Consider the following 144179-nt stretch of genomic DNA (forward strand, 5'->3'; position numbering starts at 1 on the left):
CCTTGTTTCCTGTGAAGTTCTTCTGTCCATCCCCCTCTATGGCCATATCTGATATGTGGGGGAGGGTGTGCTCCTTGCGGGGAGAGTGAACAGGGGCCTTTTCAGGCCCAGCTGTGGCTTCTGTGGCAACATAATAACCTTAAGAAGTTCCTAGTCTTTCTGGTCTGTTTGCTTCTAGTCACCCCCACTCATCAGTCACCACATTCACATTGCTTGCTGGACCAAGTTCTTAAGCTTGTTTGACTTCCCAGCTTCTGTGGTTGGCCCACCTCTGTCTTCCATCTTCATCAATCTCTACCTTGAGGGCCTCCAAAACATGGACTTGAGCAGGAAGGCACACCTTCACTCTGCTCTTTACTATAGGCCTGTCTTCCTTTGCTTCCGTGCAACATCTGCTTGAGAGGCCTTCGAGAAAGGCTGTGAGCGGTGATGCTATCTTCTGCTCTTCCCGGTCCCAGGGCAGTTAACGTCTCTCATCTCCCAGTCTCCAGATGCTGTCTGTTCCTTTACACCATTGCTTACAAACTTACCAACAATTCTTGCCTGAGCTCATCTCTTTCTTGTAATGCTTTGCTAAGAGCTGCAGGGAAGGAACAGCCAATGCATGTTCCCATTCTGTTTCCTTCCAGCACCTTCACCTACAGCTGCAGGCTTCTTGGTCAGAGTTCCCAAAGCACAGTGGCTTGAAAAAGACAGAAGTTTATTTCTCTCTCTTGCTCGCAGTCCCAAGGTGAGTGGTTTGGGTTTGAAGGGTCCCTTTCATCTTGTTTTTCCACCGTGTGCTAGGGCAGTGCTTCTCAAACTCGCTTTGTTTAGAGACTGGTTTTCTTTATTTTCAGTACAGCAAAGAGCAATAGCTGTGGTTTATACTCCACTGATCATGCACTTTGTCTTTCACAGTAATGTCAAAGTGCCATAAACATTTCTAGGTGTTTATTTGCAATTTTGGTACTTATTTCTTCATTGGTAGAAACTTGTCTGTGAACTACGTGGAATCAAGCTCCTCTAGGGCTTCGCCCTGGTCTGAATGCTGCATGCGGAATCACAGGCCCATCTGTACTACAATTTGCAGGGAGAGCATGGAGGGGCACACACGGCGTGTTTTAGGGCTAACCTGGAAGTGGCGAACTTCATTTATGTTCACATTCCATTCCAGAAACTTAGTCCTGTGGCCAACCTAGCTGTAGGGAGGCTGGGGAATGGAGTTCGTTACAACTGGAAAACAATTTGGCAGTCTGTGCCATAGAACATAAAGCTAAATCTAGATACAAAAAAAATAATCATGAGAGGAATGGCAGGGGAGTATACAATTATGAGCAAATGAGTTAGCAGGATGAGTTCAGTGTCCTACCAGGCAGAACAGGACTTCTGAGAAATGGAGTCAAAGGTCCTGCTAGTCCTTTGCAGCCTGAGGGTCAGAGGCCTGCTGCGTGGTAAGGTCAACAAGGGGGAGTTCACTTGAGAAGAGGCTGAGAACCATTCTCGGGGGGAAGCCCAGCAAGGATATACTCAGGTTTGGAGCTGAGTTAGAATACCCAATATCCAGAGGGCTGGAGCAAGAGCAGATTGAGAGCCCAGAACATTATAGTAGTGAGGACCCAGTGGGGCATCAGGGAAAGGGGTTCTACTAGTCTACCCTGAGCTTAAGCCAAACACCCAAGGTCCTGGCCAGTACGAGTGGGACAAACCCTGTCCCATTCCAAACCTCTCTGCCAACTTCTGAATGCTGTACTACAAACAAGGAGAGAGGCCTGAGACCACCATCATTCTAGCTCCCTACATTAAAAACTGGTGTTTAAACCTGCAACTTTATTTTTTTTAAAGATTTTATTTATTTATTTGACAGAGAGAGAGAGAGCACAAGCAGGGAAAACAGCAGGCAGAGAGAGAAGCAGGCTCCCCGCAGAGCAGGGAGCCCGATGCGGGACCTGATCCCAGGACCCTGGGATCATGACCTGAGCCGAAGGAACCAACTGAGCCACCCAGGTGTCCTGAAACCTGCAACTTTATTTTTTATTGTGGTCTCATTATCTCCAAGAGCTGAAATGAGGGAAGTTGAGAGTTCCAACCTACATATATACTATCTTTAGGGTGACTTTATTCTTGTTTATCTTGAAGGCAGTCTGGGAGCTTAGCATGAGAGGGGGAGTGTGAGAGGTGTCAGGGCTTGAGATGGTTATTCAGGAGTCATCCATATAGAGAAAATAATTTAAGCAATAGTAGTTAGGGTGGAAGAAAGTTTAAAGGGAAGAGAAGAGGAGGCCGAGAACAAGTCTAGGAGTGTATACATTGTGGGGCTGATGGGAGAACAGGGGACAGAGGTATTGAGGACAATGGGAAAACACCAGGAAAAGATAGAGTCCCAGAGGCTCAGGTGGGGAGTTTCAAGGAGGGAAGAACTATTTGTCAACCTCCACAGTGAACCAAAGGAAAAGAGGGCTGGAAACCAAGGATTTGAGAATTACTCAATAAAATGGAACACATTTTTATTTTGTGCTGATTACAACCAAGTACTTGTTTGTGCTTCAAAGAACAGGGAGAGAGGATACCAGCTGTGCTTCCAGCAGGTTTGGAAGTGATGTCAAGACAAAACAAATATGCAGTAAAGCATGTTGAATGCCATAGAAGAGGTATCTAATATTTCTCCACCAAATTTCTTGAAAGGATAGCCTACGCTTTCTTTTTACTCCTGGTTATTCAACATAATGTGATCAAGTTTCCAACTCCTCTACTCCCTACCAGCTAACTGAAACTAACCAGCACAGGAACCAAACATTTATTGTGCATCTACTCCATGCCCCTCTATCGGGCATCAAGTGCACAAACGTAAGTAAAGAAACCGTTCTAGCCCTTGAGAAGCTCACAGTCTGGTGGGAAAGGCTGACTCTGGGGTAGAGGCTGCTCCTCCCGTGCAGTCTCAGGGGAGTTCTCCCCAACAGTGCCTAAAACAGCGTCTGAATCTAGTGCATAAAAAGTCAGTTCAGGAAAATCAGGTTGTACATGTAGGAAAGTTCCAGTTGTATAGATTTGTCTAGGTTCCAGAGTCAGGGATGGCCTCAGACCTCCCCTAAGCATGTCTGTATTCGTACTGGAGGGGCTGGTGGAGGGGCAGAGGTGAAGAATGCTAGGGTACGAGGAAGCTATTATTGGGATAGGGATGGGCTTATTCCTGAGAACCCCCCCCCCCCCCCCATGCTTTGAGCCTCACAGCTTCTTGGCCTATTCAGGGACTCTGTCAGGCTCATGTCCCCAGAGTCTCAAGACTGTCTGCCATGTAGCCTCGCCAGCAAGGCGGCGGGCTCCGGCTCTTCTGAGAGGGCAGCACTGATGCAGGACTGCTCCCAGCTGGCCCTGCCGCCGGCCCTGCCACGGACGATGGCTCGGCCGTGCCCTCCAACACGTAGCCCTTGCGGGATGTCTGCATTGTTTTTGCCTCGCATAAGGCTACAGTTGTCTCTACCCGCCCCCCCCCCGCCCGCCCCAGGCATTATAAAGAAAAGACTACTGATTCCTTTGCCATACCATCGGGTTTCAAACCTGGCTAATCCTTAAGCCCAACCTAACACTTAAATCCGTGGCGTCTAAGACCAGCAACACGGTTGGAGTTGGGACTGATCCTGGATGACACGGAAGGACATCAGTGACGTAGACTCCAGTGTGCGGGGATCTGGGGGAATCCAGTGCCGTCACCTGTATTTTATAAAACCCCTATCAATGGGTAAATCACCCATTGATTAAGTCACCTACCATGTGTAGAGAAATTTAGTAGGGTTCTGGTGCAGGTAAGGGGACACTGAAGACATCAGGATTGTGATACTGGTCCGTGCCCTCAGGAATACGATTTATTCCTCTTTCCTTCTCTGGGAGTTGTTATATTCACAACCAAGAAATGTTAAAGTGTACTAAATATTACTAAAAGATTTAAGAAAATCCATAACATACTAAAACCTTGAAAACAACACTTTTTGTTGTATTACAGTGTACTGGAAAGGGCATCGGTATTCTCAGTGTTCCACAAGAAACACATGATACGGTCAAACTGGTAGCTGGAGCAGGGGGGACGGTAACCTGGTAACCGGGGGAGGGCAGAGTTTATGGAAGCCAACAAGAGGTGGCGCAGTATCATCCAAGAGCTGGAAACGGCAAAGAGCAGTTAGCACCCCTCAACCTGAAAGCCAAGGGGAGGGAGGAGGGGAGGGGACAAGGAAAATCAGTCTCCCAGCCTGGGCCTCCTGCCTCCTCCAGATCTCTTGCTGTCCCCCTCGTCCGCAGGAGCTGGAGGGCAAGGCTTGCTGAGGCCGTCCTGCAGGGTACGGAGCACAAGGAGAAGGGTGGAGGGGGGGTCGGAGGGGCCGATGTATGAGGTCAGGCGCGGCACTCAGATGTCTTTTATATACATTTCCACGACACAGGCACGCTCTTCTACCACGAGGCAGGCGCAGGGTGGGAGAGGGGGGCAGGCTGGGGAGGGCTGTGAGCCTCCCACTTTCGTGATGAACGCTGCTTCCTGACTAAGGCCTAGAACTCCTGCCCGAGACCCTGTGACTTGTTCGTTTAGCCATAGCAATGCCCTCCTGTGGAACCTCGGAGGCTTTGATTACAGCAGCTGCTTCCTATTAGAGCCACGTGTTTTGAAAATATGATTTCCCTTTCTCTACAGAGTTTTAGGATTTAGTCAGGCCCTAACCTGGGCCGGTGTGGTCTCTAGAAGCATGGAGGGGGTCACTGCAGATCATAATACTGACCGATCGCTGGTAACAGCGGGGGGGGGGGGGATTATTGGGAACAAACTGTGTAGAGCAAGAGGCTCTTGAATATCCTTTTTAGGACTGGAGGCAGGGGACAGGGTCATGAAATGGAACGAGCAAGGGAATGCAGTACTATGGTTAGGTTAGGACAAATGGTTTGGACCAAGATTTTGTCTATTGTGGATTTTACATCTAAAGACACCTAATTTTCTTCTCCTGGGAAGTCTTTGCTGTAAGCAGGAACTTCGAAGTTTCTCAAAATGTATTTTCACAGTGACCAAGTTCTTCGTACAAGAAGAATATCTTTTTCAGCTATAAATGTCCACTCTTTAAATTTTGGCACTTTCCTCCTTCAAAGAGTAAAGCATGTGATTGCATAATGGTCTAAAGTTTATTTCCTATACAATAGAACATACGTAGTTATATTCTTTGTAAATATTAATTCTTTTTTTTTTTTTTTTAAAGATTTTATTTATTTGTCAGAGAGAGAGAGAGCACAAGCAGAGGGAGTGGGAGAGGGAGAAGCAGGCTTCCCGCGGAGCAGGGAGCCCGATGCGGGGCTTGATCCCAGGACCCTGGGATCATGACCTGAGCCGAAGGCAGACGCTTAACGACTGAGCCACCCAGGTGTCCCTGTAAATATTAATTCTAAGCATTGTGATTAGCATCTTTACTTTTGAGAGGGTCAAAGGACAAAGTGTATCTGTTATCTTTCTAATCTCATGAGGTAGATGGGATTAAAATTGTATAATACATTAAGCAAACACAATTAAATATTTACGTTATATTCTGATAAGTCAGGGAATCTGCTGATCGTATAAAACCTGTGTCTCCCTTGGTTTAGCTCTGTATGTTTTCCGGTTTGCTTTCCTGTTTAATCAAGAAGTTTAAGACAGACTTCAGTCATCAGGGACAACTGGGGAACAATGCGTTTGCTCGCAGTTGTTTATTAAACAAGCCCTAGGGTAGAAGCAGTGTGTATACCGTGGCCTCTTATTAATCCACCCACTCGATGGAGAGCGAGAAAGCCGTGCCTGAGCCAGCTGACTTGTGGCGGGTGGTCCTCCGTCCCTGCAGGGCTCATCCACACGCAGTGGTACAGTGACCTGTTTATTCTGCGGAGCTCCAGCTGCCGTGGTCCCCCGCGGGTCACCACCTGCGGCCGAGGAGGACTGGAGGCACGGATGTTTGTCATTGCCCAAACGCACCCCGTGGGTGCCTGCCCCTCCTCTGTGTGGCGGCTGCCTGGGAGCTCTACTCCCCGTAGAGGCACTGGGTGCCTTGTGGGGACAGACGGTCTCCATCAGAGCAATTTTGTACGCCTGACTTTACCATTCCTTCTTAAGAGACGGAGTGGCGTGCAGTGTAAGCGAAGTTGAGTTTAGCGTTCTTAAGAGAAATGATCTAGGGTACGAAGATAGGGTGTCAGATTTGTACACTTAACAGGCATCCCTAAGTAAACATATTAGCTTTACCCAATAACAGAGGCTTCCAGCACTCTATTGTAGACAACCTCCATTTACATTGAACCCCAAACAAATTGCCTCTCCTCTGTGTATTTTACCCTAACCGAGGATAGTGGCCGTTCATGAAACACGCGAGCTCTATTTATCTTAAAATTACTGAAGTATAGTGAAGTTCATAACATCCCCTCCTCTCTCTTTTAAATCTATTTTAGTATTTATTTATAGGACGGTTTTATATTTACAGAAAAACTGAGCAGATAGTATAGAGTTTCCGTGTTATATATCCCCTCCTGTACACAGTTTCTCCAATTATTTATATCTTCACCAGTGTGGTACACTTATTACAATTAGTGAACTGATACGGAGACAGTATTATTAGCTGAAGTCTGTATTTTATTCAGATTTTCCTAGTTTTTGTCTAATGTCCCTTTTCTGTTCTAGGATCCAGAATACACATTATATTTAGGTGTTACGTCTCCGTCGATTCCTCTTAGCTGTGACAGTTTCTCAGGTTCTCCTTGGTTTTCATGACCTTGACAGTTTTTGAGGAGTCCTGGTCAGGAATTTTGCAGAATGTCACCCAATTGGGAATTGTCTGAGGTTTTTCTCATGATGAGACTGTGGTTGTGGGTTTGGGGAAGGAAGATCACAGAGTTAAGTGCCATTCTTAACATATATTAAGATTACAGATGGGCAATATGACTTATCACCACTGTTGTTGACCTCGATCACCTCGCTAAAATCATTTGTCAAGTTCTCCACTGAAAAGTGACTCCCTACCCCCACCCCTTACCTTTTCCTGCTGCCCTCTGGGAGAAATTATGTTCCCTTCTTTTAGAGCAGAGTGTCTATGCAATTTATTTGGAATTCTTCTGCATGGGAGATTTATCTCCTCTTTCTTGTTTGTTATTTTATTCTGTCATTTACTCACATCAGTATGCATTAAGGGTGTTTATTTTATACATTTGTTCATAGTCCAATGCTATTTTATTTTGCTTCTCAAATTGTTTTAGCTTTGGCCATTGGGTCCCCCTCTCTTTTGAAGTTATGTTTAAAGAGGAGCCATAGTTTCTGATGTCTCTACACACAAGGGAGAGGTCTCTACTGTGGGACTGCCCTTCAGACCACCCTGTTCAAGGGTGGCAAACTCTATTCCTCACACCTCTCAGCCGCAGGGCTTGGTGCCAGGTCTGTGGAGGGAAATGAAAGAGTTGTGAGATCCAAATTAGAGAGTACGCCGAAGAAGAAAGTAATAATGCTCAGTTTGGGTAAACAGGGGCATACAGGCATGTGTGCACAAGGACTTGATTTCGTTCTATGTCTAACAAGTGTTTGCTGAGTGCCTACTATGTGCTGGGCATTGTTCCAGGTACTGGGGATGCGCCTTAACGACACAGCACCCCTGACTTCCTAACGCATGGGAACAGACCATAACCACAGTAGTTTCAGGTGGTGAGAAATGCTGCAGAGAAGGACCAAGAAGGACAGAGGGTGGAAGCGCAGCAGGGTGGTGTGAGGTGTTCTTTTAGGGGATGGCAGAGGAGGGATCTCTGATGCGGTGACATTTGAACAGGAATGAAGTGGGGCAATGAGCCTGTGGCTATCTGGGGGAGGAGGTGTCTGGGCAGAGGGAATAGCAAGACTAAAGGCTTTGAAATTAATGGCTAAAATGAACGTCAGGGATCGTATGTGGATTTAAATCTCCTGTGCTATCCTGATTTTGCCGTTTACGTGAATTACTGACAAGAATTCAGTGAGCAGACGTGATTGCTTATGCAGGAGCGGTCTCTTTTCTCTGGTCGTTGGCACACCGGCTGACCTAATCTCTAACTCCCTTCTGGCTGGGGTTTCCAGAGAGGAGAGAACTGTTCTACCTTTGCAGGCCCTCGGAGATGAAAATATGCATAGCGCCCACTGACCTCATTCAGGATGCATCCAGTTTCGTCCTAGGAGACAGAGGGAAGCGTTATTGAAAGCCAGCTAAAAGGCCAACAGCCCATGTCCTGTAAGATGTAGCTAGAAATAAAAGCTGCTTGAGTGGTTTTCAAATGTCTTAATTTTCATAATTGTTTCCACATTATGGGCTGGCTGAACATTTTTTCAGAGAATCAGGTTTGGGAGAGTCTAAATGAGAGCTTTGCTCATGAAGTTTTCATTTGGATTCCACATATAGACTTTCTAAACCATCATTTTATGAAGTCTTAAATTACTGAAGTTTGAAGTTGTGGTAATAGCTCCAAAGTTTAACATCTTTTGTTTTTGGGTCACAACTAGCCAAATCCTCTAAACCTTTAGTATAAAAAAAAAACGAAGAAGAAAAGAAAGGGAAAAAAAAGAAAAAAAAAACCCAGCTTGGGATTTGGTGGAATTAAAGTTAGGAACATTAATCTTGAAATTGACCATATTGTGGGCCTACTTATCATAAAATTTGAAAACATATTTTCAGAAAAGTGCCCCTTCTGTGTTTCTCAGGGCTATTAAAAGAAAACAAAGAAACCCTAGGCGCACCTGAGTGGCTCAATCTGTTAAGCATCAGACTCTTGGTTTCAGCTCAAGCCCCTCATTTGGCTCTGTGCTCAGCGTGGAGTCTGCTTGAGATTCTCTCTCTCTCTCTCTCTCCCTCTCCCTCTCCCCCTCTCGCTCTGCCCCTCCCGATATCGTGTCTGTGTGCGTGATCTCTCTCTCTCTCAAATAAATAAATCTTTAAAAAGGAACCCTAAAGGCTATTTATAATGTCCCCATTTTTTTTTTTTTTTATAGTACAAGACAGTCTTTGAATGTGTTTTGATTGGATCATTCTATTTTGGTGATTCTATAGTTATTGTAAGTATGACTGTAGTTCTTGGTCTGTCTGGTGTTTTGTTTGCCCAGGGAGAGAAAGTGTGATGTTGTCCATAAGCATGGGGTCCTGGGAGCACAGCTTCCCCAACAGAACCCAGGGTCTTCTCTTACTGGTTGTATGACTGTCGGGAAGGGCACTTCAGTTTCCTCATCTGCAAAGTGGATATGATAATAGTATCTACATCACTGTTGGGAGGATTAAATGAGATAACTCACTAGGCACAAAGCCATCACTCAAACACTAGCAATTAAGAATAGTAATAATGATATGGAGATATTCAGTAACTAACCCAAGAGCACAGTTAAGTGAAGCTGTTCTCTAACTGACCTACTTAGTGGGTGATGTGTAAGTCAGCAAAGATGTTTAATTGAACTTGTCATTTTAGTGGGGGAAGAGGTAGTATAGGATGGAGATTCATTCATCCCTTCCACAAATGCTGATCCTATGGACGTGATCTTTTTTTTTTTTTTTAAGATTTTATTTATTTGAGAGAGAGTGAGAGAGAGAGTAAGAACACGAGTGAGGTGAGGGGCAGAGGGAGAAGCAGGCTCCCCTCTGAGCAAGGAGCCCGATGTGGGGCTCGATCCTGGGACTCCAGGATCATGACCTGAGCCAAAGGCAGACGCTTAACAGCTTAACCGACTGAGCCACCCAGGGGCCCCTACAGACGTGGTTTTACGAGGCATGGTCCCTGCTGTACTGGAGCAGAACAGTCTAGCTGTGGGGGAGTGGGCATAAAAATAAGAGAAAACACGTAACAAAGGATAGGTGCTCTGGTGAAGATAAACAGGCCTCTAGGGTTACTTTGGATTGGTTGGAGAAGGTATCTCTGTGGAGGAGATGTTGAGGCTGGGATCACAGAATCATATTTTAAGGTTTGAGAGAGTTCAAGAGATGATACATTGATCATTTGTTAGAAGCTCCCTAAAGTTTTGGTAATTTGCAGCTAAGAAAATATGGTGATCCGTCATTAGTACGTCCTGGGGACTGTCAACAAGCTTGGCAGCATATGACAGGGAAGGAAAAAAAATCGAAAGCACTAATTCACAGAACTGCCAGTTATTCATTTTTGGAGCTCTGGGGTGATTGCATTAGGAAATGTTTTACAGGAGAGTTGGGGAAAGTGATGTCACAATTTGATTATAGTTGTCAACGTGTAAGGTTTTACAGCTACATGAAATTTTAAGTAGAAAGCCATTTTATTTTCATTATCACTGAAAAACTCTAAAGTGTGCTGTGCTGGTGAGAGTAGTAATAATGAACATAGTGAATACTTGAAGCTTTTCCTTTGAACATTAATTTTGATTTTTCGGAGCTGTATTTGTCAAAGAAAGGTTGAATACATTAAGTAGAATGTGTGTTCTGAAGACAGAATATTAAACTAGCATTTAAAAGTCTATTTATTTATTACAGAAAATGTGGAACAGAGAAAAAACTGGAAAAAATTGTTTTAAATGATCCCTAATTCCACCATCCTTAATGAAGTATTTACACTTTTAAGATTTTTTCCTTATTTTTTCTATATTTTTAAAAGATAGTCAAGAAATATGTGTGTGTATATGTCTTTGTGTATATAAAATATGTATGTATATGCATGTGTGCATATGTAATTATTTATAATTAAAATAATAGCATGTGCTTTTTCTCATATTACCACAACTTCATGGTAAATATGATTTTCAGTAGCTGTACAATATTCCATCCTATGGAATCTTTTTCACAGGTTCCCCACTTGAACTTTATTTGCCCTCATTGTTTGTTTCGCCCAAAAGTAGGATTTGAGGCTGTGAGGTAGGGAGCTGCTTGGTAGGAATTCTGGTTAATTATGTTTTTTTTTCTGTGACTTCTCAACTTTGGAAGATAAAACTACTTCTCAGTCTCAGGATGATTTTTTGTTAAAATATGTCTAAGAATGTGCCATTTGGGTTTTGATGGGGAGAAAGTTAAATTGGAAGATTTTTCAAGTAAAAATCATTGAGGATTTAGGATATCATATAATTACAAATTCCATCAAATTTGTGAACCAAAACTAAAATGTTAAGATCCCTTCAAAAGGAAATTAGGAAAATTTAAAGTTTTATTGGTAGTATCTTCATACCAACATCTTTCTGACATATTAATTGATATTGCTGATGAGTTAGTCAAGAATAACATAACTTTTAAATTAGAAATGTGTTTCTCTTAGCTATCCAGAGCATATAGCAAAATAAAATACATGAAATATTTTTTATTAGTGAAAGGACACATAATAATTGCACCATGAAAAATTTCTTTTGGATTATTTGTCTTGAATTTCTATATACTTCCAACACTACTGAAAGCCTGAATTTTCTCCTTGAATATTTAAATTGAATTTTACTAGATTAGGGTCTTCTGTTCAATTCTCATATGCTGCTGGTGGGATTAGAAATATCATCTGTCTTAAGGGCAGTTCGACAGTCTGTATCAGAAATCTTTAAATAAATTTATATTCTTTACTTCAACAACTTGAAATGTATGGATTAATCTTAAGCAAATAATTGGCCGAGTATGTAAAGATTAATGCACAAGAACACAGCCTTGTTTATAGAGGCTAAATATTAGGGGCAACTGAAATATCCAACATTTAGGGGTTAAGTAAAGCGTGTTATGATCATATGCTGGAACATTATGAAGCTATTAAAATTATATATCTATATTTGAGAAAATTACCATGATACAGCATAGGTCTATTGGCCTGTTGTATGGAGCTATCTTCTATTGGCAGTTAAACATTTGTGAATGTCTGCCAAAGAAAGTAATTTTTGTTTTGTCATTAAAATCAAGTCCCCTTCCTTGTAATTGAAAGGCTCTAGAGTCATTTGTCTCTTGAGACCACTCCCAGTTTTTTATTGTAAGCTTATAAAATGATATTTTACCTTCCATTTGCTATGGCAGAGAAGTATGTATCTAATTCATTTAAAAGTATCATTACACCATTAAAATATAAATTAAAAAGAACACTGTCTAAGATATATTTGTATTTTGTGCTACTTCAAATTGATATCTGATCGGCTTACCCTGATTCTGGGTATGGTATTGGACTGCAGAATTTATGAGAACCTTAAAAGCTGGGGATTTCTATTAAGCTTTTGCTGTTGGAGCCACTTCATTCCCACCAATGGACTGCTCAGTTTCTGGGCCTACTGGATCTCTGGTTCTCCAGTGAATAATTTGCAGCCTCGTTCCTTGACAGGGAGCCCACAGACATTCTCACTCTAAATTTCTGGCTTTCAACTCTGGTCTCCTTTGATTGGAAACTTTCATAGCTGTTCAGACCACTGTGAGGCAGAACTCCTGGTCTTTCCACCAAGCGTAGATGGAGAGGCATCCTAAGAGCTCCTCTCAACCCCTCCTTGGCCAGAATCCCTTAGTTTTGGTGTCCAAGAGATCTTGTCATGAGATGAGCATCTTCTGTCTGCCTGATACCCCAGTTTGGGGTCTACTTTCAGACATGTGTCCCAAGGACTTGCCCTCACTTGGCAGGTATGTTGTCACATCCTTGGACATCTGCCCAAACTCCAGAGCTCCGTCTTGTCCATGGCACCCTGCTCTTCCACCACCTGCTGTGTTGAAAGCCCAGGGAAGGAACCTAACTTAAAGTGATTGAGTTGGAAAATCAAGTAAGCACATTCACCACTGGTACAATTTGGATTAGGACAATAAGGAAAAGAACAAAAAAGGAAGGAGGAGTACTGAGAACACAGTCTTCAGCCCTGTATCACATGCTTAATAAGTGTGCATTGTCATTATAGCTTGAAACCAAAAGATGGTGGAAGGAGGATCAGGAGTGGAATCAGAAGTGGTAGAAAATTATCTCTTGGGGAATCAATTTGGTCATGTGAAGAGTAACTCAACACTCAGTTATCTTGGTGACAGTGTGCCTGGCATTACCAACTTGCCCTTGCCTAATGAACAGAACCCATAAATAATGAATGAGCTGGAAACCACCAGGAGAAAGCATTAATGTACTGTGCTGTAATTATTACTGATGCAGAGTGGATATTGCAGGACTCAGAAAATTTGATCTATTGCCGATCCATGATCAGTCAGTCAGCCAGCCAGCCATTCAGCAAATATCTGTCATGAGGCAGCCCAGGCAGATGGGTCTTGGGATTATACTGGTGATCAAAAGAGACAAAGACCCTCCCTCACACTTGCACCTAGCCTGGGAAACAGACAACAATTATTGATGCAAGATAAATGCTGTAATAAGAGGTCAGGGGCTAGAGTCCTGGAGCAAGGGACATTTACATCGGGATCTGAAGGATTAACAGAAGTTGGCCAGAACAGAGGCTTAGCAGTGGCAATTGGTGGTTCAGTGACTGAATTTGCAAAGAGTGATGTTTGTTTCTTCTTTAAATTTCTTTCTAGGATGTTCAGTCCTTCTCCACAATGAATGAGTGTTACTATGATAAGCGGATGGACTTTTTTTACAATAGGAGCAACACAGACACTGCCGATGAGTGGACAGGAACGAAGCTTGTGATTGTTTTGTGTGTTGGAACATTTTTCTGCCTGTTTATTTTTTTTTCGAATTCTCTAGTCATCGCAGCAGTGATCAAAAACAGAAAGTTTCATTTCCCCTTCTACTACCTGTTGGCTAACCTAGCTGCTGCGGATTTCTTTGCTGGAATTGCCTATGTATTCCTGATGTTTAACACTGGCCCCGTTTCAAAAACTTTGACGGTCAACCGCTGGTTTCTCCGCCAGGGGCTCCTGGACACCAGCTTGACCGCCTCTCTGACCAATTTGTTGGTTATTGCTGTGGAGAGGCACATGTCAATCATGAGGATGCGGATCCATAGCAACCTGACGAAAAAGAGGGTGACGCTGCTCATTTTGTTTATCTGGGCCATTGCGATCTTTATGGGGGCCGTCCCCACACTGGGCTGGAATTGCCTGTGTGATATCTCTGCCTGCTCTTCCCTGGCCCCCATTTACAGCAGGAGTTACCTCATTTTCTGGACTGTGTCCAACCTTGTAGCCTTCTTCATCATGGTTGTGGTGTACCTGAGGATCTACGTGTATGTCAAGAGGAAAACCAACGTTTTGTCTCCACATACAAGTGGGTCCATCAGCCGCCGGAGGACACCCATGAAGCTGATGAAAACGGTGATGACTGTCTTAGGTAAGGAGGAACCAAGTGAGCCATTTTCCCCATTCATTCAGCAAATGTTTATTGAGCATCTAGAGTATGCAAGGTGCTTACTAGGTAGTAGAAATGCAGTAGTGAACAAGAAGAGTCATAAATCCCCAACCTGCTTGGAGCTTATACTCTAGTAGGGGAAGACAACATAAGTATTTCAATAGGGATAAACAAAATAATTTTATGATACATTTTAATATAACACTTATAAAGAGGCTAAACAGGTCTAGTTTGCAATTCTAGCTTCAGCTAGAAGATGACTTTGGAGCAGATGGTGAAGGTGGTGAGGAAGTGAGCCGTGTGTGTCTGGGAAGGGCACCAGGCAGGAGATGCAGTAAGCACAGGAGCCCAGAACAGCAAGGAGGCCAGTGTGGCTGGAGTAGAGCGAGCTGGAAGAGTGGGAACATATGAGGTTGGAGGGTTAATGGGAGGTGTTGGGGCCACTCAGATCATGTAGGGCGGTGTGGTTATCATAAGGACTTTGGATTTTCCGAGTGAGAAGAGAAGCCATGGGAAGGTTTTGAACAAGGGAGTAACATGATTGGACCTGCATTTTAATGGTATCTCTTTGGCTGCCATTTTGTGAGGAGCAAGGGCAAAGGCAAGAAAATTGCTAAAGAGGGTATTTCAGTACTCAGAGTGGTGGTAGGGACTGGGACCAGAGGGCAGTTGGGAGGTAGTGCTGTGTGGTTGGATTCTGGATGTTTTTTAAAGGTCAGGGTGATAGGATTTGCTGACGAGTAAGTACGAAGCAAAGTGAGAGGAGGAGGGAGAGTGGGGTGTGTCATTCTACCGAGATGAGGAGGCTGAAGAGGTTTGTGGGGAAGGTCAGGAGTTTGGTTCTGGACAAATTAAATTTAGAATTGTATTTGGCATCCAAGTGAGTTATTGAATCAGGAGTTCAGGAATTAAGTCTGGACTGGAGATTCACTGAGAGTCATTGGGGGAAGAAATGGTATTTTAAACCTCAAGGCTGGATAAGCTCACCATGGTGAGGTAAATGTGGATGGTGAACATGGAGAAGAGGACCAAAGAACAAGCCTTGGGGCACTCCAGTGTGAGGAGGGTGGGAAGGCACGGAACAACCAACAGAAGAGCCCTCTAGGGAGTAGCCAGAAAACCCAGGGAAATATGGTGGCCTAGATGCTGTGAGAAGAGAGCCATCAAGGAAAGGGAGTATCAGCAATGTTAATACTCTTGGGAGGTAGAGTTAAATGAGGTCTTACTGGACTTAGTTTAACAAACAAGTGGTTTTTAGGTGACTCTGAGATCACATTTGGTATAGCCAAGAGTCTGTTCAGAACAAAATGAAGAAAGAGAGGAGAGGCCTTAGGACAGCACGTATGAACAGCTCTGAGGACTTTTGTTTTGCCCTGCCAGCCCTGTCTGTAGAAGATGTATTTGGTGCAAAAAATTTTCCCTTTGTTTTGTTTTCTCTCTGGTAGGCTGCCCCCCAACTCCAGTCCGGGTCACAGGTGGAATTGGTGCTGTGTGTGTTCACAGGACTTGTCTTCTATGTTAGAGAGTCCATTTCTTACCATGTGTGGTGGCCGCAGCAGTGGGGACTGTTCCTGAGAGAGGTCCTGGAGCATGTTCCTGTCAAGTCCTGATGTGAAGGAATTCTTGGGCAGCAATTCATAGTAGAGGACGCAGGGAATATGTGGTGTGGGGTGGCAGCCAGCAGGATGTGTCTAGGTCCTGAAATTGCCAGTAAGGTATGGAAGTCAGCAGACACACAGCATGACTGTTAAAATGATTTCAAACTGAGGATTTATGTTAGTTAACAAGTATTTATATAGTCCTTACTATGTGTCAGGCATTGTCCTCACTGTTTTATAGAGTGTAATCTATTCCATCCTCATGCCAATCTTGTGATGTAGGTGGCTACTGTTACCCTCATTGTCCGGATGAAGAAACTGAGCAGAGCAGCCTGCCCAGGGCCACTCAGTGATGGATGCATAGGGCCCCCAACACACACTGTGCCGTTGGCCTTCAGAGCCCATGTGTTTAACACTATACTCTGCAGCCAGTTTTGATTTATTTGGACTTTTACTGGTTTCCCTGGTTTCCTCTTTGTTTCCTCTTCTGTTTTGACCACGTCATTCTTCATTTAACCCCTTGACAAGAATGTAGGTTAAGAGTAAGAAAGGGAAGGGGGGTCACATTAATCAGTTTTTCCACCCTTGAACTAGACAGGATTTTGATGTTTTTGGCAAAGAGTAACTAACATTCAGTATTTATTGGTATTGTCCATGATGCTTAAAATGACTTGTAAGCATCATTGTTTGTCCATGTGTCTTGAAGGCCATGTGTCAAGAAGGTAATGACCTTCTTGATTAAAGAGAAAACTCTCTTTTTTTTCAGCACATTATGTATCATATACAGTGTGAGATGGAAAAGGTGTAATCTTAGGTGGGGAGAACAGGACTCCGTAGGACAGTCTTGGTCACTAGCTTCAGCCTGGACTGGTTACAGAAGGGTAAAATGCAGGAGCAGTGTGGTTTTGGCAGGTGTGGTTGGATAAGGGGGAAAAAAAACGGAATAAAGAGTGAAATTGCTAAGTAAGATAAGAGAAGTTGTGGTGCTGACATGGAACAATGTGGAGGAATTGGTTCATGGCGGGAAGACAGTTTGATGGCGAGGACCTGGGGAAGTTCCTTAGTGGTGAGACAGAAGGATCTGGTAGAAGATGAAAAGTCTGGGGACAGAGGAAGTGAAACTGAAGAGCTGGGTTTTTAGGCTTCTAGATCCTGATTTCTTTGAATAATAGAAGATATGGTTTTAGTCTCAAATCTGTCATTTCCTATAAGGGTGATCTGAAGTACATTATTAGCTCACCTTTTCCTGGTTAAATTTCACCATTTGAGGTGGAATAGATAATCTTTAAATTCTTTCCAAGTTGTAAAATCCAACGATCCTGTTATAACAATAAGTAACCAAAGTCAACACAGAGTTCAGTGTGTTGACTGTGTATCAAAGCACAGAGTCTTTTTCCATAAAAACATCAACCATAGTATCTCCTTAGGGAGGAAGCCCCTCAGTTGCTCACTGTGATGCGTGTAAAAGTTCCGTTGCCTAACACAAGCGTGTCCCAAATGATAGTATCTTTGAAAAATCAACAATGCTGGCTTTACCATCATTGTAATTACTGGTTCTAAGTATGTGTAAATTAATAGCTTAATATTTATTTCTGTAATGATTATCTGATTTAATCATTTAAACCTTTCTGCTTACATTGATATATATGTTGTAGGAAAGGTTAAGATGGAAGTTTCTTACAAATATGCCTTCTTTTAAATATTAGAAAGTCAATCCATAAATATATATTAACCGTCTCTTAAACAGCACCTAAAAGGCAGAGTTGCATGAATTCAGGGAGCTGAATCTCATTTCCGAGAAGGAAGATGGGATAGACAGGTGGAGTTTGGGGACGGCTTTTTGGAGGGCTTGGGATGTGATCTGGAAGGATGGGTGGGATTTGAATGGGCAGGAGGGAAAGATATTTTAAGTCAGAGAAATGGCAAAATCAAAAGCGACAGTAGAAACATCTAAACTTGCATAGTACCACAAGGAAAGCCCTTGCCAGATGCATGTTGTGGTACAACAGAAAATAGCTCAATTGTGCATCACATAGACTAAAATTGGAACGATACAGAGAAGATTAGCATGGCCCCTGCACAAGGATGACAGGAAAATTCATGAAGTGTTCTGTATTTTTTCAGCCATCAAAAAAAAAAAAAGAAAGAAAGAAAGAAAGAAATCTTGCCATTTGCAACTACATGGATGGAACTAGAAGTATTATGCTAAGTGAAATAAGTCAATTAGGGAAAGACAATTATCATATGATCTCACTCATTTGTGGGATTTAAGAAACAAAACAGAAGATCATAGGGGAAGAGAGGGAAAAATAAAACAAGACGAAATCAAAGAGGGAGACAAACCATAAGAGACTCTTAATCATAGGAAACAAACTGAGGGTTGCTGGAGGGGAGGAGGATGGGGTAACTGGGGGTTGGACATTGGGGAAGGATCATGATGTAATGAGTGCTGGGTATTATATGACTGGTGAATCACTGACCTCTACCTCTGAAACTAATAATACACTATCGGTGAATTAATTTAACTTAAAAAAAAAAAAAAAAGGAAATAGCTCAGTGTGAGCCAGGAAAGTTTAGTTGGCCATCCTCTTTGGAAGGAGAGAGGAGACCAGATGACCTTTGTGTTTCTTTCCAGCATTAGTATTTTGGCTGCACACAGCATACAGAGCTGGACAGGGGGCAGATTTTTTTTCCTTGTTGAGGGAGGTGGTAGTAGTGACGATGGTGGTGTGAATCTTGAATCTGTATGTGAGTGGAAAGGCATTTAGGCGTTGTGTTCCCATTTTAGCAGCCCTGAGGCAGAAAGCTTGCTCATTTCTGAGTCATGATGTGTGATGAGCCCTTTACATGAGAGAAGTTGCTTATTGAATGTTCCCATGGAAAAGACATTGGGGACATATGATCCTGCTTTCTATAGGGCACCAAGGCCCTGCCTAAGAGAGAGCCATGTATTTTGAAATCCTACTTGTTAACAAGCCTAATCGGCCTTAGGAACCAAGTAAAAAGCCCCCCATGGAAAAACTTCTCATTTATTGTCACACAACCCACGCCGTGAGCTGTGCACATGGGGATGTTCTGTTTCCTGGGAAATGAGCTGGATTTTCTTCTTTTTTGCAGAGTCTTGAAAGGTAAAAGAAAAGTAGGCTGAGGGGAGTTGTGAGCCATACTCTTGAAATCTTCCATAAAACATCTTCCATAAACCTTCTTGTCTTTCAGGATGGTGTTTTTCAAACCTCAGGTTGTGACCCACTGGCAAGTAATGAAATCAATTAGGAGATTCCAATTGACACTTTCTGTGTGTGCACAGGATTGTAATATAAAATGTATTTCTTAACACGGGTTATGGTCAAGTATGTTTGAAAAGCCATGGTCTTAGGATCAAGGTCTCTTTTCTGGCTAATAATGACTGAAATCTTTTAAATTACGAGAAGCATTATGGTTAAGGGACCTTGAAAAGGTTTGTGGTAACTGAAACAAAGAGCTGGATGTTTTTCTTGTCATTCTCCCTCCCACCCCTCCACTTAGGTCAGTGCTAAATCCTCCTTGCTTTCTCGCAGGGGAGAAAGGAAAGAGGAAAAGTGGTGGTAAAGAAACAGTGCTGGGAGTTCTCACACTAGAAAGAAATGGGTGAAAATTAAGTTCATCACAAGCCTTGCTAGAGTACTAATAATAGGCGTACACGTTGTTTCTGCAGCACTGTCCTTTTCAGTGTTTTAATACGTGTTCTCATTCCGTCTCGGGAAATCCTACAAGATAAGTGGGAAAGATATTATTCTATTTTCCTGACGCTCCCTTAGATGCACCCTCCACTCAGCTATGATTGTTAATGGTTTTTTGTTTGGCGTCTCTAAGCCTTGCACATAGTGGAATACCTTCCCCCTTGTTCTGTCTGGGAAACTCCCATTCATCTCGTAAGACTCAACTCAAGGGTTTATTTTCTGTGAATTTTTCCTTGCCTACCTAGGTAAACCTGCTTATGACGTCCTTTGGGCCGCCTCTCTATTTTGCTCATACTTCAATCCATCCACTTACTTGTTACATGCCTTCATTGTGAACTAGAGTGTGCTGCTTTGACGTCAGAGATGGTACCTTATTTATCTATCTTTGCACATCTAACATGGAGCACACTCTCTGGAACATATGTGTTGAGATTGTAATAGAATGAGGGAATGAATGAGGAAATGGAGGTTTAGGGAAGTTAAGTGGCTTTTCAAAAGCTGGATCTGAAAGTAGAAACCGGGTTTCCTCACATCCAGCCTGGCCTTTGGCAGGATCTGGCTGTAATAGGCCTGTGAGGTAGATGGTGACTGAGGAATGATGTGTCTCCCATTTTATAATATGGCAAACAGAGGTCTTAGAAGGGTGAGTGGTAGTGCTGTCTTGGGAAGAGGAAAACAGATGAACATTTTTTGAGCGCCTACCAGTAGGAAGTCTGCAAGTTACATGCTTTGGGGGATTTCATTTCACTTAGCCCTCATAATAATGCTACGCAGATCTGTTTTGTGAATAAGGAAATTTGGGTGGACTTAAGTGTCTTGCCCATAGACCCATAGTAGCAAAAATAATAACAGTTAACATTCACTTTGTGCTGTACATGGTTCTGGCATTTGGCATGTTCATTTAATCTCCTTGACAGCTCTTTTGAGGGAGGTTCTGTTATTATTGCCAGATGAAGAAACTGAGGCCTGGAGAGTTTTAGTGTCTTGCCTGAGATTAGTAGCAGAGCTGAGATGTGAATCCAAGCAGATTGGCTCCAGGACCCCACTCTTCAAGGTTAACGAGCAGCTTCACATAAGTGATAAGGATAGAACAACAGCGACCCCAGTAATGAGGTTTATAACTTGTATCTCCCTTGATTTCTAGTTATTTCTGTGAAGTCACTTGAACTCTCAACATTGAGTTTGCTCTTGCTTTGTGATAAAGATTTCTGCCGTGTGATAGTGACCGATGTGACAACATCTCTTGGGGGAATGACAGCCGCCCACTCTTGAAACTTTATGCAAGATGTAGACGGCAAGAACAGGTGCTTGGGAATAGGGAGGGAACCAGATTTCAGTCCTGGCTTTGCCACTTCCAAGTTATGTGACCCTGAGCAATCTGTGACTTATTTTCATAGACGTGGGGATAATATCAGTACCTCTGGCATGGCAAGGTTTTGAGGATGCAGTGAGACAATGCACATACAAGTACCTAGAATAGTGCTTGGTACACAGTATGTGCTAAGTCAATATGGCTACTCTTCTTAGGCCTTAGTTTGACTCTAAAGAGCCTGGCCTGCCCTACATTTAAGCAGAGTGCCCTTTTATTCCCAGTAACGTCACATGTCCTGTGAAGAGGGAGGCCAGAGGCCTACCATCGGTACCATCATGGCGGCAGGTTTTGTAATGGGGACAGATGGTCAGGAAGAAGTTGCCTGGGTGGGCTGCCTGACAGCTGGTGATGGCACCAGCTCAGTTCCTGGAGACCCAGGCCGACTTGGACACTGGGCACCACAGAACTGAAAAGCTCCGAGTTTGCATTACTAGACCCTGTAAACACCAACGCCAGCCACGAAATGCTGTTAACGATTTCTGTCTCTGACAGATGATCTTTGCATTAATAATTCATTTCACTTTTGCAACATTTATGAATAAAACATTATAAGTGAGACCCTGACCATTAAGTGTTAGCTTAATAAGAATCCCGTAATACAGCACCACCATCTTGTGTGTAATCTAGGAGACATTCCTCCTAAGAAACGGTCCTGTCTTGCTAATGAATCCTACCAGGATGCCTTGTTAGTCGAGTACTGTTACCACCTATCCCAGGGTTGGGAAGTTGGCTCTTTGTCTGAAAACAGCTGAGGCCAGAACCTAGGCCTTTTGATACTATTTATAGGTTTCATCAATGACATGTCCTTGTTCCATTAAAAAATTTTTTAAAAAGTGGACACCCGCACATACATACACACAAACACACACACAACACACACAGAGAAACCAGGAATCAAGAAACGCTAACAGAATCCCAGGAGATCCTACATTTGTTTTCAGCTTTAGTAGCCTGGTGGTAGCTTCTGCAGGGCAGAAGCCTACTTTCAGTGTTTGCTGCCTTGCATGCCTGAGTTATCAAGTATCTGTTTAAAAAAAAAAAAAAAAGTGAAAGCTTTGCCTTAAGAAATGCTGAAATGATCAGATCGTTGGCACGTAGGAGTTCTCTTGTTGCTGGGCAGTTCTATCAGGCGGAGAATGACTAAATCTTTTCAGAGTCAAGCCATTCTGTGAGTGCTCACGTGGCCCCCCTGGGTTGTGGCCTCCCACAGTACTGTTTGACATGCACCTTCTGTCCTCAGGGGCGACGTGGTGATGGAGAAGACCTCACCGTCTGCTCACAAGGACAGGTTCAAGTTCAACCCCGCTGTTGTGTGCCCCTCCATCCCACCGTTTCAAGTTGCCTTCACTTCTTCACAGCCCGTCCGCCCAGATGTGTTTGGAAGTCTCTGCCTCCCCTCTGCCTGGGTGGCTGTTTGGGTCTCTCTGACTCTCAGTGCTTTCTTCCCCTCCTGCTTCACTCCTTCACATGCCTCCCTCTGCAGTCAGGTCTAAAGTCATTTTTCCAACTCATTGTTCTCATGTCCAGTACAGTCCCTGCCCTTCCTTCTTTCTTCCATTTCTTCTACACACCCCTTCAGTTCTGTCACACCAAATACGACTCAGTTTCTTTTATTCCCCTAGCACACTTCCTCCTTCAGAACAGTTTTTCTGGCGGGTTTTCTTTTCTTTTTTTTTTTTTTATGTTATGTTAATCACCATACATTACATCATTAGTTTTTTCTTTTTAAAGAAACCTGAAGCCTTCCTCTTCAGCTGGAAGATATTCAGCAATTCAACAATTATTGACTATTTCCCAAGTGTGAGGTACAGAAACGCTTCTCACATTCTACCTTTGTGTTTTCCTCCCCTCCAGCTTTTTGAAGAATAATTGACAAATGTAGCTGGGTATGTTTAAAGTATCTGACATGATGACGTGATATACATATACGTTGTAGAATAATTACCAAGATCGAGATAATTTATACATTCATCCCTTCCTTCCTTCCTTCCTTTTTTGCAGTGAGAATGCTTAAGATCTATTCTCAGCAGCTTTCAAGTACGCAATACTGTATTATTAACTATGGGCATCACATTGTATGTTAGATTCTCAGAACTTAAAATTCTTATTACTAAATATTTGTACATTTTGACCTACATCTCCCCATTCCCCCTCCCCCTGGCAACCACCATTCTAGTCTCTGTTTCTATGAAATTGGCTTTTTCTTCCCTTTTATCCCCCTTACGATTACACATATAAGTGATACCATACAATGTTTGTCTTTCTCTGGCTTATTTCACTTAGCAGAGATGTTCCATTACCCAGCTACATCCAGTGCTCCTGCCAGCACCTAGCCAGCCTCCTGGAAGGTTGAGATTTCCAGTAATGCCTTCTCTCAGGGCCTCCATTTCTGCCAAAGGGGAACGTGGCTATTGTCTGTTACCCGGGTGTCGCACTACTGGGCTCATACCTGGAATAGCATGGTTTGTGCTGACCCATGGTAGAATTTTATCAAGTCCGTGCTAGCATTGTGTGTATTTTTAGACTTTCAGCTGGGGGCCACTGCATTGTGTGTAGCTAAAGCCAACAGGTTGGGGCGGGGGGATTGGAATCATGGCCTGGTCACATCTAGGGATCAACGTAGAAGCTGGAATAGAGGGCAGGTGAACCAGAAGTATTGGCTGGGGGACACCACAGGTGAGCGACCCTTCACCCTGCTCTGACAGTTGTCCCTCTACTCCAGCTACCCACTCTCCCTCACCACCAGACTGTTGGTATAACAGCAGCATGTGAGAAGGAAAGACCCTGTTACCTCGAAGAATCAGTATCTGTTGAGAGGTTTGTCCAGGTTCACCTTGTAAATCATTGTTGGTATTGTGGCCAGAGCTCTGGACTTCCAAGTTCCTGCTTTTCTAATGGGTCTCCCTTCTGCCTTGGTGAAATATACCTGTCCTTGGATGGCTAAGTGACCATGATATATACCAAGAGTTGTTTGTTTTCATCAAATCAGAGAGTTCATGGCCCAACACTGGGCCTGTTTTATCCTTTTGGTTTTCTGAACAGGGAGAGATTTCTGGTTTTTACATTTTCTCATCATAAACATGTATTGGGTACCTCTGCCCTAAAGGCACTACAAATCTGTGCTTGTTCTGATGTTTTATGGTTGTCAGGAGATGACCAAGGTTCATGAATCAATGGTTGGGTCATATGTGAGGTAGATTACACAGAGGCAGATCTGCTCCATTGGCTTTTTGTACGTAAGATTTAAAGGGAACCCTGTTTATAGGCTGATCTGAGAAAATAAGGTTACCAAAAAAATAACTACCAGGATAACTGAAGGAACAAATAAATATACAGAAGGGCCAAGTGAGGGTGCCCAGGCAAAAAAACACTGTGGGTTTGGATAGTCTGTGGAGGCTTCCTTGAAGAGGCAGGATATGAGCCAGATCTCAGTATAACAGGTGGAGAAGAGAGGGCAAAGCCTTGTAGACAGGTGGGATGGCAGGATGGAAGACAGGCATACACATATCCAGGGAGACCATACTGAGGCCAAGAGTGGGAAGGGGGACAGGGTAGACCGATTTCTGGAATAAGGCGTTTGCAGAGTAATGACAGTCTGGTTTGAGAGGCATACTGGAGTCAGAGAATGGAAGGCCTTGAATCCCAAGATGGTGTGGACTTCATTGTCAAATGTCTACAGAGGCCGGGCAGGTGACATGGGTGCCTGGGTTGGCCTTGGACTTATAAGGCAATAGGGAGGGGTGGCACCTGTGGCTGCCTGGACAGATTCAACTTTGGTTAAAAGATGCTATAGGCCGAATTATATAGGTCTGTGGCCACAGCTAAACTGCCTCACTGGCAATGGAGAGCCCTTGTGGGGTCTTGAGGGCATTGATGGGTTGAGAGGAAGGTGGGAGCTGCTAAATGTTTTAGGAAGATGGGGGCTGGTTGAAGAGGGAGAGATCATTTAGGAGATTGCTGGAATTGGCCCAAAGCTCTGTGGGTGGTAGGTAGCTCAGATGCCCCAGAGAAGGCAGAGCTGGCCCCTTCCGGAGCAGGCGGGTACAGCTGTCAGCAGGCGCCAAGTCTACGTGGGCCAGGACGAGCAGCCAGGGAAGCCCAGCAGGGGGGCAGAAGGGGAGCAGGCCAGTGGGGCATGGACTTGCAGAAATCTGGCAAGACACAGACATCGAATAAGCAGAAGGCCAAGGGCAGAGAAACTTGGAAGCAGGAAGCAGAGAGCCACCCTGGAAACTGAGATTCGGGGGCGGGAATTCATCCTGGAAACTAAGATTTCTGAAAGCCTTTGAGCTTTGCCCTTTTTCAGCCCCCAGCTGACCTCACCTTCCTTACTTCCTTCTAACCCTTCTAACCAAGAAGATAGACGTCGTCTGACATGAATGTTCTTATTACCGCTCCCTCCACCATTTTAGCTAATCTGCAACAGCCTCATCTTTATGTTCTAGCTTTCTATAAGAGCCCATTACTTCCAGCCTTCCCAGGAGCCTATTCTCATTACTCTTGCTCTGCTGTGTATTTGACCATTGAAAAATACAGTGCCTGACCTTACATCCCCTTTCTAACTACTGTTCTTTCTTTCTTATCCCATCTTCTTAATACCCCAAGCCATGGTAAGCTAGCTCTGCCCCTATTAGGATTGTGCTGATGAAGCCCCCATTGCCCTCCTAACTGCCCGCTCTAGTGATCTGACTGGAGCTCTCTGTTGCACAGTTGCCTGCCTCATGCCACCCTTTGATGGTTTCTTCCCTCTTCAGTTCCTTCTCTGTCTCTTGTCCAGTCCCTCCCATCTCTGGCCATCCTGGAAATGCCCTTTGTTCCTGTCCCCTGTGGCTGCCCAAGTTCTCTTAAGATGACCTTCCTTTGTGGCTTGGACCAGTGCCTCTCTGTGAATGCTGCCCAAAGCCGTGTCTCCATCCTCGGCCTCTCTCACGAGATCCAGATCTCTATTTCCAGCTGTGGATTGCCCACACGCAGCCAGATGCCCTGCAGGCCCGGCTCCGTGGGTCATATAGTGCGTCTACAGTGGAGGTCCCATCTGCCTTGCCTTCCAAACTGGAACACTTAGTATGGCCATCTCTCTCACCATCTATATCCAGTTAGTCACCAAATCTACTTGAGGGGTGTCTCAGATCCTACCGAATCCCCTTAGGCTGACCCTCACCATTCTGTTGCTTCCCATCATCGCTGGATTCCCTCCTCCCAGCTTTCCCGCCCCAGGCCTTCCTTCATACCGCCAGCCGAGGTACCATCCTGAAAACACAATGAACTGTGTCTAATCTTTTCTGGGCCCTTCTTGTATTCTAGATAAAGCCCAAATGACCGAGCTGGAATTAGGAGGCCACTTTCACAATTCTGGTCCCAACCTTCTTTTCTAAACATCCCCCCTATCACACAGCCCAGTCTTCTGTGGGGCTAAGCTTCTCTCCATTCTGCTGCTGTGCAGGGTCTGCTTGATGCTCCTCTTGGGTAATCCTTTTTTTTTTTTTTTTAATATGGGTGCTAGAGATAGACCACCTGTTTGTTTGTTTTTTTAATTCTTTAAAAAATTTTTTTTAAAGTAATTTCTACACTTAACAAGGGGCTCGAACCCATGACCCTGGGATCAAGAGTAGCATGCTCTACCCGCTGGGCCAGCCAGGTGCCCCTCTTGCGTATTCTTAGCATGACAAACTCCCTATCTATCTTTTAAGATCCTTCTATGTTATAGTTTCTGACTCTCCCAAAGTTAATTATCCAGAGCTTCTACAGAATACTATTTATATGTATAAAAGTATTTAGCCCATTTTATTATAATTTATTTGCTAAGTGCCTGTATCTCTGACTAGACTGAGCTCGCCAAGGACAGGACTGTGTCTGTCTTCATTTCTGTAGTGCCTGGCACACAGTAGTTACTCAATAAACATTCATTGTTTATATAATGATCTAACAAACATATTAACTGGATGGGTCCTGGCACAGGCACTGAGCAGCTCCTCCAACCTCCGTCCTTGTCCTGGTCATAATCACAGGGAAGGTCCTACTGCCGCTCGGGATCCTCCTTACCCTGTGATATCATGACATGATTTGCCTTCTGGAATGCCGGCCCCCGATGTCCTGGCTCTTACCAGTGGTCTTTTTGAGCTGGGGGGAGTTTGAAGCGGGTACCAAATAAACCTTAAGTGAGTGACTCTAAGGCATGAAAGGAGATTCCTGTGGTAGGAATGGGATTAGAGGTGGAGAAATCGCCAGAGAATACATGGTTATTATAGTCTTCAATTCCCTCCTTCGAGCATTAGCTGGTTACTTGGGAGGCCGTTATATCAGGGCTGCGGACAGGACTGGCTGCACAATTCATGGGCCCCTTATAAAAAAAGAAAAAAGGCAGGAAGAAAAGTGCTGCTAAAGGCACTAAGATCTAAAACTCTCCTTTCTTCTGGACATCTCCGCTCACACTGATGCCCTGTCGTCCCGCCAAACTTGACTTACAAACTGTAAGTTCAAAGGCAAACTTACTGAGGATTTCAGGATGGAGACAGCAGATCTTGAAGCGGAGCTCAGGGCCCCGGTGAGTGCGGGCTCTGTGTGACCATGCAGGCCACAGGCCCGCCGGGCTGCTCTGGCTGCTGAGTATAACCTCCCAGCTGTAACTAGCCCAGGACCACATGCAGAGACTCCCGTCTCATTGAGTTTATCCTCCCCCAGGATTACAAGGGCCAGCCATGTGTGTTGTCTCATGATCCATCTCCTCCACTGTGAGAAGTATTTTCTTAGAAGCCTCCTTGTCTTCTTCAGGGTAAGGCTCCTTATCACCAGCCTCGAGCACTGATGGGGGTACACAGGGCCCGTGTGGCTGAGACAGTCCCCGGAGCTCCCACGTACAGCTCATATGTTACTGGGCTTTCAGCACTTCACCAGTGAGGCAAAGACCCATCTGTTCCTGTCCTGTGTCTGTTCTCGGTCTTCCTAGCTGGGCCCAAGATAAGGCTTGTCAGTGCTCTATCCAGAACAGACCCCCTCATGACTGGGCTCACCTAAAGAACACCACAAACGGGCCTCATATGAAAGGTCAGAACTTTTTGCGTGACTTAAACAATTCCTCTTTGGAATATCAGTGTTACCCTTCCCAGGATGTGTTCCAAGCTCCTGGGTCCTGGGACTCCTTGGAATTAGGCCTGATGTTCTCTTGAAGGCTCTGGGCTCTGGAGGAGTTATACTGAGTCTACTTAGATTGGAAAACCTGTAGCAAAGTTCCTGGGATCGACATGGCCACTTGGATGTCCTGCTCCTCCTCCAGGGACACACAGCCAACTTGTGAAGTCCTCCGAGGAGAGTTCGGTGCTGTCCACAGCGGCCGGGGCTCATCCTCAGGATGCTGCTGTGGCGTAGCAGACGCAAGTGCTTGTGAGCTCTGTAGCTTAGACTCTGAAATTCTGTCTCTTCGGTAGCATGGAATGGACCCTCAGAAGGACAAACAAGTGGCCCTATAAGAGGTTTGTGCTAATCCGTGGGCTAATACTGGACTCTCCCCCATTTGCTCTAACTTCGAAAGGAAATTTTGTTCCTTTGCTTTAAGACTGCTTTCACTTTAGAGAGCGCCGTGAGCCTGGAGAATCTTTAGGCTTCCTGATTCTTCTTTGCTGGCCTCTGTATAATAAGGGATCATGTAGACCCTTCTGACTGTAGGAGTCTCTCTGGATGTGGTCAGAGAGGGACAATGCCAAGGACCGGCCACTGGATTCTGGACTTTTGTCCTTTGGGGTAGGCGGACAGTGCTAGCCTGAGGATCCTGCAGGGGCAGTCTGGAAGTTCTTAAGTTGAGGGTTTTCTTGAATTCCTTTGCGTTTAGGAAGGGGAGGTAACATAGGAGAGTTCACTGGGTAGTTGGGCTCAGCCTGAGGAGTCTCAGTGATTGTGGGGTAGAGGGGCTGTGGCCTTCAGGATCCACACAGAAAGGTGGGTTCTCTATTCTGAGGAGTTCTCTGGGACTTGGCTCTGCAGCCCCTCTGAAGCACTTTGGGCTAGCCTCTGGGGACCTGGGGCCCTCAAGAGGCTTCGGGGGAGAGCAGCCATCTTGGATCATTCAGAGACTGGTGTGACCAGGCATCAGATGTTCAAAGAACACGGCTGAGCCAGGGGGCGTGGGGCTCATGAGCCAGGGGCAGCCTTGGACAGTAGAAAAGAGAGTATACTAGGGAGGGTTCTTAACCTCTTTCCCTTACGGTCCCTCGAAGACATATTGGAGTATATTAATGCATGTTCTGTAGTTATCAGTCAGGGGGCGGTAGGCTGAGACAACCCTTCATCCAGTGAACGGAAAAGGTTGGATGCCATTCTCATAGCACTTATGTCTTCATTGGAGATGAAGATTTCTAGCATCCCTGGGATCCTCTTGAGCTTTCTGGAGAGCTCTCTGGGCATTCACTTGGCATGGGAAATAGATGGACACCTGGAGACCTGAGGGGACAACTGGCCCGCTGGACCCTTGGCCCCCTGGGTGGAGCTTCTCCAGCACCTCCAGACCAGGAACGGGTCACAATGTGATGACAGAAAGTAGTACAGGTGGGAGCTACCACATTTAGATGGAAAGCATTTGTTCCCTTCAAGCTGCCACTGTCCAGGCTCTGTGGCAGGTGAAAGGTGGGCATGGCTGCGGGGCCGGGGCCAGGGCTGTGAGAGGAGGCAGTGGGGCCGGGAGCTGGCTGGATCTGGGCAGGCTCACAAGGGCCCATGCCTGCTGAGTGAGGCAGGGCTGAGGGAGCGCCACAGGCAGATCAGGGGAGAGTGGCAGGTCCTAGGGGCCAGCCCAGTAGCATGGGCCCTGGAATAATGCCAGGAGCTAGCAAGGAAGGGCTGGGGTCCGGGCAGGAGAGCTGGGGACAACAGATATCACTTCCGCCAACCACCTGGGACAGGAAGCCACCTCAAAATCAGTCGTTGGAAGTCAGGGAAACTTGACTGCAGGTAATGGGAATCTGGTCACTGACCTGAGCCGAGCTGGGGATCAGGATGGGCGGATGCCTCCTCTGGAGGGCTGCAGGTCCCCGAGAGACTGGCAGGAGTCAAGGAGAGGCCCAGTCGCAGCAGACCTGGTACCAGTCAGGTTACCATGGAGACATAATGAGTGGGGCTAGAGTATAAAGCAGAGACCAGGAATGTGGCCGAATGGAGGCTGGGGGCTCCTCAGATTCTTCCTGATGAGAGGTGGGCTCTGACCGGCTCCCAGGGCTTGGTTGGCAGAGCTGCAGGAAGAGGGCCCAGACAATCTGTTACAGAAGTGAGGCTTCAGGACGGGGGGATGGTGCGTTGGATCAGGATCACACAGGTACAAGCTCTCCCTCCTGTCCTGCACACACGCACCACTTTCTACTTCAGCGGTCTGCTCGTAGAGCCCTGACCTGCACGTTTTGGAGAAACTACCCAGGCCCCATGCAGAAACACTTCACAGAAGCAAGAGTTACTATGATGGCAGTGAGAAAACTGGAAAAATAGATTTAAAAGGCATTAAAAGGACGGCTGCCTCAGGAAGGGCAGGCATATCATGCACGAGGGGAGCAGCAAAAGGATGTACCCCGCTTCAGAGCTTTGCATTTGGATGACCGAAAGAACAACAGAAAAATGCTTTATGAACAGAAGTTCAATGAAATAGACCCAAAGCGGAATCTCTGATATTCTTAGAGAACAGAAAACATCGTATTTTTAAAACGTTTGGAAAACACCCCCTCACCCCAGTCTTGAGGAGCAGAAAAGTCCCTCAAAAGCTCCAGGTAGCACACTGAAGCCGCATCACCGGCTCTGAGGGGGCCCGTCTATTTAATACACTTCTTCTCTCCTGCCTGTACATCAAGAGACTTAACAAATTTTTGTCATTGTCTTGTTCTTTTAGTTATCAGGAGTAAACTATTTTGTTAGGTTGAAATTAGCTGGTTTGCATTTGTATCAGATCTCATTTGCTCTGACACAAACAATCCCTTTGTGGGTAATGAAAACAATTTAATGGCGTGGTCTGAAGGAGAAAACAATATTACTCAAGCTATTAACACCAGGGGACTGCTCGCTGACCTCTCACAATGACCTGCAAACTGTGCTTCCAATATTATTGCACTCCTGAGGAAGCATGGAATGAAATCTTGCCCCAAAATGTTTTAGAGAGCGCTTCATGTGAGAAAGTCATGAAAGAAAGAAAGAGAGAGAGAGAAAGAAAGAAAGAAAGAGAAAGAAAGGCCAAGACAGAGAAATAGCCATAAAGGAGAGGGGAGGCAGGACTTCTAACATTAACCTGATGACAAGGTTGACTAGTTCGAGCAGCATGTCTTCAATATCAGGGTTGGAATTGGGCACAGGAAGCTGTTGGAGTAGTATCTTGAAAATAAAAATTGCATGGGGTTCATATTGTGCTTTGAGATTCTTTAATAGAACTGGAACTTTCAAAGAAGTGCAAATTAGGCATAGCTTTTCGAACCTTAATTCTCTCCGTTAGGTGACCCTCTTTGGGGCAGGGACTGCTGCATCTCATTTGTCCTTATTTGCACAAAGCACTGCACATAGTAGGACTCAAGCAGTAAGCAAAGAAGTCTTCAAGAAGACAGTCTTTCATTGCTATGAAACATCTCTGGATGATACTCCCAGGAAGAGAAAATAATTATTATTTAAAAAATAATATCTAGGAGCAATGTAATCAGTGGTTACATGGTTGAAATATCTTTAAAATGCCTTTTTTTAAAAAATTGGAAAATTTATCTTGGAAAGCTTTTTTTAAAAAAATTTTTATTGTTATGTTAATCACCATACATTACATCATTAGTTTTTGATGTAGTGTTCCATGATTCATTGTTTGTGTAAAACACCCAGTGCTCCATGCAGAACGTGCCCTCTTTAATACCCATCACCGGGCTGACCAATCCTCCCTCCCCATCCCCTCTAAAACCCTGTTTGTTTCTCATACCCATCACTGGGCTAACCCATTCTTGGAATGCTTTTTGATGATCTTTGATGATCAGTAAACCTACTATCTTGAATTTGTTTATTATATTACTAGACCCATGCTGGTGCTGGGGAATTGACAGAACTTTGTCATGTTGAGCTAAAACTTGCTTGCCAGAGGCTGAGGGCGGTGGAGCCCACCCACCTTCCTTAGAAATGATCCGTCTTATTTGAAGCCTTGGCAAGAGCAATAACCTTTAGGATCATGGCTGCGTGGGACTGGTAGAACACGTCATCCTGTCCTCTTGTTTGTATATAACGGTAGCATTGCCGTAACAAGCAAACCTTTGGAAACATCCCAGTGGATGAAGTATCCCTTTCTGCAGTTTGGTAGAATGACTGTTCCTGCTTTTTTCTAAAAGTCGCGTTTTTTCTCCAAGTAAAGGCATGTTTATTTTAGCAAAGCCTACATTTTCTCTTCTTCTTTTTAAAATTCTTGCCTATTTATTCTGAAGAGGTTTTCCTAAACTCTTACAGTTTGGGTTGCATAAAAGCATTTATTTGAGCATAATTAAAGGGGTAAATTGGCCTTGGACCAACACATTTGCAGGATAAGAAGCATACAGTTTTCTCACTGCAGTTTTATTTCATTTTATGCTCCTAAGGGTGCCTTTTCCTGCTCCTGACTATGACCAGTCCCTTTCATCTGGGAGGGGCCATGCTCTGAAGGGACTTTTCCTCTCCCTTCTCTCTGCGTAATACCTGGAATAGAATGAAGATTTAAAGTTGGCTTTGGATTCTAATTCTGCTGTCTGAAGGAGAAATTTCATTTTTCTCCACCTGTTTCCTCACTGTAAAAGTCCTAACACAAATCCCTCCTAGAGTGTATTCTTAGGAGTAAATGAAATTGAATGCTAACAAGAAACTTCAACAAGAATATAATAATATACATAGTGGCTTCTTGAATTGACTTAGTAATTTCAAAATGTTTTCAAACCTCACCCTATGAATTTGATTTAGCCACCCAGTAACCCCAAGCAGCAGACAGGACAGAAATTCCTAGCCCCATTTTATGGCTCAGGAATAAATAAAGCCTAGAGAGGTGACAAAACTTGTGAATCTGGACATCAAGACTAGAGCTCAGAATGTAAATAGTTTTATAAATATGAAAGTGCTTTGGCTCCAGATTTTAAATATGTTTAAAGCTTTTATTATTTTTGTTATTATGAATGTAGTCCTTGCTGGTTGCCAACATTTACATATTACAGAAATTTATGATTAGGAAGTCACCCTCAGCCCTCTCTTTAGAAAGGTCAGAACCACTGTTAACAGTTTGATGTGTCGTCTTGTAGACCCTTTCCCTGCAGATAATATGTGTGTGTGTGTGTACTCCTCACACACACATAATAATGATTTTTGTGTAGAAATGTGTTGTTGGGATGCCTGGGTGTCTCAGTCCACACTCTCACAAACAGTGCGGTGTCTTTCTCCTTATGCTTTCTGTCAATACCAGGTTTTTATAACTCACACACCTTTACATGAAGCATTTTTGCTTTAGCACAAGACGTTGGAGAGGGTGGAGCTCTCCATCTACCAACCCTTGTCAGCAAACCACGCACAGAAAGCATAGAGGAGTAAATGAAAGCTGACAGGGAGATGAGCATATGTTAATTTAGAAATTGAGATATTTGCCTTTCGTTCCTATTTATTCATTCAAATAGCATTTACTGAGGGCTGTTATGGGCCAGGCCCTATTTAGGTTCCGGGAATTGAGTGATGAACAAGATGAAGCTGCTGCCTTCATGTGCTTACATTCTCATGTGGGTGAGCCAGGAAACAGATAAATCAGAATACAATGTCAAGTAGTGTTAAGATCTCTGATGAAAAATAAAGCAGGGGAAGGGATAAACAGTGGCGGGGCAGAGACAGGGGAAGGGTAGGCTACCTTAGGCTGGGTGGTTCTCTGCTGACGTGCCAACTGCCTAGAAACCCAAATGCAGTGAGGGCTGAGCCCATTCACGATGGGGGACAGTTCCATTGAGGCAGGCCCAGCAACAGCAAGAGCAGAAGCCCTGAGAGAGGGGCGATTTGGCAGGTCCCCTGGCCTCAAAGCCTCACTGACTTTTGATCTGCCACAAGAAGATAATCAAGCTACTTGCTTTCTTTGTAAAAGGCCATGTTCAAGTGAATGAACTGGTGAAATGCTAACATCTCTTGAGGAGGATGGTGCTATTGGTGTTGATGAGAATTTAACCCCTGAAAGCCTTTGAAGCCTCTGTCAATGGCCAGGAGATGTGGAGCTGCCCACAGCCTCTCCCCCTAGCAAGAAGACCGTCTATATGAAACATAAAAATGTGAACCAGGCCCACTGCCCCTCCAGTGTGGAGAAGGTTAGGCCTACACACTCATGATTGGGTCCTTCCAACTTCTTTGCTTCCTAAGAACTCAGTTCACTATTACATGTGTTCTAACACAACTGAAGGGAAAAAAATCATAATTTAAAATGAAGTTTGTTGGAAGGTAGTCACAGAGAGAAGCTTCCACTCACCAGGCCTGGGAAGTTACTCCTGTGTCTGAGGCTGGATCACCGCCCGTCTTCCCTCCCAACTCAGACACCCCAGCATCGGCTGAGGGCAGCGGCCAGGGGTTTGAGGGATAGCTGTTTACGGGGGGGAGAGAGGACATGATGAAAGAAAGGAGGCAGTTTTAAGTGTGAGGATGGAGAAAGGAGTTAGAATTTTCTGCAGGCTGGAGCCTCCTCCATAGGCATACAACTTTGGGCTCAGCCCTGTCACCCACCAGTCTTGACTTGATTTCTACAGTGTAAAGACCAAGATGGGAGTTTCCTTTCTCCTCAGCACTTTGTTCCCTTTTTTTGACCTCATCTTTTATGGAAAGAATGAAATTGCTTTGCTGTTCAGCTTAAAGAGGCTAAAGCATGGCTTCTTGGGTGTCTTACACTAATTTCTTCATGTCTCAACATGTAGGGAATCTTTTTTTCTTTGCTCTCCTCCAAGAGTCTTATGCAAGAGGGCTCAAACAAGAAAAACCTCCTTGTGAACAAAACAGCACCCCTGGAAGACTTTGAAATCCATGCCAAATGTGATATTGAACTTGAAATTCAAACATAGGACTGTTATTATTATCTTCTTCTAAAAGAAACTCCCAAATCTACCCTCATTTACCTACATAAAGAAAAAATGTGCTGACTCATAAGTACTTTAACAGGTCATTTTTTTTAAATGACAATTTTTAACAGGGCTATGAATAAACAGGCTGATGAGGTTTATAATCTGCACGAATACTTTTATCAAAATGAGAACTAATCTACTTAAGTGTATTTCTTTAATATATCTCTTCAAAGCTCTAAGTTACGAAGCTAAAGGAAATGTAAGGAAGATGATTTCTACTAATTCATTTACATCATTAAAAGCACTTGTGTAGGGGCCCTTGGGTGGCTCAGTCATTAAGCGTCTGCCTTTGGCTCAGGTCATGATTTCAGGGTCCTGGGATCGAGCCCCACATCGGGCTCTCTGCTCGGCGGGAAGCCTGCTTCTCCCTTTCCCACTCCCCCTGCTTGTATTCCCTTTCTCGCTGTGTCTCTCTCTGTCAAATAAATAAATAAAATCTTTAAAAAAAAAATAAAAGCACTTGTGTAGCCCATACATTATAGCTTTTTTTTTTTTTTTTCCTTTCTTTAAATTCTCTGGGAACTTTTTGGCTTTTGACCATGGACTGAACTTCTTTTGGCTAAGACTCTAAAATTGCAGCAAAAGATTGATCTGATAGTGGTAGCTAGGATATATCTGGAAGAAACTATATATTTCAGTTTAGGGCCCTGTCCTTAAATTTGGAGTTTTATTCATGTATTAACTGTCCTTTTGATTATAAAAACAGGAACCAACTCTTGTCACTTAGGTGAAAAAGAAGAACAAAGGTGTCATAGAACCCAAGGGTGTGTAGATCACCACACCTAAGGAACAGCCTGGAACCAGAAGTTGGAAAGCCCTGTGCTATCCATATCCAGGAAAGCCTATTCATTTTTTTAATCTTAGTTTCTCCTATGTGCTTATTTTATTCTTACCTCCTTCTGCAAACTCTTCTTCCTACTGCTCCCCCTGACCCCTACTAACTTCTGTTTCTATTATACAAAACATGGCAGCCGATAGCAGCTAGAAGCAGTCACCAGAAAAGAGGGAATCTGACTTGTTGGTGTCCATTTTAATCCCAAAACATAAAGCCATGCACACCAAATGACATCAAAGTGTAGAGGTATAAGCTTGGAAAATGACGGAACAATTGAGAATTTTCTAGAATCTCACGGTGGCTTCATCCATTTTTCTTTTCCACAAAAGGACAAATTCCTCTTCAACAAAATCCAGAGCTTCTCAGATTTTTAGTCATAATGGGGTCTTGTCTCAAAATATTAAAAATTAAATTAATGAGTAAAACGTTATTTGTCATGAGGTGCCATTGGTTGTTCTTGCAAACCTCTCAGGCAAATAAAAATTTTCATGATTTTGCTGTTTTTTAAGTAGGGCTTAATCTCTATCACAAAAATGGGAAATGGAGTTTCAGGAATTCATTTTTGGTGTGTGATTTAGAAAGTAAAGATATGAACCTCAATGAATACTTTATTATTTTCACTGTCAGTCATTGCCAAAGGATGGATTACTGCTGAGAACCAAGGGATAACATTAGAGTAAAAGTTCTGGTTTTCACCCGGAAATTCCCATGAGCATTTAAATGGGTTACAGACGTGAGGGCCAAGGCTTTGGATTGCTCAGCAAAGTGTCAACTCTGAATAAAACTTTTCTCTGTGTCTCCTTTGGTGAAGACTAGACACTGTTTTCAGCCAATGGGGTCTTCATTTCAGTAACCTCTGAGCAAAGACAATGTGCCTAACAAGGAATGCAGGACTTAATTAATGCCACGAAACCCTGTCATAGTGTTTACTCCTTTGGTTATATCTTTTCTTAGACAAAATTTTTATTTTGAAAAGTTATCTGCTTTGCTTTTAAGAGCAAACAACTAAATCCCCTGTCAAGGTCTGAGGATGCAAGTGTTTTTTTTTACTGTCAGTAAGTAATTTGTTCAGGGAATTTTCTCTATAAAATGGAGCTGCTTTGGTCCTAAATATTCCCACAAATCAGAGATGGTCCTGTTAGTCTTAGGAAACATTTCCTTGTAACTTTCTTCTAAATTTGGCCCTCATGTGTAGCAATATATCCTTTATACAAGTAAGTGGTGTGCTCTGAAACTTCTGGATCATTTCTTCTTTGGAGTTGGTTAGGAGCCCACTCTGCTGTTGTCCTTGTTGTTGCCGGTTTTTACAAGTCTACTGATGGGATATTTTGTAAGGAATCCTTCAGCTATGTCTCCGGTGCATTGTAACAAATCTTTGGATGATAATATTTAATTTTAGAACCAGCATATATTTGAGGATCATCACTTGATCTTAGCTCCTCTTGCCTGTAAAATTGAGCTAATGATATTTATTCCATTTCACAAGTGGTTTTAGTTCCTTCATTAACATGAATGCTAATAATGGCAAACACTTATATAATCATTATGTATGCCACGAACTCCTCGAAGCACTCTACAGATATTATTTAACTCTTATATGAAGTATATATTATCATTATCCCCATTCTAGGCAGAGGGGTTAAATAACTTGCTCAAGTTCACACAGTTAGTAATCAGAAGAGCTGAGATTTGGATGCAAGCAAGTGGGTTCTAGAATGTGCCCTCAACCTGTATCCCATATTGTTGAGCATTGTCATCATTTATTAGTTCAGCAGACATTGAGTGAGCTTCATCTAGGAGACCACTACAAATCAGACATGTCTTTTTCCTTTAGGACCTGTAGTCTATGATACAGAAAATTGGGAAAATGTATAATAGTACATTTTATGATAAACACAGGGGGCTCTGGGAGCACCTAGAAGCACATAACCCAGCTTTGAGAGATCATGCCAGCTTGTCTATAAAAGGGGAACATGATAATACTTACCGCAAAGGGGTTGATGTGAGGATTAAATAACTTAATGCATAAAAATGCTTAGAGTGGAACCCCTCACATTGAGTGTCAGCTACGACTTTTATTAAGCCAGCACTGGGAGCTGTGGAGTCATGTGAAGAACTGGGTTGTGTAGAGCATGTTGAAGGCAGGGGAAGCTGCAAGGATAAAGACCCAGAAATGAAGGACACTATGACCAGCTCAGGGCATTGCAAATAAGAGCGCAGAGGAACAAGGAGGCTGGCGGGTCAGTCGGGGTGAGGTCATGAAGGACCTGTCTGTCAGGCTGTGGACTTTGGGCTTGTCCTTCAGCAGGGAGGTAGCTTCATCAGACTTTCTTTATCTACGGATGGCTGACCCCATTTTGGAGAATGAATTAAAGGGGGTAAAGACTGGAGGCAGGAAGGCCATTTGGAAGGCTATTAAATTAATCCGAGCTAGAGATGATGGTGATCTGATGTAAGGGACGGATAGGCTGGATGGAAAGAAATGAACGGATTAGAGTGACATTGACGAGGTAGAATTGATAATACTTGGTGACTGTTGCCAAGTGTTCCATCAAGGGGACATCAAGGATGACACCCAAATTTCTGGCCCGGACAACTGAGAGGAAAGAGATTCTGATACCTGTAACTCAGAGCATATAACCTATATACATGAATGCAGATTCTGGAATCATGGAGAATGGGACCATGAGAGATGGTGGAGTTTATAATGAAAGAAGGTGATCTACGAAGGAATTCATGGTGGATCCGGCATCAACACTGGGTGGCACGGCTTTCTTAGCATTCAGGCAGAGAGGCTAAAAACCCGACTGTTGGCACAGGTCTGCTGGCCAACAGTGATCCCCATCCACAGTTACCTTTTCCTCCAAGGATCCCCAACTTGTCTCCTAGCCTCCAGGGTCTGCCCTGGTGGGAAGTGAGTAGCAATTTGTTTCTCCGCGAGTTGGCCTGGTACTCTTTAGGGCTCCAAATATGTGTTTTTCAGAGCTCTGGTGTTCTAGGGAGATTTCTAGAAGTCCATCCCATTCTGCCAGCAGGGACCTTAGAGGCCATCCAGTGCAAACATTCCAGGGTGGTATTTCACAAGTAGACATGATAGGACCAAATTATGTGTATTTTAAGGATACCATTTCTGAATCATTTTTCTTCTAGTTCCAAATAATATTCTTTTCACCCTAGTTCTTGTGCAAATAAGAATGTAAGTTTCTACCCTTTGATTTCACTGTGGCCTAGCAAAGAAGTGGCCTGTAAAGCCTCACTATCCTCCTGTTTCCATATCTCATTACCACCGGTAGTATTTCAGCCTTCCTCTTCTGTGGCAATATACTGATATGAGTAGTGTGTGTGTGTGTGTGTGTGTGTGTGTGTGTGTGTGTGTAATATATATGCAATAAAGACTTTATTAATGGACTATATTTCCATGTTTTATGATGAGAAACTCCTGCCTAAGTTTGGCATTTCATATACCTTCTGTTGACTCCATCAGAGTTAATGTCACTTTGGTTTTTTTTCTAGAATGGGAAAGGACCCCAGATTCTCTTTGGTGGCCCCAAACTAACTCAGAATCTGCAGGGAGCACAGATGCTCACTGTATGGAATCAGCCTAGGGGAGTTTTCTATCTTTAAATAACTGAAGTGCTGTGTTCATAGAAAGTGAGTTTTTAGAATTAATAACTGATAGAGTAAGTGTTTTTCTTTCAGTGATGGGATTACCTTTTTCTTAAGAATATAGGTATTTTAAGTCACAGGGTGGATCAGCCTTAATTGTATTATTTGCTAATAAGACTTACTTAACCTATCTGTGTCTCAGTTTTCTCATCTATAAAATGATGCCATTAGGGCAACCCTCTCAGGTCCCCTCCCTCTTCGGAAGCTTTCTACTGTCACTTTACTATTGCTCAATAAACTTTGCTTTGGGGCACCTGGGTGGCTCAATCGGTTAAGCGGCTGCCTTTGGCTCAGATGATGATCCCAGCATCCTGGGATTGAGCCCCACATCCGGCTCCCTGCTCAGTGGGGAGCCTGTTTCTCCCTCTCCCTCTGCCGCTCTCCCTGCTGTGCTCTCTCTCGCTCACTCTCTGTCAAATAAATAAATAAAATATTTTTTAAAAAATAAATAAATAAAATGAGCCCATTAGAAAGCACAGAAATGGCTAATTTTGAGACATGTGGTTTTAAGGTTTTTTTCTAATTTCCTGAATTACCATGTAAGCTATTACGGTGATTGAAAATGAAATGTTGTTATTCTTTCCCAGGATACAATGTATATGTGGGGAAAAAAAATACAACATTTGTGAACTTTAGAACTTTAAATTTCATTTTCGGACCATGTTTGGAGATTTTTAAAAATATTTTATAAATGTGAACAATTTTGTATAAGGTCAGAAAATAAGTCATGAATTTATATTGCAAAACTATTTTTATGTTTGATGAAGAATCATATGCTCAGCAAATTGTAGAATGGATTTTTAAGTAAAAAAAAAAAAGTGTTCAGAAGATGCCACATAAATTAAATAACAAGTTAACCTAATTTACATTTTGTGATAAAGTTGCCAGGTAAGTAGATAATGGGAATGCTGTGGATGGTATGTATGTGGCTGTCAAGAAGGCCCTTGGTAACTGGACATAATATTCTGGTTATCAAGAACTGTGGGCAGGGTGATAGAGCAGTTAGGTGATTCACCAGTAACCAAACAATTATATTTCAAGCCTGGTGATAAAAGACAGGATTGATATCAACCTGGCAAGAATCTCAAGGACTGCCAGGATTCTTGCACTTGGTCTGTATTTCCCCAGCAAAATAGCAATGACTTAGAGAAGATGTAAAAAGCATTGCTTGCATACATGGCAAAAAGAGGTGAGAATAATCTGTTAGGGAAGAGATTCCAGACTTAAACAGCTGTCAACAGAGCAGAATGATATGCCAAAGCAAGCAAGAATAGCATTTTATAAGAATAGACCTGTCATTAGGTTTATATAAAACACACCCATGCACACGTTGCAACTACACAACCACAAAGGTAGTAAGGTAGACCTCCTTCAAAAACAATGCATGTTTGAGCAAAAGAAGAGAAAGACCCAAGGGTTTTTACTGACCAGAAGTGCTGTTGTGTAGAGGATATCATGCTGTGTGGTTGCCCAAAGAAGAATGTGATCCTAGGCATACTAATCGAACGTGAAAAATCCAGTTAGAGAAGACATTGTCCTGTTTTCTCTGGATACAAGTTAAGTCCATGGAGGCACCGTAAGGCCGATAATGGACATCACATTTGGAAAGGAATATTGTCAGTGTAGTCAGCACCTGAGGTTTCGAAGGATCCAGAACAGATGAAGGAATTCGGGAAGTGTCACTAAAAAAACGAAGAGAGGGGACATAACAGTTTTCTTAAAACATTTTAAGAATTGTTACCTGGAAAAGAAATTATATTTCAGAGGCTTGGAAGTTAAAACTAGGGTCAAGGGTAAAAATTACAGAAAGGATATTTGAACTCATTATGTGAAGAATTTTATAAAGATTCAAGCTATTCTCCAATGAAGCTGGCTGTCTAGTGCAGTGAGGCAAGATCCCGCTTGTTTTAAGTGTTACGTAGGTATTAGGTGTCCCTCATGTCTAGTGTTACCTAGGGATTCTTTCACTGCATAGGATAGATAGACAAACTTTAAAAATTCTTGCAAGTCTCAGAGTCTGTGACTCTACAAAAATTTTTTATTAGATTTACCTACTCATAAGAGTTTTTCATAAGTATGGGAAGATAACTTGGTCTCATTTGAAGTAGGCACAAGCATTTACTACTTTAATTGCATGGGTGTGTATCATTTGCAAAGAACAAAACCATCTTGCCAAAGGCCCTGTGCAATTCATTAGCTCAGGATGGGCTAATTAGAATTGGCAAGCAAACAAGATGATTCATAATAAAAACTCCATACAGTAAAAACTAGGAACTGTGAAATTGAGGTTCCAGGTTATAGGAATGTTACTCCTGTTCATTTATCTTCTTCCTTGCTGTTGGCTGGGTCCTAGTGATCCCAAGAGTCAAATTTGGCTCTGTTAGTGTTAAAAAATCTTCTTGAGGGGCACCTGAGTGGCTCAGTCAGTTAAGCGTCTGCCTTCGGCTCAGATCCTGGGATGGAGCCCTGAATCAGGCTCCCTGCTCAGCGGGGAGTCTTCTTCTCCCCACCCCTGCTCTTGTGCTTTCGATCTCTCTCTCTCTACCTCTCAAATAAATAAAATATTTAAAAAAAAAAAAAAGTCTTCCTGAGGAAGCTCAGGTTTCCCACAGTGTTTCCTACAGTGGCTGTACCAATTTACATTCCCACCAGTGTGCATGAGGGTTCTCTTCTCTCCACATCCTCACCAACACTTGTCACTTCTTGTCTTTGATTTTAGAATGACTATGTTGTACACATGAAACTAATGTAACATTTTGTGTCAACTATACCCAAGTCAAAAAATTTAAAAGAATAAAAGGTCTTCTTGCACTTGGACAAATATCTACATGTATCTTTAGACCATTCTTGTATTCACTTACCTGACCATTCACTCATTAATAAACATTAAGTTTGTGTCAGGACTATGCTAAGAACTGGGGATACAAAAGTAAATTGGCTGAATATAGTTCTAGTCCTTGAGGTCTAGCTGGTCTAGTGGAGAAAATGAGCGTGAAAATGAAAACAAATATTTGCAGCATTGCTGGTGCTAAAATAGAACTATGTGGACTAGATGGGGCTCAGCATGCTACTCCTGCCATTCATGTCTTTTTCACTTCGTTCCTTCTGTACAGCTATGTTCTTCTAAAACACTCCCTTTATTTTAAAATCCTCTGGGATTCCTTAGGGAACAACAAGGCATTCCTGCATCTCATATAACTCAGGTACCTTAGTATTTTTTCACCCTTTTTGAGACTCTTGAGGTTGATTCTGACCATCTTTAGACCTGAAGAGCAGAGTCAGCATAGGAATGGCTAACACATGAAGTCATCTTCCGTGTCAAGCACTGATCTGTATACTTTATGAATCATCAGTTATTTGGCCCTTACAGCAACCCCGGGGCGGCGGGGGGGGGTATTCTTATTGTCTCTATGTTATGGGTAAGGGAGCAAAGTAAGGTACAGGTGGGTTAAATAGGTTTTATAGAAAGTGCCCAAGGTGACCCAAAAGCAAGTGGTGGGTCTTGGATTTGAACCCAGCAGTCTGGCTCTCGAAGCCAAGCTGTGAAAACACTATGCCATGTTCCCCCTCTCACCAATGCCATTGTAGGTTTTCCAGATAGGAGATCACAAAAGGTCTTTCCTGGAGCATCATAAGAGATGATGATCATGACAATGACCCTGTGCTAAATGCTGTGGTGAAAGGCCTTGTGTTCCTTCTTTCACTTGGGTCCCACCAACCCGGGGACGGGGATTTTATTGCCTCTGTTTTACAGATGAGGAAGCAAGGCTTAAGAGTTTAACTATCCAAGTTTACCTAACTAGTAAATCCTTCAGTATATATAGGTCATTAGGTAAAAATACCAAGTAGTCATTGTACACAATAATAAACAACATTTGTTTCAGGAAAAGAAAAAGGTGTATGTTGAAAGAGGAAGAATTTAATGTTTTTCCTGGGGATGGTTAAAGGGATAAGAAGATGAGCCTTTTGTTATTTGACTATCATGATGTCTTTTGTTCCACAGTTTGAGTAAGACGCATCCCAGACTTTTTTATTTGCCCTTTATTGAATTTAGGGTGTTTGATTGGTTTGTAAAGAGATGGTCTAATTCAAGGAGTCCTTTAAACTTTGAATGATCTTTCTTAGCATCTGTGTTTATGTGATTTGGATGTTTCTTCTTCCCTCGTTTAAAATTTACAGATTATACATTCTGACTTACTCATCTCATTTTATTACCGGGATAGTAAAAGTAACTTTTTAAACAGAAGGTTCTTTCAAACATTGATGTAATGTGGCTTATATGAGTTTGATTAACCCAAATGTGGAAAAACATGGACTATAAGAAGAGCCGCAGGCTCTTTGTTCTAGATTATAATAAACCATCCCAATTCAGAAGAGGAGTCCTTGGCTTCCCAGGTACCTGTGATGACATGGTTTACAGATCCATTGGGTGAGATGTGCACTGGGAGTTGTCTCAGCTTTCTTTTATTACAGCGCAAGGTACGGTGCCTGATCTCAAAGGTGTTGGGTGTATTCCTAGATGCTAGGCATCTAGCCAGTGGGTTGGGGGACAAATTGAGAGTCTTCTTCCTGTCTAGTAATTCCTGCATTTCCTTCCCGCTCCCCCTCAAGCCCCCTTTTCTCCATCAGGTCTTCAATCACCCCAAGATGTGGAGATTTCTTCTCTGAGTTCCTATATGATCCCCACATTCCATTCATTTGCTATGTGTCATTTACTGCCTTAACGGTACTTTCCTTTTATGTGCGTGCCCTTTGTGCCCTACTAGAGAGCCAACACTTTAAGGGCAGGAACTGCATCTTATTTGCCCAACACTTACTGCTGAGATTAATAAATGTGTTAATGATTACCGGAGGACCAAGAAAGGAAAAAGCACATTGGCATTTTGTATAGGAGTTCTTCAGTGGCGAGGAAGCATATTAATGATTGGCAGCACAGATTGGAACCATGATCATCTTGCCCATAGGGGAATGTGATGGTTGGTTAGGTAATATTGCACTGTTAGCACAGACAGTCCTCACACGGAAGTTAGCTGCTTGCTTTCCAGGATAAAGTGATATGAACTAAGTTCCATCTAATTTTCTGTAGAAACAATGTCTTAAAAGAGAACTGTGTTCCCACCCAAGGGCCTGGAATGTTCAGTCTTTCTCTAAAGGAGATTTTTACCAATACTTGATTTTATCAACTCTGGATTAAATATTTGTATATAACATAAAGCAAGTGTATGTATTTAAAGTGTGCATGTAAATGCATATGTATATGTCCCTGCATTATACAGGGTAAATAGAGTAAGCAGTTGTATGTTTTCAGGTTTAATTTAGTTTATTTTCAAATACAGAGGTGTAAGAGGCATATGGAAAGGACTGAGGGGTCTTGAAGAAATAACCAGAAGGAAGAGAGGGGAACCTGTAAAGCTCTCTGCAGGAACTGTCAGGGCCTTAGGCCAGGCGAGGCTCACAGTTTGGGTGGAGACTGTTGGAAATTCTTTCACACATTAGCAAGGGTAAAAAGGGTATAACTGGTCAAGAATGAATCAATGAAACACCATTGCAAATCAACTTGCAGTTACCCTAGAACTGCCTATAAAGTAACCAACGATATATGGGTGAAATGGGCTCTTTTGAGTAACTCAAAACCACATATATCAGTTGTGCTCATGAAAAAGTTTATTTTGAATTCCAACCAACCGACTTGCTCAGTGTGGGAACAGGCCATTGAGTACATTCATAAGGTGGATCTCCTGTGGTGCCTTGCACTTTCCTTGATGGCACAGAAACGTGATCAGAGCTGACTGCCTGAGAAATGTTCTGTCTGAAACCAGTACATGGGGGTGCGTCATGCTAATGAAAATCCAGCAGAGAGAATATTTAATTTTCTCCTGTGGTACCTCTGTTTCATGTCTGTGACATTCCAGCTTTCCTTGCTTGCTTTCTACTAAGCATCCAGTCCCAGGCAGGTGTCAGTAACCCAAGGTGACTGTGGCAGCATTTCTGCCCTTCAGGTGCTCTCAGTCTAGCTGACCATGGAGGGACAAGCCACTCATGGTGTCTGATTTGACAGTGAGCATCTGGAGAGTACCATGGAAACATGGAATGGAAAACATCTGACTCAGCCTGGGGGTGGTGTCTGGGGAAAGCTATGAAGAGCAGGTGACAAATGAGCTGGACTTGAGAGAATAAGGAGGAGGTTACCAGGCAGTAAAGGTGACAGAGGCAAGAATGTGAGCAAAGCATAGGTGTCACTACTCACTTGCTTCCTTCCTTCCTCCCTTTGGCCTGCCCTTTCTCTTAATTACCAAGGGGTTCGGATACTCAATACCCGGCAAGTCCAGTTACAATCAGAGGTTGCCTTTTGTGCTGAATCAGAACATTAGAGACCTCCCAGCCACAAGAACAGACTGACCTTGGCCGAGAACTTTTCTCCCTGGGAGTTGCATAAGGGACTTCTAGACATCCCTGGCTCCAGGGACATCCTTCCTCTGAGATGTGATTGCCGTTAGTCAGGTTTCAGTAAAGCTGTTGCAGATCCGAGGACCATAATAACTCTTTAAGTGACTTGGGTTTAGGGCTTAACTCAAAGAGCAAGCTTTTTCTCCCATTTCCAGGTTCTCATGGGATATCTTAATGGCATCTCCATGTATGTCTCGCAGTGTCTTTCTTTTTTTCCATTGTTATCTTTTACACATATTCTATTTATGTCCTCCAACCTTACTTTGCTATATACATAAGCCATGCATTTCCTCATATTTCTTTGATCAAACTGCAAATTTGCTCAATGCAAACTAGAAATATGATTCCAAGTACTATTTTTTCTTTTTCTGATGGCATAGTTGATCCATTATAGTAAGTTTAATTAGTTAGGTTGTACTTTACCAACAATTTTTTTTCTTGAGTATAAGCCTGACCAATAATGGTTTTTCATAAGCTCCTATAGGCCTATGCCATTCGGTATTACCAAATTACATTTTATACAAGTCTACAGACTATATCAGAATTGAAGACTTTTCCTTTCCAGCAGAAGGATCCCCAAGAAACCATTCTCTCAGTGAAATGGAAACAGATATGGTCATCAAACTTTTGGATTGGTGGGTGAGAGTTAAGACCCGGGTTTGTATAAAACCCAGCACTTTGCACATTTGCCCTGAGCAGGAGAATCCCTTGGAATATTTGTTAAACGTTCAGATCCTTGGGCCCCACTCCAGACTCCTAGAATCAGAACCTCTGGAAAGGAACTAGAAAGTACCATATACATGGAAGGTGTATGTAGGTAAATTAAATGGGCAAAGGCCCACCTTCATGTTTACTTTCCAACTGGGGTGATGGACAATTAGTAAATCAGTTAATCAACCAGGCAACTAATAAACAAGATAAGTGCAGAGAGTGATAAAAGAAAACCAAGCAGAATAATATTTTAAGGAATGGCTGGGCTGGTACTACTTTATATGGCACAAAGGAAGACCTCTCCAAAGGGCACTCTTGGAGCTGAGACCTAAACTATGAGAAGGAGCTGGTGAAGTCAAAAACTGGGAAAGAACTTTTGTCCATCTTGTTTACCTCTGTGTCCTGGTTAATTTGTGCTATCATCGGCTCCTCTTGGGGCTCAATAAATTTTTGTTGGATGATGTATGCTCTTGGAAGGAGGGGGAAGTGATCATTTGGTACCTTTTGGCCCAGCATACGGTATAGTATGTCTTCCTTTCTTTACATTGTCCCTCTTGTGATTAATGTACAACTAATGGAAAATGTTTTTTAATTAACATTGCGATAACCAGCCTCACATTTTACACAATTGATTCTTATTGGTTCTACTTCAAAGGTTATGACATGTTTTACCATTTAATGACTTTCTCATACTCTTACTATGCATTTTCCTATTTAGTAAACTACCCGTAGGTAACCTAGAGTGAAACACCCGTTAAGAGATTTGTTGGGAGAAGCAGTCTTGACCTTCTTGTTTCTCAACTACATAGGATCAGTCTTATGCCATTTTTTGCAGTAGAAATCTAGTGCTTGCAAATATATTTGTTTCCAAAATAGAAACAAAACTAGCTTTGGTGAGAGCTTATTATAAAAAAAAAAAAAAAGATAGGCTCCCAGCAAAAAATTAAAGACAATAATGAGAGAGGTAAGGAAGAAGGTAAATAGCACCTGGATCATGTTGCCTAGAGATTATATTTGCTTGGGTATTTGGATATACTGTATATTTTGTGATCTTTTCTAAGTGCACACATGTATATACACAAATTCATCTTGTTCTTTTTTTTTTAAAGATTCATTTATTTGAGAGAGCAAGCACAAGCAAGGGGAGGGGCAGAGGGAGAGGGAGAGAGAGAATCCCAAGCAGTCTCCTCTCTGAGCATGGAGACTGACGTGGGCTCAATCTTACAACCCTGAGATCATGACCTGAGCCGAAACCAAGAGTCGGACGCTGAACCGACTGAGGCACCCAGGTGCCCCTTAACTTGTTCTTTTTAATCAGAATGGATTAATACTATATTCACAGTTTTGTAACCTGTGTTTTATATAAATTCAACAATATGTTATGAACATCTTCTACATCAATATTGTTTTCAGTACTATTGTTTCTATCAATATTGTTTTCAACTATCAGTGTTTCAACAATATTGTTTTTAATATATCAAAAATATTGTTTATATTGAAAACAATGTAATAACACCTATACTGCCATAGGGTATTCCTAACATTCGTATCCTTTTTTTTAAAGATTTATTTATTTATTTTAGAGAGAGAGAGAAAATGCGCTAGAGCACACACATGAGTGGGGGAAGGGCAGAGGGAGAAGGAGAGAGGGAGAATCTAAAGCTGACTCTCCACTGAGTGCAGAGCCCAACACAGGGCTCAATCTCAACACCCAGAGATCATGACCTGAGCCAAAACCAAGAGTCAGATGCTCAACCAAGAGTCAGAGACTGAGCCACCTAGGCACCCCTACATTTCTATCCTTTTAAAAACTCAATCCATGGTGACACTGTAGAGAATGGTAATTTCAACTCTTGTGAAGACCATTAGGCAGTATGCCCTTACAATATCTCATGCATACCCTGCATGGTAATCATTTATTCCTCTGTGTCCTTTGACTTGCAATTCCCAGTGATTAGCATGGTGTGTGACACTTAACAAATGCTCACTGTGTATTAATTGAATAAACATTGGTATCTGAGAGCATTCTGGGTGTCCCCACCCAGATACCTGTTTCTGCTAGAATCATGTGACATGCATCTTATATTTACCACAGAATTCTCCCTCTCACTTGGCACCATAGAGAGCATCCATGTTTGCCTTTCTCCTTAGTTACTTTGACTGTTCATTGGCCATGACTGAAGGAAGCTCTGAGTGAAACCCAGAATCATCAAATGTGAGAACCAAAAGGAGCCTTGCAGGTCATTCTAATCCAATCCCATTAATGGACAGATGAAGAAATTGGGAGAAGAGAAATATAATGACCTTTTAAAAAGCACACTCTAGGGTCTGGATTTGAATTGAGATCCCTTCATTTAATAAACTTCTATTAAGTACCTACTATGTGTATGGTGCTTGGCTAAGCACTGGGTATCTCAAGTTGAATAAGATACAAAAGGGTCTTCCTGAGGATATCAGCCTAGCAGGGCAGCCAAATGCATGCAGAATTAGGACCAAGTGTAATAAATTGTGTGTGTGTGCACGCACACGTGCATTCACATGTGGGTACACAACAGCAACTGAAGCATCCTACTGGATGTGTTTATGAATTGCCTTAGGAAGCACAGCAGGGGAGATACGGAGATACCAACACTATCTGGGCGGTCAGAACTAACATTTTCTCTGTTGGACACTCCATGCATTATCTCATTAGATTCTCACAAAAATCCTATCAGGTCAGTATCATCATGCTCATTCCATAGCTTAGAAAATGGTGGGAGGCCCAAGAAGGTGAATGGATTTGCCCATGATCAACTCAGTGTCTGCTTGATCTCCAGCATATGCTCTTTTTACTATAACAAGGATGGTTAAGTGGGTTTCATCTCAAGGACAAATTCCATCAGATTGCTAGAGGCTGCTTGGAGCTGTGCTGTGAAGGAATTCGAGGCCATATGTGGATTCAGACGGAGGTAGTGTGGTGGATTAACAATGGCGGCCAGGGGCATGGGATGGGAGGTGATAGCTCTTGTGTCAAGACATTGTAGTTCCTAAGCTATAACATGTTTTGCTCCTCTAGATCCAACTTTCTCTAAGTCAAGTCCTGCTCCTACTAATTCCTCTTCCCTTCCTCTGAGCTCAGAATGGTGTTTTGTGTCATCTGGGTGGCCAGAATCTTGTATTCTATTCAAGTTAACTTTCCTGTGCAGTGTCCCATACTATAGCCCTTTTGAAAATTTTCAACTGCATCGAAGATACCCCTTTAACATCCCCTCAGAACCCTGCTCTGTGCCAATGACCATTTATGTGATAAAATATTATATGTCTCTGGTTTAGTATAGTTACATTTTTAGGTAGGGTGCAGCAGAGACCTCCCTAATCCAAAAGAGTGACTCCAGCAAGAATTTCAAATCCTTGGACAGACTAGTTGGGATCTGTCCATCTTTAAAATTATACCCAGCAAAGAGCTGTTACTCTGCCAATACACGCAGCTGACCTCACACCTTTTCTTAGATGCTGGAAAGCCCTTGATGTAATAGTTAATGAGGTACTGAGGTATTGTTGGTCCATACATATTATGCTTAAAGAGGCATTTGGAGGTGGAGATGGTGTTCTCTTCCTTATTCAGTTTATGATTTCCTGCTGTGGCCCAGAGTTAAACACTAGAATTAGGCCTTGGCTGTGGTTCTAGCTGCTATATGGCTCTCCTTTAAATTTTATCTTGTGACCCCGTGGCACTGAGATTTTCAATTTTCCAAAGCTGGCCACAAACATAAAACAAGTGTCTAAAACCAGTTGTTAGAGTCAAAAGACCCAACAGAAGGGACAATAGTGTTAAATGAATCATTTGTGGAATTCTTAACTGCTCATCTTCTATTCGAAGTGTCTCAGTATTTTCTTGCTTTCTGTAGTAAAAATAAGTCAGGTTTATGAGAAGTATATATTTTCATTCCTTTCACATATGTGACAATCTATTTTCTGAATTATTGGATTTCTGAAACACTGTGGGTAAACGATTACGAATTTAAATGCAAACCACATCTGGAAGTGTTATTTTGAAATTATTGAACAAATTCTTTGCTATCCTGAGAGCATTTCCATTTAAATATTCTGTTAGTGTGTGACTTGCATATTTTAACAATTCTGGTCAAGGATAGCTTTTACATTAAAATTTTACTTTAAAATTAAATTTCTTTTCAAATAAGAGAGCTTCCCTCGGATGAGGTTCACAACCTGATTTTTATGTAGAGTTGTAATTTTCTATTTTAGTAAATCAGACAGCCCTGCGGCTTCCTAGGTTAGCATTATTGCCTGGGCCCTGCCACTTTTTCCTGGACTAGAAACAAAGAATAACAGAGTGAACATATTTAAAATATATCCTCCTGTTTGATGAAATGAGTAGTCCATGTGCCAGAGTGTGACTATTCTGTGTGAGTGATTGCTTTTATTGTTCCAGATGTTTTATTTATGTGCCACTCACATGTCAGGACTTTTTTTTAATTGCATGTGTGAATTTTTAAACAGATGAAATTATGTCTGACTAGTGGAACAGGAAAAAAAAAAAGTATGAGTCCTGAAGAACAGGTTTCATGCACCTTGAGGTCTTCATCTTCAGCACATCCTGTCACCAAAACCCCAAGAATGCTGAACTATCTTAATTACATTCTAGGGAGAGGCCCTTCTTCCAGATGGACTGGTGTTCTTTCTGTTTTCCTATATATTGTGGAGATGAAGTATTAACCAAAGGATTTTTTTTGAGCTATTTTGAAAACTTCCAAATAAGAGAGGAGGGCTTTCATAGACTGTCTAACATGATATTGATTAGGGACTTGGAAAGATCTTTGATTTCATTTGTCACCAATATTTTCATTTGTAATTCTATCTTCCGAAGTGTTAGACATTACTTAATTTGATATTTCTGATTACCTTAAATTGCAGTCATTAAATATCATTTCAGCACTCTAATTGCACATTCTAGTATATGATTCACTGTGCTTTAAAAATTAACAGTAAACTCATGGTACTGGTTTTTGAGTATAGCACTGAAACTAGTTTATTTAATTACCAGAGGAAAGCTCATTTATAGTCTAATTGGACAATTAGTGAGTCTCTTAAACAGGTACTGAAAGAACATAGTGCCTCATTGAAATAAAACCTAATTGCTTCTTGTCAATGTAACTGACCTGTCACTTGGCAATAGAAGGAAATTAGATTCGTTATCCAAATGTAATCATCACGGAAATATTCCCTCTTAGTAGCTGGCACATAGTAGGTGATTGCTTAGTAAATATTTATTAATGAAAGGACATATGGCCAAAGTGCCCACCTACTGCTGATGACTCCCAAGTCAGCATTTCAATTTGGAGCTCTCAGAGTGCCGGCTGCCTGCCCTCTACATGTCTCTGGATTGAGGAGCCACAGGTACTCCACTTACCCGAGGCCTAAAATGGAACACGGTCTCCACCTTCTAAACCTGTGCCTCTGCTGCCTCTCTGCTTGGTTATCAAACTTGGTTGACCACGTGCAACCCAGTCACTTCTCCCTCAGTTCCCACAGCCAGTTCTCATCAAGTCCTCCAGTCTCTTCCTCCTTACTATCTGCTAGTAACCATCGGCTTCTGTCCATCCCCGCCAGCACTGCTCTTCCCATCCTTATCATTCTTACCTGAATTTTAGCCAGTCTTCAGGTGAGTCTCCCTGTCTAGCCCAGTGGTTCTCACGCTTTGCTATACGAAAAGCATTCCCCAGGGAGCTAGCTCAACCTGGAGATGCCTAGATCTTACTTGCATCAGTTTCTCACTTGGTAGGTCTGGGTGGGGCCCAGAAATCTGAATTTTAAAGAGGCCCCCCCCCCCCCCCCGCCAGTGGTTCTGATGCAGGTGGGAGCAGACTTTGAGCTCCCTTACCTCTAGTCCATCCTGGGCACTGAAAGCTTTGCTCTAAAATAAAATATTTGCGGGCGCCTGGGTGGCTCAGTCGTTAAGCGTCTGCCTTCGGCTCAGGTCATGATCCCAGCGTCCTGGGATCGAGCCCCGCATCGGGCTCCCCGCTCAGCGGGAAGCCTGCTTCTCCCTCTCCCACTCCCCCTGCTTGTGTTCCTGCTCTCGCTGTGTCTCTGTCAAATAAATAAATAAAATCTTTAAAAAAAATAAATAAAAAATAAAAAAATAAAAAAATAAAATATTTGCAAGTGTTCTATAGTTTTCAGATTACAGATCCTTTACTTCTTTACCTCTTTGGTTAGGTTTATTCCTAGGTATCTCATGGTTTTTGGTGCAATTGTAAATGGGATCGATTCCTTGATTTCTCTTTCTTCTGCTTCATTGTTAGTGTATAGAAATGCAGCTGACTTCTGTGCATTGATTTTATATCCTGCGACTTTGCTGAATTCCTGTATCAGTTCTAGCAATTTTTTTGGTGGAGTCTTTTTTCTTTTTTTTTTTTTTTTTTGAGAGAGAGAGAGTGAGCATGAGCAGGTGGGGAGGAGCAGAGGGAGAGGGAGAAGCAGACTCCCTGCTGAGCAGGGAGCCCGATACGGGGCTTGATCCCAGGACCTCGGGATCATGACCTGAGCCAAAGGCAGACACTTAACCAACTGAGCTACCCAGGTGCCCCTGTGGAGTCTTTTGGGTTTTCTATGGAGTATCATGTCATCTGCAAAGAGTGAAAGTTTGATTTCTTTGCCAATTTGGATGCCTTTTATTTCTTTTTGTTGTTTGATTGCTGAGGCTAGGACTTCCAGTACTATGTTGAACAACAGTGATGAGAGTGGACGTCCCTGTCATGTTTCTGGGAGAAGATATTTGCAAATGACATATCAGATAAAGGGCTAGTACCCAAAATCCATAAAGAACTTATCAAATTCAAAACCCAAAAAACACAAAATGTAGTCAAGAAATGGGCAGAAGATATGAACAGATATTCTCCAAAGACAATGTACCAACGGCTAACAGACACATGAAAACATGCTCAACATCACTCGGCATCAGGGAAATGCAAATCAAAACCACAATGAGATACCACCTCACACTGGTCAGAATGGCTAAAATTAACAAGTTAGGAAACAAAGAGGTTGGTGAGGATGTGGAGAAAAGGGGAACCCTCTTACATTGTTGGTGGGAATGTAAATTGGTGCAGCCACTCTGGAAAACAGTATGGAGGTTCCTCAAAAAGTTAAAAATAGGACCACCCTATGACCCAGCAATTGCACTACTAGGTATTTATCCAAAGGATACAAATATAGTGATTCAGAAAGACACATGCACCTCAATGTTTATAGCAACAATGTCTGCAATAGCCAAAATATGGAAAGAGCCCAGATGTCCATTAACAGATGAATGGATAAAGAAGATGTGTGTGTGTGTGTGTGTGTGAGAGAGAGAGAGAGAGAGAGAGATACTGGAATATTACTCAGCTATCAAAAAGAATGAAATCTTGCCATTTGCAATGACATGGATGGAACTAGAGTGTATTATGCTAAATGAAATAAGTCAGTCAGAGTGGGGCGCCTGGGTGGCTCAGTCATTAAGCATGTGCCTTCGGCTCAGGTCATGATCCCAGGGTTCTGGGATCGAGCCCCACATCGGGCTCTCTGCTCCGCGGGAAGCCTGCTTCTCCCTCTCCCACTTCCCCTGCTTGTCTTCCCTCTCTCGCTGTGTCTCTCTCCATCAAATAAATAAATAAAATCTTAAAAAAAAGTCAGAGAAAGATAAATACCATATGATTTTACTCATATGTGGAATTTAAGAAACAAAACAGATGAACATAGGGGAAGGGAAGGAAAAAGAAAATAAGATGAAAACAGAGAAGGAGGCAAACCATAAGAGACTCTTAACTCTAGGAAACAAACTGAGGGTTGCTGGAGGGGAGGTGGGTGGGGGGATGGGGTAACTGGGTGATGGGCATTAAGGAGGGCACGTGATGTAATGAGCACTGGGTGTTATATGCAACTGATGAATCACTAAATTCTACCCCTGAAATTAATACACTACATGTTAACTAAATTGAATTTAAATAAAAATTTTTTTAAAAAAGGAAAAGGAAAGACTTACCATGCCCAGTTAAAAACCTTCAAAGAACTACCATTTTATAGTAGTTTTCAAATGGGTCAGTGGCGCTCCCAAGGGAGCCTCAGTGTATGTACATGTGTGGAGTGGGGAGTTGTAGTGTGAAGCGGAGTGTGGATTCTGCTGTCAAGGGCTTTACTCAACTCCTCCTCACCCCCTGCTCATCTCTTTCTTTAGTCAGAGAAGCTTAGATTTTGAACTTTAACAAGAGATTTCCTTTGGGAAGTGTTTCTCTACTTTTTAGAAAACTGATTTGAAAAACCACTGATCTGTAAAAGTGGCTTATACTTTTTTTTTTAATCAGGACTCACAATAAAAAAATAGTGTACCTTCTGTATCATGGCCCAGTACACACACTGTTTTGTGGGTAACTGAAACATGTTTCATGAACGCACCCTTGCTATACTTGATGCACTCTGATGTTTTCTGTTCTGTTCTATTTCATCTTTTAGAAAATTGCTGGTTGCAACCCACTAAATTGATTTCACAGCTCACTAATGAGTTGCAATTGAGTCTGAAAAAACCTCTGATCTAGCCTTTCTCAATGGGATTCTTTTATGAACCATGGAACATAGAACTATTTCTTAATCTTCCTAAGGTTGCTGTATGACTCCTACCATTCTAGATGCTTGGAAGAGAAGTTAATTCATTACATATAATGGACACCTGAGGGCAAAGGCTATGGGGTCTGATCTTTACAATAAATCCAAACTCCTGAGTGTTGTGCGCAGGGCTCTTGCTCAGAGGTGCCTGGGTGTGCGTATGTGTATGGGGGCGGAGGGGTGTGGTGAGAAGGTGACCGTGAATAGGCAACATGGGTCTGCCCAGGTCGTCTCAGACTTCACCGTACTTACTCAATCCCCTCTCTGGGTTAAAACCATCCTGAACTATTTGGAATTCCCCCAGCGCCTCATGCTGTGTCTCACCTCTGCGTGGCTGGTCTTAATCGTCAACACTCCACTCGCTCAACTGGTTGTCACTTCACCTGAGACTTTCCTTGACCATAGTCAGAACTGTCACACGTCGCATCCAGGTTCGGACTGGATGCCATACCAATAGCAGATGCTGCAGCTGCTGCGGTACTGGCCGCGTGAGGCCTCTTAGGGAATCTCACTCACCTTCAACCGCCTCATCTCGGCGGCTACTGAGCGTGGGGCTCCGTATTTACTTCTGAGGATACAGGCTGGTGATGAGTCACAGCCCACATCCTTAGCAAGCTTATAACAGGCCTGAGAAAGAGGATATATGTATTAAAAACTACCTCCAGTTGAGCCCAGTGCCCACGAGTTTGATGGGGGAGTCAGGCCTGCGTTCAAATTATGACTCTCCTATTTGTTGGCTTCCGGACCCAAGACAAACTCTTGAGCTACTTCTACACTTTAAATCACCGTATGCAAGATCGGGCTAACAGTAAAAGTGGCAGCCTCACAGGGCTGTGAGTGTTAAATGACCCGTGCCTGTATCGCCGTGAGCGCAGAGCTCTTGGGAAATGTTAGAGTGAAGTAAGCAGGTGATGTGCTCAGTGCCACGTGGCTGTTGGATGGGGAAAGTGCCCCATGAGTTGAGAGGAAGGAATGATCGCTGTGGGTTGGACAATGGGAGAGGTCCAGTGGAGAAGGCAGAATTTGAGCTAAGCTTGGAAAGAAAAGTAGACCGTAGATTAGGAGGCAGGAAGGCATTCCTGGCAGGGCAAACCAGAGAGCAGACAAAGGCCAGAGGAGGACGTGCATGCCTTGCCTGTGGTCTAGTTGTGCTGCTAGTGTTCACGCATTTATTTATGTATATGATGTGCTCAAACATTTTTCCAAATAGAAGCTGAAGGTATTGACCTCTAGAGATGCTTATTTGCTTATTTTTAAAGAATTCTGCCCCCTCTCTCTTTTCCATGACTTTTTGCTAAGTCTCTATGGAGTCTACAGTTTTGCTGACAGGACGGCTTGAGTAAACCGTTTTGAGTCAGCGTAGAGAAATGGTGTACAGAACTGGCTGTGCATCATTACCAACCAGGGAACTTCTTCATCCTACAGATTTCCACATCCCACCCCAGAGGTTCTAACTCTTGGGTCTGATGTGGGTCCAGGGAATTTGCATTATTTTTTTAAATTTTATTTATTTATTAGAGCGTGCGTACGCATGAGCGAGAGGCGAGGCAGAGGGAGAGAGAGAGGGAGAAGCAGGCTCCCCCCACCACCCCTGCTGAGTGGGGAGCCTGAGGTGGGTTGGTGGGGCTCCATCCCAGGACCCTGAGACCATGACCTGAGCGGAAGGCAGATGCTTAACTGACTGAGCCACCCAGGTGCCCTGGGAATCTGCAATATTGAAACCTCCCCTGGTAATTTGGATGACCAGCCAGGTTTGGGAACAGCTAGCTCAAAGTATTCATCTCCATCAGTTTTTAAACATACCGTCTGATAATTGTGTCCGGGAAACAAACAAGTCAAATTTGTTTGAATTTTATTGGGAGTCGAAATTCACAGTTTTGTAGAATGTAGCAATTTTCTACTTGGAAAAGAATTCAGAAACCACTTAACCCTATCTCTCATTTAGGAAAAATGCCTTCCTTTTGTGCATCTCAGGATGATCCAGGCAAAGGAGGTGTTCTGCTGATGAGAGGCTCTCTGCCCACTCAACAACCAGTTCCCCCCCTAAATAGCTTCATTTACTTAGAAAGAACTCTTACATCCAACTTTTGCCCCTTTGTACTTTTCCCTCTGTTTCAGGGTGACCTTCTGGAATGGCCTGGGACAAGTCTGTGTGTCCTCTATTTGATGGCCTTTCAGGCTTTTGAGACAGTTAGCACATGGTGTCTTTCTTAAGCCTTTTCTTCTCCAGGAGGAACATACTTGATTTTTTCCACTGGTTCCCAAATAGACACCTTGGATCCACCCTTATTTGTGAATGCCTGATAAAAAAAAGGGGGGGGTATTAGGACTTGTCATGACCTCTCTTTGAAACCTCTGCTTATTCCCAGCTGGCATGGTCTTAGCATTGAGTCTAAATACTCAAAAAACATTTTCATTAGTTTTTTCTTCCAAAACTTCTTGGAACTTGATAGGGGACTGACTGATCTATATTTCCCAGGATCCATCATCTGCCCCCTTTGTAAGAAATAGGCCAGTTGCCCATCTGTTTGTTTATGACATCCCCTGTATTCTCGAAGAATTTCTCCGAGATTACAGACTCCCAAGGCCAAAACCATTCCCGACATGTTCTTCTCCTTCTAGATCGTGGAAGATTTGGGGGCCTCATATCTAGCTGCCGACATACAGTAAGGCCCCCCCCACACACACAAAGAATGAAGTGTTAGATGAACCTTGCATCTCTGCTGAGATGTGTTTGGTGGGGGAAGGAGGCTGCTGGGTGGAGGAGTCCAGAAGCAGTGTCTTTCCCTGGGGTTACTGCCCCGAGTGCGGCCATCACCTCAGACAGCATGCCGGAGGGCAGCCGAGGGTGTCTGGGCAGTTCTGTCAAAGAAGACTTGCCTTCTGTTGTTCTTGGCAACAGTATAGAGGAAAGGTCAGCAGATTTTTGTTTTTTCTTACTCCTACAGCCAGCCTATATTTTTCTTGGAATTCTTTCTCCCTTCCTCCCCCCCTTCCTCCCTCCCTCCCTTCCTCTCCCCCTTCCTCCCTCCCTCCCTCCCTTCCTCCCCCCCTTCCTCCCTCCCTTCCTCCCTCCCTCCCTTCCTCCCGGACAGAAAACCTTTATGCTAGCAAACCAAAGCATGACTTAATTGTTATATATGTAGCTTCACAGTCAGATATGACATACCACAGATGGGACTCTAAAAGCCAGAAGTACCCTTCTCCCTCCCCCATCACTCATTTTAGGAATAAGATTCTCTGTCCATTGCTGAACAGCCTAGCATGTGGACGGGAGTACAGCCTCTGGTGCCAGGCTGCCTGGTTTCAAGTCCTGGCTTTTCCATTTATCAGCTCTGTGGCTTTGAGCCTATTACCTCGCTTCTCTGTGCTTCAGCTTCCTCAGGTTTAAAAAGAGAGTAGCATTAGTATTTTATTAGGTAGTGTTCATAAGACTCCTAGGGCTGCCATGAAGGTTAAATGGATAATTCACATAAAATTCTTAGAACAGTGCCTGACATATATAATCATTGCTCAATGAAAAGTTTGTCAAGTGTTGATTGAATGAATTATTGTATGTAATTCAATGCAAATGGAAAATATACAGGAATTACTGCATTGTGAAAAACAAGACATCAGTTTGGAGACTTTATTTAGAGTGTTTAGGTCCCCTGACTAATCTAAACCAGAATTTTGTTCTGGGGTGGGGGGAAGCTTTTATGATTTAAAAAAAAAATGATTTTAAAAACAGTTTTTAGGAAAGCATATTGGCAATTTACTTTTATCCTTTTTTGACATGTGTATGTGTGAAATAATATCATTCAGACAAAATTATAAACACCATATGTATAGTATAAAGAATAACAGTTAAAAGAATAAAAAAATAGGGGCGCCTGGGTGGCTCAGTCGTTAAGCGTCTGCCTTTGGCTCAGGTCACGATCCCAGAGTCCTGGGATCGAGCCCCGCATCGGGCTCCCTGCTCCGCGGGAAGCCTGCTTCTCCCTCTCCCACTCCCCCTGCTTGTATTCCCTCTCTCGCTGTGTCTCTCTCTGTCAAATAAATAAATAAAATCTTTAAAAAAAATAAAAATAAAAAAAATAAATAAATACTTTAAAAATGCCTATGTACCTGCCATCCAATGTAATAGAACATTTCCAATATATTCAGCATCGCCTATGTGGACCTGCCCCAGTGACCACCCTCTCTTATGGAGAAATAACCGTATCATAAATTTCATGTCAATCATCTTGCTTTTCCTTATGGTTTTTTACCACATATGGAGGTAATGTTAGGCATCAAATTGTTTAGATTCACCTGTTTTTAAAAAATAATACCACAATTAACACTGAGTTTGATTGTCAGTATATTTGGATTCATTTCCAGCATCTCCTTTTGTTCTTTCTTTGTCCCACTTTCCTATGTTTGACTTTTCCCCCCCTCCTTTTTTTATATTGAGATCTTGCTTTCCTTCCCTTTGGTTCCATCCTTCCCCTTCCATTGGTTTGGAAGTTATATACTCTATTAAAGTTTGACATGCATATTTAACAAAGTATGAAGTTAATCAATATTTTTCCCTCTTCCCCATTAGCATAACTCAGTGTTGGGCACCACTTTCCATTACTTCTGACCCCTTACAACCACCCACACAGTCGGAATTGTTATCTTTATTTTATAAATGAGGGAATGGGAGGGTGCTTGGGTGGCTCAGTCAGTCGGTTGAGCTTCTGACTTTGGCTCAGGTCCTGATCTCAGGGTCCTGGAATAGAGCCCCTTGTCAGGCTCCCTGCTCTACAGGGAATCTGCTTCTCCCTCTCCCTCTGCCCCTCCCCCCCCCACTCATGCTCACGCGTTCTTTCTCTCTCTCTCAAATGAATAAATTTAAAAAATAATAATAATGAATGAGGGAATGGGGGCTCAGAAAAGTGCAGTGATTTGCCTCATTTTTGTAGCTCATAAAGTGAGGAGCTGGGCACACCTGTCTGACCCCGAGGCTCATGGCATTTTATGGCCTCACACAGCCTTTTTATACTTCTTGACTTGACTTGCTTATTAGTGTATCTCTCAGAACAAAGATAAAGCGACAAGAGGAATACTGTCCAGGACTAATTCTTACCGGTAAGAATAACTAGCTGGTGCTGTGATTTACAGACTTGCTTGTTTATTCTGTCTCCCCATTAGCACTTTAGCTCCTGGAGTGCATAGTCTTTGCCTCATTTACTGTCTAGTGTAGTAAGCTCACAAGGAATGTTTATTGAATGGATAAGCAAGGGCGTTTAGAAATGATAAGGACTTTGGGGGAAAGAAACCATATCACAGTATGGAGAATAGGTCACATACCATAGTAGCCGAGAGCACAGCCTATGGAGAAAGACTGCCAACATTCAAAATTAGATGTCCCTTACAAGCTGTTTGATGGTGAGAAAGTTACTTAACTTTCCTTGCACCTCCCTTTCCTGGGGATGATAACAATGCCTACCTCATAGTGTGGTTCTATGAGTTAATAAAGGAAAGCATTTACACCAGTGCCTGGCTCACAGTAAGCATGGTATAAACGTGAGCTCTCACTGTTATCCAAGGTGATGGTGACAAAGTAGGGGAATATTGAACTTACGCCTCATATTTTAGGAACAACATGTCGGAAAGCTTTAGTGGTAAGCTAAGTATGATCAGATGTCTAGTGACTCAGAAGACACTACCCTTCATGTGCAGTTGGTGCTAAAATCGTGCTAAATAAATAAATCTGCTACAAGCACATCGCTATCTCATCATGAAACAGGAAGATTTATTTCTGACAACAACCGACAAGAACAAAAAACTTAATCCAAAGCAGAGAATTAAGCAGATGGCCTATGAATATGTCAAAAAGAATACTAGTGCTTACTCAGCATCAACATGGATTTATAAAGAATAAAATTTGTGAGCAGGTAACTTAGTTAAGAGACTAGGAGAAAGCCATAGATGCAGTGTGTCTTCTTGTCAGGAAAGCATTTAGAACATCTGAGGTAGAGAACCGTGGAGCCTCGGGCTAAAGGTGTGAGGTCTTCCCACATATCCTCCTGGCGTTTGGTCTTGGTTTTCTCATCTGCTAAGCATGGATGATGACTACAGCAGCCTCCTAGTGTGCTTCAGAGAGCTGACGGAGATAAGGTGTGTGGAGTGCTTAGTAAGTGGGAGGTAAATGTGAGCCCCTCATGACGAGCCCCGGGTAAGCAGATGAGTTGAAATAGAACACGGTGAACAGTCAAGGGGTGCCCGGCTGTTGGCCTCTAATGAACCCAGGTCTCAAGTGCTCAGAGGAAGGGTGAAAGTTTGCTTTGCAGTTGTCAGAACAAACCCTTAAGGTCCTTTGAAGCCACTGACTGAACGCTGGGCCAGAAGAAACCTCAGTAAGCAGCCCGCTTCCTTTTGTCTCCCCGCAGGGGCCTTCGTTGTGTGCTGGACCCCAGGCCTGGTAGTTCTGCTGCTCGACGGCCTGAACTGCACACAGTGTGGGGTGCAGCGCGTGAAAAGGTGGTTCCTGCTGCTGGCGCTGCTGAACTCCGTCATGAACCCCATCATCTACTCCTACAAGGACGAGGACATGTACAGCACCATGAAGAAGATGATCTGCTGTTTCTCTCAGAAGGACCCAGACAGACGTCCCTCCCGCATGCCCTCTACCATCCTCAGCAGGAGCGACACGGGCAGCCAGTATAAGGAAGATGGTATCAGCCAAGGCATGGTCTGCAACAAGAGCAGTTCCTAAGCTGCGGGTGTCCCCCTGCCCACCAGAGCCTCCTCTGGGAAAGGAGCTGTTAAGAATGGCTACCTGTCTCTAACAACGCCCACCTACAGTGTTATTTCAGGTCTAAATTAATCCCTGGTGGATTTTTAAAAAAATTATTTTACATAGTTTCCAAGCATGGGCAGTAAAGAGGGGACACAATGCATTTGGAGAAAATGCACAAAAGAGGGAAGACAGCACAGTGGGACCCTCAGTGACATCCTTGGAACCGCTTGGAGCACCATTCTGGGCCCTGCTGCCATCTTGTAGCCATTCTTTGCGTTTTAAAAGGATGTTGTTGATAAAGGGCGTAGGCCAAGATAAATAATAATGTTACTTGAGCCACTTGATATAGCTGCTTGGGAAGCCTGTGTAGTTCTTTCTGCGTGCATTTAAAATTTTGAAAATGGCTTCAGCTATGATATTTCTTTCCTCAAAGAAACCGTGGCCAGTAGCTAGGTGTTCAATAGGAATCTCAGAATAACAAATCAGTAAGGGCTCTAGGTTTGACTTGATTTTTAAAACTAAAAGAACATTCTGAGGAAGAAGATTGAGTTAATAACAAAAAAAGGTAAATGTTAGAAACTTCTCTTGAAGCAGAAAGAAAGGCCTTGATGTGGTCGTCTAAGTGTGCATGGGATGTGTATACACACCTGTATGTTTATACATCTCTAGTTTGTATTTAAAGACCTCAAGGACAGTGATGGTGAAATAAATTCACTGGCCATCTAGACCGTTCAGTCTAGGACTATAGCTGTAGAAATGACCTGTTGTGTTCTAAAAGAAAAGAGAAAGAGGTGATTCATTTGCAAACAGACATACAGACATACAGCTGAGTAAAAGGTATGTTGATAAATTGGCTGAATTCCTTTCACATAGGATCAAATATGAGCTTGACTTGAGTCCTTATTTTCAGTTACCTCCATACCACCGGTGGCTTGTCAGACTTAGTATGTGGAATAATTTTCACGTTTCATATTTTCCCCACAGTTAGAGACATATTTCTGGTACTTGTCTTACTTCTGGACTGAATTTTGATCTGAGTTCAATTTTAAAATTTTCTCCTTCAAAGAACTAAGTAAGCAACATGAAAGGCAAGTCATTAAAAAAAAAATGTCATACACATAGGCTACTGACCAAAGTTTTTTATGTAAAGCATTTAGAATATATTCTGATTTTAAAATAAGAATAACTTCAAGGCAGTTATTATAGTATTTATGTAGTTTGCAAAAGAAGTTTACATTTTTTTGCTATTGTGATATAACATTTATGTGCGAGAACTACTTGTAATAAAAGGATTTGAGAAGTCATGCTTTTTAGATATAATGGCCTAAAATAGAGAGTATTATGATTGGAAGGTGTAGATTTCACAAACTCCATGTAGTAAGTGGGTCTATCTGAAGCTTATATCAAAGCTACCGATAAAATAAAACAATTTGTTCTCTCTTGTTGAGGTGCATCATTGCTTTGTGTATTTTCTAAGTAAAAATATAGTCTGTAGTAACTATAACACACAGTTCTATTGCAGAAGAAAAATCAGATTTGCCATGAAGTACATACTCTCTTGATGTTTTATGTAAGCATTTTGAATCTACAGCTGGCCAAAGGGTGGAAGATTGAAATTGAATTCCAGTCCCTGAATAGCTACTAAGGGATCTTTAAAGGTTTTATTTTGAGGAAAGCACCATTTTTAGTACCCTGCAGCAGAATGTCATATTCAGAATAGTGTCTGGAGGGGATCCAAGTGTGGAAATTCGTGATGCAAATATATAGCTTTTGTTTTTATATGCACACACATATCTCAGAGATAGTGCAAGAGTAGAGAAGTTGTGTGTATTTGGAAATGACAAGTGGCAACCATCACAAGGTTCACCCAGGGCATGGCAAGCCATCTCTTGGAGAAAAAATGAAGAAAGTACATTTTTCCTCAAATCCTAGGACCCCAAGCTTACCTGCAAGTCATTGAGAGGATGGTTCTAAAAATTCGATCTAGACCTTTTCAGAAACCAACCCTTGACTCAAAACATGGACTAACCCCTAGCCAAACAAGATTTAATTTTCTTAGATTTGTAGCACTGCCCAAGGTGTTCTCATATATCTGTGTTGGTGATGGAATTTGGTTCTTTGTGAGGACTGCCTGCTTGGAAAGAAAGAATTTTTGGAAATAAATTGAAGATTTTTGGTGAAATCTTTTTAAAGTGAATGGTAGACTTTGGGCCATAATGTGATCTTGAGAAACACTAAGCACTGAAACAATTTTGGCCCCCATTTATGTAATTCCAAATACAAACAATACTAAACCACAGGATAAACGTAAGCCTCTAACAAAGCTCTCATTGCCCTCACAATTGGCCCTTTGATGCTTTTTATAAATACTAACAATCAAAATTTAGAAATTTCACTGCCCAGTTTTACTGGGCATGCTGAGCATATGCCCAGGCCATGGTTGGATGACCCAGGATCCAGGCCTGGCTGAAGTCAGCAACATCAGTATCAGGTGGTGGGCGGTGGGGGAGACGTGGGAGCAAGTGATACAGCTCTGTTCAGCTGCTGATGCCACCCCACATACTACAGGGCGTGTCATGTCCTGGGTCTGCAGACTAATTTCATGAGGTTGGAAGTGTTTTGTGCTTATTAGCCCATTAGTCCTTTAATCATTCGGGGTGGGGGAGAAGAATGCTCGCCCTCTTTTAATTGACTGAATAGCCATAATGAAGGTAAGCCTGTGAAGACACCCGTGAAGGTGACTTGGAGACAATCTTATTAGAACCTGGAGTAAAAATAACCAAAGTGTTATTCTACATGATGATCCATCTCACTGTGTACTAAAAAGAATTTAAAACTTGCAAGCACAGATCTGACTTCTGGGATACTTACCAGAGAATTCTATCCCCTTGGTGGACTACTAAATGTGATACTGAATTGGAAACCCCTAGGGCTCCTTCCAGTTTTACACATTGTCTTTCAGGCATAGGCATAGGGGCTAGAATCACCTAAAGATATGAAAAAATTTTAAAGTAGGGGAAGCTGCATTTTGTGTGAGTGATGCTCTCTTGAACACATCACTTAAAATACTCATAATTTAAGACCAGTTTTCACAGAAGAAGAATGTTAGGATGGGAGATGCTGTTGCTGTGGGGGTTGGGTTTTTTGGGGTCCTAATGCTGTATTTTATTTTTACAGCATTCTCTCCTGTGCTTTTTAGAGTGTGCTCCCTCCAAAATTAACAGATGGTAAACTATCAATGGTAATGATTAAGAGTTGGGAGTGTTTTATCATATATAACTTCTGAGCTAAAGGTTTATAGTGCAAATGACAGTACAATGGTCACCAAAATCATATGTGGAGGTTCCAACGGACATCAGTAAGAATGTGGGTCACATTGTGCCAGGGATACAATGAAGTACCTTTGCATGCCAATCCACAAACACGGTTTGTAATTCATTGGGTCAGCCAGTCTTGGAATGCACAGTGCTTGCCAGCTTTTTAGAGAGTTGCAGTTTTGTACAGCAAAACTTTATGAAATTTTTCTATATCAGCAACTTCAAGTTTGAACAATTCAAATTTCCATAAACCATCTGTGTTGTATTTGTTACTGAGATTAGAGCTTGCACATTCTATATTAGTCATATGGTTATATTGAAAAAGTGGGGAGGAGGGAGGCTGCCTGTCACAAGCCCAGGTTACATGTTTGTACATATTAGAAAATGCTAGCCCTCCCTCAAGATACTCAGCTTGCATCTATTGGAAAATCATCTGATATGCTAACTTTGTTAGGACTTTACTACTACATATTAGAAAATTATACTAATATATCTGCATGTCCACAGTATGACTGGCATACTTAGAGTTGTTCAGCTCACTACTCACACAAATATACGTGACAACCATCTTAAAGGAATCAGTAAATTGAAATTCAGAATACCGGGGTTCCAATTTTTGTTCTGCCCTAAACTGTCAATGAAACTCTAGATATGATTGCTGGCTTACTAAATGAGGGGCTTAAATGACCTATAAAGACCTTTTTAGCTCCAAAATTCTGTGATTCTATACATCACCTCCCACATACGAATCATGGAAAGAACCCTACCCTAAGTCTTTGGATTCTTTGGATTTCTCTCCTTGTGTGGGGATTTCAGAGAAGGAACTCAGTTTTCACTTATTAAAATGGTTCTCAAGCTTGGGGAACCTGGGTGTCTGCCTTCAGCTCAGCATGATCTCGGGGTCCTGGGACTGAGCCCCGTGTTAGGCTCCCTGCTTATCCCTCTCCCTCTGCCTCTAACCCCATTTGTGCTCTCTCTCAAATAAGATCTTGAAAAAAAAAATGGTTCTCAAGCTTTAGTGTACGCTAGAATCACCTAGGGAGACCATCTAAAATCTATGCAGGGCACCTGGGTGGCCCAGTCTGTTAAGCGTCTGACTCTTGATTTCAACTCAGATTGTGATCTCAGGGTCATGGGATAGAGTCCAACATCTGGCTCCCTGCTCAATGCGGAGTCAGTCGGCTTGAGATTCTTCCTCTCCCTTTCCCTCTGCTTCCCCCATATGCACGTGCTCTACCTCTCTCAAAAAAATAAATATTTTTTAAAAAATAAAATCTATGAGATTAAGGCAGGTGTGAAATGTGTAGTTATAAGTCCATCATCAATACAGGAGAAAGGATTTCTGGAATAAAATTGAATTGCTCATCAAAATGGAGAACCTAAGAGACCTGACGGCCTGCTTATGTGTGCTAAAGTGAACTTAAATGTGAAATGTGTGAACTGCTATTTACTCCAAGGCAAATAGAAACCCACATATTTATTTTCACATTTAACCAAAATCTTTGAACATTCTCTACGTGCTAGGGAACAAATAAAAAGTCCTGCCCTTAGGGGTGCCTGGGTAGCTCAGATGGTTGAGCATCCTACTCTTGGTTTCAGATCATGTCATGATCTCAGGGTTGTGAGATCGAGCCCCGTGTTGGGCTCCACACTCAGCACAGGGTCTGCTCGAGATTCTCTCTCCCTCTCCCTCCCCCTCTGCCCCTCCACCCCCTGCTCGTGTGCACTCTCTATCTTTCATACTGAATAAATAAAATCTTTTTTTTTAAAGTCCTGCCCTTAAAAGAATTAACAAAATCATAAATCAAACATATATACAAATAATCTAAGGGAAATAAAGTGAAAGGGAGCTGAAGATATTAAAGAGGGACATGAATGGATGTAGCCATCCTCAAGGTATGACTTTGGAACATTGGTGACATTGGTGTTATATTTTTTAGATCTGGCCTCTGTGGTATAATGCTTGGTACAGAATTACCCAAGACCAGGTAGAAGAGAAGGAAATCACATCAAGGGGCTACTCTTGGGGTTAAAATGAGTTTACAATTTATGGGTTAGGGATCTGTTACTGGTAATCTAAATTAGACTTGTGTTTCTCTTAGGTGAATGTCTAATCACAGGTTTATATAAAGTGGGAGATGGGACACCTCAACCAGGCTTCAGTTAGGAAAACAGAAACCATTCTGGGTACTTGAAGCAGGAAGGTATTTTAAATAGGCAATTAGGCACTTATAAAACAGTTGGAAAGGCTAGAGGAGCAAAGGGAAGGGAAGCCCATAATTGGCCCTCAGGTTTGCAGCTAACTTTCTGGGATATATTGCCACACTGCTCAGGAACTTTTGGAAACTGCCTCCTGAGGCAGGTAATTTGTGAAAGGACCCAGAGGCCACCACAAAATCTCACATCTGCTGCTAGAGGAAGAATATGGCTTCGGCTTCCCTTCTGCCTTCCTCATCTCTCATAACTGTCTGGCACTGGCAGCATCTAGATTGGGGTATTTGCTGGCTTTGCGTTCTGGGAAGTATGGTTCCCAGCCTTCCAATCTTTCAGATTTAGGGGAGATAGAAAAGATCAACATTACAGCTGACTGCAAATAGCCAATCCAGCACAAGGAGAAAGGAAGAAGGAAGGAAAGGGGGACTTCTTGGCTTTTGAGAATTTCCCCTTTCTGAAATATGTGTCCTTTAGTTTGTCTTGACTGAAAGTAGAGGATACAGTTAGTTCTGGAATAAGGGGTGAAAGTTCTCTAAAAAAATAAAGTGTTGGTACATATAATTTAGGGGTTCCACATTTTAGCATATGGATCTTCTGAAGGCTGAATGGGAATAAGACAAAAAAGAACATAAAAGCAGAGTTCATTTATTATTGGCTATTCATTATCCAAGCCTGTGATATCAAAGTTAAGATTAGAACATGAGAAATAAAATATTTGTGTCACAGTTGATATACAACCATGACAAATACAGCTCCATTCAATCTTTCCTTCAGGTTCAAATAGTGAGTAGAAGGGGATCTTTTTTTTTTTTTTTTTTTTTTTAAGGAGTGAGCCGAGGTAGGTGTAAAACTCAGATTTGCCAAGTCATTTAAAAGTCAGAACTCAGTGTTTCGAGGTCTTAAAAGATGTAATGAATCAACCCCTTCCTGAGTAGACCAGTCATAGATCTAAGCTTCAGAGTTTGTGGTTTGCTTGGGGGAAAGTAACACTAAAGGTTCTTCTTTTGACAGAAATTAGGACCTGATAAATGCATCTTTGTGAGGAAGTTGTAATGTTGGGATTATCTTGAATTTACAAATGGGGAAACTGAAGACCACAAGATTGAATGAGTATGTAAGATACACAGTGACTAAATCAAGGATCAAACTTAGCTATTTAAAGTTCTTTAGATTTTCTTCTCTATTCAGAGAACAGTCCCTAATAGCTGTATATGACTTCAGATTTCAAAAAGCCAATGTTAATTAATAATAGGTTAGCCATTTTAGGGATTAAGAATGCTTATGCACTTTGAGCAATACAACTTCTGAGAATGGTTCTAAACTAGGAAAAGGCTTTGTACACAAAGGTGGTCAAAACAACATTTCTAACACTGGAAACTTCTAAACAATGTAATTATTCAAGCACCGTGATAAACAAATGTAAAGCATTGTAGTCAAGCACATGGACTCTGGAATCCTATTGCCTAGGTATCTCAGCTTTTTCACTTGCTAGCTACATGACTCTGGGCTAGTTCCTCTTTGGGCAATTCCACCTATGATGGGCTAGTTGTGGAGATTAAATAATGTCAAGCATTTAACACAGTTTTGGGGCACTCTGTATGTGTATTTATTGTACGGATGGAATACTGTTCAGCAGTTTTAAATTAAGGGCATGGTTAATCTAATAATATTGAAAAACATGTACGATGGAGGATTTGCTGACGGATTTGATATGGTAATGAGAGATGTTTCTTAAAGAGACTTTTAGGGTTTGGGTTTGAACTACTACAAAAGCAGAATTTTTCTCTTTCTTCTTTCTTTCCTCTTTCTTTTTCTCTTTCTCTCTTTCCTTTCTTTCTTTTTTTTAACAGCTTTACTGAACGTTGAGAACTGAGCTCCCCTTACCCCCATGGTGCGGGCGGTGTGGGCTTCAGAGTCGGGGCATCCGGGCATCCGGCGGGCAGGCCGCGGGTCAGGGGTCAGAGGCCAGAGCACGCGCACGCGCGGTGGGGCCCCGGAGCAGCAGCGCGTGTGGGGGCCTGGCTTTCACCTTCCCGCACCGACGTGGGTAGTGAGCTGAGGTCATTGGCGGTTCTGCGTGGCGAGTCTCACTTGGGTCCACGGACAAAGCCACAGGTGGCCAAAGCCAATGCTGAGCTCCCAGCCACCACCCGCGAAGCCGTGCGCGGGGGGCCTGGGGCACGAGGAGCGGACCTACCTACAGCCTCCAAAAGTAGAATTTCTTCTCTCTGAAATGGAGAAGTCGGTAAGAGCAGGTGATTTGGGAGTGGGTGAGAATCAGGAATTCAGTTGTAGTGTGACATTTGATGTTGCAGAGACAAAACCAGGTGGAGATGTCGGGAAGGCAGCTGGATAAACAAATCTGTGTCCAGGCTGGAGAGGTTAATCTGGGAGTCACAGTATATGAATGGCATTTAAAGCCATGGGGTTGGACTAAATCACATGGACAGTGAGTGTAGATAGAGGTAATAAAAGGTCTGAGAACTGACTCCTGGGCATTTGCAATGTTTGAGGTCGGAGAAGAGTCTGTTAAGAAGACAGAAGGGGCAGCCAGTGATGTAGGAAGAGAACCGAGAGGCAGTGAAGACCCAGAGTGATCAGCTGTGTAAAATGCTGCAACGGGAGGCTTGAGAATTGACTGCTGAGTTGGCCTTGGAGGTTTTGGTGGCCTTGACAAAGCTGTTTCAGTGCAGTGGTGGGGATGAAGGCCTGACTGCAGGGGCTTCAAGGGACACTGGGAGGAAAGGACTGGAGACAAGTGAGGACTAGCTCATTTTAAATTGTTTTCTTTTCCTAAAAAGGGACCTGCAAGGTGGGGTAGAGGTTGGAGGGGCATGTACAATAATGGGGGGCTTATTTTAAGACGGGAATTATTACAGCATGTAGTCACTGGTGGGAATGGTCCGGTAGAGAGGGAATAAGTGATGATTCAGGAGAGTTGTGGTGATGATTGCTGGAAGGAATGAGCTCCAGGGTCTAAGTGGAGGATCTGGTCTGTCACAGCAACAGGGACATTCCATTCACAGCCAGAGGAGAGAAAGCAGGGTATACATGCAGGGAGCTGGGAGATGTGCCGATGCGGTGTGTTCAGGGTTTTCCTCCTGTCTTATCGGTGAGTGCTGCGGACCGTTAGTAGAGGGTAATGATAAGGCAGGAGGACTTGAAGGGTTGAAGGGGAGAAGAGGAAGTGAGAAGTCACGTCCAGGAGAGTGGGACAGTGAGTGGACGAGGGAACTCAGTAGGGTCGCCACACCAAGGCCCACCTAGTGAGGCTAGTGGGCACAGATGTAAGACCATTCAGAAAGTTCATGTGTTTCCCTTCAGCCTGTCTAGCTGCTTGGCTGCAGTCATGGTATAGACAGAGCACGGAATTGTCTGTCAAGTCATGTCTGGGCTCTGTCCCAACCAATTAAAGCAGAATCTCTGGGGCTTGGGCCCCACCCTGGTGTATATCTGAAGTGCTCGCCGTGTGCAACCAGGCTTGCTTGGATTAAAGCAAGAAGGTTAAGGGAAGGTTCACAGAAGAGCCTGAGATCCAGGACATCCTGCTGTGAAAAATTCAGTGTCTGTTTAATTACCTAAGTATAGACTTGAAATTTAACTGAGAAAAGGAACCCAAGAGGGGAAACTAACCTTGAGTGAGTGCCTACTAGGGTTAGAAATTGTGCTGTGCACCTCACACGCTTAGTCTTGCATACGATAAGAATTAGGTAAGAATCTTGGAGATAAGAATTTTTAACCTCTCCTTTAAGTAAAGAACCTGAAACTCAGGTGATGTGAGTGGCCTTCAGCAACCCTGCTAATAAGTAGTAAAGCCAGGATTCGGCTGTGGACCAATTTGCTCTAAAGTTTTTGCTCAAGATTCCGTGAAAGATAGGAGACTAAAGCCGTGTGTTCAAGGAGGAAGTGGGTTTTGATTTTGGACGTGTAAGAGGGCTTCTCAGCTGGAGGAATACTCAGAAAAAAGACCTGGAGGCAAGAAAGAACATGATGAATACAGGGATTATTCAGGGAGAAGGACGCCTCCTGTGGCCGGGTGGGTTGAAGTAAGTAAAAGAACAAATGATGCAACCGCAGCAAATAAAGGAGTTGGGGGAGCGTCTGTCCTCAGTGGCCAGATAGCTGGACAGCCTGCCAATGTACTGGGGGCCCAAGGAAGCTGCACTGCGGAACTGCTAAGCAAATGTTCCCTGCATTGTTTGTACAATTCATTATTTTTAAAAAATGATAGCTGTTGGGCCCATTGAGATAAAAGGTGGCCTCTGAGTATAATCTCATTATCATCTGTCACCATGGCTGGGGAGCTTTATGTGTCCACAGAATCTCAGAATCTCTATTTCTCTAGCTTTAATCTCAGGGTCGATATCCCAGCACAGCACTGCTCATAATAAATAGCTAGTAGTAAATGATAAAGTAGGCTACTGTGTTTTATTTTATTTGGCTTTCAAGCCAATCAATTTTATAGCTGTCTGTTTGAGTGCTGAAAAAAAATTCTGGAGACAGCAAAGAATCATATGAAAAACTAGAACACACTGACAAAATGAATCTTAATCTCCCCGGCTTCTCCCATGGAAAGAGGCCCTAGGTAGACTGTTGATTATGCATCTAATAAGGCGGCTGTTCATGGAAATGATCCTTTTGATTGGTTTGCAGAATAACTCTATTTTATGCCCCTTTGGCCGGTGATACAGCTTCTCATATGCACTTGTGTGGTATACTCAGTGATGACATTGGTTTGCTTGCCTTCTGTCAGCGATGTTTTTTTTACTTTGAGAATATAGAAAATCATAGTTCCTGAAATGATAGCAAAAGAGAGAGAGGGAGAGAGATGAAAAATAGAATAGCATCTGTCCTCAACAGTACAGCTGATTAAAAAGCTGAATCTACTCTCTTTCTGCCTACTATTCTTCTTGGAAATATATGTGGTTCAAATAAGGTGGAAGGTGTCTTCCCTGTCCTGGGGTAGAAAGTCTACACTTTTGAGTTTTTTTACGTTACAGGGGAAAAAAAAGAAATATAAATGATCCAATCAAAAACTATGCCATAAATTCAACAAAAAAGGCAACTTCTAAGTATAAATGCTACGCTTGCCTGTGTTTCAAGTTTCCGACCAAGAAAGTCTATTTGGTTCAAGTCATTCATCAGTGCAGCAGACACTATTCATTCATTCCCTGAGCAAACTTTATATTATAGAGTATCTCCCATGAGCCAGACAGTGTTCTGGGTATTGAGAAAAATGCCAGGGGAAGTAAGATAGACCCTGAGTTCAAAAACAGCTTACACTAGTGACTAAGGCTCTTCCAGTAGATATTCATGGGACAAGAAAGGGACTAATACTCAGAGGTTGCCCCCACTCTCCAAAACGTATGACCAGAGTTATGACTATTCAGAGTGCCGTTTGGATTGCCTTTGTACAGCTTGCTGGGTTGGTATAAAATTCACTGTTGCTATGGCATCAACAGGAAGCTTCCTGAGAACCAGTGACTGCAAGGGCATTTGCATGTGATGTGTATATTTTATGTAGATTATGTGAATGAGTTATAGGCATACTTTTAAAAAATTATCATTGCTACCCTGAGGTGTATTTCGTGATTTTTATTTCCTTTATTATTTTTTAATTATGAAAATCCATTTATATCCTTTATGGAAGTCTATGCAGAAAGGCAAAAGATGTTTTGCCAGAGAGGAAGAGTCAGGGGAAACTGGGAGGGCTACGGCAGATGTAACCCAAAGGGGCTCACTGTCATCACGCAGAGGACATCCCCAGAGTTAAGTGCAGACTCTGGTGCCATGGAGGACGACACAGCTGCTTGGTTTCCAAGGAACACATTCTCTTCATTGCGCCTTCTCGGTCTCTTTTGCTGGTTTCACTTTTCTCCCTGGCGTCTTAATCCTGGTGGGGGCCACCACTGGTCCCGCTTTCTTTTCCTTCTACCTTCACTCTTGGTGATATCATCAGGTCACACAACGCTGAATACCGTCTATATGCTGCCAACTCCCAAATGTATATCTATACCCAGGACCTCTCTCTTTCTGTCTCTTTCAAACTCTAAACTCGTGTAGAAAATTCCCCTTCAATGTCTAGTCGTCATTTCCTCTCACCCAAAACTTGCTCTACTCACAGCCCTCCCCATCTCAGTTGATAGCAATACAGTCCTTCAGGTTGCTCAGGTCAAAAATCTTAGCGTCTTCCTTCACCTCTCTTTTCCTCACTCCCCACATCCTATATATCAACAAATAGTGCTTTTCAGCATAAAAGCAAAGTCTGACCACTTCTCACCACCTCCAGTATTGTGTTCTGGTATGAGCTACTTTCGTCTCTTGTCTGGATTCCTACATACCCTCTGATTGGTCTCCCTGTTTCTACCCTTCCCTCCTACTGTCTAGTCACACTGTAGCCAGAGTGCTCCTTTTAAAATAGAAGCCAAATCATGTCATCCCTCTGCTCTTGGCCTTGTGATGGCCTCCTGTCTTATTAAAGTGATGCCAGTGACCTTCATTATCTAGTCCTGTCATCTCTCTACCTTTTTCCCTTCTACTCTTCCCCTCTCTCACAGCACTCCAGTTACACTGTTGTCTTGTTTGTCCTTGAACGTGTCAGAGATGATCCCACCTCAAGGTCTTTGCACCGTTGCTTCCTCTGCCTGAGGTACTGTCTCCCATATAACTGCATATGGCTTACTCCCTCACCTCCTTCAACTCTTTACTCCAGTGTTTCCTACTCCATGAGATCCGCCCTGACCATCCTATCTAGATTTCAACCTGACCCACTCCTGGCACTGCCCTGCCCCCTTCCCCTGCTCCATTCTTTCTATAGTACTTTTCACCTTCTATAAGGCTCCCCTCGCTAGAACTTAAGCTCCGTGAAACAGGGATCGTTGCCTGTTTTGTTCAGTCATCATCCCAAGCACTTAGAATAGTGCCCAGCAAATAGTAGGTGCTCAATAAATATTTGAATATAAATAAAAATGAATGAATATATAATATGCAGGAAGGAACCTCCTTTTAAGGAATATTTCTATCTATACCAAATTTGTGTTCAAATAGTCCCTAAGGAAACATGGAAACACTCTTCTGAAATTCTAGTATTCTAATCACTAACATTTTTTGTGTGGTTGTTATAAACTGGGCACTGTGGGAAGTACTCTGTGCGCACCATCTCTTTTAGTCCTCACAACCCAATGAAGTGACTTGGAATGATGTTACCACCATTTTATATACAGGGGTACACCAGCTCAAAAAGACTAGGAGTTTTCCCAAGCTACCAGCTTATACGTAGAAGAGTTTCTTTACCACACTACAATGCCACCTCCTTTAAGTAAAGACCTACTGTTGAATTAGTTCATTGAGATTCATTTTTTCAATAGTTTGTTCAAAGTCTTTAGAGAATTCCTAAGCAATTGTTTGCAACTGGCCATAGAAAGACCTTAGAAGTATGACCAACTAGCCAGGCAGAGCCATAAGAGAGATACAGAAATTCAATTGGATACTGTTTTAATAACCCTAGATATTAATGATTTTAACAGATTGGAAGGCTATGAAAAGAATCCAGGATTCTGTCAAGTACAAATGTCTTTATTTATTTATTTATTTTTTATTTTTTATTTTTTTTTAAAGATTATTTATTTATTTGACAGAGAGAGACACAGTGAGAGAGGGAACACAAGCAGGGGGAGTGGGAGAGGGAGAAGCAGGCTTCCTGCCGAGCAGGGAGCCCGATGTGGGACTCGATCCCAGGACCCTGGGATCATGACCTGAGCCGAAGGCAGACGCTCAACGACTGAGCCACCCAGGCACCCCCAAGTACAAATGTCTTTAGAGATAACCATACAATATATTTATATACGTTAAGAGTCAATAAATGCAAAACCTAATCAAGTAAAGTGTGTAGTCCAGGTGGAAGGAGGTTAGTGCAGAATGCTGTGAAGAGATAAAGAAATCCAGTAAGACAGAATGTGAACTCAGAGCCGTAAACTATGAGACAAGCTCATCTGAAAGGCACTGATAGCGGTGCTGTAAATAGAAGTAGAAAGTCCTATCAGTGTTGCTGCCAGAAAGGCACTCAGCTGCCACCTCTTGGTGTTACCATGGTTCACTGGGATGACAAGCCCCTTTGTGGGTAGAGTGGGTTGAATGGTGCCCCCCACCCCCGCCACGTCCAAATCCCTGGAATCTGTGTGTGCTCCCTTCTTTGGAAAAAGGATCTTTGCAGATGTAATAAAATTAAAGATCTTGTACTAAGATCATCCCCCAGTGGCCCAGTGACAAATGTCCTTATAAGAGACAGAAGAGGAGGCACACAGAGAAGGTAATGTGAGGATAGAGGCAGAGATTGGAGTGCTTTGGCTTCCATAAGCCAGGGAAGACAAGGAATGCCTGGAGCCACCCAAGCTGGAAGGGGCAAGGAGGGATTCTCCTCTCAAGCCTCCACAGGGAGCAGGGCCCTGCTGGCACCTTGATTTCAGACTTCCAGCCTCCAGACTGAGAGAGAATAAACTTCTGTTGTTTAAGCCACCCAGTCTGTGGTCATTTGTCACAGCAGCCCTAGGGAACCAGTACAGTGCTTAAGTATCACTCAACTCCAGGCTGGTTTAGATTTAAGTACGGATGTGTTTAAGGAAGTCAACCTGTTGTATATTAATATTTTGTGTGAGGGAGAAGCATATATTTAGTATTTCATGTGCCTGTAATGTTTGAGACAATTTGACCTAATATTAAAATGAACAGAATTTAAACTCCAATTTATAATGTATGAATAATTGTTTTAGATTTTTAAGTTATACTTTTACTAAGTTTATATATACAGTATTGCAATATTTAAAAGGTTAGCCCTCCTTGTAAGTTTGGCTTATTACTGTTCTTTGTTATTTGAGTACCCAGGAAGTTATGTTAGTTCAATCAAAACATTGAAGTAGTAAAAATAATAGAATACATTGATTTATAAATGCAATTTAAAATGCTTGAAGGTATTTGCTTAGAAATAGGATCACATATTATTCAAAGGCCTTTAACATAGTTTAAAAATATATGACAGGCTATATATAATCATACAAAGAACAGTAAGATTTGATGCAGAAATTAGAAGCTTCAGGAAAAATTAGTTTTTTTAATCTGTAACTTTAATAAATTGAATATTAATTTTCAAAAACAATGTTAACCTCTGAATCGTTTTTATTGCCTCAGAACCACTCGAGGGCACCAAAAAGCTCACATTTAATAGAAGCAACATAAAAGAAACTTTCTAACTATGTCCTCCTTCAGGAACAGGGCCAAGGGAGGCAGTCAGCAGGAGTGAATCAGTGTTGGGACAGTGTGAAGGTGATCTGTGCTCTGGTGGGAACAGCAGAAGGCCGTGAACTTCGCTGGTGGGTGCCTTTGTTCTGAGTCAAAGCGTTCCTTGGCACGCGGAGGAACATCAGGTCCAAAGGCCTCTAGTGACTGAACAGATAACGTGAGTTCCATCAAAGCTCAGCTCCGCTCATCCCTGCCTCTCCTCCCCAAGACAGTGCAGTGAGTGTGGCGTTCAGGCAAGCGTTTGATGTTCTTAGTTTAATTTGAGGAACCAACTCTGCCCCCACAGAGAAAACCATAGAATGATCATTTTGAAATGGTAGCTATTTCTGGTTTTAGTACTTAAATTCTCATTCACTGCTGCACGTATCGTTGGTTTCCTTACATGTGGCTGCTGGTCCTAATTTCCATTTGCTTCCACATTGGGCCTTTGGTCAGGTCCAAATGGTAGAGCCCTGGGCAGGTGCCTTCGTGACCTGGAATACAGGGTGTGGTCTTCACGTTACTATTATCAGTAGTCAGAATCATCACAGTGGATGACTGAAGACCTGTAACATGGCAACTGTAAAGAAACAGAAATGCTTCTATATGAAGAAAATGAAAGGAGACTTTATAATGATCTTAAATGTATAACCAGTTTTAAGAGTCCGTAGTTCTGTCCTCTTCCATCTTATGTTCACTTCCAAGCTCTCAGAGTGCTCTAGGGGCTTGTAGAGGACAGTGGGGGAAGCAGGGTGGTGGGGAGGGGCATGTGGCTGGCATTGCCCTGCAGAGGGGCATTCCCCAGTGCTGGATGCTGGCCTGACTTGGACTGCAGAAACCTTAGCACCCTTTCTCTGCTCTTGGCTCTACCTGCCAGTTCCAGAAAAATAGGAAACATTCCACTTGCTACCTCCCACTACCATATTACGAGAACAAGAACACTGGTTTGTACTGGATTGAATCAGCAGGGTGTTTTTTGTTTTGTTTTGTTTTTATCTCCATGGGGATTACTCAAGAGGAAAGCAAAGCACAGTAAACCAAGATTTTTATTATATTTCGCTAGAAATTATTCCTGAAGTCTCTTTAAAGAAGTTCAGTGTCCAGCTCTAGCTGAGTGATGAGGGAGGGCACCTGTGCGCCTTCTCTGCCAAGTCTTCCCCATGCCCCCTGCTGGCTACCCCAAGTAAGCTAGTGGTGCTGCCATCTTTCCTCCACTTACCCTCGTTTGGCACTTGCTGTAAAAGTCTTAGTCTCGGACTTCAAGGAGCTTTGAGTATAGTGAAGAGAGAGGACAATAAACAGATAGTCATAATGCAGTGTTACAAACACTACTGCAAGTGGCAGGGCTGCTGTGTTATCATAATGCAAACTGTGTCCCGCACAGCCCTAGGCGGGGGCAGGGTGCCTGCCACGAGGCAGTCTGGCCAACGCACGGCCACACGTGGCGGCTGTGGTTGCTCTGGAGGCAGAAAGCAGGGGCAGCTCCTCTGGGCTGATGGCAAAGAGCAGAAGGCAAGCAGACTCTACTGCGGTTCCCGTCTTCCCTTCTCCTGTATTCACGTCCTTCTGTAACCCCTTCCGCCCAGAGTGTGGCCAGACCTGTGGCTTCCCTTTAACTCACAGTAAGTCAGCAAAGGTGAGAGGATGGCCTTTCTAGATTGTTACGGAAGACACTAGTGCCCCCTCTTGCCAGGAGTGCCTCTCCTTCACTGGCTTTGAAGAAGCCGGCTGCGTGTCACGAGCTTCCCGGTGGAAGGGGCAACTGGCAAGCAGTCATGGGCAGCCAGTGGCTGGCGGGCGGTGAGAAACTGAGGCCCTCAGTCTGACAGCCCACGGGAGCGGAAGGCTGTCGGCCACTACAGGAGTTTGCGCGTCTTCCGATGGGAAGCCCGCCCTAGCCGATGGATCGACTGCAGCCTGGTGAGTGACCTAGAAGTGGAGGAGCTAGCTACGCCACGCCTGGACCCTGACTCCACGGCTGAGAGAAAAGAAATGTGTGTTGTTTTAAGCTGCTGGTTGGGTGGTGATACGGTCATGCAGCAAGAGACAGCATCTCAGGACACATACACACTCCGTTCCCATGGCACTTGGGAAAATCCTCAGACCGGTGGATTGTAAATGGCTGTCTTCCCTCTTGAAGCCACAGACCGTGTCTTATTCCCCAGTTTCCCCATCTATAAAATAGGGTAACAATAATACCTACTACTTAGGGCTGCAAGTTAGATAATTTAAGCAATGTTCTTAACACTGTGCCTGCCTTAGTAAGTGCTCACTAAATCCTACATCTAAATCTCCAAGACTTAGTACAGCACCTGGTGCATGCTTTATAAATGTTCAGCGCATAAGTGGTTAGATGCAAGAACTGAGGGAGAAGGCCAGTATATCAGTGCTTTATGGCAATAGGCAAAGTACCAGAAGCTTGGCCGTCATTCCTCAGGGTCAGCCGGAAGGAACCGAAGAGGTATTAGACAGTGGAGTCAGGGTGACTAAGCACACCGGGGCAGGAGCAGGCCCAGGTAAGGTGGCATCTGTTGGGAGCCGCTCTGTGGTTCTGCCCACTCTGGACACCAGCTTCTTGACTGGAATAGGTATGTGGCTTTCAAGCAGGAGTTCTTTTATTCAAGTTTTATGAATCCACACTTTGTATTGAGAGCTATAAACAGGCTACTTACCCATATCAGGCACACCTCATTTTATTGTACTTCGCTTTATTACACTTCACAGATACTGTAGGGTTTTCTTTGCTGTTGTTTACAAATTGAATGAAGGTTTGTGACAACCCTGTGTTGAGCAAGTCTACCAGCACTATTTTCCCAACAGCATTTGCTCACCTCGTGAGCACTTAGTGTCACATTTTGGTGCTTCTCACAATATTTCAAACATTTCCATCATTACTTTCTTTGTTATCATGGTCTGTGATCAGTGATGATGACTCTCTGAAAGCTCAGATTATGGTTAGTATTTTTTTAGCAATAAAGTATTTTTTAATTAAGACATGCACATTGTTGTTTTAGACATAATGCTATTGCACACTTAATAGACTATAGTAGAGTGTAAACATAACTTTTGTATGCACTGGAAAACCAGAAAATCTGTTTGACTTGCTTTATTGCAATATTTGCTTTATTGCTGGGGTCTGGAACCAAACCTGCAATATCTCTGAGGTGTACCTATACAAGAAATATAGGAGAATCAGCAGATTCCACTGCGACTTTTTAAATTCCTCCTTTCTGTGGATCTGATAATAATCTTTAATACTCCCCTTGCTACTTCTTTCATTCATTATGCATTCATGTATTCCACCCACAAACATTTATTGAGGAAAACTCTGTGCCAGTCTTTGGGGTAAGCACCAGGAATACAACAGTGAGCCGAACAACTGCTCACAGTCCTGGGGCTCATGAATGTCACATCTGGTTGGAATCTCTTCTGTATGTCTTGAGAACCACCCCCCCCCACTCTCCGCCCTTGCTATTTGTGTTGTGCTGGAATGTTCTTCTCTTGTTTTGGGATCCTTAGTATTCTTTGCAGTCTTTACCCTTTACGGATGCACTTGACTAGGCAAGTGATTTTACAGCTAATAGCCTCTTTAATCTGGATGTTCTTTGTGATCTCTTTTCTGATGTTTTCTCTGAGGAACTGGGGAGATAAGAAGGCCCTTTGATGGTTAAAAAATCCTTTATTGCTTGGAACGTGAGCTTAAAGTGGGTCATGCATTGCAAAACACCCCACACTTACAGATATTATGGAAGGAAGATGGTGGGATACCCTACCTAACTGAGGCGAACAGCTCTAGTTGTAGGATGGGGTGAAGTAATCACCAATAGGAGCATGGAGAGCAGTAAGGAGAAAGCCCAGCCACAAGAAATATGACGCATCCTCAGGTGATCACGGAGGACCAGCACCTGACACCTCAGTTTCGCTATTGCTGATTTTTAGAAAAAGCTTTGGATCCACCAAATGGAATTATAAATGGGCAGACTTGTGTTAAAGTTTGTTGTCTGCTTTTAAAAAACCAAACAATAAAATGAGCAGACAACCTAAGGACCTACTGCACAACCTAAGAAATAGTATGTTATAAATATCATCGAAGCTCCCTGTGAGTAGGGTTGCCAGATTTAGTCAAAAACAAGTAACGACAAGAAAATATACCCTATTCATTTTAAATTTCAGATAAACAATAAATAATTTTTAGTACGAGTATGTCCCATGCAATATCTGGGATATAGTTATACTAAAAACATTATTCATTATTTAAATTCAAAGTTACCTGACCCCCCCATTTTTTTAAAAGATTATTTATTTATTTATTTGACAGACAGAGACACAGAGAGAGAGGGAACACAAGCAGGGGGAGTGGGAGAGAGAGAAGCAGGCTTCCCACTGAGCAGGGAGCCCAACGCGGGGCTCGATCCCAGGACCCTGGGATCATGACCTGAGCCAAAGGCAGGTGCCCAACAACTGAGCCACCCAGGCACCCCACCCCCATTTTTATCTGGCAACACTGTCTTGCCAATCACCGCCCTGTGGTGCCTTCCCTACAGAAAACCATTGCTTTTAAATTTGGTTTTATCATCCCTTTGCTATAGTTTATAGTTTACCATATATATATGGTAAACTATAACTAACTATATATAGTTTACCATATATATATATATATCCCTAAACAAAATACTGCTTTGCTTGCTTTCCAAGTTTATTAAAATATCATATTTCATGTATTCATTTCCTCTCAACATTCTGTTTCTGAAATTCAGTTATATAGTTGATTCATTTTTACTGTTACAACCATTTTCTGAATATACCACCATTGATTGGTCTATTCTCCTGTTGAGTAGTGTCCGGTTTTTTGTTAATAGAAGCAGTGCTACCTCAGACATAGCGCCTGGTGCTCATAGGCGTACTCCTGGGAGTCATAGGAGATGTGCTGTCCTCAGACATAGCGCCTGGTGCTCATAGGCGTACTCCTGGGGGTCATAGGAGATGTGCTGTCCTCAGACATAGCGCCTGGTGCTCATAGGCGTACTCCTGGGAGTCATAGGAGATGTGCTGTCCTCAGACATAGCGCCTGGTGCTCATAGGCGTACTCCTGGGAGTCATAGGAGATGTGCTGTCCTCAGCTATACTAGACGTGTCAGAAGTGTTTCCCAAAGTCATCGTATCACCCAGTGCAGGTGTTTAGGAGACCTCATTCTGCTGCTTAAAATGGTCAGACTTTATATTTGTACCAATTGGTAGGTGTATAAATATCTCTCATTGTGATTTCATTTTGTTTTTCCTGATTACTAATGAAATTAAGGTACATTTTGTATATTGATTGGCCATTCACGTTTCCTCTTCTGTGAAAAGCTTTTCATTCCTATTGCTCATTTTCTGTTGGGTTCTTTTTGTTTTTCTTACTGATTTTTAGGTGTTCTTCATGGATTCTATATACTAATTTTTAGTTAATTATATGCATGACAAATATGCCCTCTCAATTTTTGCTTGTCTTTTTACTCTCTTAACAGTGTCTTTTGATAAAAAGAAATTTATAATTTGAATTTCTCTAATTTATCAATCTTTTCCTTTATGGTTTGAATTTTCTGGGTCTTGTTTAGAAAATACTTCCTTACCAAAAGTCAAAAATATTTTTCGATATTGACACATAAGATTTTTAAGGTTCTTCTTTTCACATTTAAATCTTCATTTCACCTGGACTTTATTTTACATATGATGTGAGGGAGGAATCCAATATCATTTTTATCCAATACAGATAAACTCTTGTTCCCACACTATTGAACAGTTCATTTCCTGCCGTCCCTGCTCCGCTACATCTGCTGACTGCTCTAGAGTACCAGTAGATCAGTCATGATGTAGTTACGGATCTGTTTCTGGGCTCACCACTCTTTCCTTTGGTCTACTTGTCTGCCCAGTTCCAACATCACATTGTCTTATTTAAATAGATTTATCAATCTTACTATTTGGCAGGACCACCCCATCTTACACACACACACACACACACCTTGTTCTTATTCCTCAAGAGTATCTGAATGTCTTGACTATTTGTGGGCCTTTGCTCTTCTGTGTAAATTTTGGAATCAGTTAATAAGGCCTATGATAAACTGTTGAGATACTGATTTTAATTGCATTGAATTTGGGGAGAGCTGACATATTTATATTGAGTTTCTCTACCTATGAACGTGGTATATCTGTGTGTTAGTTTTGGTCTTCTTTAATGTTATTCAGTAAAGTTTTTCTCCATAAAGGTCTTGCCTTTATTTTATTATAGTTTTGTTTCTATTGTAATGGTATCTTTAAAAAATTCTATTACTATGATTTTTATGGCTGCCGTATGGAAATGCCATTGGTTTTGTATACTTAGCCACTTTGCTAAATTACCTTCTCAATTCTACTAATTTGACTATAGATTCTTTTGAATATTCTCTATGGGCATCATATCTATCTGCTAATATTATTTTATTCCTTCTTTTCCAATTTGTATACCTTTCATTTCTTTTTTACATTTTGCTCATGCAACTAGAATAATGTTGTATACAACAATGACATTGGACATCCTCAACTTGTTCCTGATTTTAAAGGGAAGGCTTGTAAGTTTTACTAGGAAGAATATTTGCCATAAGTGTTTGTTTTTGGCTTTTATCTTGTTAAAAATTACCTTCTTAATTATAATCTTCAGAATTTCTATTATAAATTAGGTTGCTTTTACTCAAACACTTCTTCTGCATCTACTGAGATTATCAAATGGTTTTCCTCACCTGGTCTGTTAATGTAATGAATTAAATGAATTATTTTGATAATGTTAACCCAACATTCATTCCCAGGATAAATCCAATTTAGTATGATGGGTTATTTTTTTCATACTCTGCTGCTGGATTGGTAATTGTTTAGAATAGTTTGGGTTTTTTTGTTTGTTTTGTTTTGCATTTTTGCTTATGAATAAAATTAACCTGTAATTTTCCTTTCTAGTTCTGTTTTGATTTTAGGATCAGTGTTAGCCCAATCTCATAAGATGAATTGGAGGAATTTGAGATTGCTACAAGAGGATGTTCGATTAAGTTTCAACTGTGAAGTACAAAGATTCAAGATATAAACTTCCAAAGTAAGATGATAGGCCAAGATAGTTTTTTCAAAAGACATATCTAGGAACTAGTTCCTTGACATTAACAACTCCTCATCCCTTCAAGCATGTAAATGGCTTGGTAGAGGGAGTGGGATGGGAATTTTGCAAGTAGATTTCTCTGGCAAACATGACTGCTCTGAATTGAGACAGAGAAGAGGGATTCAGTAGTTCCCCTTAGTCCCCTGCAACAGGCAGGTCTAGTGGACTTGTGTCTGGCTCTCATCTGAAACACAAAAGGCAACAGCAGGGCTGGCTAGCTGCTTTGGTGATGGAGTGAAAGAAAGGTGCTCCTTGGCTTGAGTCAGTGTGCATTCCCCAAATTTGCCTGGGCAAAGAATCCATGAGTGTTTCTTTGGCTCAAATACAGCCAGATGCATACAAAGGAGCTGGCATGGGGTCATCTTATATTGTCTCAAGTGGAGTTGGGTCATTTGGAGAGGTAAACATGTTTCTTTACAGGAGAAGCTGGATGCTGCTTATTTGGCCATTAAATGGAGGTTAATAAGCAACTCTCAGAATACAGTGTATTCATAGATCAAAGGAAATCAGCAGTGATGGGGTAAGAAAATAGGTTTGCCAAAGTTCACATGAAAGCCATCTATGAGAAAGAATCAGCTTCAAATACCCAGCAGGTCCAGAGAGAGCAAAGCATTCTAATAACAATACCAGTTAAGTAAGGGCTTTCTGTTCTCTTCCTTTTCTATCTCCCCAAGCTGGAGAGGATCAGAAAAGCGGTGAGTGAATGGGAGTGTGTAATTTGTTAAAAGTCCACCCTTTTTTTCCTCTGCTCTGGGATGCTAGGGTCACCCTCCTGCAAACCGTGTGTCTGCTTTACCAGCTATTCCCTGTTGGGCTCTGGCAGTCAAAGAGCTGGATGGGGACTGGAAGGCCAGAGGAGTGGAAGGGGTATGCTCCTCCCTGCTTCCTTCCTGTCTGGTCCCTGTGAGTGTCCCTCTAGCACAGCTTCTTCACCCCATCGGGGGCAATTCCTTCCATAGCTGCAGCCAGTCCAATTTACAGTTTCAGCAAGACTTGTAAGACCAGGCTCATCACATCCACCCCTTCATCCCGAGACAGGACTACATCCTCTTCAGAGTTTGGGTCCAGCCTCATGAGCTCCTTCCTCTGAGCTCAGGCACAGCAGCACCAGCCAAGCATCACTTCCTCCTCAAGATCCAGGGTTTCAGCTCTGTGGGGTCCTTTAGTCTGTGGTTTGAAGTTTCAAGAATTTTAACATCTTTCTTTTATTCCCTCAGCCCTGGGAATGGTAGCTTCTGCTTGAAATTGCTATACTTACGATACCTTAGAATTTTCTTCTTGTCTCATTAGTCATCTGGTTAGTGACTTCAATTTAGTTAATAGTTTTTTACATTAATTTTGTTCTCAAATCACTGGTATAATTTCAGTTTCTTGATTGAACCCTGACTTATAGATGGGGCAGTGGTGGTGGTGGTGGGGTGGGGGTTGGGGGGTGATTGGAAAGGTGGGAGAGAAAAAGAGGAGAGACTGACTCAATTTCCTTCCCCCAAAACAGGTGGTCAGTCTGCCACAGCCCTGGGGGAAGAGAAGTCTTAACTTTTAAATTGAAAGCCTATCTTATATTGTACTGGATATTTTAAGTTACTAATTTGAGTCTGGGTTTGTGTCTATAGGTTAATACAGGCATTTCTATTACTCGATAATAACCTTAAAAGTCAAGGGGCTTGCCTGAGTTTTCATCCAATGGCAGAGGAAGGATTACCTCCACTGAGAAGATTTAAAGGGACAGTAGGAGACAGCAGTGTAGTAATTTTCTTGATCACATCCCATAAATCCTGCTTATTTAGCATACTGGTTATAATCTGAGGCTGTAATTGAAATGTCTCCTAGAACTCGTAAATAAAACTCTCAAAGCATAGGATTTCTTTCATGGGGAGATTTTTACTGCTGATTATGCAGGCTCTCTATTTCTTTTTTAGTCAGTTTTGGTAAGTATATTTTTCTGGAATTTTTCCATTTAAGATGTAAGTTCCCTGGTTAGCTTTCTATAAAAGACCAACCCTAAAGGCCCTCATTGGCAACCCTGTCAGGACCCCTCTCACTCTTGAGAGTTTTTTCTGTATCTTCACTTAATAAACTTCTATTGCTTTACTAAAAATAAATAAATAAATAAATAAATAAATAAATAAATAAATAAATAAATAAAACGTACATCTTCAAACTTATTGGCATAAGATTTTTCTGTCTTGTATTTCTATTATATTTGTGATCTTCGTGTATTCTTCTTTTTTATTCCTAATATTATGTGTGTCTTCTCTCTATTTTTTTAATTTCCTTATTCAGTCTTTCTAGGGATTCATCTCTTCGGAGACCCAAACTTTGGCTTTGATGATCATCATTATTGTCTCTGATATCTGTTTCTTTATTATTTTCTTCTTTTTACTTTCTTTGGGAATATTCTGTTATTTTGTTTCTCCCTTCTTACATTTGATGCCCCTCTTACTAATTTTAAACTTTTCTTCCTTTTCCAAAGAAATATTTAAAGCTATAAATTTTCTTTTATGTGTACTTTGGACAACTCATCATCATCTTCTGTTGCAGCATATTTCCCCTTGATCTGAATGAGTTCACTACATACTGTAAATTTTGAGTGTAGTGTCAGGCAGTTCTTATTTTTCATACTTTATAATATGATTTCTTTTAGTTGATGTGTTTAATTTTTAAGCTCTTTATTGAAGCATAATATAGAAAATGTAAACATATATATGTAAAACAAAGAAAAATGCACATGTCATAAGTTTATAGCTTGAAAAAGTTTCACAAACTGTATACACCCATGTATCCATAGATTAGGATTTAAACACAGAGATATAATGAGTGCTCTTTTTTATTGAGGTGGAAATTCATATAAAGTTAACCATTTTGAAGTGTACAATTCATATAAAGTTAATCAGATTGAAGTGCACTCACAATGTTGTACAACTACCACGTCTGTCTAGTTCCAGCACATTTTCATTACCTCCAGAGAAAACCCCAGACCCATTAAGTAGTCACTCCCCACTCCCCTCTCCTCCCAGCCCCTGGCAACCACAATCTGCTTTCTGTCTCTGGATTTTAATTGTGCTTTTAAATTTCTAAATGTATAGTGGTTTCAAGGTATAAGTTTTACTGATTTCTAACTTAATTGTGATGCAATCTTATGATACTGATTCTTTGAAATTTGTTGAGATTTGATATTTGCTTTATGTCCTAATTCATCATCAGTTTTTATAAATGTAATATGTGATCTGGGAAAGAAAGCATATTCTCCAGTGGTTGAGTGCAGTGCTCTATATAAGTCCTTTACATCAAACTTGTTAATTATGTTGTTCAAAATCTTTATAACTTTACTGAATATTTTTGGCTGTTTGATCTATCAGTTACTAAGAAATATGTGTTAAATCTCTCACTCTAATCAAGGAATTGTCAATTACTCCTTGAAGTACTGTCAGTTCTTACTTTCATGATAGACTTTTCAGATAACACAGAGAGGCACTAATCAAAGCAGAAACTTCAAATGTGCTACATTTGCAAAAAGACTAACAGCTGCCTCAGTCTTTTCTTCCATATTAACCCAGTTTGGTCAGAGTCTTCCCGGAACAAGGTGGCCCTGCTATCACTCTGTCTCCCGCCCCCTCTTTTCATTTCTTCCATTCTAGAAATTCATCTATTTAAAATCAAAAGAATGGTCTAAGATGATGTTGAATAAAAATACTCTAGATCCTTGGGATTTCCTTATTTCATTTCAGCAATAGAGTTAAAATTTCAGCAAAATTATTGTTTCACTAACCACCACACAACCTCATGGCTTGCTGTTGTCCACAAGGGTCTCTGTGCACCAAAGGCAGTGTTAGGTTGGGGGTGGACTGGGCACCATTGGCATCTCATGTCTGTGTATTCTCCAGGGTTGTGCTGCCTCTTCATCAGGCAGCAAATGATGAATAATGAGTCCATCCACACCAGGGGAAGCCTCTGTTCATTTGCTACCTTAGAACAGGAAAAAGAAGCATATCTAATGAATCGTTGGTCTGGGTCCAGCATCTTTATTCTTCATTACCTTCTACATTGAATACAATTGCTAATTGAAATAATTACTGTCTTTACCTGGTAGCAACATTCTATTTTGCTTATAAGACAGGCTGACTGATGTGCTTTGAAAAAGCAGCGAAACCTCTATCACTGAGCTTGGATTCATTTCCCTTAGCAGATCATTTCAATAACTTCACATCTTTTTTCATCTGGCAAGTCAAGGGAGGCCAAGTTTTGAGAGAAATAAAGCTTGTTCCTTGGAGTGGAACAATGCCAGGGAAGGTGAAACAACTTCATTTTCCACACAGACGTGTGGGCCCTTCTAGAGTTTGCACAGAGAACTGCCTGGATTTGCTCAAATCAGCTGGTGGTGCTCACACTAATTGGCTGGTTGAAATGGGCCGGTCAGCTGGCAGCTGTTTGGGCCGCTCCAATGGCCCTGGGGTTGCTGATTCATTTCTCTCCCTCAGACTGAATGGCCTATTATTTGAAAGGGAGAATGGAGCCAACCCAGTTTGCTCCAACTTGCTGTGGGTGACCTAGGAAGCAGGCCACCTCTCCAGTGTTTTTCCTGAACTTTGAAGAAGTCATTTGCACCTTAGTACAATAAACCACTGCCACATCTGGTGCCCTTGAGCCTGGAGGTGAGAGATGACCAGGAGTTCTGCAGGGATAACGCATAGTATGAGGAAGAGATAACACGCTGAGGTGTGTGAACCGGTCAGCTGGTATACCTTACAGTATTTTTGGATTTGTTACCCCACCCAGGATTAACCTCCTCCTACTCATTTTCTGGAACTGAGGAGCAGTGGCAAAGAAAAGGACCATGCTGCAGATGATGCCAACTATTGTGGTAATTAACACTTTCATACTCATTTACACAGCCTTGAATGCATCTAGCCAATCAATGAATGCATCTAGATATATTTACTGAATGTCTGTGATACACAAGGAATGGTGCTAAGTGCTGTGAGGGAAATAAATAGAAATCTAAGAAGATCCACGGCCCTCAAACTCTTTTTAGGCTGATGAAGGGGCCCAGATGTAAACACAAAACATTAAAGAACAATACAGGGGTCCAGAGAGACCAAAGTAATATACATTAAGAAAATGCCAAACTCATTTCTCACAGTAGGTCAATTTCTGTCCACCTCCGGAGGTGTAAATGACTTGAATCTTCAACAGAACTATCTCTGGTAATAATAATGAACATAGGCGACATTACTGAGGTCTTACTGTAGACAGAGCATTTGTAAGCACTTTACCCATTATTTTATTTCACTTTTAGAAAAATCATTAAAATGTAGCAAAAATCTTAAAGAGTGAAACATGATTCAGGTTTAAAACTAGATGTTACAATAAACACTTTGAACTTCAGCCTTGGCCCAGTTTGTGTCAAAGCCTGGAACTAAGATTCTTCTTTATCTTATAACATGATGCATGTTGCATCTGAGTAGCTGATTCAAGTCCAGGCCAAATTGTGATATAGACCCATAAGTGTACAATAGGACTATGTACTCCAGGGTGCTGGGCATGTTCCCACTTGTGACACTGCATTGTAGGGGGCTAAGGGCAGGAGGCAGCAACAAACCCTTGTTAATAAGAAACCTTCATGGAAGAGAAAGCCTTTCAAAGAGAAGTCAAAAGCTCTATTTACAGATTAGGAACTAAGGTAGAGATTGAAAATTTCACCCTATAAACTTTCAACCCAGTATCTCAAGATTAGATATCCATTATCAAATTAGCATTTTTTAAAGATTTAATTTATTTGAGAGAGAAAGAGCATGAGAGCACAGAGTGGGAGAGGGTAGGGGCAGAGGGAGAGACAGAAGCAGATTCCTGCTGAGCAGGGGCTTGATCCCAGGACCCTGGGACCATGACCTGAGCCAAAGGCAGACCCTTAACCAACTGAGCCACCCAGGTGCCCCCCATTATCAAATTAGTTTAACAAAGGAGCAACTTGGATCTAATATGGCTCAAACATTTCCTTGGAATATCAGAGTATAAAACTATGATCTTTATAGCTTGACTTGTTAGTGTTCTCAGGAGGCTTCCTCTGGGGTAGTACAATAAGGAGCAAATAAGATGTAAAACTGAGCACATCACCCGTGTGCTTCAGAATCTTGCCCTTAATGATCAAGTCAGGCCCCATCTCCTCCAGGAAGTCGGGGTTGAGTTACATGCCCTCCTCTGTGCTTCCATTTATTGCAGTTGTGTTTCTGGATGTGACTTAATCCCTAGACTTTATGTTCCCTAAGGATAGAGACATATCTTACTCATTTTGTAACCCTAGCGCTTGGCATAGAGCTTGACACATAGTAGGTGCTCAACAGATGTTCAGGAAAGGTTGGTTGGGGTCCCATTTGAGGGTTTTATAGTCAAGGTCCCCTGGGAGAGGTGGGGATAAGGTAGAGTGGGACTGTACATGTGTCAAGTGACTGGATGTTTGCTTTCCCCAGGGAGGAGTGTGGTGTGTTACAGATTACTCGGTCACCTCTGCCTTCCGTGGGCTAACCTCCATGCCCACTGGAGACATGCCCTACTCAAGAGGGGGCATGTAGACCCAGGCCTGGCCCTCTTCCCTAGTGGGGGAGGGTAAAAACGAGAGTAGGTGTTACTGACCTAAGTGGATCAACCATGAGGATGGGGAAAGAAGAAGGATGGAGGCTGAGCCACAGTGCAAGATGCTATGGCTGGTTGGGACCCCCTGTACAGCAATTATTGTCAGGAAGCCCAGCGTGGAAAACTGGAGGGACAGAACCCCCGAAAACCTGTGGCCCTCTGTCTGCCAGCAGTTAATAAGAATCACAATGAGAATAATAAACTTATAGAGGGCTGACTATCAGGCATTGGTCTAAGCACTTCATTTATTTAACAGGAAGAGCCGGGGAAGACTAGGTCCAGGTCCTCTGAAACCTCACTTGTCAGAGCAGGAATCAGCACCGTTTCAAGCACCTCCTCAGGGGAGGTCAAGATTAGAGTGAAGGGGGCACATGTAACCCTGAGGTTGGCCTTGAAGAATTAGAGAAGTCACCAGCCGGTGCCCCCAACCTGACCCACCAGCCAAGCCTCCAGTAGGTGGAGGCTTGGGGGCTTTTTCTGCTGCACATCCTCACGAGCCTAGGGCAAATCCTTTGCTGGGGCCTTACCAAGCAAGCCCTGGCCCCTGGAATCTGCCTGTCAGGATTAAGCACCCTGCTGGGCAAGAGTATCAATATGGATAGAGCATGGCATCTTTAAACATTGTACAAGAGCAGAGGGACACCCAGGTCCAAATGATAATATTTTGAAAAGCCACAGGGAGCCTCTGCTGCTGTTGAGTTAGAATTGCTCCTCTTTCATGTGATTAAAGAAGCCCTTGTGGGTTTTTTCTTTTCCTTTTTTTTTTTTTCCTTAGAGACATTAGCAGGGTTTCCCCCCTCCTACTACAGCGCTGAATGATTTCTAAGGTTTCTAAGTGCATCGCATTTACATTTACTACTCGTTGGTTCTCTAAATGAAAGGCAGACTGAAACACATTAACGAGCCTCCTGATTACTGCAGCCCTTGAGAAATTAATTAACGACAATGCAGCATACACTTACCATCCCTCCTACTCTCTGTGACTGGAACGGCACAGAGCGTCACCTTCATCCCCACCCAACCCAGAGTCACCAAGCATCTTCAGTCGCGGAGCTGCCTTTCCTGGCACATTTTGGACTGCTTTTCCTAGGAAATGCCATTCCCTGGATAATTAAGTGATAGCGTCTTTCTCATGGCCTGGAATTTTCCCCCCTGAACCTGGTCCCTTCCTTATACTAACAGCCAACACTTAAATGTTGCTTAATATGTCAGGGACTGTGTGTGTACACATTTGCTTATTAAATTTCACAGTAATCCTGGGGTAGGGGCTACTGTTATCCATCTTACATTTTTCATCTTTCATCTTTACATGTACATCTTTCACAAAGGGCGAACTAAAGGTACCGAGATGGCAGTTAAGTCACTTAAGGTAACACAGTAAGCAGCAGAACCATGATCTGAACTCAAAGGGATTGGCTCAAAATCCATCCCTTAACCACTAATCACATCTACAGCTACCCAGAGGTATATTTGTATTTGGGATCATTTAAATCCAAAACATATATATTGAGATGGTTTCCCACTCATCATGACTCAGTGCTCTCTGTGCTACTTCTGCCTGAAGGGATATCCTTCAATGACCTTGATTTGTCTCCCTAAGACAGTAGAAGAGCCAATACAGAGAACTTCCGTTTGGGCCTGGATGAATTCCAGGGTGATTTCATAGCATCCAGGCTTCTCACATCTAGGAGACAGGAATTGAGCTCTGCACCCAGGCTCCTCGTTTGTTAATGTGTTTCCTCTTCTCTTCTGGGGAGGAATGAAGGAGGTCTTTACAAGAAGCATATTGTCTTGTGGACATTCTCTTGTCAATGCAGAAAAGGCTGGGAAGAAGTTGGCATGATTATTCCCGTTTTGTAGATGAGGACTCTGAGGCTCCAAGAGGATTACTAACTTATCTGTTCAGGATCATGCAGAGTTTTTTTTCGTCTGACTCTGTAAAATTGCAAAGCTACTGATTCCAAATTGCTGTTCTTTCTACCAAACTGTGCTCTGTCCATGTGGTTCTGCTGAATGAACCATTCACCGAGATGGCTATCCTTTTATAATCACTCCTGATCTCAGGGCTACCATAAGAATGAAGCAGCCTTACACATGTGAGTCCCACATGTCAGGTTCTTGAAAGAGCTGTGCAACTTTCTGGCACCTCTAGGAAGCCCTGAAAGAAAGCCAATCAGAGTAGCATTCATGGGCATCCTGGTAGCAACCACAGAGAAGCAGCAAAGACTCAAGAGGCCACCCAAAAAGCAACTTTGATTGAACAATATATTTTTTTAAGATTTTGTTTACTTATTTGAGAGAGAGAGTGAGAGAGAGAGAGAGAGCACAAGCAGGGGGCAGGGGCAGAGGGAGAAGGAGAAGCAGACTCCCCGCTGAGCAGGGAACCCGATTCGGGATCTCGATCCCAGGACTCCAGGATCATGACCTGAGCAGAGGCAGACACTTAACCGACTGAGGCACCCAGGTGCCCTGAACAATATCTCTAAGTAAGAGAGAAAATATTCATACAGGAAAGTGGTTTGCATGGTGAGCAAAGCATCTTCCAGGCAACACACAGCTTTAAAAGTATTCTTGCCTCCACACTAAGCCCTGAGGGTCTGGGAGTGCCCTCCAATACAGTAGCACGGAGCATGAGATCTTACAGGTTAGGAACGTGAGGGTTTGGGCTGAGATTAGACACAAGCTCAAGCCTCAGTGCTGCCATGTCCTAAGTATGTGAGCTGAGGCAAACTGGGTCATCCTTCGGCCTCTGTTTCATCATCTGTAAAACGGGAGAATCATTGTATCTGGGTCATAGGACTCCTGTGACAATTAAATGAGATGGTACATATAAGAAGCACACAAGGTAGGCAAAGTGCTTGATTACACACATAGTAAGCACTTCACAACATCAGCTGTTTTTAATGTCTACAGCACCCTTTGCCAGATTCCTCCTTCCCTGGAGCACCTGCTGTTCCCTCTGACACACTCTCCCTTCAGGACTCTTTGTTCAAAGGGCAGCTCATCGGCAGACCTTCCCTGGCCACCCCACCCAGAGCAGCTCAGATCCTCCCTCCTTGCTTTATGCTCTCTATGGCACAGATCGCGACCAGATGCTGTATTCTACATTAATGTGTTTCTCGTCTGTTCCTTGTCTGTCTGCTTCCGTCAGAACACTAGCCCCGTGATGACGGCAAGTGGGTTCACTACTGAAGTCTCCGTGCTGGGGGCAGCGTCGGCCACGTGGAGGGGGCCAAGCAAATATGCAGTGAAGGCAGGTGAGTACAACGCAGCTCTTCTGAATCGACTGCGATTCTATACAATGGTGCACTCTAAACCCGGTGTCAGGCCCTGGAGCAGTTGTGTATCTGGGACCAGCCTCCCGCAGAGTGCCGGACAAGCCTGACCCGCCGAGGCGCTAAGCCGTGCTCCAGTGAACCCTACAGCCCTGAGGTGTAAAGCCAGTCACCGCGCCAGGCTGGAGGCCATACCCACCGGCCGCCCCGTTCTCCTTTCTCCGAAAGTTATAGCCTGAAGTGCGAAGTGCCTGCCATGGGAGCTCCCCTCCCTGGCAGGCTCCCCGTCCTTCTCCCTCCCGCCCTCCCTCCAGGAATCATTCCTGGGTGGTGCAACTTCCTCAAGGACAAAAAGCACGTCTTAAAAGTAACCTGTGGCAATGGATAGTTTGCTGCTTTTAAACTCACGGGTTCTTTTTAATGGCAGCATGTAGCTCAGATCCCGTGATCTTCAATAAGTAAAAGCAAAAGTGGGTTTTGCTCCTGGCTCTACCTGCTTGCGGCTGAGGGGCAGCAACCTGTGTTCCTGATATTAGGGCCCCGTGGCTGGCAGCTGGTGGGAGAGGTATGGGGGCTTCGTGGGCGAGGAGCTGCCTCCCTACGGCTGCCGACTGCGGAAGGCCAGAGTAACCGAGGGTCAGCGAGCATTAAACATTCCGGCACTGCCTCACCGAGCTTTCACACCTCCCATTAAGGTCCACGTAGGCAGCGCATTGAACCTAATAAGGCACGTCAGAACCACTAGTGGAGACGGATTTAGAGCCTCCTCAAAAGGGCACGGAGGTTTTCTAAAGTGCAAGGCTTGTAAATTCTAAGCACTTTCAGAGATGGTAATAAGCAGATGTGTGTTTCCCAAAGCCTGCACAGAGCAGAGACATCAAACTAGAGGGAAGAATAAGTTAAATAAAATAACAAAGAGCAAAAAGGAGAGCATGCTCCATGAACTCTAGCTTGACCTTACAATTCCGATACTTCATGTTAGAATTGAGTTGCTCTGAATCCACGCTGAGCAGTGAGATTAGCAAGGTAAGGATTCTAGAAGTTGCCTTTGGTCCTTAACTGTGAATTATTGTCTGTACCTAGACATTGTTTTTCCACGGTAGTATATATGCTATATAATGTAACTATATACAATGACTACCGGATAGGGCACATGAATGAATGCTATCATTAAGAACTGTATTACCCCAGGGTGCCTGGGTGGCGCAGTCTGTTAATGGTCCCACTCATCATTTCAGCTCAGGTCGTGATCTCAGGGTCGTGGGATCAATCCTTGCACTGGGCTCCACGCTCAGTGCGGAGTGTGCTTGAGACTCTCTCTCCCTCTGCTCCTCCCTCCTGTTCTCGCTCTCTCTTTCTCTAAAATTAATTAATTAAAAAAAAGAAAACTATATTACCCCAAATCATGCAGAGAGAACCCAAACTGTCGTGATGATGTGAGGTAGGCCCAGCAGCATGCAGTGCGAGTGTTTTTCCCTAGTCATTTCATGTCAAATCACAAGTGTGTGGCCCACTGGACAAACCTAGCTGGATTTCCTGGGCAGGTCTCTGGCTATGGATGGGTTGCTTCTTCTTTTTCTTTTATTTATGTACTGTAGCCCCAACTTGGAGTGTGTCTTAAATAAACATAGCTCTTCTTGAAGAAAACATCTATTTGGGATTTCCTGGGCAAGACTGTGCCAAAGGCATGGCCTTTCTTCAGACAGCTCTACTCTTATGGACAAATATAGCGGAAATTAGGATAATTGTGGAAAACTAGGATACTGGCAATCTATTGTCCTGACCATCTCCCTGGAGCTTGAAGAACATGATTTATGCCCTGGGTGCTGGTCCCCAGCAGACTGGGCAGGGAAACATCTGTGACCATGAGGACAGAAGCCTGACAAGCAGGTGTAAGATATCTGGAAGAGCTCCACATTGTAACTTTCATTCCCCAAACAACTGCATGTGGGGGGAAACTTTTGCACCCTCCTCCCTCCATCTCCTTCCCCACAGAGGAAATAATGGCTCCTGCTTTGTGCCCCCCACTGAATCCAGTAGTTACTTCTGACATGTCAGCCATAACATTTTGTACTGATTTCCACCCTGCCCCATCTAAAGTCCTCCTGAGGACCCACAGGGTACACTGAGCCTGGCACAGTGCCTGGAACAAGGTATTCAATAAAAGGTTGTTCACTTATTTGTCTGAGGACCCTTCCTTCCTCCTGAGGGTGGCAGCGAGTATTTATATACACAAGGATAGCCTCTGCCTTACAGTAAAATGCTGAGAAATGCGTGATAGAAGGCCAGGTGTATGAGGAAATCTGACATGAGGGGCGCCTGGGTGGCTCAGTCGGTTAAGTCTCTGCCTTCAGCTCAGGTCATGATCCCAGGGTCCTGGGATTGAGCCCCGCATCAGGCTCCCTGCTTGGTGGGGAGCCTGCTTCTCCCTCTGCCTGCCCCTCCCCCAGCCGTGCTCTCTCTCTCTCTCTTTTGGTCAAATAAAAAAAAAAAGAAATCTGAAAATCTGACATGGTAGCTTAGATCAGGAATCCTTACAGAAATTTCCTTATCCAGTCCCAAGGGTAAGGATGGCTCAAGTAGCTGGGCTTCAGTTTAGCCTGAACAATGGAGTGTTGGCTCCTCTCCTACAAGGCCCTCCATGGAACCCTTGGAGACAGAAATTTAGTTCCACATCTTAGCCTACTGATAACAAGTTCACCTCTGAGGGTGATTTAAAGTCCCTCAGGACCCAAATTCTGTTGGTTGCTAACCCTGTGGCGATGATCCTTGCAAGTGTTGTAAGCTTCTGGCCTCCTGGGGCTTCCGTGATTGACGAATGTATGCTAAAGGTGGCAAAGAAAGGAATGGTCTTGCAGAAGAAAGACAAGGTACCTTGGAGCAGGAGTAGCAACTGGGTTTCTTTTATCATTGGACTTCTTGGCCAGTCAGCCTCAGGGCCTGTGACAGCTGTTCCGTTGTTAGATCAGAGGCCCTGCGTTTGAACCAAGGAGGATCCTAGGAGAAGGAAAGGCCTTGCCCAGAGGCACTGATTGCAAGGCATAATGCTCCAGAAAGCCCAGGCCTTGCCTAAACCTGAAGCCAGGATCCAGAGCCCCTTCTCTAACGGCTCTGAGACTTGGATTTGGTTATTCCTCACTGTGGAATTGTGTGCCTGCAAAGAGAGGGCTGTGTGTTGGCGGAATCCCATCTATAGTATGAGCCACGCCCAGGCCTTCCCTGGAGACAGTTCATGGCCCACAGAGCTTGGGGAATTCCTCCCTTGCAGCATGTCAGCTGCACCCTTTTTACCTGGGATTTTGGCAACATGGATGCTTTTTTAAAGGGTAGATTGATTTCTTGGCAAACAAAAGGGCACTCAGGCTCCAGGGCCCTGGATGGGCCCCACAAGTCTCCTCCTATGCCCAGAGCCAGGCCACCTTCTCCACCCAGGCATCATCCTCCCTCCTGGGCCCTGTGGGGAGGCTCCCTGCACAGCTCTGGACGACAGCGCTGCCTCCCAGCTGAGAAGGATGGACAGAGCGCCGCAGGCAAGGCTGCTCTGTGGGAAAGAAAGCCCAGGCATCTGCTTGGGGCAGAAGCTCCAGGGTGCCCCGTGAGAAAGCCGTCAGGGCCCTGGGTGTGCAGTCAGGGGAGGCTGATAGGCTGCGCGCTTGCTGCCAGCCAAGAAACACAGAATGTTCCTTCACAGTACAGCAGGTCCATCTGGGTGGGGAGCTCCTGCACAGCCAGCCTCTGGGACCATGCCTTTGCCATTTGGAAGGCCACAAGCCATCACTGTTCATTCAGCTGCCCCTCTGTGAGGCCAAGAAGGCTGGCCCCATTGTCACCCTGCCCTCGGCTCCCCTCCGTCCTCCCACCTGCAGCCTGGGGTCCTCTCTGGCTGCTACCTGTCACTTATGAAGGTACATCCTTTAGGAGTCTCTCTTGGGACTGGCCAGGAGGAGAAAGGCATATTTGAAAGAGCACATGAAGCTTTGAAGCATTTATTAAAGGCATCTGGCCAATCTCCTGTCAAGTGTTAAGCCTTATGTCTACAGCAAGGAAGAAACACATCTATGGAGTATACACAACTGCTCAGGCAGAGAGCCTGCTGCCGCAGCACCATTAATCTCATCATCATCATCATCATCATCAATCATCATCATCAAAAAGCATCTTCCAGGCCCCTGATTGCCATGACAACCAATAAGGAGGGAGACTTCAGTGGAAAGTAGTTGAAGGGAGGAGGCCTTCATTCCCATCCCAGCTCTGCTCCCAAGTGCCTATGTGCCTGTGAGCATGGCATGGTTTCCCTTGGCCCTCTCAAATTCTTCACTATGATCGCAGATACAGCCCTCAGCCTCCACATTTCCCCAGCCCATGCCCACTGCAGACATGGCTAATCAATCACCATCCCACAGAACCTTAGATCATAGGCTCAGAAACCTTAACAGAACTCCCGACAGCCATTGCTCACTGATTTGAAGGGCACTCAAGATGAAACCGATTTGCCATCACTGCCCTGATGGAATTTATAACCTGGGAATGGAATTCTGCACCAACAACAGGCTAGGTCACTCAGAAAAAAACAAACAAAACAAAACCCAACCTTATCAATAAAGCAATAAATCTACCTGAACAATCTAGACTGGCCAGATTAATGATACTTAGTTACTAGGCAAAGGTAACTTCACTGAATTGTTTTATCTGAGTAGACCCAGGGCTAAAGATATTGACGCATGCCCCAAATCAGAAATGCTCCTCTTTATTGCACAGCTGAGGAAATGAAAGCCTGTGGTTGTGACTTCCCTGGCCCCCCAGCCTGGCAGTGGCCATGTCAAAAACCCAGCTTTTCTGGTTTCCAGCCCAATGCTCTCTCTACCCACTGACTACATTGTCTTGTGTGGCAAGGGAAATGCACACACACACACAGCTATTTCAGGTACAGGCAATTAATGGTTCTCAATAGTGTTTGTGGTGAAAATTAATGAACCAATGGCCCCTCATTGAGACCATAAAAAAACAAATATCCAAACACTGCATAATTGAACAGCAAGTCAGATCTCCTTCGTTTTATCGTAACTCCACCACTCTCTGTTTGCATACCTGGGGAGAGTCATCCATTTTCGTCCTTGGTTTTCTTGCCTGTACAATGGGCACCAATCATGCTGCCTGTACTCGCCTCACCAGGGTAGAGAGGCTAAAAGCAAAAGGTGTGGCACATCCAGTTAAGCAGCAGTTAGCATGAGAGGAGTGATGAGCAGTCAGGTAGTGGCTGTCATCCTGTGATTGATGGCAACATTTAGCAAATGCCAGGATGTGTGGGATAAATGCAGCACAGCCCAAGGATGACTCAGATGATTCCAAGTGGGGTCAGGCAGGCTTCAGAAGCAGTCTTTATTTGGATGAGAGTGTCAGGAAAAGGGAAAACCCAGAGAGGTGTACCAAAGGACTGTTGATGAAGGACTGTTCCAGATCAGCAGGAGACCCAAGGGGTCCTTCCCTCCTCTTTCTGCTGCAGATGTCTGGCGGAGGGCTCTGACAGCAGGGCAAAGGCTCAGGATGGAAGCACTACATGCATGCTTAATGAGTGTTAACTGGGGAGCAGCTGAAAGCATAAGGACCAGCGTGTAACAGATTAGCACACAGGGAGTCACCCAAACACACCTCCTCCCGATTGCATTTATCAGGGCACATCAGGAGCCTGGATTTGCAACCACATGCTCACCACACCAAAGCCTTTGCCATAAGAAGTAGTGTGTTTGCACAAAATATCTTCCTAGCACACGATTTAAATATGTGTTTCTCCCATGTCTGGCAATTTGCTGCACTCCTGCAAAGGGCTGAATCTGCTTTGTTCTTTTGCTTGAATTGAGGCGAGACCTGAGAGCAGAAGGCTAAGGAAAAAGAGTCCTCCGGATTGGCCACTAGATGGCGAAAGAGTTCTACCAATGAGACTGTGAATGGCCCAAGGCCCTTTTAGTGAAATTCTGAAAGGAATTTATAGCTTCCAAGAATTTCAAAGCAGGATGGGGCCTTAGAGGTTGTCTAGTCCGACCCTATCATTTTAAGGCCAGGTAAGAGGAGTTCAGAGAGATAAAATACCTTGCTTGGTTTAAACAACCAGTTAGTGCAAATCTGGGATTAGAAATCAGATCTCCTGCCTCTGCATCAATCTCATTCAGTCAAACCACCATGTTTTCCTTTCTCTACTTAGGTTGTCTGGGATTTTTAGCCACTACTGAAGTAGGAAGACATTTCAGTATTGAGGATTAAACACAGGAGGATCAGGAAGGAGGTGGAGTTGCTAGATCTCTTCCCAGTGGTGTGGGCAGGCCTCTCAGATGCCCCAGAGGCCTGGGTCACAAGGTACGGAGAATCCTTCTGTGGCCCTGCCCATGCAGGCTCACCGTCTGGGGATGCTGTCAGAGCATGAGAGTCGAAGGCAGGTGAGAACCAGCCTGGAGACCTCAATTCTCGCTTCATTCTGCTCGCCACTTGCCAGACTCAGGGCACTGTTCCTAAGCCTTGGTTTCCTGGTTTACTAGAGCAACATGACAAAGGGAGGGTAAACCCCACCATCAGGTTTCCATCCAAGACTATGAGGATCCAGAAAGTGAAGCTGCCGTGTATTTTCTTCATATGTTCTTTATTACTTCACATGTGCCCCACCTTGTTCCAGAAAGGTATTAAGCATAATGAACAATAGGATATTTCACAGAGGCCAAGACATATTTGATGTTAATGATGATTCATTCAACAAAATCAATCCAAAAATACTTACTGGATGCCAAGTTTGTTTTTATATATGAAATCTATTTTATATGACATTCCATCCTCCAGAAATCACATTTATCTGGCACAGCTGTACTTTTTCTTCTAAATAGTGATTCATATTTATAATAAATGAGGCATTTGCACTCGTGGAGAGGCTCGGAGTGCAGGATCTGCCCTGGTTTGAACTTTCCTGCCACTTCCGGCTGTGTCACATTGTGAATCACATGACTTCTCTAATCCCTATACTTCTCATCTCTAGATTTGGAATCATAGTTTGATTCTAAATTATCTTATCTTTTTTTTTTTTTTTTGACAGAGAGAGACACAGCAAGAGAGGGAACACAAGCAGGGGGAGTGGGAGAGGGAGAAGCAGGCTTCCCTCGGAGCAGGGAGCCTGATGCGGGGCTCGATCCCAGGACCCTGGGATCATGACCTGAGCTGAAGGCAGACGCTTAACGACTGAGCCACCCAGGCACCCCACTTCTAAATTATCTTATAATGATAGAGAGTGCCACCTGGCATCCAGATCTCGTCTTCTAAAAACCATTCTCCAATAAAAGGAACCAGGGCTCCTTTGGAAGAGTGGTTGATTGTAGGACTGAGGTAGGGAAAATCCAGGATGAATCTGGAGCATTTTGGTGTGCCAGAAAGTAAGGAAGAACCCACAAAAGGACAAGAGCATGTCAGAAGGGCATAGGAGCTAACATGAAAGAGGTTCCAATAGCCAGAGCTGGAACAATTAGAGCAGCAAAATAAATAATGATAGTACTGGATTAAATTCATAGAATGAAATAACTATCCATGAGTCAACACGGATATAAATAAATAGATGAATAAATGAGTAAGTGGGAAAGGGACAAATCTTCTTCGCAGAATTACAACTAATAAGTGAGGGAATGAGGGACATATAACGTCACCTTAAAACACCACTGGCAAGATCCACAGATGGATGCTAAAATTACGTGCAGAAGTTTGAAGGGAAACGTTATTTGAATAGTCTCCAAGTATCTCTGCCAAGACACTTACCCATTACAAAGAGAAAACAGTGACTTTACAGTGGGGAAATCCAGCCAACATCACCTTCACCAAAGGATCATGGTCAGCATCACTAGTGATGACGTACTAGCGTCATGTGTCCCGTGATACGATGACTGAGGACACATCACTTCTAAAGCATTCTTGATAAAAATGCATAACCTCAAACTAATCATAAGAAAGCATCAAACAAACCCACCGTGAGAGACACCCTGCAAAAATAATTGACTGGTCCTCTCCCAAGTATCAAGGTCATGGGAGACTAGGGAAGACTGAAGAGCTGTCACAGACAGGAGGAGCCTGAAGAGACAGGCCAACTCAATGCTATGTGGATCTTGGATTAGAGCCTAAACAGAAAAAGGACATTCATGCTCCAGGCAGAGAGGAGAGCAAGAGAAAAGGCCATGGGGCCAGACAAGATGTGGACCCCTCAACCTCTGGTCGGAGGGGGCCTGGATCAGCCTCTGTTACCCCGTGCTGTAAAAATATTATTTTTTACATGTGCCACTCTGGCAAGGAGTTTTGGCAGCCCTAAGTTTGAGGACCAGACAGTGGTGAACATTTTCCCTCCCCTCCTGCTTCCACCATGCACATTGGCCAAGGGCCAAGAGCAGCCTCTGAAATCAGTGACCCCAACCAAGCTGGGACTGGTGTGTTCTGGGGCAGAACCCTCACACCTATGCGCTCTACTTTGGGCCTAGTCTCATTTTGGGGAGACAGTACAGAAGTTACTTAAATATAGTTACTTAAATATACAGCAGGAAAAGCTTTGGGATAAAACACATCTGTTTTTAAATTCTCCTCACAGCTGTGTGATCTTGCATAACTTACTTAACCTCTTTGATCTTTGATGTCCTCATCTGTAAAATGAAGATTAATAATTGCTCTTGCCTCTTAGGGCTGTTCGTTGGAAGGATTGAACGAGACATGGTAGAGGCTCAATTAATAGGTTGTTTGCCTCTTTCTATACCTGTGTCTTTGGTGGTGTTGGCAATAATGACAGGTTACCCCGGAGGCATTAGGCTTTTGTTTAAAGAGAGAATTCCACCTGGCTGGCTGGAGTAGCTCAGTCTGTTCTGGTTGAAATACATCACTAACAACACCACAAGTGGCCTCTCTATATAGGGAATAGGTAATAAACATTAAAAGCTAAACACTGATTTAAGGGAGGACCATAATGCAAAACAGGTCAGAGGTCAGAACTCAGATAGATCTTGGGAGTGAAAGAGCACAAGCAGAGTAAAGATGGGGTAAGACACACACTGACTGTTTCTATTCTACATACATCCTCCCCTACTTTCCTAGTAATGAGCTCAAGGTGTATGCATGGTGGCAACATACCAGCCAAAAGACTACTTCCCAGCTTCCCTTGCAGACAGTTATACCCAAATGACTAACTTCTGCCAATAAAATATAAATGGATGCTATTAGGTGGAACTTCCAGGAAGATTTCTTAAAGAGGAAAAATAGTTGAAATGTGCTTTTTTTCTTCCTCTCTTCCTTCTGCTTCTCGTTTGGAAGGCAGGCATAATGGTCGGAGTCATTGTGACGAAACTTGAAATATGAGGCAGCCTCAAAGTGGAAACCACGTGCTAAAACAGGATAAAGAGCTTCAGTTCCCGCTGACACTGCAGAACCACCAAACCAGGCCTGGACCACCTACCCCCAAAAACATATTTATTAAATGTTACTTCCAGTCTGTTATCAGCAGCCAATAGAAATTCCTAACTCATACGGGAGTAATGGAAAGACATGAGCAAGTAAAATGTGGTGACTGGTGCTGGCCACCACAAGGTAATGGTTAGCGAATGAAATCTCTCTGGTGGTCTTCCCCTGCAGAATTTCAATGCATAAGGAAGAAAGCTTGGAGGTGAGAATGGACTAAAAGCGCGCACACACACACACACACACGCACACACACACCCTGATCCCTTTGCCTAGGTGTGAGATTTCACGCTATACAGGAGAACAGGTGATATTTGCTGGGCTAATGATCAGAAGCACGGTATGAGTATCTTGCATTGTTCCTCAGTCCTTGCTTCAACATCTCTTCCCAGATTTAGCAATCTATTTAGCAAATGAGACAATAACTACAGCCCTAGACATCAGATTATCTTGGTTACTAGAAGCCCCAACAGAAGTTGGTTATTGTAAACAGGCTTTTTTTTGGTGGGGGGGGGGTGCCAGTCCTGTGAGTATTATAAAAATCATTTTTTTTCTTTGCAGGAAGCAATTTTCTTAAAACTCCTCTGTGCAAGTCATCTCTTTCCTCTTGGAAAAAAAAAAAGCCATATTATATAAAGGCCTTACAGCATATTTAGATGTTCCATCAAAGCAAAAGACAGGTTGGCTCATGCTGGGCTGGGAGAATACTCATTGTATTCTTAACTCAGGTAGAAACCTCCCTGGGTAGACTGTAAAACATTATTGGTTAGGGTTTTAAAATTAAAAAAAAAAAAAATGCCAGATTCCCATGAGAGTCTGATTCTGATGGTCAGGTTTTGGTGTTATACAGACAAAAGGCTACCAGGCCTGATGATGGATAAGAAGGTATTCTGCAAAGAGTGTGGGGTTACCAGTTGTCCGTCTGTCTATCCATCCATCCATCCACCCGTTCACCCATCCACCCAAGACCATCTGCTTATGGGCATCCTATGTGGCAGGCATGGGGCTTACTGATGAATAAGACATATCCCCTGACCTTGAAGAGCTCCTATTCCAGGAGCCCAAATAAGAATATGAACCACTCAACAAATGTAGTAGAGCCTTTGAGACCTCACTTTATTTCTCAGCACAAGCATAAATTGGTGAGTTAGTGATAACTGAAAAGTAGGAAACAAAAAAGCAAACAACTGTAGATCCTTATTTTCCGCATGCATTAATTATTATAAGTTACTATTTATAGAGTGATAGCTTTGTGCCAGGCACTTGACATGCACAATCTCAGTTAATCCTTACAGTGATCCCCCTGAGACAGACATTTGTATCAGTTAGAACGTCTTAAGTCGTAAGAATGCAAATACTCAGCTCTCACCGGCCTAAATCTTAGAGTCATTTAATCATCTTATGAGCGGAGAGGAGAGACGTTCCAGGGTAGTGGAGCAGCTCGATGGTGCCAGGCTGATGGGGGAGCATCTCAGTGTTCTCCTGGCCTTCCCTGGTGACATGCTTACAGTAGCCCTAAACATCATGTTCTCCTGTGACGGCTTCCAAAGCAGAAAAAGAGGAAAGTAAGAGAAAGAACTGTTCTCCCATGTCTTTGATTATAGAGAAAACTATTTCCCCAAGAGACTTCCACCGTCAGCCCATTGGCCAGAACTGTGCCAACTCCAGCTACGAAGAGGGATGAGAAAACACGAATCTGTTACACTCTGCTTCTGGTGGGAGGGAGGCAAGGAAGACGGACGGGGCTGGGTATGTGCTGCCGTTGGAGGTTAGCGCCAGGAAGCGGAGACGTGGGGACTTTTCACTTAACACTTGCCCCAGCCACACAGTTGGAAGTGTCAGAATTGGGATTAAAATTCAGGAAGGTCTGATCTGCCGCCCGGACTCAGTTGCCACCGGATACTTCCCTCACCTGCTGTCCTAGACTGCCTCGAGTTTAACAGCTTTGCCCATTAATTGTATTTCCCTGCTCTTCCCGTTCGCCTTCCATTGAGGTCTGATGTTGTAAATCCTTTCTAGAAGGCAAGAGGCATGTGCAGTGTCTCACCAGCATAGTGATGGAAGGAAGTGACCGTTGAAATAATACACACCCCAGGAAGGGAGCGACTGAGCAGAGCGATGCTGGAGGCACGCATGGGGACCAGGCAGAGCAGGTGCGAAACCACCATGCAGGCAGGGATGGCTGATAAACGCCTGCTGTTTGGCAGAAGTTTTGCCACCGAAATGAAGTTCAAGGTGAAGGGCAGATCTTGGACCCCAGCAAACTGGTTTAGCATGTGATGTACCTTGTGCACAGTACAATTTCAGTCATTTCCCCCCACCCCCATGATTTTTAATGCTGCTTTCATTGGAAAATGCATTTTAATTTACGACAAGGTACGCCAGGACTCAAATGCCCCGTAGGGGTCATCGTGATTCAAGGGCGTCTTCTAGCAAGTGGGTGAGGGAAAATAACGTATTAACTCTCCCTCCGCCAAGCCCCAGGTGAGGAGCCAAGATTGAGGCATTAACAGGGAAGAGCCTCAGGAGGTCCAGGCTCAAGGGTGTAGGCAGAGGGTCCAAGCTCCTTGTGGATTTTCTACCCGGAACGTGGCAGAAGTGCCAGGCTTTTCCAGGAACTGCAGCTCAGGAGTCAGGGGGACCGTGAGCTAGATGGGACCAGTGGGGAATGTGCTGGAATAAAGAGCTGCTAGCTACACAGTCCAACTGGTAAACAAGGCCAGCTCTGCCATCCCCCTGGTCCCGTCTGGCTCACCTTCACCCTGGCACTTCGGCCATCCTGACTGCTGAGGTGACACTGGAGGGGAATGTGGTAGACAGAAGGATGGCCCCCCGAGACATATCCAGTCCTAACCCCAGGGACCTGTGAATATGTCACCTTACTGACAAAAGGACTTGGCAGATGTGATTAAGTTAAGGATCTAAAGATGGGGAGATTAGCTTGGATTATTCAGATTAGCTTGGATTATTAATCGCCAGGGTCCTTATAAGGAAAAAGAGGGGTGGGGTGGGGTAGAAGGAGGTTCTGAGAGAGAGTTGAGGATGGATGAAGGGGCCATGAGTCAAGGAACGGAGGCAGCTTCTAGGAGCTGAAAGACATGGAAATGGATTCTCCCTTAGACACACAGCCTTGCCGACACCTTGATTTTAGCCACATAAGAACTGTTTGGGACTTCTGACCTCCAGAACTGTAAGAGCACAAATGTGTTTTGTTTTAAGCCACTCGGTTTGTATAGTTGGTTACAGTAGGCATAGGAAACCAACCCAGGGGCGCAGGGGGACGCAGGTGCCCAGCTGAATGCCTGCAGACAAGGATGGGATGGTCAACAGGGAGGGGGGGTGTGTGAGGACAGAGCCTCGGCTGCCCTGTGGCCTCTGTGTTCCCCTCCACTGCCGTCCACACTTGTAAACTGCCCCCCCCCCCATCCCAGACCCTTTCCCAGAGCGTTTGGGAGACTCGTGTTTGGAGCCAGGCACCCACCTCTAGTCTCTGAGCTAGAAATACACAAAATAGCTTCTTCAGAGCTAAAGGGCTCATGACTAGGCCCTTGATTTGGGGGCTCCTGCCCATTTCCTGGGTCATTCTGAAGTGCCCCAGTGTGTTTCTCGTCCAAAGTGTTTTCCTTGCTCTAGTTTTGAACGATTCAGCTGATGGGACTGCTCGCTCTCTCGCTCTCTCCCTCTCTCCAGCTTCCTGGGAGTCTTGGTTCATCACATCCATTAGCACTTCCTTGTTTCTCCCCAGCAGGAGATTTTCAAAGCATCGCTTCAAATGGCAGCCGCCTCCCCTCCAGCAGTGTGTTGGCATCCTGGCTCTGTTCTGGTTCCCTCCCTGTCCCTTGGCAGTGGAGACATCCCAGGTGGCCTCTCTGTATTGTGAGACCTGTTTCTGGTTGGAGAAAGCTGTGTGCCCTTGGGATTGCATTCCTTTGCAGTGGTTTTCTCTGCTTGGGAAGATAATCACTTTCAGAGCCTATGGAGAAAGTGGGGAAAAAAAAGAAAAAGACCCAAGGTGCATAAAATCTGCTTTCAGCCTTAATTCTGGGGTTTTCCTTGTTTTACCTGTGTTGACTGTGATCACAGGGCACCGCGTGGGCTGCCTGACTCAGGTTAGCCGCCTCATTAGAAGGCGTCTGAACAAAGCAGGAGACTTTTCTCCAGCTTCCGGCACAAATGCCCTTGCTGTGGACGCCCAATCAGATAAGGATGGGAAGAGGTGTATCTGGTTTATGGCAAGAGCATCTTGCTCTCTGAATTGCTAGATGGAAAGCAGACTGTGTTTCGTTGTTAAGCATCCAGAACACATTTTTTTTTTTAAGATTTTGTTTATTTGTTTGACAGAGAGACAGCAAGAGCAGGAACACAAGCAGGGGGAGTGGGAGAGGGAGAAGCAGGCTTCCTGCTGAGCAGGGAGCCTGATGCGGGGCTCGATCCTAGGGCCCTGGGACCATGACCTGAGCCGAAGGCAGACGCTCAACGACTGAGCCACCCAGGCGCCCCCAGAACACATTATTAATTGAATGTGGAGGACAGCATTAGGCAGGATTAGCTATGTAGCTAACCAGCAGCTTTTGAGGCTTAGAACATTGACAACCAAGATTTCAAATAATAATAATGCCTTCGTAAGTCCAAATATCAATGGAAGGTATTTAATCCAGCTGCATTTTGTTTTTAAGATCCTTTTCTCATTATCTAGCCAGAGCTATGGATAATAGGAACTTTTATACAAGCAAAAGCCTCCACGAATCTATGGGCCAAATGTAGATGAAGTCATTTGGAAGGGCAACAGCTGAGAAACTGGCTCCTAACAACCAAGAACATATTATATTGACCAAAAAATTATAAACAACCGGATTTATGTTATATTAACGACAACAACAAAAGTACGTGCCCTTTGGAAGCTTCTAGTGAAACAATTTTTTAAAATGGCATGCATGCTGACACCCCCTTCCCGTGACAGTGACAGACATCAGTAATTGACCACCATACTTCCCCTGCTAGACCAAAATGTTGCATCAAAATCCTTCTCTGCACAGTCAGGGGACAAGGTTTGCCATAAGATGAAACTCTAGTCTGCACTTTAGTCCCCCATCAGGAACTTCATTCAAAATCCCTTTAGATTTTGAGGATTTAGCTCTGTAGGATGTCTACATGTCTAGAGCAGTGTGCTAGGCACTGGGACAAAAGGGATACAAGGGAGGTTTTGTTGAGCTAACTGGAATTTGTAAGATAGGGGAAATCCGCCCAGGAGAGATAATATTTCAGTTGGCCCTTTAAAGGGAAAGGGGAAATCAAGACCGCAAGAGAGAAACAAGATCATGAACAGCCAAGACGATAAAAAGCATGCTCCTGGCACGTTCCAGGTCACATAAGGACGGGGTAGGGGATATGGCTAGGAAAATAGGCTGAAGTCTTTGTGGGAAGGGCCTTGAATGCCATACTAGGAGTTTTCTGCAGCAAATGGAGAGCTGATGATGGTTTGTGAAGAGTGACCCTAAGCCATCTAAGTTTTAGAAACGCAACTCTTCCTGCAGCATGTGGAAGCCATTTGCATGGGCTGGACTCAGAGAAGGGAATCAAATCTCTTAAAGGAAAGGGTGTAATCCCTCCATCCCCCTTCTGACATTACAAAGCCTTATGGTCAGCTCATCTCTGGATTGATGACCTTGATCCAGATGCCTCTTCCTGAATCTCGGGAGAGTCTGTCCTGCTCCCATTCTCCCACATGGCTGGTGGCCTCTAGTGACCTGATCAGCCCGCTAGATTGGAATCTCCCTGAGGGCAGGGGCCTGGAGAAGTCCCCTGTCATCCTAGTACCAGCCTATTCCCCACCCATAGCAGATGGCCCACAGATGTTTGTCAAACTAATTCCCTGTAGGAGATTCCTCTTTTTTATTACATGCACCTCTACCCCATATTCTGCCCCATTGAGCAGATCTCCCCATTTTACAAGCAGGGAAGCCTCTTCCCAGGCTCCTCTCTCTCACCCCCTTCCCCCTGAACAGCAGGTGTCCTTCCTTCATCCCCCCAAACCCAGTTCACGCTACTCCCTTCTAAGAAGTCTATTCTGAGTGACACGCAGACATCATTCCAGAGCTTGGGCTTTATGAATCCCCAGGGTGTACACTCCTCCCGGGCCCCTGCCTCCAGGGAAGGCTGCTCTGCCCCTTTGTTTCCAAAGGCTTCGTTAGCTCAGGCTCAGAAAAGGTTAGAACTAGCAGCAGCCGTCTCCAGCTGCCTCTGCCGTGGTATGGCAGAGGAACTGAAGCCCTATCGTACCCAGTCCGTGAGTGGCAGAGTCAGGATTAGCTTGGTCTCCTGACCTCTCCACCATCTATAAAAACTTGAAGCTGTCTCTCCTATTCACGGAGTACGTGATCCATGAACTTTCTGCAAAGAGTTGTTAATGGAGGTGACAACCATATATAGAGTACTGACTCTGAAAGAAACATTTTTTTTTTTCCAAATAAAATCCATTTTATACCACAGTGGCATGGACCGTGATTTTTAGGGGGTGATCATGCTTTAGAAGGCACTCGACAGTCTTGTCTCCCAGTGTCGCATGAATCCCACTTGCTGTCACTGTATTGGCAATGGGGTCAATACAAATTAGCACCGCAGGGGGAGAGTTAGTAGAAGGGTGCCGGAAGGAGGAAGTCTTGGTAAAACACCCACCGCAGGCCTGGCCTGGACTTGGGTCTCACACTCGATACTTTGTTATTGTTGTTGGTGTTTCTTCCTGTTTCCAGGTGCTGCAGCTCACACCTGAGCTGTCCCATTCTCCCTGAAGGATCTAGGAGACACCCACGGTGGGGGGAAGGGCCTGATGGGTGACTTGCACTTATCAAGTCCCAGCTCAGGGTCCAGGACAGCGCTGGCTTCCGTGTCTCGTTTATTCCTCTCACACCCAGCAAGGCAGGCATGGTCTGAGACTCCGGTGGACTTCATTACATTGCTGGTACCTTCGGGGCCTAGCTGTCAGCTACACGCTATTGTCGCGAAAATGTTATAAATTGTGCATTGTGTTCATTTGTTTATCTTTGCATTACGCATGCTGTTTTAGAGCATAAATAATTTGCATTGATGGGTTTCCTTTCCGGAAAAGCGGTTAAGAATAGCTCCTACTTACCAGTGTGGTCGTGAGAATGACACGAGGTGATGCATGTAAGCTGATCAGAACAGAGTCCGACAAGTGGCACCCACTCAAAGTTAACTGATGATGGTGGATACTGTTTGGGTTTGTTTAATGTTACATGTTTTCTTTCCTTTTTAACATGAAGCTAATTCTTTTTCTAATAACAAAAGTAACACAAGAAAAACATAAAATGGAGACTAGCAATAAATCATATTAAACACTTTTAATACCTTGGCTAGATTATTTTAGATCCTTTCTGTATACATATGCACACACATACAAGTACATGTACATATACATACATATAAAATGTATTTCCAGGGGCACTTGGCTGGCTCAGTTGGAAAAGCATGTGACTCTTGATCTCCAGTCATGAGTTCGAGCCCCACATTGGGGGTAGAGAGAACTAAAAAAAATAAATAAACTTTCAAAAAAATGTATTTCCAAAACATTTTAAACTATCAAGAATTTAACCCAGAAAACAGTCATTCATTTAGCCACTTACTCACTTATGCAACAGCTATTATTGAGAATTGATGTGCCCAGCACTGCTTGGAGAAGGTGTTGAACGAGGCTGTGCTGCCTTCTCAGAAATTTCAGACACTTTTCATGGCTTGCAATGGGTGACTTTGAGAGGCATGTAGGATTTCTGTAAGAGAAACAAACCTGGCTGGCTGATAGCAGAACAGTGCTGCAGGCTCCTTCATTTGACACTCCCCCAATGAACTCTCATCTCAGCCCTCCCTTTCCTCCATCCCCCCATGCCCCCCCACCTCAGCCCTCCCCTCCCCTGTACCCCCTATACCACCACACCTCAGCCCTCCCCTCCTCTCCACCCCTCTAAGCACTCAGACCTTCCCTCCTCCCTCCCCCCTCCTTGCCCTCACACCTCACTCTCCCCTCTCCCCAGCACACACATTGGTTAAGGTGGTGGGGATGACCATTGTTCCAGCTGACTTTGTGAGAAGCTTTTTGGGTTGTGTGAAAACAAAGATCTTGATTTTTACAGGGAAACATGATTGTCTCAGCAAAAAGCTCATTCACTGATTAAATGTAAGAAAAGCACTAGGAGCACTATTTACTGTTGGCAATAATCAGACTTAACCCATCTGGTGGTCAAGGCCGGCACTCACACCCGTGTGCAGGGAGCTATTTAGGACCGCCAGTAAGCCCTGCCCAGATTGCCGGAGAAGGAGTAGTGGGTGTGTATTATTTATGTTCCCCTTTCAAAACAAGCCCAACAAAAGAACAAAGCTTCCCTTCTGCTGGCAAGGTTAGCAGCTCCAGCATATGGCACTCCCTGGCTCTTTCTGCTGAGGAGTGGGCATCCAGGCTGCTGAAGGTACTGCCCGCAGCCATCTGCCTAGTGCCCCCTCTTCTAACCGTGAGGCAGGACCTCAGGAGGGAGGGGTGCGGAGGAGAGCCGCTTGGAGAGAAGACACAGGAAATGTGCTCCTCCAGATTGCCGCTCACCGCGTACGTGGTCCAAGTCCATCCTCCAGGAGAGGCGTGAGATGGTGTGTGTGTGAGAGAGAAACAAGACGAAGGGCAGGGGCAGGAAGAGAAGGGGAAAGGGGGAGCAGGGAACAGGGAAGCTTAGGCACACGAGGGAAGCTATTTGTAGGTTCCTGACCACAATTTCTCTCTCCAAGGTATTTTGGTATTTCTAGCCTCTCTCACAGATGCTTATGAAAGCAGTCACAATGAAATCTCCCACAGGGGGTGGAAACTGTGCTTTCAGGAGTGACTTGGGCCACAAAATTAATGTGTGGTTCAATGTGGCATAACAATAATCCTTTTGTGCTTGGGGGTTCTGAAATGAAACACCTGGAAAATCCAGGCAGGGCTTGCGGCATTAGTCTGGCCCTTTTTGTGCAATAAACTTTGCTTCTGTGGCCCTGTAATCGGACATACAGCAGAGAAGGAGGCAGTGGTGGGAGCCCCAGAGCACTGAGCTGGGGGGCGTGTGTGTGTGTGTGTGTGTATGTGTGTGTGTGTGCACGCACAAGTGCACACGTGCAATTGCTTGAGGCAATTAAAAATACTTACCATGTGTGATTTTGAATGTCACAGACTGCATGCTGTTGGGCCCAGAGGGCCTTGCTGTTGTCTAGGCACACTGATGCTAAGGAACATACACAGATGCATGCCCATTTTAAAAACCGACACAAAATACACATTTGTCCCTGGAGATGATAAAATCCCCTGAAGACTGAGGTTTTCTTGGCTCAAACACTGAGCAGTGGAATTTATTACCTTAAGCTAAGATTAACTGAGCTGTGTCAGGTTTTCTTCCCCTTTGTTTCTCCTCCTCCTCCCGTAGACCCAGGGGTCTTACCGACTTCCTGAAACGGCCACCTCACACCGGTGGTAGTCACCAGATGAGCCCTTTTCTTCTTGCCCCCAGCATGCCTGGAGACCAGAGCCTTTCAAGGGCTGCTAATCCCTCAGCAAAGACAGAACAGGTGGAGATGGCATCTCTCTAAGTTAAAAAAAAAAAAAAAAAAAAAAGAAAAAATTAGAGGAATTTGAGCACTTTCATTTTCTAAACGGTATTTCTCTTCTAGAGTAAAAATAACATGATGTTCCCTGACCTTTGCCTCTCCATCCTTCCCTGGAGGAACCCCTTGGGGTGGTCCAGGGACCCTCGGCCCTTGTAGGTGGGATGCCTTGGGGAATATCCCACTGGTGCTGTTGTCAGGGGAAGTCTAGGATCTGTTACTACTATTTCTGATGCGTCCTGTTCCTGATGTTTGCCTCATGGAGCTCACCGAGTTGCCTTCTTCCCAGCCAACAAATAAAATCTGAAAGTATCAAATTTAATTTGCAAGGAAGAGGAGAGGAGGAGGAAATGCAGTCCTTGCTTGTTCTAACACACATGCCCTAATCCTAGCTCCAGGTTTGGTCCTGGCAACGGTCCGCATCTCCTGCAGGGACCCTCTACTCCACAGTGAGCGAGTCTTGCCATGAGCCACTTGGATTCAAGCCTCATCAGAAGACGAGGCGTGCTTCGGCTCCCGGCGCCTTGGAACTGGCGGAACTGCGATCCCTTAGGGCGGGGCTCAGCGCACTTTCCCCGCAGAGCACCCGAAAGTAAGCGTTTTAGGCTTGACAAGCCAAGAAGCGAAATTTAGCTACAGTTCTCACTGAAAAGCTAACAGACCTTTGGACATTTTACAATTTACATTTTAAAATGTGAAAACCGTTTTTAGCTCTCAGGCTGTACAAAAGGTGCAGCAGGCCCGCGCGTGCCGTCCCCGGCAGCCCCGCTCCGCTGCCGCCCCCTAGCGGGAGGACGCGCCTCGCCTCTCCAGGTCCCGAGATCCATTTGAAGGCCGCGAAAATTTTGAGAGAACTTGTCTTTATGTTGAACTACATTTTGCCCTCCTGCATTTTATTACTGAAGAATTACTTTAAGAACTGGTTTTAGTCATTTTAAGAACTGATCTCAGTGTCTGGAACTATTTTTTTTTTTTTTTTGGTGGAAATCCTCCTCTACTGCTCATTCCCCTTCTTTGCAGCCATGATGTAACCTTCTCTGAGTGTGTTGGAGTCATTATGGAAATAAATGCTTGTGTTGTGCTGTGAGGCAAAGAAACGGTGAGGAGTCGCTGGGGCTTATGGGGCTTTTTGTCCTTGTACAAAATATCCCTGCACTGCACTCTCCATGAATTCGTATTTCTTCTTCCAGGTTTTCAGCCTGATCCCTTATCATAGGAACGTCACCCATGTCCATTCTCCTCGTTGTCTGCACGCCCACTAAATCAGTTCACCCCCCTCTCATAATTCAATGCTTCTAATCTTCCAGTGGACTAGAAACCTAGCTGCCAAGAGAGAGCAGACCCCAGGAACCCCGGGGGCCCTTGGTGCTTGACTCAAGTACTTTCATCAGTGATGTATTTAAACCACTCAGAGGCAATTTCTCCCTCCTTCTCTCTCTCCCCCTCTTTGCCTCCCACTCCCTCTTAAAACCAGCTAGGTTTTTGAGGAATCATGAACGTTTGCCAAGAGTGTGGATTACCGTTTGTGTCGTTTACCAATTATAAATTCCTCAAGGGCAGTGACTTTCTTAACATCTTAGCCTTAGATCGTGGTCCAGTGCTTTATTGGTGTAAGATTAGGACTAGTGTAGCATATGGTTTAGTAACCAAAAGAAATCAACCCTTAGGGATATGACAGGGAGCCAACTTCTTGTATGCTGTCTGTTTCCACAGATCAGTTACTGACTGTCACGTAACCTGGATCTCTGTGACTTATGTAAATGTGGACAGGCTGTATTCGTCCTGCTGCTAGACTACATGCGGGGCTCCAGGCTTGGCTGTGTGGATGTGGTCTCTGTTTGTAGCTCCAGATTCTGGGAGGTAACCGTGAGCTTTAACTAATTATACCCCACATCACCCCCAGGAGGTAGGTAATGATTATAGATGTGCTTGGCTGAAGTAACTCAGAATGTCTTAATAATCACTTAATAGAATCTTATCATGAGGAGCAAATTGCATTAAATGGGCAAATGAAGTTGACTGTGAGAAGCAGAGTTAGGAAATAAAATGCTATGGGGGGTTTTATACGGGAAAAATCCAATTAACACCTTTTTAAAAGAGTTGGCCCCATGGCTTTTTCATATCCCTCGCAGTGCCTATCACAGGGTTATGCCCTGAATGAATACTTTCTCAATCAATGTGAAAGAAATTATAGGTAAAAAGGGGGGATGCCTGTGAAGGGTACATGGGGGATGGGGAGGCAGGTGCAAAAGCCATCTGAGATCACAGTTCCACTTAGCAGCAAATGGCAAAATGATTTGATCGTGAAGCCATTGGGACAAGCTTTACAAGGAAGACATATTTTTTTCCCTCATTTTATTCTTAAGCAAAATAGCCGGTATGCAAAATGCCAACCACGTAAGTTGTATGCATGTGATGGATGTGCACCCCATGTATCCAAATCTGGGGAACCATAGTGTGGAAAGAGCCAAGCCTAGATGTTAAGGCAGCAAGATAACAAAGTTGGCGAGAAGAGAGATCAGGTGGTGTAGGGTCCATATAAACACTCTAGGGAAGATGGCTGGAATTTTGTGTTACACTGGAAGATAGGGAGACACCATGGAAGCTGCTTTGGGACTCTTGTGACTCTGAAGATAGAGAAGGCAGATGAAAGCTTTACTCCAGTGACTGATTCTGGGAAGCCTAGTGGTCAGTCAGAGCTAGGCTTTTTAAAAAAAACCCTGGAAGGTGGCAGAAAGGCACGCACAAAATCCAGACAGCATGTCCAAGATCCACAGATCCAGCATGATGTGTAGGGAGATAGCATGAAGTGGCAGGGGGTTGGGGGAGCCAGATTCTGGGGGGCAGACCAAAGCAGCACCCAAAGAAGGAAGCCTGTGCCTGGACCCCAGTTAAAGCAACAAGAAAAACTGCACTCCAGAAATAGCACACGGGATCATTGGGTCCTAAAGCTGAATTGCACAGCCAGAATATACACATATACTTACATATGTATATATACATTTACTGTATATATACATTTATACATATGGAAAACTACTCCCAAACCAGTCCAAGACAACCCCCTCTGGAGAGCTGAGTAGAAAAGGGATAAGAAGAGAGAGCCTTCACTTTTTCCACATACAGTTCTGTGTTATTTAATTTCTTCCTTTTTATAAGGAACATGCGTCCATGTAAAACAACTACCCACATATTATGTTAAAAAATAAAATGGGAAGGTAGTGGAATTGCATACCACTTATCAGAAAGGACACTGGGGCTTTGGTGTTTGCGGAAAGAAATCGCCTCCCTTGTTACTTGAAGGACAAGATGGACCCTAAAGCTGTTTCATAATGTTTAAGAGGGTCCTGGGATTTATTTTTCTCACGATGCAAAAAAAAAGAAATTACCTTTGCCTTTCTCTTGGAGGCTCTTGTAGCTCCATCAATGCTAGGAGCCTTTTTGTGACCATTGTTTGCCTGCATTTCCTTTACTTAGCACTTCACTCGCCTGCTGCTGCGATGCCGTCCTGCACTGCGTGGCCTCCCTAAATCAGCCTCATTTCCCCGGTCCTGAGACCAAGGCGCCGCTCTGGCCATTACCGCCTAATGGCATGTTCTGTTGCTTATGTTTGTCTCATATCTGTAATGGACAGACCTCGGGGATGCATTTTCGCGTCATTCTAATTGAGCACGGAACATTCTGTTTTCCTGCCTTGTCGGGGTGACTAATGAGAGAAAACAAGCAGGTGCAATGAGCAATCAGGGTCACTTTCCTCCCACAGAGGATCAGCAGCAACAGAGGGCACAACAGCACAGCTGCTGATGGACAGAGAGAATGAAGAGGTGAAGCAGGCTTGTCCAGCATCACCCAAAAACTTGAGTTGCCTGCTGCAGCTTCCTGGACAGGGCTGGTTCTGCTTACAACATCTCAGCATTAATAACCTAATGGATTTTCCAAACCGTGCTCAGATGTGAATCGCCGATGCTTCCAGAATGCAGTTATGTCTCTCAGCAGTGTAGATTTCTGCTGACTCCTTGGGGAATTTTAAATAACGTCATTTAACAAATTAGAAGGTGCAGCAAATTAAATACAGTAAATCAAAGCAAAGCTTGAAAAACAAAGTAGATGCAAGCAGATCTTTTCAAAGCATGCAGATTTGAAAATGTAAGATTTCCAAATGATTAGCAAAAAAGGGAAAAGTTACCATAGCAACTCCCAAAGTCCTCCTCCCTAGCTAGCCTCCACAAGCCTTCAAATGCCCCGCCCTGGGCAGGGGGAGAAGTGGGACATGTTTGACGACAGTTTGTTTGTTTGTTTGTTTGTTTGTTTGTTTTTTGTTTGTTTTAATAAGGGAACTAAAGAAACAAGCTCGCTTGAAGTGGATTACAATTCACCTTTAATTGCCGGGAGCAGCCCTCTAATGCAGATTTCAGGAAAGAACCGATGCCTCCAGTATTGACGACTGATCGCTAGGTGGCGCTGTTGTTTCACTGCTGGGTGCTGCAGGGGCTTTCCCCTTGCTCGTGAAAGACTCCTCCCTTCCCAAGCAGGTGCTCTTCCCTGAGCTGCCCTAACATTCATGTATTCAAAAAAATATCTATAAAGTATCTACCAGGTGCCAGAAACCATGTGGGTTTCTCCGCTAAATTGGTGAACAGAACAGTCTGTGGAGCTCCTAGAGCAAGAGAGACAAGTAATCAAATGAAATAATTACACCCTGTGGTCAGATCAGGCTTCTGAAATAGAAAATAATGGTGGACAATTGCCTTTATACAAACTGGCCAGGAAGAACTTTCTGCTGAGTTTTTAGGCTGCACTCCACCATCTGCCACACACAAAGGGATGGAGGAAGAGTACCAAGCAGAGGGAGAGTAGGGGTCACCCTGGCTGGAGCACAGCAAGGAAAAGAGGAGTGCAGGGAAGGATACGCAGATAGGGCCGGATCGTGCAGAACCTTGTACTCCTGGGAAGGCTTCAGTTCAGGTTTTATTCTTATGGCAAAGGGAAGCCTTTGGAGAGTCTCAGCAGTAAAGTGGGGTTATTCAACTTAAATAGTTTGCTTTTCACACTGTGTTGTAATTCCTGTTTTGTCACCTTTACTTTAGATCTATGCGAGCACTTGGAAAAAAACATATTCAGGAGAACAATTTCACATTTTCCCACCACTATGGTTTTTTATAATTATAAACAATAGGATATAAACCTTAAAATCTTTGCTGGTGGGGAAGAGTTTAAGAAGTTGGAGAGAAGCAGAGAAAATATATGGTGAGAGAACACTAGATTTTGATAAGTCAGGAAACTGAATTTAACGGCCCCTCCTCCTAGCACTTCTCATACTATGTTGTCATTACTTTCTACCTTGTCTTCTGCCCCCACTAGACTCTGGGCTTGGAGGCAATAGACACACTTTAGAGATAAGGACTCTCTTGCCCATCTTAGTAAGCAATGATTAGCATAGGAACACAGTAGACTCAAATGTTGGAAGGATGGGTGGATGGATGGATGGATGGATGGATAAAGGGAGGAATGGATGGATGGATGAATGGAGGGAGGGATGGATGGAAGGATGGATGGAGGGAGGGAGGGAGAAATGGATGGATGGATGGATGGATAGAAGGAAGAAGGGAGGAATGGATGGAAGGAGGGATGGATGGATAGATGGAGGAAGGGAGGAATGGATGGAGGGAGGGAAGGATGGAGGGAGGAATGGAGGGGTAGATGGAGGAATGGATGGAGGAAGGGATGGAGGGATGGATGAATGGATGGAAGGATGGAGGAATGGATGGGGAGACAAAAGGGAAGAGGTGCCAATGCTGGATAAGTGAGACTTCAGAATTTTAGCAACACTTTCTCAAAGATAAATCATTTTCAACTTCCAGGTGTAAGACCTCTGGCCTGCTTGCATATGTACCAAATATCATTTGAGCACCCACTATGTACAAGATGCTGTGCTAGATCAGGCACACAAACATGAGGAAGACATTGTAACAGTCCTCAAGCTACTTGCAGTCAATAAAGGACATAAGACCAAAGCATAACTGATCCACAGTTTATTTTTTTGAGATTTTATTTGGGAGAGAGTGAGAGCTAGAGAGAGAGAGCACGCACACACACACACAGAGGGAGAGGGAGAAGCAGGCTTCCCGCTGAGCAAGGAGTCCGATGCGGGGCTGGATCCCAGGACCCTGGGATCATGACCTGAGTCGAAGGCAGCCGGCTAACCAACTGAGCCACCCAGATGCCCCTGAGCCACAGTTTAGGAAGGGTTACGCACACAAAATGAGATGTGGATTACCGGCAGTAGGTGTTGAGAAGAAGAAAACTTTCATAAAAGTGACATGTGAGTTTCATCTCAAAGGAAGGGAGCTTTCTGGGATGACAGAGCTTTGAGCCTCCACTAAGAGCTGGGAGTGGCAGCTTGTTCCTGAACAGGCTGCGCCTAAAGGAAAAAGAATGCAAAGCTTTCTCCTACCCTAGTCCCCATTTTGGGAGCCCAGGGTGCTGCCATCCCAGTGCTTCCCAGACCACGAGCTGTAGGCCACCATTGAGTATGTCCTGGGAGAATGTTCTGGACCACAATATTCCCAAACCTCCTAGGCAGTCTTTGTGGCTTTCTGTTAGAGTCTTTAGTTTGAGGACACTTTTATGTTTCTATTGTAGCATTTTTCCAACTGCAGATCACAGTCCATTAGTGGGTCAGGTAATCAATCTAGTGATAATCAACATACAATGTGACCAGCATTTTAAAAAATGGGAGAGAGGGGCGCCTGGCTGGCTCAGTCAGTAGAACATGCGACTCTTCATCTTGGGGTCATGAGTTTTCCTTTTTAGGATGGGACTGTGGAGCGTAACACATTGAGAACAAAGAATGAAACTACTCCTTTCCTAACCGAACGAAGGCATTTTAATGATTGTATCACAGCATCAACAGGGCAGGTAAAAAGTGATTGCCCCTCCTTTACAGAAGATCCGAACCAGCTTCAAAAACGAAGCAAAATACCTTATAAGCTGTGTGAAACACGGTAGAGAATCTGGAACGTAGGTGAGCCCTGGCAGGTATGTACAGAAATGGCAAGTTGTCCCTCTCCCTACGGTTCTGATGTTGTTTTCACAAATTGCGGGCACCTTGTGGCCAGTAAGATTCCGAAGGGAAAGAGTGGAGATCTGTCTGTCCGCGGTCAGTGCTAGCGGTTAGGGATAGCAATTAATAAGCTGGTGAGGTGGATTCAAATGAACATCCAGTCACTTCTTCACATGCTCAGATTTCCTAGATATGTTATTAATTCCAGATATACCAGCACTTACTTCCAGACACTGCAGCCCCAGCCTAGCAGCCTGTCCTACAGAAGGGGAAGGGTGTGACGTCATGTAGCAGTAGGTACAGTGGCCACAAGGATTAGGTTAGAACCCCTCGCTGTGGGTCAGGTCAGGACTGGAGGCCCGGAAAAAGCCATAGCTGCTAGGCCATGTCAACCCATCTGGAAGACTCTGTCCTCCACCAGCAGCCAAGACCACCCCTGTTCCAAGGATTCCTGAGACTTTCTGTAGGAGATTTGGGGAATAGTGGAGTCTAAACCCTTGGATCTTAGCACACTCCGGCACCATTCGGCTTCCTCATAGAGGACTCCTGGCTCGCCTGCTTACAGCTCACTGTCCCCAGAGTTCTCAGGAGCACAGTTGATCTAGAGATAACCCATTCTTATGCCATGGCCACAAGTCTCCGTCTGGATCTATTCATGGGGGGGTGGGTTTGGAAGCCCACTGGTCTCAGCAGATAAGGCAACCTGACTCATTCTAGGCTATCTTGTATCCAAGAGCCTTGGGAAAGGGAGTGTGAGCAGTGGGGAAGTCTGTGTTCTCTCTCCTGCTTCATGTAAGGAAACGTTTGCTTGTCCTTCATGAGTAGGATTGCCTATGTAAATATCCCGAAATGAAACCACAGATAACTAAGCAGGGCTGACCCGCCAGCCAGCAGCCTCATCCAGGACTGTGACAAACTCACACATTCCCGGTATACTATGTCAGTCAAGTCAAAACATTTAAGATTTTATTTTTAAGTAATCTCTGCAACCAACATGGGGCTTGAACTCGCAACCCCAAGATCAAGAGTCACATGCTCTTACTGACTGAGCCAGCCAGGCACCCCCAAGTCAAAACGCCTTTGTTACAAAATTTAAGCCTAGTGAATAAAAACTGGATGAACTGAAGCTGAATGAATTGAAAACAACTGGTTGTTTGCAGTGTGTGGATTCTCATGTAACTCGTCTTTGAAATCTACCATTGAAATTGACGATGTTAATATGTCATGGCAGGATGGTGACTGGCGGCCAGAGGGGGCAGTTCCTGTGGCTTTTACCCTGCGGTGGGAAAGGAGGGTGGTGTTCTGTATACGGTCATGGGAATGCAGTCATGCTTTTTCCTCACCCCTTCCCATTGTCAGCATGCTCTAGACCAATTGGTGCTCACAGACAGCTAGGGCCTTTGTCTGAGGGGCCCTAGCCGGGAGTCTCTTCCCAGTGTTTCTGCTTCTTAGGACAGTGTCCTGGCCTCAGCAGCTGGGCCGTGGGTGGGGCCGGATGCTTCCAGATGGCGCCTACTGAGTGTCTGCACCCCCAGAGCGGTGGCAGGGGCTGCCTCAAACTTGCTGGAGCTGCAGGTTAGCTTGGGAGATTCCCAGACTCCCCCTGAGACCTACTGGGCTGAGCATCTGGGAGCAGGGCGGTCCACGGTGGGGCCCGGGGAGCCCAGGCTGCATGCCTCACACGCACCACCTGTGATTCTTATTCCAACTGAAATTTGAAAACTATAGCCTATCGGGAACCAAGACCCTGGCTGCACCTCAGAATCCTCCAGGGATCTTTGAAAAACATGGGTTCCCAGGTCCTATCACACACCAATTGATAAGAATTCCACAGGAATTGGCTAGGAGCATTCCAGGTGATTCTATTCACAGAGTTGAGAACCAAGCAACTCCTGAAAACAAACTATGTCGGTTCTCCAGGTACCTTCAGGGAGTGTGTACCTGTCCTGGTTCTTCTCCTGTGCCCTGAGGCAAGTGTGGGACGGGGCCCTGGGCTCCTTGTGACACTAAGTGGGGTCAAGTGAGGGATGGCAGAACAAAACCACAGGATTCCTTCGGGGAGCGGCTGGTTTCTTCCCTGGAGTCCTCGCAGGGCTCTCTTAGCTACCAAGGGCTTTCTCACGTTATGAAGGAAATATGGCAAGGGTCCTAACTTCTGGAAATGGCTGCAGAGCAAGAGGACCAGTGAGAATCGGGTTCCTGGGAAGATGCGCACACTTAATTTTTTAATAATGACATTGGGATACAGAATTTGCTTTTAATCAAGGTAACTTTTTTCTTCTCTTTTCTGTCTGGAGTAAAATATTAGAAAGAAATGCTGCTTTCCATATAAGGAAAATTTAAAAAAATAGACTTCAAAAGAAAGTAATATAATTGGAAACAAAAACTCCCAATCTTAAAGAGACTCACCTGGGGAATCATTAGGACCTTTGACATTCAAAACCCTGAAATTCTATTAAGGATTCACAGAATCCAACAGCAATAGGCTTATGTGAGGTGCTATTATAATACAGTTTTTTCAATATCTCCATAGTTACCACCCAGAAAATATTTGCTGAGCTAAATTTGACTAAATATCAGGCACTATGCCAGGCTACAAGTACAAAATCAGCAAGACAGATCTCAGCCCTGAGGAGAATGGGGAATGTAGATAAGTGAACAAATAAATAAAAAGATAATATTAGCACTGATGAAAATATTGGGTGCTATTAGATATGAAGGAGCTATTCATCAATGCCTGTCTGAATTGGCCAATCTGAGCTCAGTATTTTTTTTTTTTTTAAAGATTTTATTTATTTTTTGACAGAGACAGCGAGAGAGGGAACACAAGCAGGGGGAGTGGGAGAGCGAGAAGCAGGCTTCCCGCTGAGCAGGGAGCCCGATGTGGGGCTCAATCCCAGGACCCTGGGATCATGACCTGAGCCAAAGGCAGACACTTAACGACTGAGCCACCCAGGCGCCCCAATCTGAGCTCAGTTTTGAAGGGTGAGTAGGAGTTTTCCAAGTGGACCTGGCTAGGGACTCCATGAAGAAAAATGAGAGGTGTAGGAAGTGTGGATGAGCAGGTCACCTTTGGAAAACAGGTACGTTTGTTTCTACTCCTGCTTTTAAAAATTACCATAAACTCAGCAGCATAACACAACACAGATTTATTACCGTATAGTTCTGGAGGTCAGAGGTCCAACATGAGCTAAAATCAAGGTTCCTTTCTGGAAGCTCTAGGGGAGGGTCTGTTTCTTTTGCCTTTTGCAGCTTCTAGCCACTGCCACATTCCTTAGCTCATGGCCCCTTATTCCATCTACAAAGCCAACAATGACAGTTCAAGTCCTCCTTATGTCCTCTTTTCTCATCATTGTGTCTCTCTCTGACCACAGCTAGAAAAGAGTCTCTGGTTTTAATGATTCACGAAATTAGGTTGGGCCCACCTGAATAATCTAGGATAATCTCCCCATCTTCAGGTCCATAACTTCAATCACATTTGCTGAGTCCCCTTTGCCATTTAAGGCAACATATTCACAAGTTCTGGGGATTAGGGCATGCACGTCTCTGGGGGTCCATAATTCTGCCTCCCATACCATGCATCTATTTACCAAGTGATTGGATGGGCTAGCATGATTAGAAAGGATAAGTTGGAGCCAGATCATAAAAGGCCCTTACGTTTCAGTTTAAGGAGTACTCAGTTTATCCTTTGGGGGACCGAGAGCCCCTGAAGCTGGGGGTTTCCCTCTTAGAGATCTTTGTGGCTGTGCAGGCTGATCACAGGAATCAATGGGGGGCTTGCTCATTAGTAAGACTGATACATGCAGGCTTGGAGATGCTCATTGCGTAGGCCCAGGGTGAGCATGCAGCAATTGTTCATGACCGGTCGGCTCACCAACACATGACTAGAGAAGTTAGTTGAGAATGCAGCAAGACTGGAGGTGAGAGACCAGTGAGGAGGCTGTGCCATCGGTCCTGGGGAGAACTAACGAACGTGTAAATGAACACAGCAAACAGCCCTGCAGCTGGAGATAAATAGGGGGATTTTCAGAACACTTAACAGGGAATTTTGGCAGAACTATTAGTGGTCTATTGGATGCATCTCTGGACAATGGAAAAATTCATGTTTTAGAATCAGACAGATGTGAGTTCAAATCCTGGCCCCAGCTGCCACCTATAAGTGGGTGGACTTTGCTGAAATAATGTCTCTGAATCCTAGGATCTTTGATGATTAAATGAGGGTAATAGTATAAAATTTACAGAATTTATAAGGATTAGCGATAATGTATCTGAGGTGCCTAAGATACGATGGGTGCTCAGAAATGGCCGCCACTATGATTATTGTTATGGTGGTGATTGATGTTGTTATATGGATATAAAAGGTGGTGGCGGCTGACAGAGAAGGCTAAAGATAACTCACAGAGTGCTGGGCTTGCACGGCCAGAGGAGTGGAAGGGCCATTCACCCAGACAGAAAATAGAGGAGAAGAACAAGCTGGGGGTGCAAAGTGATGAGTTTCAGGCTTGAACGACTTGAGTTGGAGGTGCGGGTGGGATTCTGGGTGGAGGGTCCAGAACGGAGGAAGATACACAGGTTTGGAGTCAGCAAAAAAGAAAATCTGGGTAAAGCTATGGTGGTTTTTCCATGGATCTGAAACTTTTAAAAGATGTCTTTGAACATGAGCCACAAAACTGTAGGCATCAAAAGAACTACTAATTCATCAAAGCCTTCTTACTGCTTAAATCACTTTGTGTATTGTAATAATGCAAAAGTAATTACAATGTTCCTGTTAAAGTAATAATACCCTGACAATTGAAAGGCGTGCTTAGACAGCCACAAGGCCCTAAACATTCATTCTGAGCCCTCACAGAGCTGTTTGGTTTATGGTTTTACAAGTTTGCTGGAAGCGGGGTCATGAGGAGGTTAATAGACTGAGCTGGGATTCCTCTGGGAGCACGGCAGAGGCCCAAGTGCAGGTCTCTGCGGCACCTCATTCACTTTCTTGCTTTGTTAACCCAACACTGGACCCCCCCCCCCAGGTGAAAGGACTGCCTGCGTCGTAAATGTGCCCACTTTGGCTCTGCTAACTCGGCTCTCCTTCCTGCTAGAGCTTTAAGGTGTCCGTTACTTCCGTCTGTGGACTTGGGAAGGGGTCCGATTCCTGTTTCTCACTGGCACCTGCTGACCCGAGGGTGAAGCCCTGCTGGTTGGGGTCCAAGGAGTCTCTAAGACACACTGATCCTTGGGACTTGTCATTCATATCTAAACCCTTCATTTCATGCTCGAAGCTTCAGTAGTCCACAACTAAAATCACCTGGCAGGTAGCCTCATTGACGTCCCCCTTCCAGTCCCTCTGACCCACCAGCAGAAGAGCTCAGGACTGGGAGTCAGGATTCCTAGGGAAAAGTCCCGCCTTCCCCACCTTCCAGCTGGGTGACCTGAAACAAGACACGTAACCTCTCTCTATAGCAAGATGTGCTCATTCCATGTTTTCATTCTATTTTAGATACAAATCCTTTGTTCAAATGAAATCTGAAGTAGAAGCCAAAAATAGGAAGGGGGAACAAGGCACAGTGCCCTAGAGAAGTGGGGATGGCAGTCCCAGCATCTGTTCACTTGCCCCCCAACCCAGCCGAGCCCCCAAGGCAGCCCTGGGCATCTTTACACAATGCACTGCAAAAGGTCCCTGAGTGTTCTTGCAGTCTCCACTTCCGAAATTCTGCTCATCCCATCTCCTTACTGGAACCAGTCAGTGGCTTTCTTGTGGCCCAAAGATCATGTCTAAACTCATGAATCTCTTGTTTCAGGCTCCCCACAGCCTGACTCAGACTGACTCTTCCACTTCAAATTCTTCTATGCCCCCCACCACAACCCTCTGGTCTCATGACGGTCTCTAAATGATACTTACATTGTCCTGCCTTTGTTCTCAACTCCTCTCCCTGACGTACACCCTGTATTAGGTTTCCGTTGCTGCTGTCATACATTACCATACACTCAGTGGCTTAAAAACATACATTTGTTATCTTACTGTTTGAGGTCCGAAGTCAGACAGACACAAGTCTCTCTGGGCTGATGTGCAGGTGTTGACGTGGGCTACTTTCCCTTCCGGAGTCCAGCCGAGAACCCGTGTCCTGGCCTTTTCCAGCTCCTGGTGTCGGCCCTTTCTCTGTCTTCGAAGCCAGCAATGTTGGCATCTCTCTGGGCCTTTCTTCTGTAATCACATCTCCCTCCGCCTCGCCTCTTCCATGTCTGAGGGTCTTTGTAATTACAGTGGGCTACCCAGATAATCCAGAATAATCACCCCACCGCAAGATCCTTAATCACATCTGCAGAGCTGTCGGACGTAATCACAGGTTCCAGAGCTTCGAACAATGTTGAGGGCCACGGTTCTGCCCACCACACAGCCCAGTAGCCATCCATCCATGTCCTGTGTGTGAATAGCAGACCTCACTGAGGGATGAGGAGGATCTCAGGGATAAACGATGCTTCATTACAGTGACGCGAACTACTGCAAATGGACTCCCGGCATAATCCTGTGGGCCGTCCCACCCCTGCAGGTGGTTCTCCCTCGGCACCCTTGACAGGGTTCCGCTGGACAGAATGGCCTTCGTCTAATGAGAGTTACCTCCTTGGAACGTGATTAGGGTTGTCAGTCCCAGCTTGTCCCTCACGGGGGTCACAAGATAACATGGTGACTTGTCCACAGACATGGTGCCACTACATGTCAGTGCCACATTTATACATTTTCTCTTTTTTAGATAAAGATACCTCAAGAAAATGTTTCAGGAATTATTGCCAGCTGGGGCAAAAGAATGGAAGCTGGAGTTCATGCTTTCCCTTCTCATAAAAGGGATGAGAATCTAAATAAAAATGTGGAATTTTTAAAGACTGGTTAAAAACTATAAGTTGCATCCCTCCATGGTGCTCCAGGATGAACCCTCACTAGATTGGTAGAACTTACGGTTGGAAACCATATTTTATTCGGTGTCATGTCCCCAGCACCCTAGTATGGAACTGCACATAACTGATCCTGAATGCATTTTGATTGATATAATTAATAGATGATGCAGTGTAAAAATCTATTATTTATTAACACTGATATATAAATTTTCCCCCGCACAAATGTAGTCTTAATTTTTAACTCAGAAGGGAGATTGCCTTCTCTCTTTATGCTCTGGGATATTAGAGGGTGGGCTGTGTTTCTCGCCATCAAGTGAGAATTGGTGTAAAGGGAGGTGAGTAAAACAATAGATAAACCCCTTCACAGGGGATGTTGGAACAGCGCATTGGCATAATGGATGGAGTGTTTTAAAGCCACACAGTATTAACATCTGTGCAAAAACAAGCTTTCAAACTGTGAACCAACAGGATTTACAGCCGACTGTTAATTCTCATTCTGCTCCTGAGTTAGAGAGATGTGTGTTCTCAACAGTGAGTCACTCAGACACGAGTTCCAGGAGGCAGCCATCTGCAGCCCCCCAAGAAACACAGGGGAGACATCTGAAAATTAATTCTCACTCTTGTAATTAAGTACAGATCTTCCTCCACTTACAATGGGGTTACCAATAAACCCACCATAAGCTATAAATATCGTAAGTTGAAAGTGTATTTACTACACGCAACTAACCAAACATCATAGCCTAGCCTAGCCTACCTTAAACGTGCTCAGAACACTTACATCAGCTTACAGTTGGGCAAAATCACCTCACACAAAACCCATTTTATAATAAAGTCTTGAATATCTCACATAATTTATTGTATACTGTACTGAAAGTGAAAACCAGAATGCTGTGTGGGTAAAGAATGGTTGTAAGTATATCGGTTGTTTACCCCTGTGATAGTGGGGCTATCTGGGAGCTGCAGCTGCTGCCCAGCGTCACAAAAGAATATTGTACACGTATCATTAGGGAAAAGATCAAAACTCAAAATTTAAAATTTGAAGTGCAGTTCCTACTGGAATACAAATCACTTTCACAACATTACAAAGCTGAAAAATCACAAGTCTAACCATCATGTGTTGGGGACCATCGGTATAATATATTACCTTTTGTTTCCTATCATTGGCAAATAGAACCCTTTTCCTACATACAGCTTATAAACAAAATTTGAAACTTTCCTTTATATAGTGGGGACCACCAGGAGAGGCCGTCAGTGGGAACGTGAAGGCATTGTATGCCTTTTCCAGTAAGACACACAGTGATTAGGAGGGCCCTGCCCACTGTGGTCAGGAAATAGTGGAGACCCATAGAGAACAACAAAAGCTTTCACTTCTAGAAGAGTACAGCTAACTCATCACTATTTGTGCAGACAGAGAAAGGTTTAAGTCTCCCAATTTGGGGGTGCCTGGGTGGCTCAGTCTGTTAAGCATCTGACTTGATTTCAGCTCAGGTCATGATGTCAGGGTCATGAGATTGAGCCCCGTGTCAGGTTCCACGCTCAGTGGGGAGTTTGCTTCTCTTTCTCTCTCTCTCTCTCTCTCTCCCCCTCTCCACCTACCCCTACCCCCTACCCCACTCACACACACTCGCTCTCTGTCTCAAATAAATAAATAAATCTTTAAAAAACAATTCCCAACTTCATGAAGTAAATTAGTTTCATACCTTTATCACTTATGCCCACCCAAGCAAAATGAATATCACCCATGCAATTTTGAATATCACCTTCATTCCTCAATAATTATTCATTCATTCATCTGGCAGATACTCATTGTGCACCTGCTGGCATTGTGGTTGGGGCGGTGATGGAGAGATGTGCTTGGCAATGAGTACATAGTCCGGGCCGGGGGGCAGCATGGGGAAGGCATGAGCTCAGGGCAGTGGTGATAGAGCCAGTTCTCAAGGGTGGGTGGAGAAGAATTGCAAAGTGGGGGGTGACTCCATAGAGCAGGAGAAGGAGCCAGCAGAAGGGGAGAGGTAGAAGGTGCAGGGGAGATACAATTAGATCAGGAGAAGGTGGGGAAAGTTTGAGGTCAAGGACTTAGGACTGTTGATTAACAATGAATGGAAGAAAGTATTCTTTCTTAATCCTTTGACTCTAGTAAAGATGCCAAAAAGCATACAATAAACAAAAGGAGGGAGGGAACTGAGCAGTAGGATGGAAGAACCCCAGGAACTCCTGGGTCCCTGACAGAGGCAGTCTGGGGATGCTTCCCCTACAGCAGGGTTGGAGGAACATTTTGATAGAACCAGGCACCCAGCCTATAAAGAAGGAGATGGCTTAGCTAACAAATTCAAGCACAAAATATAGGTATGGTTCAAGAACCACTGGACCAAATACTGTCCAGCTGGGGATATGGAGCTAGGGAAGCCAGGCACATATCTGGAGCCTCTGCCAGTCCTGTTGTCTCCAGGTCTTAAGTTCCTACAGCTCCTCTCTGCTTAATCCCTTGGGAATTCCAACAACCGTCTCCTCCACCCCTAGCCCAGTGATCCCAAGCACAGGGACTCCAGCAAGGGGGTCTGGTGGCCTCAGTTCTGGTCCCAGCTTCTGACTTTCATGTCATAGACTGTAAGTCAGATGTTTCTTCTGGCCCCAGACTCTATCGATCTGTCCATGACACTTCAGCTCCAAGGTGGAGCTAAGTCTCTAGAGGAGAATGTTCCAACACGAGGATACATCTGAATTTATGGACCAATTCATCCACTGAAGCATGCTGTGCTCCCTTGAGGGAACCATGATGAAGCCCCATGACAACCGTGTACGTCCAAGAGATTCATCCGTGGTGGTATGTAAAGCTGTGGATTTTTCTTTTTCATTCTTGCTTAGTGTTCCACGGCGTGTCTATGTCAGAATTCACCCATTCTTCAGGTGATAGATGTACAATTGAGTTGTTTCTATTTGGACCTGTTACAAATAATGCTGCTTCAAGAATTTTTGTACCTGCCATTGGGCTTACTTGCATGAAATGTCTGTAGTGTGTCTGGGAGTGGAGTTGCTGGTTCATGGGGCATATGTGTATTAAGCTTTGGTAGATTCATACTGTCAGAGATTTTTGTAAAGTGATTTCACCAATTTTACACTTTCATGAGCAATATATGAGAGCTTCCATACCTTCAACCAACATTCAGAATTGAGAGACTTAAATTTCTGCCCATCTGGTGACCATGTGCTTTCCACTGTGGTTTTCATTTTCATTTCCCAAATGAATTGATCCCCTGTCATATGCTTATTGGCACTCAGGCCTTCCTCTTATGTGAAGTGACCATTTAAGTCTTTTGCCCATTTTTCTAATTAATTTGTATAAACTCTTTGTGTATTTTAGACACTAGTCCTTTGTGTATTTTATATTGCAAATATTTCCTCCCATTCTGTGGCTTGTCTTTTCACTCTTTATGATGCCTTTTAATGAACAGAATTTTAAAAATTTTTAAATTTTAATGTAGTCTATATTTCAGTGCTTCTCAAATTATCTGTGGCAGACACATTTTGGGGGATGGGGGGAGCTTTAATTTCCAATCAGTCACAGACTGATATTTCTATGAAATACAATAAAAATCAACTAATATAAAAATTAAATAGAAAACACAAACATTAAAATATTTATTTATAAAAGAAATAAATATTTATATAAAAGAGGGAGAAAGAGAATTGAGGGATGTGAAAGTTCCAAAACCAAGTGAGTGGTTTCAAGCTTCTTCATGATTACCTTTGTCTACACACAAACCCTAAGACCCATGGGCACACACTTCCCTGGCCTGGCAGTCACAGAGATCTGGCCGGATCACTGCCAGTCAGGGGCCAGCAGCCCATGAAGGCTCTTGCTACCTCTTACCCTGGTTTAGTTCTACCGCTGAGCTCTCCACACCAACAGCTCAGTCTCTACCTCAGTCATCCATGGGATTGGACCTTGCCATGTAGCATCACTCAAACCTCCTCGCTAAGGCGCCCCTTTATTTGAGCCAAAAGAAATTGTCCAACTTTGAATTACATGCCAGTTCTTTTTCTTTGTTTTTTTTTTTTAATTTAACTTTTTAAGGGGGGTTGATGGAGGAGCAGAGGGAGAGGGAGAAAGAGAGAATCTTAAGCAAGCTCCACGCCGAGCGCAGAACCCAATACGGGGCTCAATCTCACAACCCTGAGATCATGACCTGAGCCGAAATCAAGAGTCGGACGCTTAACTGACTGAGCCACCCACGCCAGTTCTCAGCAGATTTTTCCTGTGTGATGATCCCAGTCTTAGGCAGGATACTGATTTGAAACATATATCCTCCCAAGAGAGAGGAAGATCAAGGAGGTGCTCCTGCCTCAGAGGATCACACTTTTATGGCTTCCGCCTCTTCTTTGATGGGCTTCTGGTGAGAGAGTGTATTTCTCAGGCAGTTGTAAAGAGAAAATGGGGGGATAGGGGCAATTATTGTCAAAATTAAGCCAGTCCTTCCTGCTCTCTCCAGTCCCCAAACATGATTTAACTACTGGCTTGGAGGACTATAATGTATGCAGTCATTTCCCATAACCATGACGAATGACTACTATAAGGTCAACATTATTTGGGTTATAAGGTAAAATTCCATAGTGAGCATGAAGCTATATCTTCATAGCCCAGGCAAAGAAGCTAAGGCCCAAGAGGTTTAAATAATGTCATTCAATCAACAGTAATTTTTTTTATAACTTTTTTTGAGAAATAAAACAAACATACAGAAAACCACACAAAACAAATATATAGCTTAGTGAAGTATTATCAGCCAAACACCCTTGTAATCAGCCAGGTGAAGAAATAGAACTTTGCCAGCATTCCGGAGATCCTTCCATGTGCTCTGACTTTAGTAAAGTTATAACCTCCTGCATTTCTCCAAAAGTAGCCATGCTGTTGACTTTGTACAAATAATGTCCTTATGGTTCTTTATGGTTTTTCACCCAAATGCAGACACTGTAATTTAGTCTCACTCATTTAAAAAGTTTTGGTATATCTCCTTTAATCTATAGCTTCTCTTCCACCCCTTTCTTTTCCTTACACTTCTATTAAAGAACCCTGGACATTTGACCTATAGCATCAGTTCTCAAACATAAACCTGCATCAGAATCACCTGGAGATCTCATTAAAATACAGATTACTGGACCTCACTTCAAGAATTTCTGATTCAGTAGGTCAGGATGGGGCTTGAGAATTTGCTTTTCTAGCAAGTTCCCGGGTGATGTAGGTATGGCTGGTCTGGCACCACACATTGAGAATCACTGACCTATGGAATTTTCCACAGTTATGATTTGGCTGGTTGCATCCTTACGATGCATTCAGTATGTTCCACTGTCCTCTGTTTCTTGCAGATTGGGAGCTGGATTCAGAGGCTTGACAAGATTCAAGTTCTCTTCCTTTGGGGAGAATATAGATTGTGTGTTCTTTCGTCAGGAGGCACAGAATGCCTGGACGGCTCTTTTTTAATGATTTTAGCAGCCATGGATGTTCATTTCCTAGATACATCAATTCACTGGTAGTTGCAAATTAGTGATATTCAAATGATGTAATTTAGTTTTATTTTTTTTTGAAGATTTTATTTATTTATTTATTTGACAGAGAGAGACACAGCGAGAGAGGGAACACAAGCAGGGGGAGCGGGAGAGGGAGAAGCAGGCTTCCCGCCGAGCAGGGAGCCCGACGCGGGGCTCGATCCCAGGACCCTGGGATCATGACCTGAGCCGAAGGCAGACGCTTAACGAATGAGCCACCCAGGCACCCCTAGTTTTCATCTATTAGCTGGAATAACTTTATAAAGTGATGCTTTCCTTTTCTACTATTTGGTTACACAACGGTAAAGCTCATATAGGAAAGGCATGATAAATGTTTGATTCTTTCCATTTATTTACCAGTTTTCAAGATAGTAATAGTTTCCCTATTATCCTCCAAAGATGATCACTTATTTTTATATTTTAAAAATATCATTATGAACTCATCAATTCAAGTATATTTTATGTGTTGCATTCATGGTAGTTATTATCATTTATTGAACTCAAATTACTTCATCTTTGACCAATGGAAATCTCTTCACGTCAGCCCTGAGTATTTTTTTTTTTAAGATTTTATCTATTTATTTGAGAGAGAGAGAGAGAGAGAGCATGAGCACAAGCAGGGGAAGCTGCAGAGGGAGAGGGAGAAGCAGGTTCCCCGCTGAGCAGGGAGCCCGATGCGGGACTCTATCCCAGGACCCGATGATCATGACCTGAGCTGAAGGTAGATGCTTAACCGATGAGCCACCCAGGCGCCCTGGCCCTGAGTCTTTCTGACACAACCTTGTAGTCTTTGACAGGTTCCTTACCCTCTGGAATAACAGGATGTTCCAGGCTCATTTTGTGTATTTCTTGCCCCATACCTGAAATCAGCTGGTTCTCCAAGAACAAGAAGACTTGGTTTCTTGAAATAGTGTTTCAAGACGATGGTCTGAACATTAGGGGTATTCATAGGTACTGGGGTTGGTCCCTGTTTCTAGAGCTTTTCAGTAGATACATACAGATGTACACACATGCACATATACTTGTTTTTTAAATACTTCATGTATTCAAACTGACATTCTCCATTCACATATCAAGACTATAAGCTTCAAGACTCCTTTCTTTCATATAAGAGCTCTGGTTCTCAGGGCGCCTGCGTGGCTCAGTTGGTTAAGCATCTGACTTGGCTCAGGTCATGATCTAGGGGTCCTGGGATCAAGCCCCATGTCGGGCTCCTTGCTTGGCCGAGAGCCTAATTCTCCCTCTCCCTCTGTCCCTCCCCCCACCCCCCCCCTGTGCTCTCTCTCTCTCTCTCTCAAATAAAGTCTTAAAAAAAAAAGAATCTGGTTCTCAAGAACACAGTGGATGAAAGGGTTAGAATATCTCATCAGTATTCGCTTGCTTTATCCCACATTAGAGTCTCAGAATAACAATACTGACGCTATCACCACCAATTATGATTACTGAAAATAGTTACACTTTTTTTGAAATGTTATCCTTAGTCTCCTTGTTGTTGTTTTTTTTAGAATAGTTGCTTTATACCTATGTTGTCACACCATACAACCATGACATGCGATGCTCTCTTCGTATCAGCCCGCAATCAGTCTCAATTCAACAGCGAACAACATCTTCAGTTCTTAACCACCAGTCAATACTTCAAAATCCCTGGAATCACTTTGGCTGTCTCAGGAAGGGCTCAGGGGAACAATATTCTCTGCTTTCTTGCATGTTGATAACAGGTTGTGCTTTTTATACTTGAAAGTCATTTTGCTGGATATAATATTCTTGACTCATTTTCTTTCTCTGAGCGTCTAGAATATGTCATTATTCAAATTTCTATGGCATAAAGTGTTGCTGTTGAAAAGTCTGAAGACAATCTCTTTTCATTCCTTTTTAAGGCACTTGCTCTTTTTGCCTAGATGTCCAAAGGCTTTTTTCTTTTCCTTTAAAATCCAGTAATTTTACATGCCATGTTGGTCATCTTGGGTTGATAGTGTCAGTTACATGGTATCCTCTTTCATGATATACTTTCAAATCTTTTTTTTTCAAGAATTTTTTTCTCGAATTATAGTTTTTAGTATTCTCTTGCAGTGTTTTTTTCCTTTGGTGGCTCTTATTATCTGTACAGATCTTTTTTGCCTGTTTTAAGTATTTGTACTTTCTCTCCTTAATATCTTTTTGATTTTTAACATGTTCCTCTTTTTCACCTTCAACTTCTCTTAAGACATATTTATTGTGTTTATTTTCTTCTGTGTTCTTCCTAGTTCAGACTTCATATCTAAAATAACATTTTCTTTCATTCTTCATACTAAGTTCTTGAGTTCTGTCATCTCATTTCTGTGTTTTACTAAATCTAATTTATGCTGTTTTCTCATGTATCTTCTTTTCTGGATGTGTTTTAGCTTGTTTTGAAATAATAGGCTATTGATTTAATTTATTTTAAAGGCACTGTCTTTCTTGTGTCCTTTATTGACTGCTGGGTGTAATTCTGTTCCTTACTCTCTTTGTAATTATAACACCTTTCTTTGGGATTTGATCTTGATTCCTTTCTGTGGCTCATTTTTATTTAATATTCATTCAAGATAGCTTTTCTAACACCACAGAGCTCCCTCTTCTGTTTACTTGGTTTTTGTGTGTGTAGGGTTTAGAAAATGTGAAGGTTTGTTTTCTAGGATCTCCACAGTTTCCTTCCACAACTTTTATCTGTACCTCTCTTTCCTTTATCTCTCTTCTCTGTGTCCTGCTCAACTTTGATTCCACGTCTGAAAGGGTCTCCTCAGAATGAGTCCCTGTCCTAGGAAACCATTGAAAAGTTTGGAGCAAAAAAAGTGACACCATCTAACTTAGGTTTTACAAGGATCCCTCTGGCTGTTCCGCGGATGGAGACAGCAGGGAGAAAGCCCGAGGTAAAGAGGGAGGCCCGTTAGGAAGCGATCGTACTACCAGTATTGACAAATTGTATGCACGAGGAAAGCGAGACACAGATGGTTACAAGGTTTCCTCTGCTCTCCCAGAGTAGAGCGTTACTACCGTCCCTACGCCAAAATGGCACAGAGTGAAGGAGCAATTACCATTCGCTTATATGGAAAAAATTTTTGAGCGTCCCCAGACCCCAAAAATAACCTCTCTTAGGCTTTTCTGATACTTCAGGACACATCTTGCTAACAGATGCACGAAATAAATTGAGATAAAGCACAGATGCTCTCAGTTCAGAGCTGAGCCGCTGAGCATAGCTCCTGGGGAAGGAGTTTGGGGGCCGCTCTGCTTGTGGGGGGTTGGGGGGTGGGGATGAGGGTGGGGGGTTGGGGGATGGGGGTGGGGTTGAGGGGTGTGGGTGGGGTGAGGTTGGGGGGTGGGGGGTTGAGGGGTGGGGGTGGGGTGAGGGTGGGGGTTGGGGGTGGGGACACGCTGCCTCTGGGACAGCCCGCTGCAACATCCCCACTTAATGCTGCTTCCACTTTTCACTTTGTAACCTAAACGCGAGAATACTCTTCTGCTTTCTTTCAGTTAGCAGAAGCAGGTGCTAATGTAGGTCTTTCCCCAAAGCAAAGTGGTGTCATGTGACCTTTCAAAAAGCAGGGCATGCTCCTGTAACTTTCCCTAGCCTCACAGCTGGTAAGCAGCGGACTAGACATTCAGACCCAGGCATTTCAACTTCAGAATCTGTAGTAGACAGTTGCCATCTGAGGCTGTCCCCCATGTTTCAGACCTCCTCTATAATTTTCATAGTTTTCCACATTATAAGCCCCAAAGCAGCATTTCCCAGATTCCCTTGGGGCTACAGAGCAAAGGCATGTAACTTGGGTTACACTCATCAGATGCACTCAGGTTTAGCAAATAATACGGGATGGTGCCTAGTTAAAATTTTCATTTGTTATTTTTTTATTGAGATGTAATTAACTTACCATAAAATTCACCCCTGTAAAGTACAGTAGCACTTTACAATGCAGTAGTTTTCAGTATATTCATCATGTATGTGACCACCACCACTATCTAATTTTAGAATATTTTCATCACCCCCAGAAGAAACCCCATGCCCACTAGCAGTCATGTTCCATTCTCCCCTTCCTCCAGCCCCTGGCAGCACTAATCTCCTTTCTGTCTTCATGGATTTGCCAATTTGGACATTTCATGTTAATTATATAATATGTGGCCTTTTGTGTCTGGCTTCTTTTCACCTTAAGCAGAATGTTTTTAAGGTAGGTTCATGTTACAGCATGAATCAGCACTTCGTTCCTTTTTATGGCTGATAATATTCCATTGTATGGATATACCAAATTGTGTTTATACATTCATCAGTTGATAGACATTTGGGTTGTTTTTACTGATTTGCTATTAAGAATAATGCTACTATGCTGGATGCCTGGGTGGCTCAGTTGGTTAAGGGTCTGCCTTTGGCTCAGGTCATGATCCCAAGGTCCTGGGATCGAGCCCCGCATCGGGCTCCCTGCTCAGCGGGGAGCCTGCTCCTTCCTCTGCCTGCTGTCCCCCCTGCTTGTGTTCCCTCTCTCTCTCTAGCAAATGAATAAATAAAATCTTTAGAAAAAAAAAGAATAATGCTACTATGGACCTTCATGGGCAAATTTTTGTGTATTCACATGATTTTATCTCTCTTAAGTTAGATTTGAATTTCAGATAAATAATGAATAATATTTTAATATAAATATGGTTCAAATATTGCATGTGACAAACATATTTTAAAACCATTTGCTATTTCTCTAAATTCAAATATGGAATTCCATATCTTATTTGTCAAACTTACCCAAGGGAGGCTTGGATAAAGAAATGAGAAAAATGAGGCAATGTTAACAGCAAATTCTATCAAATAATTAAGAAAGAAATGATACTAATTCTACAGAATATCTTCTAGATAATTGAATCCCAATTCATTTTCTAAGGCCGGCGGCATTCAGGCAAAGACATTATGAGCAAAGAAAACACTGGGCCAATATCCCTCATATAAGCATAGATGTGAAAGTCCTCCACAAAAAATATTTTAAAATTGAATCCAAAAATACATTCAGAGGATAGTAGATGATAACAAGCCCTTGGATTCCTCAGTCTAAGCCCTGCTCGCCCCCTCCCCCCCACCCCCGACAAGGACAGCCCTGGAAGCACCTCTCTGGAATTCAAGAGTATCCAGGATGCATGTTTCAAAAATCACTATTCTAGCGTTCAAATTCTGCCCATAGATCAAGCTACAGAGAGTGACATACTGAGATGGATTATTTTGTTTCTTTGTAGAATTCTTTTTTTTTTTTTCAGAATTAGTATTTTAAGATACCCTATCATAAATGGTGGTGTGAAAATCATAAATATACATAGGATGTACACATTTCAGTAGGACTATATCAAGGGTCTTATCCATGACATTTCAAGTTTGTAGGAGATTCAAAATCAAGGAAGACTATATTCTTCTCTGGAATATTAAGTTTTCCTTTTACATTATCTTATGGAACATTCTAAATCCTGTAATCAATTGGATTTTTCACCTTCTTTACCACTAGAAATACTAGAGCCAGATTTGTGGCTCATCTCTAGCAAATAGAAAAAGACATGGTTAATATTTTGTGTGCTAATCTTACCTTTGGCTTTGCTGTCCTCTTAACCTTAAGAGTGTCCTAGTAAATTTTTTTTTTCAAAATACATAATCTATAACATATGTATGTAAGATGTTCCAAATCCCTTGTAGAACACACGCTTCTCGTTCTGTGGGTAGACCAGCCAAGGTTTCTTTACTGGGTATGCTGATGACAGCAACTTGCAGGATACTTGACAGCCTAGATGCAGAAAACTATATGATATTTTAAATTACTATTTGAAGGGGAAAAAAAAACGATGTGTGATGTGATTGAATTCCAGAATTAGAATGTCAGGCTTCCAGCACAGAATTATATCTTGGAGCTCCCTGCTTGATTTCAAAGTAGGTACCCTTTCTCTTGGTTGATTACAAATTAATGGCAAATTCTGGTCCGTCTGGAATTTGCCATTTGAGCAAATTTTGAGGGGGGTGGGAATTTCAATAAGTACAGTTTTCCTGGACCTTTCATGTGTCTCTGTTAACTGTTCCTTAAGGCCAGGAGTGATACGATTATTGTGAAGAGGTAGCTATGGGTTTTGTACCTTGTTTACATTTTTTAAAGAGAAAAGAATAACCTCAGGGATTTGGCAAAGCCACAAAGGTTCATCCCATTTTTCCCAGAGTCAGTCTGCTTTAAAAAATAAACAAAAAATATAAACCCTGTAATGGTTAATACTATATGTCAACTTGGAGGATGCTTTCAGATGTTTAAAATTGGTGAACTTTTGAAAGCAGACTGCCCTCCTTAATAGCATGGGGCCTCATCCAATCAGCTGAAAGGCTGAATAAAACAAAAGACCAACCACCTGAAGCAAAAGGGAATTCTCCAGGCTGCCAGCCTGGACTGCAATGACGCATCGGCTCTCCCGAGCCTGCCAGCCCAGAGTGCAGGTTTCAGGCTCACCGGCCTCCATAATTACATGAGCCAATTCCTCGTAATAAATCTCCTTTTCTACATATACATGTATCTTATTTGTTCTCTTTCTCTGGAGAATCTTGAATAAGACAAACCCACAAACAAACCAACCAAAGTAGTGTTCCTACTTCAGAAATATGGAGTTAATGAATTCTACTTTTTGTCAATAAAACTGTGAGATATAGCACATATGGATCTATTTTTCATTTTGAGAGAAGAGAAAAATAAATTCTTTCGACATACTTGCAAGACTCCACATGCTTTCAGAATAATCTCCCGGAAATATTACTTGAAATACCACTGCAAAGAAAACATGCAAGGTTTGTTTAAATAGCATGTCAGAGATTATGTTTGGTTGTAAGGAGTTGAAACCTCTAAAGACAGCGGCTGGGGCCTATACAAAGGATGTATAAGGCCACCAGGGACGCAGGCTCCTCTGAGCCTCAGTGCCCCGCCACCTTCAGTGTGTGACTGTCTTGCTCATGAAGATGATGATAGTTTTACAGCTTCATACTAGAGAAGGGGTAAGGTGAAGGGCTAAAACTGCCTAAACCACTTCCTTTGAAGAGCTTTCTAGGGGAAGTGGCTCTGTCAGTTAAGCGTCTAACTCTTGACCTGGCTCAGGTCATGATCTCAGCAGGGTCATGATCTTAGGGTTGTGAGATCCAGCCCCACAGTGGGCTGTGTTCTCAGCGGGGGGTCTGCTTCAAATTCTCTCTCTCCCTCTTCCCCTCTCCCAGCTTATGTGTGTGCGTACTCTCTCTCTCTAAAATAAATAAAGAAAATTAAAAAAAAAAAAAAAAAAAAGCTTTCTAGAAGCCCTGCCTAGCAATTCTGCTTACAACTCTAGCCTTAAGCTAAAACTATGTGTCTTCCTCACTGTTAGTTACACAGGAAATGCAGTTGGGCTTGTCGTCACCTTGAACAAAATTGGGAATCTCTTGGTCATAAAGAAGGGGAGAACAGATACTAGTAGGCAGTAGGAGTATCTTCTACTCATAATTATGCTCAGGAACTATGAAGTAGTTTCTGGGATTTGAATTTGAATCTGGGAAGTAGATTCTGAGTTTGGGTGTCCCTGTGCCCTCTGAGGGCCAGGAGGAAATTAGCTAAGAAAAAAGTTCAGCTTTTGTCAATTCCCTGGCTACCTTCCTGTGGACATATCAGTCCTGAGAGCACTCTTTAGGAGAACTGAAATGTCACCCTAAGCCATCAGAGAATCAGTGTTCTGTTCCTTGCTTCAGGGTGCCCCAGAAGGAGATGGCTAGGAGTGAGATGATGTGGGGTGGGGTGAAGTTCGCTTCCTTGGCATAGATGTGGGATCCAGGTTGGGGAGCCAATGGATATACTCTGGAAAATTTCTGAACTCTCTAATTTTTTCTATTTTCATCTTAGTGATCCAAGAAGAAATTATTTTGTATATCAATAAAACTTCTATGAAAATATGTAATTGAACATTTTAATAGAATCAGACATTACTCAAGGAAGCATTTCTCAGCTTGGAGTTTGCAGGGACGTTTTTAGGGGCTGTGGCGCCATTTTCCTTCAAGATTCTGGACGGTACTAAAGTTTGAGCAACCTGCTCCAGTGGTTTTGAGCAAAGGCCTTTGAAGAAGGACCCACCTGGCATTGCTACTGTCCGTTGGCAGCTTAGTGCAGGCAGTGTGCTTGGAAGTGATGCTGAGACACCCAATCCTGGTGCTAAGGGTCAAGCCCTTCACAAAACGCTGAGTCAACAGGGACTTTAAGAGAACTAGTGATGGGAGTAGGTCCTGTACCAGGCATTTGGGGAGCTCCTGTCATTAGCAGAGGGAGCTGCCTGGGACATCTTCTGCTCTATGTGTCCGCTGTTGCTGAAGGGAGCCGCCAGGGGGCGCAACCTTGCTAACAGGAGCAAACCAACCAGAGAGCGGCAGATAAAAAGGCAGGCTGGATGGGAGGGAGCCCAGAGTGAGGTTACTGGGGACATGGACCGTGCTCTGTCTTATTAACTGCTGAATTCCTAATATTGGGCCACTGACCTGGTATACATTATTGACTTAATAGTTTCAAGAATGAAAGCATACAGGATGAATAAATGAATGGTGACCAGACAAAAATGATTAATATTTGGATTCACAATCATTTATCATCCCCTTTCCTGAGGATTCAGTTTCTGCCCGCTTAGCTTCTCCTCCTCCCTTTCCACCCTCTGAGGAGATGCCTTTCTTCGATAAACTTGTTCTTTGGGCTTTTATGATGAAAAATAGGGAGACAGATGGGGTGGGGGATGGAGTTTGGCTTACTGGTACACTGTCTCGGGGCAATTCCCTCTATTCTCCATGGATCCTCCCACTTCCCCCATCAGAACCCACAGGGATGATCACTAACACAGAATTCTATGGCTGAACACTGATTTCTTTGGGAGTTGTCCTCTATCCCCCAAATATGTATCTGTATAGTAATAAATAGGAGCCACTGGATCAAGAGCTAAAAATAATCTAAATAATGTGGTACTGGCAGGTAGAGGAGTTTTGAGGGCAAGTTTGAGGAGAGAGGCACAGGAGTTATGGCAGGGTGTGGGAAGTGGCTAGAAAAAGTGGAGATTTGAACAAGTGTCAACATATGTTAGGATCCCATTTAATGTTCTTTCAGAGATTTTCTTCACCTCCCAGAAAGCCGATAGAATTCCCTTTGGCTATGCTTCTTGAATGTTAAGACTGCTATGATAGTAAAGCATATTAACTCTGGGATTATAAGGATTACAGAGTAAATAAATGAAGAAACAAAAGGACGAATGAGGAGTGATGATGTCTCTTGTTCTGTCTCACATTCTAGTGTGAGTCATCCTTGACTTAAGGAGGAAAGTAGAGATTGTTAGCTTCCTCCTATGGAGAGAGGGTAATTTTCTATCAGGTCACTGAGCTCAGGGAAAGCCTGGAGCCCAAAGAAACTCTGGGAGAGATTCAAGCCAGGTGCAGCAATCTTGAGTTACAACTTGGACCTTTTTTTCCAACAAAGGATGTACCTGGGGAAAGAGATGCATCATGAAGTCAAACTTCAAAAGGAAAGTTCAAACAATAGAATAGCTATTGTGAGAAGAACACAACAGGACATAATATTTGTCTTCAGTTCTATCTTGAAAGTTCCCTGCCTTCAGAGAAATTCCTGATTAATATTAATTATTATCTCCTTCCACTTCCCTTTCTCCATCCCTCCCAAAGCTCAGGATAGTAACAATAGAAACAATAACAGCCTTTTGGATGAGGAGTTAGCAAACTCACAAAAGGAGAGAGCCAGGTGGTCATTGAATGGTGGAAAAGAAAGGGGAAAGGATAATCAAGTGTGGATTTGGGGGAAGGAGTTTTGATCAAATCCCAATTCTTGTTAGGGGAAGGATATGACTCTTAAAATTAGGAGTGGGGAAATGTAAGTATGGAAGGGCGGGGTTTGTATATTACAATCAAGGGGTGGACTGAAGTCAACATTAGTCGTGTTGCAGTCATGACAAATGATATTCTAAATTAGCCTCTGAACCACTGTTCCTTTTCAGAGAATTTCTGCATGGTAATTCACCTTTCCTCAGGTTACTTTTATAGCCTTCCTTGCAACTAGGGTGACCTTGACTCAGTTCTATCCATGCAAACCTCTTATTTAGAAGTGAGGAAAATTAAGTTCAGGTACAGTGAAGAATGGAGCCATTGCTGAGAGTGGCATTGGAAATATCCCACATTTAAAGGGTAGCCATGGCAGAGTTTCTGGCAGCTTATCTCCATCCCTATAGGGGTGAACTATTGTGTCTTCACTCGAGAAGCCACTATAGTGTAGTTTCAGTCTTATTCTGACTGCATAGCCTCCAATACGGACCTTCCAAGCTACCCTATATCTTTCAATATCCTTTTTTAAAGAATATTTCTTCTTAAACTAGCCAGAATGGATTCTGTTGCTTTTACTAAGAATGCTATTTAATTCAGGAGAGATAAATATACACAGAATATATATGGATCTACAAATACACACGTAGGCATCTTTATAGCTAAATAGGTTAAAAAGGAAACCTTGATATCATAAACATGACTCACTTATCGGAAACTATGTTCCTCTCAGTTGTCCATTTTCCTTTCTTTTGTAAAGAGAAACAACTTCTTGTTCTTAAGATAGCTGACTTCTAAAAATATCAATGAATGATGTTTGAATAAGAAGATGAAGCACTGAACTTTATAAATTAAAAAAGTTTTTTTTAATGTGTTTTTAATTTAAGTCAGTTCTAGCTGCATCAAGAAGGGGCGTGGCCACGGCGGTGGCTTATACTGCCTGCCCCGTCCTAACATCTTGGCCGCGATCCATCCGTCAGGTTTGGGTCAGGGCTACAAGGTCGGCTTCAGACATTCTTGGCTAGGCCTTTGAATTAGGGATAGGATGTGGGTGGGAAGGCAAACCCTGAGATGGTTAAGCTGTCCCCTAAAACTAGTGATTATTCACTGAGAAAGGGTCATCTTGGTCTAGTCAGTCATGAGTCCCACAAGCCTAGCATGGAATAAAGAGGGAGACAGAAAGAAAGAAAATCATTGCCAAGGCACTGTTGGCCAGGAGGAAGGCCAGAGAGGATTCATTTGTGGCTCTGACACCCACCTTGCCCACAGGATCCAGCCAAGCCCATCTTGGCAAGGGCAGCCTGGACAGCACAACCGAACATGCCTTTGGTCTTCCTTCAACTCTTTCAGCATTTACAATTGTGTTAGAAGTGAACACTTAGTCCCCACTGCTCATGTGCCCATAGAGGGAAAAGAATTTCCATCCCACTGTCCAGAAGAAAAGAACATAATCAACTTCCCTCTGCCCCTTCGTTACCTCCTCCTCAGGGAAGGAGGAGGACTTACCAAATCCGTGAACTTGGTGATGGAACTGAGCACACCAGATTTACTCTCTCTCTCTCTCTTTTCTTCTGAGCTGCCAGCCTCCAAAGTCTGTGTCTCTCAGCTCCCCTGTGTGTCATAAGTTACAGGACTTGTTCCTGTTATGGAAAGATTGCATGTGTGAGCCAGTCCCTTGGTGGATAAACCTTTAGAACAGGGAGAATTTGGGCAAATTCTACAAATCTAAAGCCATTTTTGTGTATCCTGTATGTTATTTCTTAATTCATTTGAACTTTGGTGGGACCTAACACAGTGACAGATGTGAGGAAGGGAGGAACAATAATTATACCACCCTCAGCAATAGATCAGC

The 144179-nt window shown here is 43.6% G+C and overlaps 1 protein-coding gene, 1 long non-coding RNA gene, 1 other non-coding gene and 1 pseudogene across 3 annotated transcripts; 2 read left to right on the top strand and 2 right to left on the bottom strand.

Annotated features, from left to right (window-relative positions):
- The first annotated feature begins 499 nt into the window (after positions 1-499).
- Positions 500-63369, top strand: LPAR3 (lysophosphatidic acid receptor 3). Its single transcript, XM_032416293.1, has 3 exons — positions 500-730; positions 13449-14205; positions 61703-63369. Exons 1-3 carry the CDS (start codon positions 605-607, stop codon positions 62026-62028), a joined length of 1209 nt encoding a protein of 402 aa, XP_032272184.1. The 5' UTR covers positions 500-604; the 3' UTR covers positions 62029-63369.
- LOC116626750 lies at positions 17845-17941 on the top strand (annotated as a pseudogene).
- Positions 63370-69589: 6220 nt separating the features above from the next.
- Positions 69590-69713, bottom strand: LOC116627171. The gene has a single exon (XR_004298443.1). It is a non-coding gene; the product is annotated as a small nucleolar RNA ACA64 (small nucleolar RNA).
- A 41336-nt stretch (positions 69714-111049) lies between these two features.
- Positions 111050-113513, bottom strand: LOC116639737. Its single transcript, XR_004300916.1, has 3 exons — positions 113109-113513; positions 112853-112996; positions 111050-111163 (listed from the first exon to the last, which is right to left on the bottom strand). It is a non-coding gene; the product is annotated as an uncharacterized LOC116639737 (long non-coding RNA).
- Positions 113514-144179: the final 30666 nt, after the last annotated feature.

This window comes from Phoca vitulina, unplaced genomic scaffold (assembly GCF_004348235.1).
Source record: "Phoca vitulina isolate PV1807 unplaced genomic scaffold, GSC_HSeal_1.0 scaffold2, whole genome shotgun sequence".
Classification (NCBI taxonomy): Eukaryota; Metazoa; Chordata; class Mammalia; order Carnivora; family Phocidae; genus Phoca; species Phoca vitulina.

Excerpts from the sequence above, each read along its gene's own strand:
- LPAR3 (XM_032416293.1), top strand. The coding sequence starts at position 605 with ATGTTCCCATTCTGTTTCCTTCCAGCACCTTCACCTACAGCTGCAGGC. Across the intron at positions 731-13,448 it reads CTCTTGCTCGCAGTCCCAAG|GATGTTCAGTCCTTCTCCAC; the intron begins GTGAGTGGTTTG and ends ATTTCTTTCTAG. Across the intron at positions 14,206-61,702 it reads AACGGTGATGACTGTCTTAG|GGGCCTTCGTTGTGTGCTGG; the intron begins GTAAGGAGGAAC and ends GTCTCCCCGCAG.